This window comes from Emydura macquarii, unplaced genomic scaffold (genome assembly GCF_026122565.2).
Source record: "Emydura macquarii macquarii isolate MOO-44397 ecotype Brisbane River unplaced genomic scaffold, CSIRO-AGI_Emac_v2 contig_2457, whole genome shotgun sequence".
Lineage (NCBI taxonomy): Eukaryota > Metazoa > Chordata > Testudines > Chelidae > Emydura > Emydura macquarii.
This window is the reverse complement of record NW_027132594.1, coordinates 1,227,184-1,371,362: the sequence shown is the minus strand read 5'-3', so window position 1 is coordinate 1,371,362 and position 144,179 is coordinate 1,227,184. Positions and strand designations below refer to the sequence as shown.

The following is a 144,179-nucleotide window of genomic DNA, read 5'->3' as shown; positions in this document are numbered from 1 at the left end:
ATCCACTTGTGCTAGGCACTGTAAAACCATATAGTGAGACCCATTATTATTATTATTATCATTTGTATTGCTGTAGGAAATTGGAGCCAGAGTAATGGAGCAGGACCTGATTGTGTGTGGTGCTGTACAGACACAGAACAAAAAGATAGCCCCTTCCCTGAAGAGCCTACTGCCCTGAAGAGTCTCTTCAGCCTGTAAAGGAAAAGACAGGCACAGAAAAGTGAAGTGACAGGCACAGGAATTAAATCCAGGTCTCCTGACTCCCAGTTCAATGCCCTTCCCTCTAGATCACACTGCCTCCTTGAGGAGTATTCTCATCAAGGTCAAGTTTTCCAGGTTAATAAAGCCACATACCTATCTAATCAGGACTTGATATCACTGCAACAATTAGTTCGAGTCACTCCACTCAAGTTAGCCTCGCTCCAGTAAGAGCAGCTACACCGAAAACAACCCTAGAGTTTCACAGAATGATTCGATTAGCGGCCTACAGTGACTGGACTAATAGAGTGATTGGATTCGCAGCTGAATTGTGCTAATTTGAACTGTAGCCTACAGCTGCATATCCACACAAGCATCACTCAAGCTTCAACCCATACCCCCGATGGGCCAACCAGCTCAAGTTTAAAACACTACTTAATTCAAGATAGAGATTTGTGTGTGGGGACTGGAGTCAGATTATATTATATTACATTTACATGATATATGTATATTTCCAGCTGACGCTGCAGTGAAGACTCAGACTCTAAGGCCAGAAGGGACCATCATGATCATCTAGTCTGACCTCCTGCACTTAGCAGGCCACAGCCTCTGTCTTGATTTAAAGACTTCAAGTTACAGAGAATCCACCATTTACTCAAGTTCAAACCAGCAACTGACCCACGCCCCATACTGCTGAGGAAGATGAAACGCGCCCCCAAGTCTCTGCCAATCTGACCTAGGGAAAAATTCCTTCCTGACCACAAACATGACGATCAATTGGACCCTGAGCATGTGGGTGTGACTTGCCAGCCAGACACCTGGAAAATAATTCTCTGAGTCCTCCTCCCCACCCATCTAGTGTCCCATCTCTGGCCATCAGAGATATTTGCTAATAGTAGTTATGGATGGGCCATATGCCAACGTAGGACACCTCATCATACCATCCCCTCCATAAACTCATCAAACTCAGTCTTAAAATAAGTCATGTTTTTTGCACCCATTTCTCCACTTGGAAACCTGTTCCAGAGTTTCACTCCTCAGACGGTAAGAAACCTTTGTCTAATTTCAAGCCTAAACTTGTTGATGGCCAGTTTATATCCGTTTCTTCTTGTGCCAACATTGGCACTTAACTTAAGTAACAGCTCTCCCTCCCTGGTATTTATGCCTCTGATTTATTTATAGAGAGCAATCATATCTCCCTCCCTTCATCCTTCATTTTGTTAGGCTGAACAAGCCAAGCTTCTTAAGTCTCCTCTCATAAGGTAGGTTCTCCAGTCTGATTATCCTAGGAGCCCCCCTCAGCACCTGTTCAAATTTGAATTCCTCTTTCTTAAACACAGAAGACTAGAATTGCACACAGTATTTTAGATGAGGTCTCACCAATATCTTGTATTGGTACTAACACTTCCCTATCTCTTCTGGAAATATCTCACCTGATGCATTTTAGGATTGCATTAGACTTTTTCACAGCCATATCACATTGGCAGCTCATAGTTATATTGTGAGCCACCAATATACCCAGGTCTTTCTCCTCCTCTATCATTTCCAACTGATAAGTCCCTAATTTATAGCAAAAAATTCTTGTTGTTAGTCTCTAAATGCATGATCTTGCACTTTGCACTATTAAGTTTCATCCCATTTCTATTACACCAGTTTACAAAGTCATCCAAATCTTCTTGTATGATATTCCGGGCCTCCTCCGTATTGGCAATATCGCCCAACTATGTGTCATCTGCAAATGTTATTAGCATGCTCCCACTTTTTGTGTCAAGGTCATTAATGAAAATGTTAAATAAGATTGGTCCCAAGGCTAAATCCTTAGGGAATTCCACTAGTAGCCTCCCTCCAGCCAGATTGTTCATCTTTCAGCATGACCTGTTGTAGTCTCTCCTTTTACCAGTTCCTTACTGTAGGCTGGTGGCACGGTCCAGCCCGTGGCATCGCGACCCCGAGGAAGGCCACAGCACCTTTGCTGAGGGGAATCAGCTTACTGTTTATGAGTCCGTAGCCCCAGCCCCTAGGCAGGGTGGGCTCCTCTGGCAGTCTGTAGCCCCCTGGCCTTCACATAGGACAGGGCTAGCAAGGGTCCCATGGCTCCCCGGCCCGCAGGTCGAGTGGGGTGGGCAAGCCGTCTATGGCCCCCGGCCCACAGGCCGGGTGGGGCAGGCAGAGCTTGGGGTCCTTGGGCCAGCAGTGTAGAGGATGGCAAGCACTCCTGGGGTGGTTAGGGAAGTGGGGAGAGGGATGCAGGCCCACCCAACTCCACTACATCCCAGCCCAGGGCCCCATCCATGGCAAAGCCATTTGCCACTGAGTCAGCATGGTTCCAGCCACAACACGCTGACGGGGGTGTCGTCCCTGACTCAGCCACTTCCTCCTACCCAATCCCCGGGTACCTAGAGCCACATGGCTCCCTCCCGGTCACTGTGGGAGGCAATGAGTGGGTGTCCGGCGAGTCCCTCACCATCGACCGGCGGCAGATCTGGGAACCCCTCCGGGTCGTCTGCGGAAGGTAGCTCCTCCAGGTCACAGGGCCCCAGAGGTTCCTCAGGTCCACAAAGTTCAGTCCACACCAGTGGGTCCTCCATACCAGGCAGCTCCTCCAGGTCGGGACCAGCCTCAGGTGGTTTCTCCCACCCAGTGGGCTCGGGTAGCTGTTCCCAGCTACTAGGGTCCGGCGACCCTACCCTGTCACTCAGGCCTGGCGGCTCTCTCCAGTCACTTGGGTCCGGTAGCTCTCTCCAGTCGCTTGGGCCCTGCAATTCAGGCAGGCTTGGGAGGCTCCGGTCAGCGGGGCAGCTGCGCCAAACAGCCACAGGGCCTGGGTCAGGCCTAGGCCACAGCCTCTGGGAAGACGCGTCTGCCTCTGGCAGCAGCTTCCCCGGACTGAGCTGCTGGGTCTGCCTTTTATACTTCCTCCCCTGGCCCTGACTCCACCCCTCTGCTTCCGGGTGGCTTGGCCTGCAGGGCCGGGTTCTGTCTAGCGGGGGCAGAGCGACCCTTCCTTGGGCCCAGGCTCTGAGGAAGGCCACAGCACCTTGCTACACTTACCCACTTCTCAATTCTCATATTAATCCCCATCATCTCCAATGTAACTAATAATTTCCTGTTTGGAACTGTATCAAATGCTTTATTGAAATCCAGGTAGATTATATCTGCTTTATATTCTTTGTCTAGAAAAGTGGTTATCTGCTCAGAGAAAGAGTTCTGGTTGGCCTGGCATGATCTACCTTTTGTATAATCATGTTGTATTTTATCCCAATTACCGTTTACTTCTATGTCTTTAACTACTCTCTCTTTCAAAATTTGTTCTAAGAGCTTGCATATAACTGAGGTCAAACTAACAGGCCTGTAGTTTCTTGGATCACTTTTTTTCCTTTTCTTAAATATAGGTACTATATTTTCAATTCTCCAGTCAGATGGTACAATCCCTGAGTTTAAGATTAATTAAAAATCTTTGCAATTGGTCTTGTAATTTCATGTGCCATTTCCTTAGTATTCTGGAGATTATCTGGGTCCCTCGATTTCGTCTTATTAAACTATTTGAGTTTGGCTTCCATCTCGGATGTGGTAATTTCTGTTCCCATTGGCCACCCTGCCATTGCCTCCAAGTTCCTCATTACCCTTATTAAAAACTGAGGCAAAGTATTCATTTAGGTGTTGAGCCATGCCTAGATTATCTTTAATCTCCACACCATCCTCAGTGTTTAGCAGTCCCTCTTCTTTCCTTGTTTTCTTTTTATTTATACGGCTATAGAATCTTTTACTATTTAATTTCTTTTGCATCTCTACTTGGTTTTGGGCAGTTCTCACTTTTCCCCTACACTTTCTGACCTCCAAGAGGTAGCTTTCCTTGCTGATCGATGCCTTCTTCCATTCCTTGTAGACTTTCTCTTAATAACCTGTTGGAGACGTTTATTTATCCAGTTTGGTCTGCAGCTCTTCCCTTTGATTTTTCTCCCCTTGCTTGGGATGAAAGCTTCAGGTAGTTTTTGCACTTTGACTTAAAGTAATTGCAAGCATCCTCCACATCCACAGCTTTAAGTTCTTCAGTCCAGTCCACTTCCCTAACTAATTCCCTTAATTTTTTTTAAAAATTGGGCTTTTGAAATCAAAGATGATAGTTGCAGACTATTTTTGTTTATTCTTCCATTTAGTTTTAAATTATTTAACTCATGAGCACTCGATCCAAGGTTGTCGTCTTCAACTAGCTCTTCTATGAGGTCCTTGCTATTTACTTACTTAGATTTAGTATTGGTAAGTAGCAAGGACCTCATAGAAGAATTGGTTGGTTTGATGACAAGATTTCAGAAGTAAAGAGTGGTACATACAACAGGCAAATACCATTCAGGGGTTTTCTTTATCTCCTTCGTTTGAAATTGTTGTGTTTAGTTCCTTCCTTTAATTAAAAAATGTGCAAACAAACAGCTTTCACTTCACTGAGCTAGGATAGGAGTAAGAATAATTTTATAAATTTGAATATATAACGTTTATATATCACAGCCCTTAAAACAAGAATAGTTTCATTTACTACAGAAATGCAGCCATCTCTGGGGTGAAACACACAAAATGTGTAAAAGAATAAAGAAATAAAAGCTTTTATTAAAGATAATGTTTAAAAAATGATCAGGTACAGAGTTTAAACAAAAGAGTTTCTGGGCATCCAAGCATAATGTACAGATTATCAGTGGGTACAGAGTTTGATTGGAAGTTGGAGCATACAAGGAAAGCATAATCTGTGGTATCCCAGATGGAGGGTAATAGATTTGATGATTAACAATACAAGCATTTGGGTAAGAGGGTACATTGTTCATACAAAAGTTACGTTTAGGCATGGTTTGTAGGAAGTAGATACAGTAATGATAGCGGGTTGACCCTCATTGAGTGAGAGTCCTGGTATAGATAATTCTTCAGTACATAAGATCTATCAGAGAAAGGCTTTCGATTCCCATCTCGTTGCCGATTCACAATGGTGCTCCAGCCCATTCTTCTTGATACTGCCGGTGTCCGGTGATGTGCTCTGTGTAGATGTCCTTGGACCACCTGATGGTGTCCGACACCATGAGGTGCCTCATGAGCTGGGTGTAACACCAACCGATTCCTCAGGCTCGCAGCACATGCTCATTGCAGAGGTCCCAAGCGCCCAGCACTCCGACGATCAGAACCTCCGTCACCACCTCAGAGCCCTTTGCTCTCAGGGTGTCGGCCAGGGAGGCGTATTTCACCTCCTTATGAGCTTGGGCTTCGCGGAAGGCTGGGGTCCCGTTTTCGAAGGGGATCGTGACATCTACCATGACAATCTTTTTCTGCTCCTTGTTGGTGGCGACGACGTCTGGCCGCAGCTGGTTGTCGGTTCCGGGAACAGCGGAATTCACTGCAACCATCTCCAGGTGCGGCGGGATGGCTTTCACCAGGTGGCACTGGGTGGCATTGTGGAGCAGCTGCCAGACTCGGAGGTGGGGCTTGCAGCTGCACAGGACATGGGGCAGGGTCTCGTTGCTGTAGCCACTCTTCCTGCAACACTTGTCCTGGTTCCCGTGGTGGACGGCTCCGTTCAGCGGGACGCAGTTGAACTAGGCCCAGTGGATGAACCTCCAGTCGGTGAACTAGGTGAAGCTGCCTCTGGGGAGGAAGTGGTTGCTGGCGTCCCACTTGCTAGTCAGCTTGAAGGCCTTGCCTTGGTCTGACTTCTGCTTTAGGTTTTCCACAGATAGCGTGTGGACAGTGGCCTTCAGAGTCCTCTCCAGTGTGCCCTTGGCTACTGGGGTGAGGGTGGTTTCGACAGTCCTGATCTGTGGCACTAGGACACTCGTGACGCTCCTCGCACCACTTCCAGCGGCAGCCAATGTGCTTCCCTAGGCAATGTGCGGTGTTGCAAGCGCAGGTTCAGAGTGAAGCGGTCAGCCCCATCCCATCCAAATTTGCTATCCAGTGAGCCACTTAGGTACATGGCGATGTCTTGGCTGGAGGGGGTTCTGCCAATTCGCTTCTTTATGACATTGTGCATGGCTTTCTTGCAATGTTCCTTACTGTGACATCAGGGCATGTCTTCAGGCAAAAGGCGTGGGTGATTACCACAATGTCGCAGAGGTCACCCGTGTGGGGAATGTTGGTGCCACCCAGCCTGAGAGAGATGTACATCATCTCATTGCTGGCCCTCTGGGGAAGAAACAGCCATGTATTTACCAGCTGCCTGATGTTGTTGTCTGCCTTGTTGAGGGCACCTTCGCTATGGTGGATCCCCTCAGGATGAACAAGATGTGGGGGATCAGGAAGATGTTTAGACCATTGATCTTTTGCCATGGAGCCAGCAGTGAGGCGTTGCTCTTGGAGGCGTCCTGAAGGATCTCCTGGATGGTGTCCACAAATTAGGCCAACAAGCAAAGAACAATATCCTAGCCCAGAGGGTTCTAAATCTTTTCTTATTTCACCCCACCTCTTGAAATACTCAGAAAAGAATCCAAACCCTTTGGGGCTCTTGTTTCCATACAGCTATACATTTCAAAATCAGCAAAGCCGAGGCATCAAGACCTATTGTGTCAGAGGGGAGATTTGCCCCTTTGCAGGGCAACTCACATCCTTGTGTTTTTCCTCTCCCCTAGTCTCTGAATGTTTATTTTTTCTACTATTCCATGGGACTCTCTAGCAATGATGTGATAGTAGTAGAAAGAATGAAAAGAAAATGAGCAGCCAGGGTTGTGGTTTGCTTATTCAAGGAGCAGCGTTTAGGGGGTGACACTTAGGAGCAGATCCTCAGCTGGTGTAAACGGTCATAGTTCCATTGGCATCAGCTGAACTCTGACTATTTACACCAGATCTGAGGATCTGTCCCTTTGAGATCAGAGTGCTTGAGCTCATAGACTTTAAGGTCAAAGGGACCATCATGATCATCTAGTCTGACCTCATGAGCATAGTAGAGCTCTCACGCTATTCATATTGCTATGTCCCTGTCTGACTAAGCCACCAGCTTGACAAGTAACAACTAGTCTGTCTCATATACCATCTCTATGAATAGCACATGCTCACTTTCCAGAGCACCAGGGACACTGTCTGCCGGTGTGTAACTGAGTGCTAAGACTTTGCTTATTGAAAACTCTGAACATTTCCCACTTCAAAATGTAATCATTTGCACTCTGCAAACACCACACCAAGAAGTCATCACTGAAACTATGGGGATCTGTGATTTACAGTTTACGCAACTTTGGCCCATCTAATTTAAAGTGGTGGTAAGAAGAATGTGATTACCACAGCCAGAACAAAGCCGAGATACTGGGCACATGTGCCTAGTCCTATGGAAAATGTGATAGCTCAATAAAGAGCACAAGTGGCCAGGACCTGTTTTATATCTCATGCGAAGGACAAGTTCTTCAGTGTCACCTGACATTATGTTTCCATAATGGTTCAATGCAGACTTCTAGAGAGAAGAGCACCAACTGCTGAATCCTCACCACCACTTTCTGCAGCATAGGGGTTTTCATTAGAAAGCTTCCAGCCCAACTCATGAACTCACAAGATCACAGTCCAAGACTACAGGTATCATAGTTTGGCATATTCTCTAGGGGAAGGGATAGTACTTGAAATTCATCTTAACTACTGTACTAGCGATATACACTACTTTCAGAACAACCAGGTCTATTGTTATATTGTTTATTTTTATTCTTTAAAAAATTGTATTTGTGCTGAAAGAATGGTGATCAGGGCACTATATAAATTGAAGAAATTAAATTAAAAAATATGTATACAATGAGAAATTATACCATGAGAAACTAAGCTGGAACCTGATTAGAGAGTCTAGGGAGTAGGGCACTGAACTGGGAAACTACCTGGCTCTGCAGCTGATCTGATCTGTGACCTTTGTTCAATTACTTCATCCATCTCTGCCTCTCTTTCCTCATCCTAACCTCTACCCATTTTGTTTCTTTAGACTATAAATTCTTGGGGGCAGGGACTGTCTCTCGTGAGGTGTATGTACTGTGTCTAAAACAATGGGCCCCTGAGCTTGGTTGGGACCTCTACATTTTTAACTGCTTATAACTTTGCCAAACTTTAACCATTCGGGCTGAAATTTTACATGCTGGGTGTCTGCTTTCGAAACCATTTCAGCCAAAAAACAGTCCAGCTCTTTCCAAGAACGAGGCTACTGAAAATACATTGTTTTGTTCATATTAATGCTCGAGCAGCCACTTTCTTTGGAGTGGGAACTTGAAATTTGGCAAGGGAGTGGCCTTTGTGTCAGGGATGTGCCTATTGCCACCCCCATGCTGAGACCACAGCCTGTCATGCTGACCAGCATGGGCTCATTGTTTCCTTGTACTCCGCCATTTGTCTGTTTCTATCCATCTGTTGTCTCTTGTCTTATAAATTGTAAGCTTTCTGGGGCAAGGACTCTCTTTTTGTTCTGTGTTTGTACAGCACCTAGCACAATGGGATCCTGGTCCATGAGTGGGGCTCCTAGGTGCTATGATAATACAAATAATAACTAACTACACCCACAATTTAGGAAATGCCAGAATTAATGTTGCTTTTGCAACCTTTATCCACCCCTCTGGTACCTGTGCGTTATGATACAGTCTTTAATTACATGATCACATACTTTTTTCTCCACAGGCCCCACCTCATGGTAAGAAAAGAAATTAACAAAGTTTTAAGATATACAATGTAACTATGTATATATTTATTTTAAAAAAGCAATTCCAAGATTCTCTAATTTAGACCAGGCCCAGCACAAAAATGGCCCCAGAATCAGGAAGCCCCTGCCAGTTCCCTTGCATCTCTGGCACTCTGGGTATCAGACACCTACTGTTGCCCTTGTGTCAGTATATGGCAGTGAAACTGAGGAAAACCATCTTTTGTACTAGATCAGAAGGTGTCTTCATGTAATCTGTACTCTTGTGGTAAACTCTGTTAGGTTTAAAAACAAAACAACAACAAAAACCAGTTCTTACACATATATGGAATATAAAATACATGAAATGAAAAAACTTCCATTAGTAATTCAGAAAGGCCTGATTATGATCTCAGTTACATTGGTGTAAATCAGAAATAAAGCCCCTAAAGCAAGCAGAATAATCTTACAGGCATTGTGGTAAGCCTTTAGGGCTTGATTCTGATCTTAAACCTGTGTAACTCTGCTTACTTTAATGGAGCTCTTCTGATTTGCATCAATATAACTGAGATCAGAATCAGGCCCCATATGTTTAAAAAATGCCTGTACGATCAAACACTCAGAAACAATAAGATAAGTTTCTGTTTATATTCGGTTTGTTTGGGCTGTCCAATCTTTTCACAACATCTGGATCTTACAATTGTGCTACTGTATGCATTTCTTAATCTTGTACAAAATTCAGAAGCACATGATCTGAACAAATATTCTCAAAGCTTTTTTTTCCTGAGGCACAGATTGGAACCTTCTATGAATTGCAAATAGTTTGTACAAACACTGTACTTGAGCACCCCAAGGCTGAAAGACTGATCAATGATCATGAACACTACACGGAGATCTAGTACAGTGAAAAGTGCGAACAAAGGACTCTCAGGTAAGGGGACAAGAGACAATAGAGCACAGGCATGTGGAGATCTTGTGTGAAAATGAGTAGGGGTGATTGTAACATGAGGCAAGGAATGAAGCGGAAAAGTGAGACAGGAGGTATTCAGCAGCTTGCAAGAGCAAGCCCTGATCAAGTTCCTGTTGCTGAGCATGAATTCTTATGTGCAGCTGATTGGATCAATAGAGGAAAAGGAAGCTCATCTTTTAAAAACTTCTTACTATCTAATCCTATGAGGTATGGTTCCTTTCAGTACCATATAGAAAAATCAACTGCTGCCACTATTTAAAAGACAAGCTGGGGGCTGATTCTGCAAACCCTTACTTACACAAATAGTTCTTACTCATATGAAAGATCCCATTGATATGAACAGGGGTTTTTGGGTGAGTAAGTGAGGGTTACTGTGTGAAGCCACAATTCCCCTACAAAACTTCCCACACAAAAAAGGTAAACAAAACCTCTCCAATCAACTTACAATACTGCTCTGCAGTCTTTAGCTACTTCTCTGCCTTACCAAGTTTTAACTCTCAGAACAAGCCTTCCACATACAGGGAACACTCTAATGAACTACCAGGGTACTTGACCTCTTTTCAGTCTCTCTGGGCCCAGTCCTACAAGCCCTCTGATTATGGAATTTCAGTGGATTTAAATCAGGAATTTTATTGAAAGAATGCCTACACTATCAGGTCTAAACTCCTTGCTCTTAACCCAAAAGCTACCAATCTCCATCTCCAGAGACCTTTATTTTCTTTCTTTCAAACCTATTCTCATTCCTTTCCTATGCTGGGTCAGCTGCATCTTTTTAAGCTTCAATTAGGCATTTATTCAATTTGGCCAACATACATTCTCAATGGCCCAGATTCTGCCTTCTTGACTCAGGCACAACTCAGGTTGACAGACTGACTTTAAGGATGGGCTTCCTCCCAAAACAGAGCCCCCCAGTGACACTATGCCTTATGAACAAACAAACATCCAAGAGCGATCCAGATGTATTTGACTCGAGACAGGTGGCAAAACGGGAGGTAAGAAAGAGGAAATGGGGGGGGGGGGGGTAGGGAGAATTAATGGAAACGATTTAGTGATTTCATGTCTTGGGTTATCGATATCTCAATTTCAAGGGATCTTTGGATGCCTTACAAGCGTTGACCCTGTTGGCCAAATCATGACTTTGGGTCTGGGGTCTATCAGGGTCCCCTGTGGGTTTCAGGGACAGGGCATAGAGCAGGGGTGACCCAACTTATTGACCCCTCATGCAGCTCATGAGCCACCGTTTGGCCACCCCTGGCATAAAGGCATAGGAAGAAAACTCCCAGAGGTGCCTTCATTTCTAGACTGTGACAAGCGCTCAGGGCCTTGTGTGACAGATATTTCAATCACATGCAATATCTTTGGAGGTCATGTTATATTAAGTTTATGAATGGTTTATGTATTGCTGTGGGTGAGGAACTGTATGCAACTCTGGGATGGGGAAGGTCACCACAATGATCAAGGTGAGCCACTCAGGATGTAAGCGCCTCCTGAGAAGTACCACCACCTGAGGAGGTTTGCATATGCTAGTTCAAACTAGGTTTTCCAGACACCAACAAAAAGAAAGGACTTTTGGCATAAAAAGGCTGAGTTTAAACTGACACAGGGCCTTCTTTCTTATCCAGCAGATCAGACTTCTGCCCATGGGGGCTCCAACCCTTATGGAAAGGTTGGAAATACTTTGGCGTGCTGGGTTCTCACGGGTGACTCCTGGTATGTTTAATGTGTGTTAAAATCTGTTTATTGTTTTTATTATGTTTTCTCTATAATGTTTTTACCTTATGAATAAATGTGCTTGCTTAGAAAGAGTTGCGTGATAACTTGTCCCTGCTAGCAATACACTTTTCATAGCCCTCGGGGAGAGAAAGCAACCCACAGGCACTAGCCTTTAGGATGACTGGCTTGCTGGGGATATCACAGTGTAAGGCAGGGAGCTGTACAATCTTAAAACTGCAGAGTGGTGACACCTGGGAGCCATAAACCTTGAGTGAGTGCCCTTCAGGGACCATAAAGGAGGAATATGGGTGCAGTTACCCTGAAACTATAGCACCTTGCACCGTGTAAAACACTAACCAATCAGAATGGCAATATTTCACAAGTTTTGCACAGGTGTGACTACACAAGGCACAAAGCACCAGAGACTCAAGCCCTAGAAAGGTAGAGTGAGTGTTTACCACATGCAGTTGAAATAACGTTTGGACAATAATGGATTTAATAATGAGTTAAACACTAAACACTTTGGGCAAGGACTTCCCTGTTTATATGTTGGTACAGCACCCAACACAATGGGGCTAGTAGGGACTACCGCAATATAAACATGAAATAAATATATCTTTTTTTCTCATCCTGCCTTGTTTCTCTTTCTTTCCCCCAACCATTGGATTATGGTAGGACTCAACATCCATGACTCCTGGAAGTCACTTATCTTTCTCAGAGGCCAATGAAAAAAGAAAGGAGAGGATAGATATTTTATTACAGAATGAAAAAAAAAATATATATATATATATATATATATATATATTTAGGCTTGTAATAATACATCCCATTTGAACCCTTTAGCTTGAACAGTGAATGCTCATGGAGAAGTCCTTGGTTCAATCCCTGCTGACCACCGATGATGAGCAGTTATACTTCCCATCTAAGCTGAAGGTTTCATATAAAAAAAATGTTAAGGCTGCAAAATGAAGCACAGAGCCATCAGGAAATGCCACTTAAAAGTGCTCCGATTCAGTGTCTTCAGGTGCCTGTTTCCAGTGTCCTTGTTGTGATTGTTTAGGAGGCTCTTGATCTTTGTCCCCAGTATTAAGCTCCTGGTTGCAAAGAAGCCAGGTGTCCTTGGTGAGTGAACCTTGGCTCCGGAAATCTTCTCCCTCTTGCAGTCCACCAACACTGCAGTTTGGTAACCTGGGGATTTGATGCAAAACACATACTGTCCATTTCTTAATTCAGGATGTTGTTGTTTTTTTGTTTTAAGGGGAGTGGGGAGGGGCAAGAGATATAGTGCCTGTTGCCTCTTTTTGACTCGAGCAGCTAGTCAAAGTTTGGGGCCCTGGGATGTCCCAGTTGGGAGCAGAAATTGGTGATATGTATTTCTTTGAAGCAGTTTTGTTTATTTACAAAGAACATGCAAATTCCTATGTCTCTGAATGCAGAAGGAATCAAATAGCAGGAAACTGCTTATTTGGCTTGCTCAGGGCACCAAGAACACTCTTTCCAGCCTGCACCCCTGACCCATAAACCTCTTCCCAGGTTTCTTCTAGAGTCAGACAGTGTGCTGTCTCAGTTTCTGCCTGTTCTCTCTTCCCTCTCACACCACAGCTACATCAATGCACATAAACATTACACAACAATAATTCCTGGATGTGTTCACATACTCATTTTGTCATAGGTGGGGCCTTTATCCTTACAGTTATGTTAACTGAAGGGTGCTCATTCACACATATCAATCTCAATGAAGTTTTAACTCAACCCAAAACAAGACTTCACCCAGCTCATAACAGATCCAGTCCTGGTGCCTCTGAAATAAATGGCAAAGTTTGCATTGACTTCATTGGAAATAGGGTTAGGTCATTACTCATCTGATGGATGTGGTATAGGCAGAGATGGGTTTGACCAATGCCAGTTGTTGGTAACAGTCTGTTTAAATGTTTGAAATATGAACCCAGATTTAATGCTGTGGACTCAATAGTAATTTGTTATAAAATGCACAAATAGTAAAGAAAAATAAAACTAAAAAGAACTTCTCAGTTGGACAAGATGCCATGTTCCAATCTTATGAAAGTGTAAATGCTACCCAAATGATATTTTCCACTGAAAGCTGCCATGCTAACATTTTGTAAACTATTCTATTAGACTGGGGCAAATTTTGTGTGTGTGAGTTTATGAATCTTTGAAAAGCAGTTTGATAAGAAACATAGAAACTCATTTTTGTAGATACCTCTGGGGGTTTCTCTAATCCATTTTCAATCAAGAAAGAATGGAATACATCCTAAATGTATTATAGTGCTTAATGCTTTAACTCGGTCTGCATGTGTCTACAAGGAAATAATCCTTCAGATAAATTGTGGAAACCACCCCAATAATATTGGAAAAGTGGAAAATATACCTCTGAAAAGGGGAACTGTACATTTGTTTTTGAATATTAACGTGTGGTGGACAAGTCTGGTCTGCTAAATGTGTAATCAGAGATTTCACTCAGCTTAATAAAATCGTTAGAAATGACATTTTGGGTGCTGTAACATGCTCACTCTGCAATATAGTAACAGTTAAATAGAGAGAGCTGATGACTATATCGCTGTCCCACTTTAAACAAGATCCCACTGTTGTAATGATTATTGTATTATTTGTGATGTTTACATGGCAAGGATTTGCCACCAGCCCTTAACAACTCCCTAAATAAACAGAGAGAAAAAGGGTGGTGGAACTCTAATGGGATTCAAGAAGGAGAATTAGGAAACACCTGGGCCGTTCCCTTCACTTTGCCAAGAGAAGTGGTAACAGCCCTATCCTGCTCCCATTCAAGTCAATAGCAAAAACTTCCATTAACTGCTACCAGGGCAGAATGGGCCCCAAACCGGGGATTTCCCTGGAGCAGCCAGAGGTAACAATTCCTGCACTCTCAGAGGTGAGTGAAGGAATGGAGAGACCTACAGGTTACTCCCAGCAGAGGCTCCATCCCTCCAACAGAGAGGGAAACATCCCAGTGACCGACAGAGATTTCTGATGAGCAGTAAATCTCAAGAGGAAGGCACAGTAAATCCTCTCACAGAGGAAATAAATCACTTCTGGGAACTAACAGCTCCCTTCAACAGGTGGCAAAGCTATAAACCTGGCTCCCCATGCTGCAGCCGTTTTTCCTTCCTCCTTTCTGTGGCTGTATTGCCCGGCTTCTCGCTATTTCTCTTTAAGCTGCTGTCAGGTATTGGGAGGAGGCATTGCTGGGGGAGGAGATGGCTGGAGGGTTCCACCACAGGCTCACGCAATGCAAACTCCGCACGCAACTGGGAGGCGACAGGCAGAGGAGGGGAAACTTTCCAACTTCATAAACCATGAAGATGAAGTTTTTTTCCTCCTGCCCCGGCACTCCGCGATCCCACAGCCCCGCCAGCCGTTCAAGTGGGTTTTCCAGGAACCGCTTTGCTGAACTTGCACCAAAAGGCAGGGAAACCTCCAGGGCGCAGCCGGTCCAGATGGGCGGGAGCCAAAGACAATTGACAAAGAGCGGGGTCTTCCCGTAGGGAAGAGCCGGGCGGCTGAGACTTGTCAATACCAGGCAGCTCGAGAAGGGCTAACACCGGGCTGGAGGCTGCAGCTGATGGTGGATTTGAAGCCACGAACACCAGTGCCAGGCGCCCAGCCGAGTCTAGCCGGGCTCCAGCTAAACTCAGAGGGACTAAACTGTCCCGTAAGCCGTTCGCACTCATTTTCTCCAGCAGGCTTTGGTTGCTCCATCCCCCGGGCTCAGTGCGGGTGTCATCCTGTCAGATGACGGGGTGGGGGAAATCACACGCTGCCGATGTGTATTTAGTGTGTCTGAACGAGGTAGGCAGTTGAAGTGCGAGCTCTGAAGGGTTAAAAAGCTTGGAAGGTTATAACAACGCACGATGTGGGATCGGGTGCAATTGGCATTTGTCTGCACATGACCTGCCAAGCTCCGGGTGACAAGAACCTGGGCTTCTCATGAGTTTCCCACAGTCTGGGATCTGAACCTCATTGCTGCTGCGTGCTGGACTCTCCTGCTGGTGCTGCCCCATTGCACCGATCACAGCTGCTGCAGGCTGCCCCGGATCCTTCCCACTTTAGCCCAGAAATCTCTGATGGAAGCATTTTTCAACAGGTCAGTTTTATTAGAGATTTTTTAAAGGCTGCCTTCCCCCTCCCCCCATGTTCAAATTAAAAGATAAAAGGTAAAGCATGTTTCGATCATTGTCTAGGAGCTATTAGTTCCCGCACTGGTAATTGCTGTTTGGGTATGAATTATATTCGTCTATCACTAACACACTGGGGCTGTGCCCATCTTCCTCAACCGATGCTTGCATGGTGACTGTTCCCAGTTCATGCCTACTGCTAATTAAAAATCCCGAAGGGGGAATCGTGTCCTGATTGACATGGTCTCTCGCTGTTTCCTTCCAAACGTGGGGATGCGCTTATGTTGCCGTAGATACAGACGGGCGGGGACACTGCCGGGATAGCCTGCCCGACCTGTGTAAGGAGCTCCTTGCAGCTCCCGCGTCGCGGTCGCCCCTTAGAGCAGGGCATCCTCCTCTTTCCGCCATCTCCTGCCGTGAGATTCTGCATCCCACGAGGCAAACTTCCCCTCGACCTCCCCAGCAACTAACCACGGTTTCCTTTTGGAAAACGAACGACTGGTGCTTGATCGTCCTTGGCGCTCCGCACCAGCCGTGGGCGCCGGGCGCTTCCTAGGCACATCCCTGGCTCGCCAGTCGCGATGAACGTCGGTCTCAGCCCTCGTTTTATTTACACTGGCCGGCACATCTGCATCTCCCCCCCCCCCCCCGCGCCGCGCCTTTTGTTGCATGGCAGGTGCGGGCGCATTCACCCTTTCTGCAGAGCCGCTCCCTCTGCCCGACCTGACCTCTCCTTCTCCCCGCAGCACGGTCCCCCGGCGGCTGGCAGAGGCTCCCCCCGGCATCCCGCCGCTGCAGAGCGCCCTGCTGCTCCTCCTCTCCCTGCTGGCCGCCCTCCACCTGGCCAAGCTCCTCCTGCGGCAACGGCGGCGCCTGGAGCCCCCGGGCCCTTTCCCGTGGCCCCTGATCGGCAACGCGGCGCAGCTGGGCAGCGCCCCGCACCTCACCTTCGCCCGCCTGGCCCGCACCTACGGCGACGTCTTCCAGCTGCGCCTGGGCAGCCGGCCCGTGGTGGTGCTGAACGGCGAGCGCCCCATCCGCCAGGCGCTCATCCGCCAGGCCGCCGCCTTCGCCGGCCGGCCGCGCTTCCCCTCCTTCCAGCTGGTGTCCGGCGGCCGCAGCCTGGCCTTCGGGGGCTACTCCGAGCTGTGGCAGCTGCAGCGCCGGCTGGCGCACTCCACCGTGCGCGCCTTCTCCACCGGCGGCCCGGCCCCGCGCCGCCTGCTGGAGCAGCACCTGCTGGGCGAGGCGCGGGCGCTGGTGCGGCTGCTGGTGCGGGGCAGCGCGGGCGGCGCCTTCCTGGAGCCGTCGCGCAGCCTGGTGGTGGCCGTGGCCAACGTGATGAGCGCCCTGTGCTTCGGCCGCCGCTACGGCCACGGCGACGGCGAGTTCCTGCGGCTGGTGGGCCGCAACGAGCAGTTCGGCCGCGCCGTCGGGGCCGGCAGCCTGGTGGACGCCCTGCCCTGGCTGCAGCGCTTCCCCAACCCGGTGCGCGCCGCCTACCGCGCCTTCCGCCAGCTCAACCGCGACTTCTACGGCTTCGTGCGCGGCAAGTTCCTGCAGCGCCGCGCCCGCCCCGGGGCCGCCCCCCGCGACATGCTGGACGCCTTCATCCGCCTGCAGCGGGAGCAGCCCCGGCTGCCGCTGGAGCACGTGCCGGCCACGGTCACCGACATCTTCGGGGCCAGCCAGGACACCCTCTCCACCGCCCTGCAGTGGATCCTCATCTTCCTCATCCGGTGGGTGCGCTCGGGCGGGGGCCGGCTCGCCCCGGGGGGAGCGGGGAAGCACAGGCGGGGCCAGAAGCTCTGCGGGGTGGCCAGCGATGAGGGGGGGGATCAGCGAGCAGGTGTGACAAATCGGGGGGGAGATGAGGCGTAGGGGGGAATATGAGACGAAAAAACCCCTCAGCGCGGGACAGCTGGTCACCCTAAAACCACCCTGCTGTGATAAGACCCCAACCTGAGACTAGTATTGCTCCCCCGTCTAACCCACTCTTGCTCTCAGAAACCGGCAGGAACCCGCCACTGCCGGGCTCTTGCACTATCTACGTGAACTAGAGCCGCTCCTAGGGGAAGGAGGGCCCCGGGTTAAGATAGGGGTAGGATAGGAGAGCTGGCTTCACTTCCTGGCTTTGCCAGGGACTTGCTGAGTGATCCCCATCTGTAGATCTGAGGCACAGAGAAACTGGCATAATAATGAAACTGATAAAAATGGGATAAGGGGTGTTGTGAGGCTAAATACATTAAAAAGATAGTGAAGAGTGCTCTGTAAGAAACAGGCCTCACTTTCACAGTGCATGATCCTAGCTCTTCATACCTACCACAAACAGGGATGAATCGAGAACAGTGATCCCCAAACTGTGGGGCGGGCACCGCACGGCCTGGGCTAGGGGGATCGTCACTCAGTGCCTGTGGCTCTGCTCCTGCCTGTGGCTCAGCTCCTGCTCTAGGGGGGCAGGGACACATATTACTGGTGGAGGGCAGGGCGCAAGAGGAAAAGTTGGGGGACCACTGATCTAGAATCCCTCAGTGCATGCTGCTTCACCCTCTTCACTACTGCTGCTACACCATCCTGACAGAAGCTGTCTCTTTCCAGCAGGACCCCCTCCCCACCCCTCCTGGCTTTCTTGTGGGAGCAGAATGTGACAATCTTGTCACAACTTTATTAAAAAATAAATCCTCTTAGGGAAACGTAGCAGTGACCCCCTGTTCAAGGCAAGAGCTTCCAGCAAGGCTTAAAATAATTTACATATGTGGAGCCTGATTCTGATCTCTAGGAGATCAAGATCAGAATCAAGCCCACTGGGCTTTTTGTTTCCTTGAGCAGGGTGGGTTTAATATCAGTTTCTGAGACCCAAGTAGGGCTACATCCTGCTAGGTTAAGTTTAAGACTAAAGAATAAAGTTCCCTCTTGCCAGTCAAAATTTCAGTGTTCTGGGAAAATATACCCTACCAGTTTCATCCAACCCTCTCCTCCCCCCACAGCAACCCAGTTTTCTTCCCTCCTTAAGCCATGCTTCTGAAATGGGACTGTGAGGTTGTGTCACTGATCAAATAGCAAGTCTATTGACCTCCTACCCCCACAGCTGCTTTCCCCACTTCAGTTCCTCAAACCCAATTAGATGCAGCTGTTGGAAAGAGTCCATATATAAAAGCCAACTAAAATAAACAATGCTTATAAACTAATAGGTCTAGCTGTCCAGAACATTTTGTGTGACATAAGACAGACAAGTTGGAGCAAATCCTGCAACCAAAATCTAATGTATTAAATACGCTCCATGAACAAATTGGAGCATTATTAGAAGCGTAAGCTTAGGCTGCCAGTGATGTGCAAGCATCAAACTGAACTGGTCTGGTTATTACCTCTTTGTTTCTAGTCGAAAGTAAACATGAGGTAACAATCCTGTATTTGTGGGCACTGAAGTGCCTGGGTTGTTTATGATTAACTCACACGGAAGCTCTGGGAAAACTGCCAAAAACTAAAGATATTCTAAAAAAACCAAACCTCAATACACTCCATGGCTCCAATAAATATTGCATAAAAAGAGAGAAGCTGGCAAAAAGGCAACAAAATAAACTCAAAAGTAACAGATTTTACCAGGTCAAGATCAAAGAGATCACAGGAACAGGATAACATCTACTTAAGCAAGATGAAGAGTGCCTGCACTGGTTTACAAACCCTCTATTATGTTATTACTCCGTTAATGTGTGCACCTTTATTATGGTTGCACGATCAGTGAAAAACCACCTCACAACTTTAGAACAGGTGGACCCATTGGGCAGCCTATGCAGATAAATGCACCCATAATATTCACCTTGCTGAAAATGACTCAACTCAGCAAATATCTTATGGTTGGAAGAGTCTTTTAAATAGCAAGAAACCAGTGTTACCTCCTTTTCATTTTCCAGTGATTTCCTTAATCATTTGTACTTTCTGTAGATATTATCTCCTTATGCTGCTGCTTAAAAACCAGACATATTTAACACCTTAAGTGTAGGGGTAGAATTTCCAATGTTTACATAAGTTGTGTGGCATTCTAACTGGTGTACTTTACATCTCTCTCGCCAACAGAAGCTGGTCCAATAAAAGATATCATCTCACCCACCTTGTTTCTCATTCAGACATACAGTGGTAGGGGTAGAGATAGGGAAATGAAGAGCCCAAATTTGAGGAGTTAAAAATCAAACTTCAACAAAATTATAGATATGGGAAGACAATAGAGTTATGTTCCTTTTAGAGAGGGAAGAAATGAGGGTTTAAAAAAAAACCAAACAAACAAGATCAGCTGCCAATTTTTTTTTTTTTATCTCCATAAAAGAAATAAACAAGCCAAAATCTCACTCTCTCTTACTTTGAGATCCTTCTCAAAAGTCTGTAAAACAAATTTGGAATAATTTTTTATAGTGATTCTAAACACAATGCAGTACCAAGAAAAAGTATTTTGATATGAGTCATAGTAAATATCCACAAACTTAAAGATCAGAGAGCTCATGAAGTTTCCAGTTTTGCTAATTTATCAGATAAATATTTGTTTCAGTTTTAAAAAACACTACATACAGCTCTCATCTGCGTGTTCTTATATATGTTAATTCAAACACTAATGAAAATGGATTTAAAGGTTATATAGAGAACTAGTCAAGAACCAGCATTTACATTCTGTAGGAAATTTCTAATTTTTTGGGGTGAGGGGAGAAAAGTAATTCCGATTTAGAATGAAAAGCTGAAATTTCAGAATTTCCTACAAAAACATAAATTAAAAAAAATTAATTTAGATAGCGTTGAAACATGTCATTCATTTAGTGTCATTTCAATTAATTTTGTTTCAACTTTTATATTGTATTAAAATATATAAAACACGTGACATATTATATGTAATATATAAAAATAAAATTTGTATATAGCCATCTAAATTGAAACGAATCATTGACTTCTTCCCATTAAAAACTTTTCATAGAAACACATTGATTATGACATGTTTTATCTTGACAAAACTCACTATTTTTTTTTTGACAAAAATTGCCAGAAAATTTAAGCAATTCTACTTAAATAGGGCTCTTTTAAAAGCAAATCCATTGATTGAAAATGTGTATTATATTTGCATAGATGACATATATATATATTTTTTAAATCCCAACAGATATCCAAAGGTGCAGGCTAGAATGCAAGAAGAAGTGGATAGGATTGTTGGCAGAGATCGCTTGCCCTGTGCAGAAGATCAACCTCATTTGCCATATGTTGTGGCTTTTCTTTATGAATCCATGCGTTTCAGCAGCTTTGTGCCAGTCACTATTCCGCATGCCACCACAGTCGACACTTCCATAATGGGCTACCTCGTTCCCAAAGATACAGTCATATTTGTCAATCAGTGGTCAGTGAATCATGACCCTGCAAAATGGTCCGACCCAGAGGATTTCGATCCAACAAGATTCCTGGATGAGAACGGATTCATTAACAAAGATCTTACTAGCAATGTGATGATCTTTTCATTGGGTAAACGTAGATGCATTGGAGAGGAGTTATCCAAGATGCAGCTCTTTCTCTTTACCTCCATACTAGTACACCAGTGCAATTTTATTGCTAATCCAAATGAGGACTCTCAAATGGACTTTATCTACGGATTGACCATTAAACCTAAGCCATTTACAGTTAATGTCACTCTTAGGGACACTATGGATTTGCTAGATAAAGCTGTCCAAAGACTGCAAGCAGAAAAAACAGCTAGTGAAAATCAGCAAATTTATGAACATTGACATTTGAATAAAATATATAAGGATGCTACCGCCTCTCTCTTTGTAAACTTAAAATAAAGTAATGTGCTGTTCTGGTGTGCTGTTCTTTGTAATATACCGGGGAGTGGAATTGCCCAAGCATTAAGCAAGTCCTCTTTTTTAATTCCAGAAAGAGAGAGCCAGGGAAGCCTTATAAATATATTAAATGCTGAAATACAGGCAAAGAGACGTGATTTGAAAGTAAGTTTATTTTCGGTGAACAGGCAAGAAGAAAACAGTTATTTTAACACTCTGTTCATTTACTGCCTGACTGGAGTATTTCAGCCACTCCTTGTATAACCCTTTCCATGTCTCACTGCAGCACCCTGAGCCCTAATTTGTCTTCAAAGATTGTACATTCCAGAGTGAAATCTTTTATGGAAAGAAAGAGAGAGTTGCCTAGATTGCAGGAACCAGATTCTGCAAGTGTGCAATGCAGGGAACTGCCATGGGCTTGTGGTGTGTCCTGGGACATGGCTGGGATATGTTTCAGTGCCTTGACAATAAACTTTCAAATGAATTTTGGTAAAATGCCAAGCTAAAGTCTTGCCTTTAACATTCCAAAGTATTTAAAGTAGGACTAAAAAAACCAGACTTGTTTATAAGCACAACAGAAATTTTGAAATGTATTTCATAATCTATATGTGAACAAATGGAATGTACTGAAATATTTCATTACATCTCAAGCAGAAAGATTAAAATTGGTAGGTCACTAAATGGCAGATACGATGTATAATCCATTAATTTATTCATAAGAAGCAGCAAAGATAGTGATCAAAGGAAAAGAATAGATATTTTAATTAGGAAAACCCATTTAAGGATGGCCTTTTTATTGATTGTTTATTTAAGTTTATTTTCTCAGCTAAAAGTTTATGCCCAATCCTGCCAATCTTTGGACACATGCCAACACTTAATCACATGAGGAGTCCCATTAAAATTCACACAGGTTTGCAGGAGGACTTTTGTCTTAGAATTTTTGTGCCACTAAGATCAAATGATGTGTGTAATAGATACAGTTGTGTTCTATAATCATTCTATTAGTGTCAGTTAAAATTGTGCCTACGATAGGTCATCATGTACTATTAATGTGATCTACTTTCAATAGGGACAAGAACCCTAAAATAATGGGAGTTTGGGTTACATATCCTGATAGGGCCCATAAATTGTAAATTTGAACATTCTGTAGTCTATATTATTTCACAAAACACTTGAAAAACTTTGAAATAAAGAGCCTTGTGATCAGCTGTTAAGTAAAGCATACATGAGAAGTATTTCAGTCTTGACCTGCTGTGTAATGTTAATATAGGATAATGAACAACACTTAGAGAACTGCTTTTTAATATATAAAAGTGCAGACCCTACAGTAGTGTTGGGCATCTCCTGTGAGACACAAACCACCCTCAACTCTAAATGAAAGCCATGTAATTTAAGGGCACTCGGCACATTGTTTGAGGTGCATAGGCCCTTGCAAAGTAAGACCCTATGGTATCTAGTGGAATATGGGACTTGTCCTATAAACATGAAATCCATGGGACTACTTGACAGAGTTAGGACTGTTCATATGAATAAGGATTTGAAGGACTGAGCCCTATATTATACACAGAGATGACAATCCTACCCCTATTGATAGCAATGACAAAACTCACATCGGTGTTGGATGGGAGCAGCATTGAATGCCTGATCCTGGTCTCACTGAAGTACATAGGAGTTTTGCCATTAACTTCAAAGGAATCTGTATCAGGATCTTAAAGCATCCCCCTTAAAGTCAGGTAGTAGTGACATACCTGACTCAGCTATTTAAAATCTCTCATTTTGTATGGAATGTATGTCCATGTTTTTCAAAACTAAACATTACAATCAAAAGCTTTTATAAATCTAAAAGGGGTATCCCTCAGGTATTTTGTGGATTACATAAAATCTTTGATATCCCAGAACTTAGCTTATATCTGTGAAATGCTGTATAACCTACTCAACATATTCATACTCAGATCTACATTAGATCAAATGCTAGCAACATATTTTTCACTTATTCTTTTTAAATATGTGCATAAAAAAGGCTGTAACCTTCAACAGAATAGTTATTCTAATTCAAGAATCATTGTTTTCTATTTCAATAAAAATACCTTTTTTTTAATTTTGTACTCTTCCCAAAAGCTTTAAAATATATAGCTGGCTATTCATACAGTTGAAATTGATTTGTATGGATGTCTATGATCAGGTGATACACAGATATACATGCTGGTCAAATATGTGCATCATACAATCCCTGTAAAATGTCAAGTTTATGAATACCCATATGGAATTATGCAGTTATTAAATAGCTAATCTTTGTGGTCATTTTTAAGATGGATCACTGTATTACCAAAATATTAAATAAAAATTATTCTTACACTGTATCTGCTTGGTGTATACTTCATTTTTTGGGATTTGGATAAACAAAGCCATTATTTCTATCGCATGTTTAACCTGGGAAAAGTCAAGTGAGGGTGTGGGGCCCCCAGGGTTACAGTCAGGCCAAGGAATTGCTTTGTCCCTGCTAGACTGCAGTGGACCTAAACATTTTCCCATGAGATTAAGAAGTCAGTTTTGGCTATTACTTTTCAAGTCCTTTTGCATTCTTTCCTCTTTTTCAGTCTTTTCCCCCTCGTCCCATACTTGGGTCCCCATTCCACCTCTTGGTCTTCCAGATCTTCCCCTTCATGATTGTTGTCTTTTCTCCCCCCCAGTTTCTTTATGTCAAGAACATTCCCTGTGAACTCTGCCACAATCTCTCAATGCCATCTCCCCTTTCCTGATCTCCCCCACCTCCTGTTCATCTTTCCCAAATTTCTGTCACATCACTCTGTATCCTTCCTTCTCTGGTTCCACCACTGATCGCTTTTTTCCTGTCTCCTCTCTCCTTCTCAAGTATCCCCTGGCCCCGTGTCTTCCGGCTAGCCAACCCAACTACTGTCTGTGCTTGATGGCATAATATATTGGCTGGCCAGCTGTCCACAGCCGGAATTCAGACTCTCTCTTAGGGTTAGCAGGCACATTTTTACTCTTCATTATGGTCTCTTTGGTGCTAACAGACCCTCTATCTGGGGGGACTTGGTTTGAGGGTTTATACCAGGACACCAGCAACTGCCTGTTACTGCTAGTTCTCAGCTACCCTGAGGAAAGATGAGAGGAGTAGAATTTACAGCTGCAATTTACAACTGCTGAACAGGCAACAGGAAACTTCTAAATCATGTCATCTTAGGCCAGTCACAGCTTATGGAAATGGGGTCGTGCAAAGTGCTAATATTTCTGTTTAACTTCACTGGATTCCAGTTCAAAAACGATGCTGTCTGTAGTAATGATTATAGATTAGGCAAGTGTGTAACTAACAGCAGACAGGTCCCACTCCCATCAGATTCCCTAGTGGCATATGTCATTACCTCCCTAACCTGTGACTGGCTGGCACTATGGCAATAAGGGAAAAATAGGTGCTGCTCCTAGGAAGTTGCATAGCATGATATAAACTAGTAGAAAAGTGAGTTCAAGTTAAATCAATTACAGAAATATTTTATTCAAATCCACTTCTTTAAAATCCTCTCGATGTGTTGTAATAATTGGGGCCTAGCAGGTCTACCCCAATTGTGACCTCAGCTGTTGGAACCTTTACAAACCCACTTCCCAATCCCCTGTAACAATAAAAGTGGATGGAGAAAGGTATGAAAGGAAGACAAGAGGAAAATGAAAGTAGAAATGAATGGACCAAAACGGGTTTATTGGAAACAAGGTCCATGGTGGACAAAATAACGAGAGGATGGGCTTATGACCAATGCTTTGGAAACAGAATATTCAAAGACTATTGTATGAATGTTATATGCATCTTTAGGGCTTTGCTAAGCATGCAAGAAATAAAGACACTGGAGGAGAGGGGGTAATTAAGGCAAATTGCCAGTGCTGAAACAATACAGGCAAAGAATTGAAGTACTTTAAAACCTGCCAGGGTCTTCTTGTGGAGGATGGATGACCACCTGGTAAGTCAGGCATGCGTATAAGCTGTTGATTATTTTAAAGATAAGTTCTCTCTGTAATGCTTTTGTTCTGAATCAAGAATACATGGCTTTCTGAAAGCTGGCTTGTCACTGAATAACAGTTTCATTGCCCCTGACAGAACAGAACTACAGGTGCTGAACTGAAGTCAGATCTGCTCAAGTGACCACAGGGAACTGCAGGAGTCTGCAACCTAAAAGCCCAGTTAGGAGGGGAGAATCGTGGAATTTTGTCCTGAGAAAGCTGACATCTAGAGAGACTAAATGGGGAGCCTTCAAGGTGACCCCAAAGGGCGCAGAGGTGCAATTAAATCAGGAACTGTGTCGGGGCTCTCTTGCCCATCATCTGTTTTTGGGGTCCATAAAAAGAGATGTGGGGAAGCAGAATTGGGATTGCATTCTTGGGGGATTTCCAGGAGAAAGGCTGATGGGCTCCCCACTTCGCTCCTGATACTATACTTTGTTCATGAGCCTGAAGGGTCATCATGATACCCAGACCTCAAAGCACCAGTGAGGACCTCTGAACTTCACCCCTGAACAAGGGAGGATTTCAGCCATATATATGGTCTCTTCCCTCACATGTTCCTTTCTATCCCTCACTGTATCCTTTCCCTTCCCACTCTCTAGGCTTTTCAACTGATCCCGAGACCAGTTGTACCTCCTGGCACCAGCATAATGAGATAAGATGGCCTATCTACTTCTGCTCAGCCTGAGGAAGACCGGTGAAGGAGAGGGCCTTGACCAGACCAGCCAGATGACATCCCGGACTGTAGGAATGAGCCAGAGCAACAGCTACCACAGCTGCCCTTGCGTGACTGTCTAGTCACCTTGTACTCCAAAAACACCAACAAAAGCTGAACTTTCCCCACATTTATTATCCTCTTTCTTTTTCCCTTTGTGTCTGTTTTGTCAAAGGCAAGGAAAATCATTGTCATTCACAAATCAGACTTGAACAACAGAACTAATCTCTTCTTCTCCACTATGAAGGAATGCTAGAGAAATAAAAGCCTAAACCAGTGGTTTTTCAACCTGTGATCCATGGACCACTGGGGTTCCGTAGACTATGTCTAAGATTTCTAAAGGGATCCGTACCTCCATTCAAATTTTTTTTAGGGGTCCGCAAATGAAAAAAGGTTGAAAAGTACTGGACTAAACAATAGCCTCTCTCTGAAGAAGGGACTTTGGTAAGTTTTGATTTAGCTTGTTCAGCATAACCACAATTTTAAAAAGCTTTATATTTCATTTTGATTCTTTTTCTGCTCTGTATCCTAATCAATAGATTTCCAAATATTTCATAAATTTATGAGTGTTTGCTATGGGGCTAAGTAGGCCTAGGCCTATGTAATAAAACCCCCAACCATGTGTGATTATTTAGTGTTGAATAATGGCAAGGTCTCATAACACCTTTGATTTTCATGGCCCTTTTATTCTATCAAAATGAGCACAGAAGGTGCCAAGGCCCCAGTGACTTCACAGAGCCAATGACGTCAGCCTTCAGCACTTTCATCCCCTTCTCATCAGAAATGTTATCGCTTCTTTTTGTGTCTTGGTCAGCTCCCGAAAGCACTGATTCTGCTTTCTATTCAGGTTGGGAAATCAGTAAATAAAGGATTGGAAGATACAGAGCACACAAGGCTGCCATGGGTATCTTGGAAAATCAGTAGCACCTGAGCTGTGTCAACATACAAGCAAGAGAGGGAGTCATGTAAGCTGAAGCAGCAAATTCAGCAGAGACTAGAGACATATACTAAACAAGGGCACAGTCACGTTTCCATTAAAGCCAAAAACCAAAACTTCCATTGACTACAATGGGAGCAAGTTTAGAATAATGACAAAAACAAATGACAAAATGTTAAGAACCAATTCTGTGGTGGAAAATGGTTTTTAGCGGCTAGTGGGAACCAGGGTCAGCAGGGCCTGGGGAACAATTCACCATCAGTAGAAGGAGAGGGGAATGCGGCCATCAGGCCAGAAGACAGACCTGGAGAAGATTAACAACCCAGAACTGGCTGAGCGAGACTTATGGAATGAATGGGGACTGTCCAGGCAGAGCAACCAAGCAGACTGGGACACTGAGCAGAGAAACACTAGCATGAGAGAGAATGCAGCTTACTCAAAAGAAGCCAAAAGGAGCTGCAAACACCAACTGGACATGGAGAAAGAGTGACAAACAGGGACTGGAAACAGCTGCTGTGTGCCCGTACACCATACCAGCACTTCTGTGAGCCTGCTGCTTGCTTCTGTCAGCTACACTGGTCCCTCCGTGTGTGGAGCAGCTTCGAATGACAACTACTCCCTCTGGAGTGGTGTACCTAAATGGTATAAATGATGCAGTCACACTAGGGCCAAAGTTATGGGGTCCACCCAGAGGAGCTGCTGGGGAAAGTGGGGCCCACTAGCTCCCAAGGCAAAGGACATCAGGGATGGGCACCCCTCCAGCCAGGGCTACCCTGGACGTGAACAGCTGGTAAGGATGTGCAGAGAAGGCGTGGGGGGGGGGGATCACAGCACCAGGGTATGTGCAGGAGTGCAAAGATGCACATTCCTAGAGGCACAGCGCAAGACAAAAGCATTGGCCACTTTGCGTGGGAGAGTGAAGGCAACTGGGAGGGCTAGTCAGAGCTGGAGGGGGTGGGGGATTGGAGTGGAGCTAGGAGATGGGGTGCTAGAATGAGGCTGTGAGGGAGCTGGGGGGGGGGCAATTTCAGCATTAGAAAGGGGGCCCCGAACCTATTCTTGCTCCAGGATCCTCTGGGACTTTATTAATGCCACTGTCCCTCAGCAGGTGGAGCAGTTTGCGCTCCCTCCTGAAAGGATAGGGGTGGAGTGATCCAGCTCAGAGTTGGGTCTCCTGCCTCCTCTCTTCTCCACCCAGTCCAGGGGGTAAAGATCCACTAAGGCTGTTCCCACCATGAGTGGGAGTGGGAGGAAGATCTCACTGATGTTGGTGCCCACCCCCAGGGCTGGAGCTTATCAGCTGTGGCAGTGGAGGAGAATCTCTATCAGTTGAAGAAAGGGGGTTGGTGGCCATGGGGGGAGACTATAAGTTCTGTGGGAGCCTGTGAAGGGGACTGTGGGGAAGATCTATGTGGGAAGGAGTGTTTGAATGATGGGGTAGCCTGTGGAAGGGGCTATGTAGGGAACATCAGTTGTGTGTGCGGGGGAGGCTCTTTAATAGGTGTGGAGTCTATCATTTGAGTGGGTAGCTGGGGGGGGAAAGGTCGGTCTGTACCAACTATGGAGAGGATCTTTAGTGTGTGGGGATCTGCATCAGTAATGGATGGGTGTATGTAGACAGGTCTGTATCAGTTATGTGTAATTAGGGCACAATTCAATTGCTGTACTGTGGGGAGTACCAGAATTAACTGGTGTTGGGTGACAGACTTTAATTGTCTATTTTCAGTGGTGGATGAAGCTTCTTTCAAGGACAGGACTTTGGTAAATACCACCAGTCTCCTCCCCCCACCCAAAATCTGACCCTGGGTGATAGTGTCTCAATGGTTCAGTAAATAGAGATAAGGCTGCCACCTAACCCATACATAAAGGTGGATCTAAATTATTCCCACAATAGAGGAATAAAGACAACACTTTAATTTCTTTTGTACATGTGTACACATAATAAGTGTTAGTCTATAAGGTGCCACAGAACTCTTGCTGTTTTGCTAAAAACAGACTAACACAGCTACCCCTCTGGAAATCATAATAAGGTGGCTGAAATGGAGATGATGTCATATCTACCTTCCTTGTTGAACAACAAGGCTCTGAAAGGCTCCTTAGGTCAGATTCTGACTGCATAAAATGAATATGATATCCAGTCTGCTGCAGAGCACTGAAAAATGGTACTGTGTACCTCCTTGATGCTCTGTGTGTGAGAAAGGGGCTCACACAGGGTTATATTTTAAACCCTGTTTTAAATTGCAATTGATATTTAATTATAGTTTTCCCACTCTACTTAGAAAGCCATAAAAGATGCAAACCTTGGATTGATTCTTTGCAGTTCAGCTCAAGTTGATTGCCTCAATTCAAGCAAAAAGTGCCACTGAAGATGAAACCAACAGATTCCATAGTTACTGTAATCACAGCTAGATTTTTTTTTAAAAAAAGAGGAATCTGTTTGTATCATGGCTTTTCCTTCCCTTGATGAAGTTCATTCAAGTGTATAGCTGCTGGAACACAGTATCATGCTGCCACTTGTTCCATGTCAGACTCAGACCTATGTTCATCTTTCCATTCCTGGCAGAAAGGAGGTAGAGCTGTACCTACACTTCAGAACAATAGCTTCTCTGCAGAGCATATCTGGGTAACCTTTCCAAATTGCACAAGAACTAAAAGGATGTGTTTTTCCTAAGCTTTCTATGTGTGATACAAAAATCTCTCAGGACTCTCTGACATTCTTGTGTGTATTCTTGCCAACCCAACATATTTTCCATGTGCATGATAAATACACATGCCACAGTGAGATGGCTGCAAATTGGCTAATACAGCCTGAGAAAAAGAACTTCAGAAAATAAAGCTCAATAAAATGAAACAAGGTCAAATATTGAAAATAGGAAGAAATCACTTGAGACAAATCTTTATTTGTTAAACAGCACACGGTGCCATTTGGATTGCATGCAAATCTTATGATCAAGCATCCAATAATAGTATTATTGCAGTGAAACTCTTGTAAAGAGACCTTATTTATTGATATTAAAATAAAACCACTACCCAGCACTTTCACACAGATCCCAAAGCACTTTACATAGATTGGTAAGTATAAGTATCCCCAGTTTACAGAGGTGGAAATTAAGGCATGGAGACTTTCCCAGAGTCAATGCCAAGCTCTCTTGACTCCTAAGCTGATGCTGTATTCACTGGACAACACTCCTTCATAGGTGACCTTGGGTCGTCAGAGGACCTTAAAAAGACCTCCTGGAAGTATCCGCATGTTTTGAGTACAGTTCAGCTCCATCTTTATTACATTACCTCATTTAAATACCCAGTTTTGTCCATCCCTTGAGTACACACTTAATATAGTTTTCATTGTGAAAAGACCACAGAGCTGTGTATGGCAAAACAGGGACCCCCCCCCCCCCAGGGAAAGGCTTGGAGCGGGTGTTCTTCAGTTGCTTAGACTGCTGAAATTCTGAAAGCAAAACTGAAAGTTTCAAGACATTTGCATGTGACAATATATAATCTTGGGTTGTAGGTGGGCAATTATGCACATGAAATCACAAGACTGATGCACTGTTTCCTTAGTAGTTTATGAAAAAGCGATTCATTAAGCACAACTTGTATTCTGATTGGACCTCCTTGGCTCTTCTTATAAGTGTCAGAACTGTATCTGGATTGATCCCTGTCAGCTTTTCTAAAAGGGATCCAATAAATGGAACCCTGTCACAACTGAATAAAAGAAACTTAGTTTTTAGGAATAGGAGGAGTCCTTGGTGGCTGACTGGAGGTTTGACTTGGAAGAAACAATTTGTTGAAAACCTAAGCAGCATCACAGATAATCATCTTGTTAACTCAATTCTTCCCAGAGGGACTTAAAATGGAGTTGATATTGGAACAAGTCTACAGCTTTAATACCATCTTGAAGTGAAGTAAAGTTTCTATTTATGTTGAGAGAGCAGTCATTGTCAAATGGAGCTGGAGAATTTATCTGCACATTAGCTTCACTTCATAGCTACCAAAGGACTCTGTACGTGTATTTGTTTGGAACAACTTCATTATTACAAGTCATATTTTGGAGAGAGTACATACCTGAATTATAAAGCCTGTGAATAATGACCATGCTCCTCAGTTGCCACTGAGGAACACACTGTATAATTCAAAAGGAGGCATACAAAGATGGCCTTAATCTCGGTTGGAGAATTTAACTATACTCCTGTTCAAGCCACAATCTGGGTGCCATTTTGTGACCAATTGTGGATCTCAGCCTTGTTCCGGACAGAGTGATCTGAAGGTGTTCAGGCTCCATGGCTGTTTAGTCTTTGGCCTCTCTGGTGAAACTGCCAGTTAGTGCCTATTTTGAACCTCTGTCCACTCAATGGCATTGCTCTGAAACCACCAACCAGTTCAGACACCTGACTAAACAGCAAGCGATTGATAACATTCGGGCACTACTAATTTAGGTCAGATTTGAATAATCATGCTATTTAGCCTTCCTTTATGGTTTCTCCTGGACTCCAGCTTAGGGCTGGTCTACACACAGTGTTTTTACCTCTGTAACAGTTTAGAAACAGATATAGTCAAAGCAGTACAACCCTCTAGTGTGGCTACAGTTATTCCAGTGTAAAGATATTTATACTGGTATAATATATTCCTCTAGAGGCGAGACCTGTAGGGAATAAGCTATACTGATATAAGCACCTTTAACTATTGATACACGTGTCCACAGTAGCAGGCTACACTAGTTTAACTGTATTGATTTCTAAATTGATAAAGTTACAGCAGCACAAAGTGTGTGTAAACCAGCCTTTGCTCTGTTCTTTTTCAATTTTTATGCGCGCACACAAACACACACAGCCCCATTGGCTTCTCTTTCTTCCTTCTTCTGTTTAGAGCAGCATTAACTTGATCCTTGGGAAATTTGCCAGTGTCCTACAGGATCATACCATTATGGGTTGGGTTATACCTCGTTATTATGGGTCGAGGATAAATGTAAGGAATCCATTATAATCATGTGGCCAAAACAATTAGACGGCCTCCCCCAAACACAGGTCCACATGTCCAGCCGAAACAAAGACATAACCAAGGCCTTTCAGAACTTTGAACTATGCTCAGCTTGACTATGTTTGGTAAGGGTGTGTTTGAGAGAATGAGACAGAGGACAGACACAGAAGCAGCCAAGTAGACGGTAGCAGAAATGCTGGTGATGGGGCCAGAAAGACGCACAGAGAGAGAGAGAGAGAGATTTGGGCACAGAGTGCTGGCTGGAAAGGCAGATTTGGAACAGCAGCAAAGAAATTTTCTCCTGTGGTTTCATTGCAACTGTGTTCAGAGAAACAGGTTGTTATGTATATAAAGTAGTATTTGTAAATAAAGATGGCATCAAAGAAATTACTTGACTGTATCCATCAATTTCTCCCCCTAACTGGAACAACCTACAACAACCCAAATTTGGCTAAGAGCTTGGTCAAAAGGGGTAACATGCTGAGGAGCTGCTTGACTCTGCTTCACTCCAACCGGACAGGTGCACAATACCCCAAACCTGTGTTGTTCCCTGGAGGAGCATCCACTGGTGTAGGAAGAGGGAAAGACCATGTAATATAGCCACTGCTGCCCTCCTTCTGGTACGTTAGGCCACATTTCATGTGATGTTATGCATGTTTGCTCCTTCTGAGTAATGGAGGGGATCTGTTGGCCCAGAATGATCCATCACAGGTTTTTCTGCTGCTTCATTGAGCTAGCAAGTCATTCATGACTTCCACAGATGGTTCTGTTTTCTGAACTAATGAGAACCTTATGCATTGCCTACTCTCCTCTAAAAGCCAATGCCAGCACAATCAAGAGAAAAATTCACCACTTGATATGGGAAACCAAGAGTGGTCTTATCCAGAGAATCAGGATCTGTACAAGAGTTGTCAGGAGCAAAGGACCTAACTAATGGAGGACTGGAATCTTTAGGTGTGAACATGTCTCCATCAGTGAAAGTTCCCTCATCTTTTAATCAGTTTTAGCACTATTAAAATTTTGAATGATGATGCAATTCCCCTTGGAGAAACTGAGAACTGTAGGCATTTAGCTTCACTGTCAGAGCTCTTGCCATACTGACACTAAGCAGAACAGCCACTCTGTTTCAAATAAGGATTGAAACAGGGTCTTGATTACCTAGTTCTTCCTTGGCATATGAACTCAGTAATTTGGTTGAATATTTAACTGTGATGTTTCAAGGTTTAAGTTTTCCTCCCTGTCACTCCAAAAAGAAGTTACTTTAATACTATTACCATGAACATCTGCGTCTCTGTGTGTCCATGTGTAGCCGTGTGTAAATATGACAAACGTGTGTTGCTCTGGAATTTGTCTTCTTTTAGCGCCTTACTATTAATTAAAAATTTGTTTGACAAACATTTGCAGCGTTTTTTAAAAAATCCTTTCCTTGCTGTATAATTTGAATTTGGGTATCCATTACATATAAGCAGTTCTAAAATGACGATATACCTCAAATATGGGCAGGAGCAATTCAAATCAAAATGAAATAAAAATAGGAAAAATGTGATTAGAAATTAAATGTTGCCCCCTTGCTCTCTTTTTGCCTTCATTGCTTGCTGCTCAGGAGTAAAATTACAGGCTCAAAAGAAACTTCTTAAACTATAGTAAATGAAGACTTACAAAATCCCAAACTAATTTTTCTTATGTTATTTTAATTTATTCAGTACCCAATGACTTTTGTGTCAGAAAACTGGGTCTTCTCCCAATACCGTTTCCGATTCATGTACTGTGGCGGGGTGGGCCTATTTCGCCCTGCGAGTCCTGTGCTTTTCCGGCCACACCGGTGGTGCAGCTGGGAGGAGAAGCTGGGGGGGGAGGTAGGGGGGGGAAGTGGGGCCCGGTCCCACCCTCTACCCCAGGCCCAACCCAGGGACCCTGCTAGGAGCGATCTCACACCGCTTAGTCCTCAAGACCGACTACCTTCCCTGGGTTGCCTGTCCGTGGCCCCACTGCTTGCGGCCCACTCCCTGGTACCGATGCAAAGGGTTGTTCTGCCTTCCCCGGCTGGAACCTCTCTGTCTCTGGTACGGTGGCAGCACCGGATGATAGTCCCAAGCTCTGCAGGTGCAGTAGGGCTGCTCCACTCTACTCTACTCTGCACCCGCTGGCAACTCCCTTTCAGCTGCCCTGGCCTGCCTGAAATTGAGGCTTTTAACTGCTGGGGCAGTGTCCTTGATAGGCCCCAGGTGGCCTAATTGGCCCAATTGCCTTGAAATAGCCCCAGCTGGATTACCCAGGGAATAGGGCTTTATGGAGCCTGGGGCTAATATACATGCCTTCCAGCACCCTTCCATAACCGTCCAGTCTGGACCTGTCACAGTACGTATTCAAACATATCTGTAGATGACAGATGCAACCAATCTTATTACGTTATACTGTAGGAAATGCATCTGCCATGAGAATTTTGGAAGGTTCATAAGGTAAAGCACAGTTTCTCTTGTATTTAAGAGTGTGGTTTATTGTTTTACAATTTGCATTGCTAAATGTAAACATTGTAAAACTATTATATTTCACTTGTTCATCTGAATGCAATTGTAAACCTAGGTAGTCATACTAGAAGCATATCTATACTACACAAGTTAAGTCTATGTAAGGCAGTTTACATCAACCTAATTATTCAAGTGATACACCTACAACGTTCCTCCAGCCACTGTTCGCCTGTTATACCAACCTAGTAAACCCACTTCGATGAGAGGCGTAAGGCTTAGGTCAACTTAGGCCTTGTCTACACTAGAAAAATAAGTCAACCTCGACTTACAGCCACCGCAATAATTACTGTGGTTGCTGATGTCCACACTACCCTCCTTGGGTTGGTGGAGTGCATCCTTACCAGGAGCACTTCCACCAACCTAAGAGGGGCAGTGTGGGGAGCTGAGAGCCTGGCTGCCCCCCCCTGCTCCCAGCTGGGAGTGGAGTCGGGGTCCAGCTGCCCTGGGCTTCCCCGCACCCCATTCCTGATCAGGAGTGGGACTGGGTCCAGCCACCGGGTGCTTCTCCCCTGGGGTCCAACTGCTCAGCTTTCAGGGGGGCTTTCTGCTGGAGCAGTGAAATGGGCAAGAATGTCTACATTGACACTGAGTCACCCTAACGACGCCAACATGAGCCCTATATGTCTTGTTAAGATGTTTTTATTTTGTCGAAAAAACAGGGCAGTTTTGTCGGTGTGTGTGTGTGTGTGTGTGTGATTGATTGATTGATGTGGTACACCTGCACTATTTTTGAAAAAAAGCTGACTTTGGTTGACAAAACTGTGTAGAATAGACCAGGCCTTTGGGTGATGCAGTGTCTGTATAGACACTGCATTACTTGTATTGCCTGTTGACTGTCAGGGTTGCTGACAGCCAAAGAAAGTCAATTTCATTGCTGGTAGACTCCCTGTTTTGAAACTGAGCAGGGACTTTGGGGAGGGGGTGTTCCAGCAGTGCTGACAACTGGAGCCTCACAGCCTTGCACTGAGAGCCTGGGCTGTGGGCTCCGCACAGAACTCCCACCTGGAGCCCAGCTGCCGTCCGAGCTCTCAGCTCCCGGCTTCATGTAGAGCTCCCTCCCACAGGGTGCCGAGTGCCCGGGTGGCAGCCAGGCTCCAGCTGCGAGCTCCACGCCCAGGCTCTCAACCACCCACACTCCCCGTCTTATGTGAGTGCAAGCTCTCCTGGTGCGGATGCACACCACTGACAGAAGGAGATGAAACTGCGGAGATGAAAAACCACAGTAATTACTGTGGTGTCTGTAAGTCGACCTAACATCAGTCGACTTAGTTGTATACTGTAGACACGGCTTAAGAATCAAAGCAATGGCCTATGCAAATTCTTACCAATGTTCTCCCTCCCCACTCCTCCAAATTTTGGGTGGAGGGGGAGTGAGAGAAGGAGGTTGCCTCACTTATAACCGTTATGCCAGTGATTAGAGCACTCATCCACGATGTGTGAGGGCCTGGTTTAATTCCCTCCTCTGCGTGATGAGCAAAAGGGATCTGAACAGTGCTTCCTCACATCTCAGGTAAGTACCCTAATCACTGAGCTATGGGCTATTCTGGTGTGGATCTCTCTCGTTGAAGCCATTCCACTTTGTGTTAAATAATTAAATATTAAATGGGCCAGAGAATTCACCTGAGAGGTGGGAAACCCCTGTTCAAATCCCTTTTCCTCATCAGGCAAAGGGAAAACTGAACCAGGGTCTTAGATATCCCAGGTGAGTATCTTACCCACTGGGCTAACAAGTTATAAAGGAGGCTGCCACCACTTCTCTGGCCATTTTGTGTTATGCTAGGCAGACACCTATCTCATTCTTGCAAGAGCTGGATTAGGTGCCTAAGGCACCTAATTCCAGGAAGAGGGGTTCCCAGCTGATAATTGCCAATGGAGAGAGGTGCTTCCCTGCAACCTGGACCAAGGTGCCTAGCTTCCTGACACATCCTTCTCATCAGCATCTCCAACCACCCAGTTTAGGCAGCTCCCTATCTACCTTTCTGACATTTGTGGATCCCATTCTCAGGTGTCTATCTCTCCTCACTCATTATATAGGGAGCATAGGTGCCTCGCTCAAGTTTTGTGGATTTTCTATGCATCTAAAACTTATGTGCTGTGATGCTCAGCATTGCAACATCTAACTCTCTTTGTGGATCCAGACCATAGAGACCATTATCAAGTTAATTCTTAATCTTCTCTTGGATAAAACAAAACAAGAGTTTAATGTGCATAGTTAACTAAGGCCTTATCCAAAGACCATTACAATCAATTCAAAGATTCACATTGATTCCAGTGTGCTTTGGAGCAGGCCCTAGAAACAAGTAGTATCGCTTTTGACATAATACAAGATGCTTGGTTTTCAGAAGTTCTTTAACTTGTTTTATTTGAAAACCCAAAGGCCCATGCTACCTTCACCTGTTTGCAACCTAGTATGTTTTTAGCTTGCAAAATGCTTAATCTAAACCAGGATGAAAATAATGCTTGAGACAGGAAAATTGGACAGCTCTGCTAAAGTCATAATAAAATATGATCATCACATACTCATAAAAAACCAAAATGTTCCTAGCAGAGTGCAAAAGCACTATTCACCCATGCATATGCATAAAGATCTCTCTTTTTGTACCTACTGTTCTTAAAATTTGAAGATCAATATAAAAAAATACGAAGAAATTCAGCTCTCTCAGAGGGACCACAGAAGGTCTGTGAACCATTTAAATCACACTGAAGCCTTCATAAAAGATCTTAAATATGATATAAATAGCATGGTGCATGTTGTCTGCACAGGGGGAGTTGACCCCAGATGATTAAATGTTATTGCATGTGTAAACTGAATGAACACTGGGAAGCCTGAATATAATTCCAGTAGGCAGATCCCTGTTGTAGTCACCCTCCAGTTACACCGTTGGATGATTTCTCTCATGGCATAATAAAGATGTACAGATTTTAAAGTCAAAGGAACATTATGATAGTCTAGTCTAACCTCATGAATAATACAGCTCACAGAATTTCACCCAATTATTCCTGTACTGACACCAATAATTTGTGGTCAAATGTTTGGTCTCCTGAAGAGATCCATCTGGTCTTAAACTTAGAAACACCAAGTGATGGAGAATACATCCCCGGAAGTGATTACATAAGGCTAAGTTTTCATTTTTTAAAAATGTAAGTTTCTAGATCTCATGGTTATGAAGAACAGCCAAAAAACATGAACCAAGTGTAACCAGTGGAGTGATCCCTGCCTGAGTCTTTGGAGAACCTGAAGCATCAGCTCCAAGAGACGTGAACTGCTCCATTTATCTCACTGGAACATCAGCTCCAGGAACCACCACTCCTGGTTATCCTGCTAACACAAACCAGAAGATTGTGTGTGGGCAGCCGGAGGAGATGAGTGCAGAGGGCCTGGGTCCACCACCCAAGTAGATACATGCCAACTCTTACTACAGCCTCTGAGTCTTCGGAGGCGGGAAAGGAGGCAGAGAGTCGACCCCTGCTACCACCCTTCATGCTGCTCCTCAGGGGGAACTAAGGGGTCTTATGGCAATACCTGTATGGAAGGGAGCCATTTCCATGCTGCCTCTAGGGAGGGCTAGGACTATGCCATGTGTGTGAAGATGCAGGGTCGGTGCCATTAAGAGCCCCATGTTATGCTCCTTTGGGCTTTGAATTGCTTTAATTCAGTCCTGACCACATCCGTTGTGGGAAGCAGTCAGTGGAAGAGAAGATTTGAATTCAAGATCTTCTGGCTGTCAGCCCAGCACCTCTTCACCTAAGCTACAAGATATCACAGTTCATCATTCGAAATGGAAACTGCTGAAATGTGGGTCTTACCTCATGAGCAGGGCCATTCAAATCCATGAGTTGCTTATCTTATCTAGCTGTGAAAGCACAGCTCTCCTCAGAAAAGTGATGCTGTGAACATGCTATAGTGGCGTTCTGTGCCCAGAGCCTCCCAAAGGCTACATGGGCCAAGGAGTTCAGTTCCAAGCAAAGAGACATTTTAACACACAGTCAGCCCTGCAAGCTGGAGATGGTTTGAGCAAGGACAAATCTTGCCACTGCTAGCAAGAGCTGTTCTGTCATGGAAGGGGAGGTAGAATTTGGATGGGTCATGCATGGGGTGCGCTGCCCTTGTGAAATGAAAAAGGGGGTTCCTTGCAAAGAACAAGTAAGGTACAGGGAGGGGTTGAAGCTGGGACTGGGGGCTCCACCAGTGTATAGCAGAGTTGGCTAAGGGGCTCTAAGTGAGGAGAGTCCACACCTCCCCCCCCCACACACACACCTGCCTGGTGCCCAGCCTGGGCATAAAGGTGAGGATTTGCCACATAGTAACAGCATCAGTTTGTACTTTGGTGTAAACTGTTTGCCTGGTGTACTTTAGAGCCTCCTGCTTTTGTTTTTGTTATGTGTGGGTAGATTTCAAGAACATTCAGTACTTTACACATCATAGCTGGAAACTTTTTTCTTACTGCACCTGTTTTGGAGTCACGGACCACTTACTAGTCTACACTTGTTTAAAAAAAAAATTAAGAAGCAACTTTATGAATTTTTTTTTTAAACCCACACAAAAAATATATATATTTTATCTTCCTATGAAAATCACTCAAAATTAGGAGGCATATTTTATGTTCAATTTCACATTCCACTGATGTGCCTGTAGGAATTGATTGGTCACCTCCCTAAAGTAATCTCTCTTGCTTTGCAATGGGTTCAACCATTGTTCACATGCAATAGATTACATACAGATTTAAATTATTCAGTGATGGCTCCACTTTAGGATTCTTTACCTGGAAAGGTTTGGAAATAAGCAAGTAGCTGCTCAAGTGACAGTAAATGGAAAATATTCCTTTTACTTATAGCCAAGGCAATTCACAACTGATTTCCCCATTCTTATGGGGAACTGAAAATGTGTTACATTAAAAGGACAAAACTCTCAACACCCAGAATAAGAACCTAGCACAATGTAAGCCAGCTGCTTCTAATATATGGGAAACATTTGAAACAGAAATATAATACTGTTGGTAGATGAATGGGCCAATATGTACTAAGGTTTTCATATGTTACAACATTAAAGAGGGATTTTCAAAAGTACCTAAGTGATTTAGGAGCACATGCTGATTTTCATGCTTTTGCGGCATTTTTGAAAATGCCTTAATCATTACATTAAAATAGAAAACCATCACCAGCAAAACTACGTAATCTCCACACAAACAGGTAGCAGCAACATTGCTAACTAAGTACATTTGAATATTTGCACAGAAAAGACATGTGCAAGTGGTATAGTTAGCTGTACCTTTTTAACAAAGATATGGAATAGTCTGATGTGGGTCTCCCTCAATCTCTACTACTGAAGTTGTTCCACTTTAATTCAATAATTGTCTGATTAAATATTATTGGGCTAGAGAAAGTTATCCTAATCAGAGCCTTGTGGTTAGGATAGTCATCTGAGGGGTAGCTGATCTTTGTTCAAATCCCTTCTCCCTGGAAGAGAGGGGACTTGAACTGGGGGTCTCCCACATTCTGGGTGAGTACCTAATCCAAGAAGCTAAAAGTTATGAGATAGCACCTTCCTCTCCACCCCTACCACTGCTGTTTTGTGTGATCTCACCTGAGGGGGCTGATCTGGTAAGCGGCCTCTGAGCACACCTTCCAAATTTCTCCCCCCTTCCTTGGCCACATAAAACTTAGGTGGCCAAAGGCCTTTCTTCTCTGGTTTAAAAATCGCTCTGGGGCTTAGATGGCAGATAGAGGGAGACAGCAGTGCATGTGCCCAGAGGCAGACACATCAGAGCCTGAGGAATTTTTACTGCAAAAACTGGAGTGCTAAGTGAATTTAGGCTCCTATAGGGTTAGGGCGCAGGCAACAGTCAAGTGGGAGTTTTGTGGATCGCAGTGAGGCCTAAAAATGGGACTTGGGCACCTAAGTACTTTTGTGGATCGCACCCCAATTGACTTGCCCCAAGATTACATACAGGAAGCTAGCAGAGCAGGGAAGCAAACCCAGATTTCCCCATTCCCCGATGAGCATCCTAACCACAGGACCATCCTTTCCCAGAATTGGTGTCAACGAGCATATTAGCGAATGATATTTGGAACATGGTTTAGTGTAGACCAGAACAAATTATGCCCAGCATCATGTCAGTGAACCATAATTCAACTTAATGTTACATTAGGCATGAGCTTAAGTACCTTGCTGAATCGGGGCCCTAATCTGCATGATATGGAGAGGAGTACACAAGGCGATCCTGACACACACTGTTAATTTTTTGTTTGCTTTCCTACCTTCGTAATGTGAATACTACAGTCTAGCAACTGCAGCAGTGCACAGAGTTAACATCAAATATGTTATTGTTTAGCAGTAAAAAATGTCAGGCAAAGAACAGTATATCTTACTGGTTAGCAGTTGCACAGGCAGCACAATATCGCTGTTTCTATCACAACATCTTCCTATATTTTCATTTCTTTCCTCAATCACTACTATCAGAATAGCTAACTAGTTACACATGTTGGGGTAGAACTGGGGACTTTCATGTGGTCACTGTTGCTAGGAAAGCCACTCTAGTACTGGATTTAATTTAAAAAAAAAAAAAAAAAAAAAAATCTAGCTCTCAGACGTGCTTCACTGCACATAACACGGGAGAAATATGACAAAAGGCACAGATAGAAAAATCTCTAAAACCACGTTGAATACGGCAAACATTTGGATGGATTAGCAAAAATAGTTCACAATTGATTTCTGGAGACATGCTGTGATAACACTAGAGGGATTTTTCAACTTATTTTTATTGCTTCTGAGATCATGGGCAGGCAAAACCTCAGAAACCTACCATTTCCTCCCCATCCCAGGTACATACAACATATTAGGTCAATTTTGTGGTGTATGTGATGCCCATGAAAGCGTTGATTTGGAAACTGCAACTTTCAGAAGCTGCTAGAAACAGCACTATGCTCTCAGAGTAAATTCAGCCAATGAGAAACTGTTCTGATTTGTGCTTCACTGGGGGAGTGTGTCCTCACTTACCAGCCTGCCAGGGAATTCTCTCCCAGATGTGCTCTCAGTTCAGCTCCTATTTACCTCAGTTGCTTTTCTAATTTGCATTTGGAATCTTAATCTGTTTCTCCATCTTAGAATTCTATATGGATGTCCATCACCATAGTATCTGCTATTGATTTTCCGTGAAAAGCACTCAAAATCCCTAGAGGATTTCATGAAGTCTTCTAGTCTAGTCTATATACCGTTTTATACTGCATTCATCTCTGTATTCTCCGAACACCTTCTAGTAGTACACTGAGCAATGTGACTTAACACTTGGCACATGTTTGTTCTTTCAGCCTCTCCGCAGAAAAGTGTATGCAGTAGAGTGCTGGTAGTTTGTTTTTTTAAACATAAACATTGCATGGATTAAAGCCACCTCACAAAATAGGGAAAAAACCCTACACACATACAAGCCATCTTTTTACCATGATGATTATGAAATAACGAATTAAATATTACTCACCCATTTAAAAAGGACTCTCAATGAGTGAGTGAATCATTTCCTGAATTTTTATTTTCTTTTGTTCATCACAAGAGACATTGTTGGGGCCTAATCCAAAGTCTGTTGAAGTCAATGGAAAGACCTCCAGTGACTTCAATAAGCTTTGGACCACATCTTTAATAAGGTCTGCCACCTGGCCTCAGATTAAACAGGAAAGGAAACAGAGTGGGCAGAAATAAAACTATCCACTGAGCTGCTTTTGCCTCTCCATAAATCTTAACATCAGCAGGCAAAGGATGCTCAAGCCAGAAGAACGTATCATTTGAGCTAGACTATAAGTAGGGAAATGAGACTATGGGACAAAAAAAGCAAAATATCAAGGTCCTGATTCAGGACTGCACTTAAACATGTGCTTCAGTCCTCTCAAGTTCCTGAATTAGGACTTAAAGATATCTTATTGTTCTCCAAGTCCTTTTCTATTTTCTTGTTGCTATAACTGCCAAAAAATACTTTTTGATGGATAACTGAAAAGAAGAATAGACACACAATCACTTTTGTTGAATTGAAGTAACTATCCAAGACAGCTAACGAATAAAGGGAAATTATCCAAAACACCCTGAAGTCACTGGGAGCCTTTCCATTCTTTGCCATTCCATCCAGTGTACTTGGGATCAGGTCCTTAATGAAAATTTTATTTTCAGCAAATATCAAATGAATGAGAGAAATTCCTGCTGTAGTTTCAGATGGTTACAGGCAAAGAAATAGTGTTTGGCAATGTGATGGTTTGCATTGCAAAGAAATATTGGTCTTGTAGTGCAGACTCAGTTTCTCTTGGTAATCAGAGGAGAAACAGTTTATACTATAAAAGTGGTGAGCAAATAAGGGAACTGGCATGTTTGGGTTAACTTTCCTTAATCTTTCATGTCTTTAAACCTTTCAAGTGCCTCTGTAATTCCTTGTTTGGGCTGAAGTACCATGAGAAAGGTTATACCAAAAACCACTAAGTTCTAGAAATCTTGAGGGAAATCTTTTGAGTTGCCTTGTCTGATTTCCTAGGCTGCTACAATTTCACCATATCTTCTCAGTTCTGGAAAGGGCAGAGAGTGGTCACAAAAAAATACATCCATCGTAATTTCCCACACCCTGCGAGAATGGGTATTGTTGGGAAGAAGGGGGAGTTGTCTTTAAATTTGTACCATCTCCAAATAAAAACCATGAGCCACAGACTAGAGGCTTGGCCATGCAGCCTTCCACCCCAAATTATTTGGTTCAAGCTTGGGACTGCCTACTTTTTAAGTGCTTTGCATTCTGGGGCGTTCCAGCCTGCCAGCTGTAATAGAGAGAGCTTCCACTGGCCTGTAGTAAACAGTCTGAGGAGAAGTACTTAACAAGTACTTAATACATACTTCTCCTGTAGAAAAATACATTGTGGTACTCTGGGTAACGAAGTGTGAAAACAGAGATCATTGGGATCTCCCCCTGGTGAAACATCTTCTGACCAAATACACCTAATTAATGAGACCCAGCTCTGCCGGTGTAAGATTAAGATTCATACTGATACAGAAATAAAGTCAGAAAGTGCATCACCACCTCCCCTACATTTCACATACTGGGTGTATTAAATATACTATAAATTAAGCAGCCTAACTATTAATCAAAACTACTCTGCATGTGGATGTGGGAGAGCAAATGTTACTTTGAGAAACTTTATTTCTGTGTTTTCTGACAGTTTAGTGTGTCAAGGGAATCAGGGAAAAGTCAAAGCCAAACTTTGGGGGGGTGGGAACCATGCAAACAGATGACAGCACACAAGGAGTTTGCCAGAATTCCTGCAAACTAAAACCATTAAGTTTTACACAGTCCTGCCTAGGATTGATTTTTATGGACATCTTTTTTTCTGGGCATGGGCTCATCTGTCTCAGGTCAAACTTATTGACAGGCTTGTGGTTGGTGTTGAGTGGCCCGCCTGTCTGCTTAGTGCAAAATCACTTAATCCCTGAAATCCTGGCTCTAAGGCTCTTTGGCTTAAGGTTACATTTTGGCTTCTTCTTACTTGGACCTCAACTGAAAATATCATTTGGTTTGGCAAGAAATCTGGAGTGGATTCAACACAGCATCAGTGGGCGGTCATTGATTAAAAGCTTGAGATTATCCGCTCCTGAGAGAGGAAGAGGTGTACAGACACACATTCTAGTCATCTTATACTGAGTAGATACTACAGCCCAGTTTTATGAAACTTTTATGGCATAGCCAAACAGCCAAAGACAGGCAAAGGAACACTAGAAGACTGCCTCACAGAGCTCCCCAGTACACAGAGGAAACCTGAACAATGCTACGCCCCTTCACGTGGTGTGGTATACTCCCCACTGCACTCCCTGCTAGTCTCACCTGCTGGCTAGCATGTGGTAGGAGTCAGAGCCATGGTTTCACCTACTCTCTTCCTGAGAGCCATGCAGCACTGGGGAAGCAGTGAGGGAGCAGTCTCTGCATTGATCAGAGTACACAGGTTGCGATCCCTAATGCATACCAACCAGACTCTAGCCCTGTGTTGCTTTTCTGTTTAAACACTTAGAAATAATCTCCTGCAAGGAAGAGAACTCAGTAAAAAATGCATATTAAAATGCCAGTGTTTATATCTAATGCCTTGCATGCAAGATGGAAATATTCAAGAGGTATTTGAATTTTCTCAAGGAGTACCAAATACTTTTTTCAAACCATGCTGTCCTTCCAAAGAGTGTAAATTAAGAGCTCCGAAAGGAAATCCTGGAGGACAGCTGTTTTAGTCATTTTCTATGCTTCAGGGTCCTAGATTGGTTTTGGACTCTGCACTATAAAAAAAAAAAAAAAAAAAAAAGTTAAAGTAAGAGATTCAAGAGTGAATTTAGAGCTCAAAAAGCTGAAGGAAGCCAAGAACAGAGTAGGCAAGTGCTGATTAAGCTTTCTTTATGCATTTCTCCTACAGCAGCTCAATCCTCAACTACAGTATTCTTGCTGTGCAAGTGTGGGGGCCACCCTTAAGCAGAGACTTTTTATAATCATGCTGAATTGGGTGGTGGTTTTGTGATATGGATTATGGGTACATCTGCTAAGAACTAGAGAATTGGTCTAAAAGTCCACTGAAGTCAATAAGAGTCTTTCTATTGACTTTAGTGGGCTTTGGATCACCACCTTGGAAAAGAAGAACTTTTTTTTTTGGTCTCAACCTAGAATCTGGAGTGAACTGAGGTCCCTGGTGGAGGAAGGCTAATACATTGATTTACAAACAACATTTACTCTTCCTTCTGTCCCTCCCTGCAAAAAGGGATGAGTGGCCAGTGACAGAAACTGACTGGCCCACACCCAAATCAGCATGTGTCATATTAGTGGGCACCTTTTCCCACTCTAGAAAATCCACACCTGGTCAGCATTTCTCTGATAGAGAAATTATCTCCACCTGCATCCCACCCCATGGCTGAGTCCTTCCCTTTTCAAAAAGTTGGGTTTTAACTCTCACCCTGCCAGACACTGGACATGGCCTATATTATACCCGGTTATATCCTGTGTCTTGGGAAAACGCTTTACACATTCTGAACCTACCTAAATCCCTAAATATAAAAAGGCCAAATAATTTTTGCCTATCTACAATATGAACGACTGCACGAGTCAAAGTTATCACAACTCCACTGTTTTAATGAAGAATGTAGTCCTCCATCCATTTTTCATACCTATGCAATTATTTCAGTGTTCAAAAGGAAAGCAGAGATTAAGAACTTGAATCTGATCTGATTTACACCAATGTGAATTAGAAATATTTTTCACAGAAGCCAATGGAGTTATACTGGTGTAAAACTAGGAAAAATGAAATCAGTCAGGCCCTTGGTTTTCATCCAATAATACTCAACACACAACATAAATAAGACCTTACTGTAGGCTATTGTTCAATTGCACATTGTTCTTCATCATGCTAACCATTTCCTCACTTAACAAGTTTTTTCTAGTCTCTGTATTTTTTAAAATACCTGTCCAATGGATGTATCATCTGTTTCAAAAGCTTCTTACAGAATAGTTTTCACTGAGAACGGCAAACCAGATCCTCAGCTGGTATAAATCAGCATAGCTTAATTGAGGTCAATGGGCCAGATCCCCTCCTGATATAAACTGGCATAGAGCTAATAGAGCTGTATGGAGAAGCTATACTGATTTACTTCAGCTGAGGATGCGGCCCACAATCGTACAGCACTTTTATAAAAGTCCATCAGTGAAGATTATCATTAATCTGAGTAAACAATTATAAGGGGAAGATTAAGTAAGACAATGCCAATACAATCAAACCACACAACAAAAATATTATAAACTACAAAATAGTCACATTAGCATTTTGGAATTCAAGACACAAATATATTTGTTTAATGTTGTTAACTAACTATTTGCAGAGAAGATAGCAATAAGTCACAAATATATTTACATTATTAAAGATCTTTTCCTTGTGCTGTATTTTTAATATACATGAAATTCTGCTAAAAAAATCTTTTTTTTTTTTTTGGTTTTAATTAGCAACAAATAAATATATGAGAAATCAGTTTTTCAAACCCTTCATTCTGTTACCCCTTTTACCAACTCATATATACAGGAACTCTACACACAGAGCAAATAATCCATCTCCAAAGTGGCTCATTTTATTTACTAGGGCCCCAATGCTGTAACTAGCTCAACACAGGTAGGCTCTTGTGGCCCCTGGTAATGTCACTGAAACCACAGGGACCTAATTTTAGGCATCTAATTGAAGCCAATGGGCTCCATGCAGGCATGCATCTTCCTGCATGGAGCTAATTGCAGGATCCAGGCCTTGTAGTCCTTTTTAGGGAACAGTATTTATTTTATGAAATCCCTTATCATGCCTATGGGTAATATCCTTACAGACAGCTTCTGTCTCCCTCTTGTAGTTAACCCCTTAAAAAAAACAAAACAAAAAAAAACACCTACATAAAGGGAACCCTTCTTCCAGGTGATGCCAACAGCAAAAAAGGACCAATTTCAATTATCCAGAGGTTCCTTCTGAAAACAAACACCACCAGCTCAAGCCCTTTCACAACCTAGGAAAATACACGTGCATCACCCTAGGTGACCTTGATAGACAATATTTCCCCACTCACAAGCACTGAGTACAGGGGTTTAAAACAGAGAACTTTATAGGGCAGGGAGAGGGGGAAACAACAGAATGAACTTGGGAAAGGCAGCAATTAATACATGGACAATACCTGTTAGGCAACACTCCCACTGCCACAGGCTGTTTTAACAGCCGTCACCACCTCAGACCCCCTTTTGCACTCGGGAGCGGCTAATACATTCCGCCCACTTCCCAGCTCCCCTACTCACAGTTTGCTGCCCTAAGTTTGTGGAATCCAAGGATTCTGGCAGGTCAGTGCTGTCAAGGCTGCTCCCGAGGCTCTACCAGCAGAAGTGATATCCGCTTTGATTGCTGGGCACGAAGACCTGCACCAGAGTCTTGCACATAGGCTGCTGCTGCTCTCTGTAGCTTCAGCCCGAGCCACCTCAACTCTGCACCATCTACTACCTCAAAGCCGCCCAAGCTCTGTAACATCCATCTACTGTCTCAGCAGTGCACGATCCACTCTGCTGTAGCTGTGTCAGCTCAGTTCTTTAGAGAGGGATCTGCAGTACACAAGTCCCTTAATGGAAGCCTTGCCAGGAGACTGTCAGAGGAAGGGGCCCTTTTTTCTCCTCTCACTCGACTCCCCAACCCAACTGCGCCTCACTATGGAAAAGGTTACGGTGACCCCTCACTCCAGGCACACGTGGTGCTGTTCTCTTGTCCCTGAACTGTTTATTAACCAAAATGCCTCAAATGGTCACATAATTGCAAATGAGGCCTGGCCCATTTAGCCATTCCCTCCCGTTCACCAACAAATGCTGCTGGCAGACCACTCGCTTTCTGCCTTCCTCCCTCCCTCCCAAGCCTCTGGCCATGTGGAGTTCTCAATGTAAGGGGACTATTAGCCCCGTACTGAAACTCACTGAGTCTTTTTAGTCAGCCATTCCTCAGTACCAAAGGCCAGCGGAAAGGTTGATGAGGAAGCAGGACCTGAGACGGACAGCCCCAAGGACCAGTGGGGAGAGGCCAATGCTCCAGATCAACCTGATTGACAGGGCAGACAGGCCAATGAGGGAGCCAGAAGGCTAGGGGTTGTCCTGTCCTCCCTGTGGGCTGGAGCTGCCTGGGGCAGAGGTTGAGTGGGGCTGAGCTAAGGACAAAGCAGCCAGTCTGTGGCTGGGGAGGTCAGAGGAGATGCCCGTGGGGCTGAGCTGACCCACAGCAGCAGACCCAGAGGGGCCTGAGGAGCTGAGCCATACCATGCCACACTGAAGCAGAGTGGAGTGGGAGCTGGGTGCGGTGAGCAGCTGGGGAGAGCGAGGGGGACCCTGGGCAGAAAGGCCACCAGCCAAGAAGCCTCACAGGCCAGACTTAGAGGGGGATTGTGACCCTGACTGAGGGGGCTGATGCTGGGGAGAAGGGTCCTGCTACCTAGAGTCTCAGGGCATGTAGCCACCACCAGAGCAAGTGTCCAACCCATGGCATCCCTGCAGCGCAGCCAGGGCCTGGGCAGGTGGCCTGTGATGTGTGAGAAACAGACTGTCCTGCACCCCAGAGACGCTGTGTGTGGTGTCTCCATGCCCAGGGTTAGGTGTTTTCCTTTAATCTTTTCTTTACTTTTTTAATTGATTGCTGTTTAATAAATTGTATTTGCTTTGACCTATATGCATCGCTCAGTGGGTCAGGGAATCGTCCAATGCAGCGAGAGTACCCTGGAGTGATGACACCCTAGCCCAGTGATCCTCACTGTTTTTCAGGCGGGGGCCACTTTGGCATAAAACCTTCAATGTGAGAGCCCCATCAACTCCTAAATTAACATGATGGTTGCTATGGTAATATTACAGTTATTATACAACGGATATACTTAGATGTACTTATTGGTGCACATCGTACCATCTGGTCAATGTGACGTGTAACGAAGGCAGACTTCGATAGGCTTGGTACATATTCTAATGTTAAAAATAAAATAAATTAGAATATAAACAATTAGTCAGGGAGCCACACTTAGGGTCAATGGGAGCCGCCACTGGCTCCTGGGCCTTGCAATGAAGAACACTGCCCTAGCCCCTGTCCTAAGTGACCCAGACAAAATTGGGGTTGAGCCTCCTAGGGATCCTTGGCCCAGCCTGGGTTACAGGGACTCCGTCAACAGGAGAGTGGGAGGGGGGTCCTTGTGGTCAGGCAGGCCTCTGGGTAAAGGGAGTAGGAGCAAGAACTCAGATCCTTTTGCTAACCAATTCCACCAGGGTAGTGTATGAGCCAGGAAAGTTCCCCAAAATAGTGGGACCATTCTCCTGCTTACATCAAGCAACTCTGGGCCACTCATCTCCCATTTCACCAACAGGTATCAATAGTGAGCTCCCAACTCTCTAGTGCTTCAGGCTGCACGGTTTACTAATACAAGGATTCAGATATGGCCCTAGGAGGCATCGACATTTGACAATGTTGGGTACAATGCCTGTAGCATTGTGCGTGCTAAAAATACTTCCATTCTTATTTACTGCAGTTTTAAAAATCAATTGCACCTGAACAGAAAGAGAGCCAGATTGAAACAGAAATGGGTATCTGCATCCAAGGATTTCTGTAGCTCTTAAGACTTCCAGATATACCCACATTTACCTAATTGGCTGAACAGCACCTACTAATTTGTCACTAAGCACAATCTAAAGGCCTGAACCTGCAATGAGCTATATGCAGTCAGAGCTCCTGAACCGGCATGGAACCCCACAGGAGCACACCCGTTTGTCTGGGCAAAGGTCACTACAGCATCAAGGCCTATGTTAGTTTAAACTAGACCATTCCTTGATGAAGTTTACAGCTTCTCCCTGGTCAAGCCTGTACTCTGTCCAGTCTGATCACAACGGGCCTGATCCTGTTTCCATTGATCTTATTGGGAGTTCTGCTGCTGACTTCAATAGGAACAGAAGCAGCATTTCTCACACACTAAGAAAGCCAAAATCTCAATGTGATGCTGGCAGACCAGGTCATGCCAGAGTGTATTCAGGCCAATTCACTTTTGTATTCATATAGATGCATTTGTCCTCACCCACCTATGTGGAGTATGGAAGTATTATTATCCTCATTTTACAGATGGGCAAAAGAGGCACAGGGAGATGAAGGCCCTGATCTACAAAAGAGACTTAGGCAAATAAGTCTAGTACCAGTGTACGTACCTGGAATATCACAGGAACAATACTGCACTCCAGAAATTAGGTGCCTAGGTTCCTGTACAATGCATGGGGAGAGAGATGCGCCAAAGAATGCGATCCACAAAAACCAGCACACTAGATGGGAGCCACTCGAGCTAGCCAATGGTAGATGCTGATGAGAGGGGTGTGTGCTAAGTCTTGCCACTCTCTCTGGGTTCAGTGCCTAAATCTGGGTTGCAAGGAGGCACTTAGCTCTGGTAGTGATCAAAGAACGGGGCTCTACCACCTCTCAGGTAAGTGCTCTAACCACTGGGATAGATAGTCATTTTGTATCTGGCCTAATTAATACATAATTATTTAATGAAATTGGAACAACTTCAATAGGAGAGAGCCCCATATCAGCATATTCCATAGCCTAGGGCATTTACCTCTTCAGCGGCGGGGGGGGGGGGGGGTGTGTGGATTGAATCACATCCCAGCTGAGTGTCCTTGCCACTGAGCTAAAGGTTACAAGGGAGGATCCTTTCCCGTGGCTGCTTTGTGGAGTTAGGCAATCTCTGAGTACACCTAATGGATCAGGACCTACACATGACTCAGGCAGCTGGATGCCAATCTTTCTCCTGGTTTGTGGACTGCTCTGGGACTTAGATGAGAGTTAGGTGCCCAGATGCCTACAGCAAGGCAGTAGGGCACCTGCTCAGAGGCAGAAACACAAATGCCTTCAGAACTTTTACTGCAAAGGTAAAGTGGCAGGAGTTTTGTGAATCACAGTGATGCTTTAAAATGGGACTTAGGCAACTAAGTACAGTGTGAATCCCAACCTAAGTGACGTAACTAGAAATGCCTTCAAGGCAGCATATACAGTGTAATAACTGGGTGAAATATGATAGCCTGTGTTATTCAGGAGGTCAAACTAGATGCTCATAATAGTCCCTTCCCCCCTTAAAATCAATTAATCTATAATAAAAAATACAGAACTAATGGGTTTTAAGGAAACCACTGGTGATAGACTGTTGGTTCAAAGTACTGCTGAAATGACCATTTGTCCTGGCTGTTCACATGATGTATCCCAGTATCCCAGGAACTTCTTTGAGGTCACCTGAAAGATCTGTTTTTCATTTAACCAATAAAAAAAAAAGAGTTATATTATAACTGCAAAATATTTGTTAAAGGTTTTGCTATGATGAGTAGAATTTACTCTGGGTGAGATTTTCAAAAGCATCTAAGTGCTAAGGAGCACAAGTCCCACTGAAAGTCAATTGGCTGCTTTTGAAAATCTCTCTCTCAGAGTGCAATCCTCACCCCACTGAAGTCAAAGGGAATTTTGCTGTTGATTTCACCTGGGGCCTTTACCAGGAATAAACAATCCACTACAATGGTGTTTAGTGTGATCTACAGCGTGTTGAGCAAAGTCACATGAGTGTAGACATTCCCAAAGCTATTCTTAATTGAATGTTCATTTCACTTGTGCAGGGCTGTATGATAAACTCATTCAGAACATTAAGTGACTAGAACAAATTCTCCACTTGGAGCAATGTGCACATGTTCTGCTGAGTCAGAAGCTGGCAATAGTGACAACAGCACACATTCTTAAGTGTTCTTTTGTATGCGTATTTTGTCACATTAAAAATGTGACCACCAAAGCATCCTGACTTTTTATTTTGCAGATCTGATAACTTTAGGTATTGCTTTAAAACTTAAAACATTATTTTCTATTGTGAACCAGAAGGAGGAGAGGCACTATATGATTTGACCCAGGGTTTTGGAAACTACCCACCCTAGATATCAAGACACAATCAGGAGTCTTACAGATGAATTTTATTTCTCCCTAGATCTTTTTCAGCATCTGAAAGATGGAAAAAATGGAAGTCTGAGTTCATAAGTTTGGAAAACGAGTTATGGAACAACTTCGTGCACCAACTTTGCTATCCTGTCCTTTATTTGACTCCTGAACATTGACAAGGAAGTGTTACCCTGTGCAGTAACTGCAGTTCTTTGCGATGTGTCCCTATGGGTGCTCCACATCAGGTATGCATGTGCCTCTTGAGCCCTTGATCAGAAATTTCTACTAGCAGTGCCTGTTTGGCCCACACATGCGCCCTATGCCTCCTACTGGCAGATACTGAGACTATCAAGGGGTGCATGGGTGAACCATCCCCTGTTCCTTTTCTTCTCAGTCATCCCCTAGAGAATGACTGAAGCAGAGGGGAAGGAGGGCAGGTAGTACAGCATCCCCAGGGGGACACATTTTGAAGAACTACAGTTACTGCACAGGATGAATAACATTTCTTTCTTTTTCAAGTAGTGTCTCTATCAGTGCTCCACTTCAGGTATCAGTATCAGGTATTAACAGTATCTCCAGAAGGAGCTTCAGAACAGGATCCAGAACTGAAAATAGTACTGCAGAGCCAAGAGCCGTATCAGATCTGATGGCACGGAGCAGAGTGTAATGCTTTGAAAACATATGGACTGAAGATCAGGTAACGGCTCTACATATCTCAGATACTGGGGTATTCTTCAAAAATGCAGTAGAAGGCACTTGTGATCTGTCTGAATGCGCTCTCACCCCCGAGGGGGCTGAGCACCTGCAGACTCATAACAAGTGTAGATACCACCCAATATCCATTTTGAAAGTCTTTGGGAAGAAATGGGGGCCCCCATAGACTTGTTCATGAAGGATATTGTGGGAGCAGAATTATAACATGGCGTTTGCCACGCCACTATATCCATGCCACCCTAGAAGCAGCATGGGGAGGGTTGACTCAGCAGTACAACCGCATGTCCCACACATACCTGGTCAGCCTCTGCCCGGGAAAATCATGAACACCTGGTTGGCTAAACACTGAGCCATGACCTTAAAAGGTCATGCAGCAAATAGCCACCAATGGAGCTTAGCCCTGCTGACCACAGGAAACTATAAAAGTTTAAACCCAGGTAGCAGAAGGCGAAGAGAAACTGAATCTCACCTGGCACCCTGTGTATCTCCTGGGCGTGTCGGTTTGGCGGGCTGATGCATCTTCCCTAGCTTGCTTCGCTGTGAACTGATCATCCACAGCAGCTCTCCCCCGCTTGCAGAATTTATAGCAAACCTGAACTGAAACTGGCCAATGTAATGTATCCTTGCTTAATCTTTGTAAGTATAATCTCTTTGTAGTTTGTTACTTGTTAATTGAACACTGTTGTTTGATACTTGTGAGTTGCTACTTGTTACTTGTTGCTTGTCAATCAGATATTGTTACTTGTTAGCTGCTGGTTCTCAGCTGTTAGCTGTTGTTGATTGTAAATTTCAGACCTCCTGTAATTGGTGCATTTTATACCTTTTGAGCAAGGGGGGTTCTTTTCCACCTTTCCTATCTTTTGGTTAAAATAAAATCTTTTAGTCAAAGAAAGTAAGCCTCATCACTGTCTCATTGACCTCCTGTATCCTACAAACGGACCTTTCCCCTGCACTGTTTATTTCTGATTTCACAGATATGAACAGATGGACACACCCCTGTTCTCTCTTGGGCCAAGGTGGAAGAGAAGAACTGAGGGCGGTTTGCCCATGCATCCCTATATAGCCTTACTGCCTGTCATGAGATGACACAGGGAGTATGTGTAAGCTGAAGAGGCACTGCTAGCTGAAAATCTCTGATCAAGGACGCGAGAGGCACAAGTGCACCTGAAGTTGGAGCACCCATAGGGATGCTACTCAAAGCATGAATCTGTCTGACAAATCTAGGTGTTGAAATCCTACCCACCCCACTGATAGTCTTTCTATAAACTGGAACTCACAACTCCAGTTCTCTTTACTTGTTAGGCTAAAAACATTTATCCCCATTCATGTCTGATACTCTTCAAATGTACTTTTTCTATCAGAGCCCCATTGGTATCCAGTGAAAATTATTTATATGACTTTACAAACACAGAGCAGCAGACAGTCCCTCTCTCAAACAGCTTATAATCTAAATAGACAAGAGGTGGGAAAGGAAACAGAGGTGAGGTGACTTGTCAAAGCTGACCTGGCAGATCACTCACTGACAGAACCCAGAGTGCCTGAGTCCCCAGCCATTGCTCTGTTCTCTGGAATACACTGGCTCTTAATACATTTCTAAAATCTCTGCGTGGTTTTTTTTTTTTTTTTAAATTCAGTGAAACATTTTATTGAAAAGGCTTAATGTTTCAAGGAGAAGAAAAACTTCTCTCATTTTTCATTCTAGTATTTTGTTTACCAGTGACATTAAATGCAGGGGTTACACAAACATACAATGGAACAGAACAGCTTGCTTTTTTATACACTGCCAGGAATTATCTCATAGGCTGTTTGATTTGTTTCAAGGTCTACTTGAGAAGATCTCTAGTACATAAAGCACTAAAAATCAGAACATAACTTTATGTATAGAGGAAAATTCAAGTGCTGCTGGAAGTGATGTTGGTGATTAAATAGGTACTGCTCTCTCCTCTGAGTTGGCATTGAATAAACGTTGGAGTATAGTATTAGTGGCCACCAGGGATCCTGGAAACCCACTTGCCACAGAAAAACGTGGAATTTGCGTTTTTACAGCAAATCTTTAGATTTTACATTTTGTGAAAAAATAAAAACATACACAGTAGAATCCTGTGCCACCAGCACACATACAGGAACATGGGAAATTAATGCTTCAGCCCCAGGCAGCGGGGCTCCAGCTGTCAGCTTTCATTTTAATCATGGAACATGGATTTTTATTGGAGAATTTTGGGGGTTTTATTGAAGGAAACTAGGATTCCTGGTGATCACTGTACCCACAGGAGTTGCTGTGTTTTGGGTAAGAGTTAAAAAGGTAGGTTATGACTTCTTATGCCCATTAAAAATCACAGGACCATGTTCCAATGTAGGTAAATCCCCCAAATTCCATGAAGTTCACTAGCGAGTTCACTATTGCTATCAACTTTACAAGGAAGATGTTCAGATACTCTGGTGAGGGGCAGAAGTATAAAATGCAAAGATATATATAGAGACACACAAATAGGTAGATAGATAGTAAATCCATGTCTATCTACATTCCCTGATAGCTTTTTCTCCATGTTTTTGATGTTTTTAGTATTACAAGAGTTTTAAAAAATATATTCAATTGGATATAGGAGTTTTCACTTCTTTTACTAAACTGTTTTGTCACCTAGGGCTTTTGAACAGCTTCTGCATTGTTTCCAGAGGTGGCAGTTTAGTGAATTTAGTGAAGGTTTTTTGATTCTCCAGAATGAAAGATGGTATCTCTCTAAACATAAAATTTTTAGTATGACAATCCCACACTTACTGTTGATATATGATCTACTAAATTAATATTACAAAACATTATTGAGACTATAGGCTCTTTGAGACAGGGACTGTCTCTTACTATGTGAATGTATGGTGCCTAATGCAATTTAACTCTGATCTATGAGTACGACTCCTAGGTTTTCCAGCCATAAAAATAATCACAGCAAGGTTGGAGATCATCAAGCAATATCTGAGAGTATTATTACTTTTATTGCAGTAAAGCCATGTGCTCAGCCCTGTACAACAGAGAACAATGTGCTTTTTAATCTAAGTATAAAGAAATGTGACAGAGATCCAAACAGATTGGGAGAGCAGGAGAAAACAATAATACTAGTCAGCATGATAAGCAGAGGTCACAGCTATGCCTGGCACTTCCACACTGCCTATAGGTCCCAAGAGGTTAATGAAGTCAATCAGTAGCTCACTAGAAGTGATGAAACTAGGGAAACAAGGTGGGTGAGATAATATCTTTTAATGGACCAACTTCTTTTGGTGAAAGAGACAAGATTTCAAGCTACACAGTGCTCTTCTTCCGGTCTTTCACTAACAGAAGTTAGTCCAATAAAAGATGTTACCTTACCCACCTTGTCTCTCTAATATCCTGGGATCCACGCGGCTACAACAACATTGCATGAAACCTGGTAAGTCAGTCAGTGTTCCTCTCCTGGATGTTTTAAACATAAAGGAGAACATATGGCCCTTTGTTTGCAATGATGCTTGCTCTTGCTCTTCCTGCTGAAATGCTACAGTGAATGGCTGTGGGTAATTCAGTTTGTTACAAAACCAAGTTTTTATTGTTTGAAGAAAATTACTTCTGAGCTAAAATTTGGCATGTAAAGCTTTTAACCTGAGAGCATTGTTTTTAAATCAATTTTTTTTTTTAATTGCTTCAATAATTTTAACGGTTATGAGATTTACAAAATAAATCACAGACAGTTTTATAAACTAGATGGGAAAGTCCACTCATGTTAACTGGTAAAAAGGAGAAAAAGAATTGGAAAAAAAATGCATTTATAAAGGAGTAAATTACTTTTTGATACAATTGTATGCAAAGGATTTTTCCACATTTTGATTCATAAGTTGCACACAATTAACATAAAATAGCTTTTAAAAAAACAAACCGTTTTGTCACTCTTATTATACACAGATTAACAATTTTGGGGCAAAAATTAAAATGGCAGAATGCTTTAGTTCAGAAAAACTGCTGTGAAGAAGCACAATAATTTAATTTGTAATACAGCATTTTATAAGAAATGTTAACATGTGGATTTAATCCACATTAATTGACACAATAGGTTCAATGGTTAAAGGTAGCAATAATGTGCATATTAAAATTTTCTAATCTACTGGTTTGTGGAATAATGGTAAGTGTTTTGAACTACCATGTTCAGTAGGTAGTCTGGACTCAGTTCGAGACTCAGAGCCAAATTCACAACATATATATGTGGGTCCAACTCCATTGACTTCAGAAACTTGGTGGGGAGGACAATTGGCTAAAGGGTCAGTGGAGTTCTACTCTTTTAAAATAGCTGTGAATTGGTCCTCGCTATCTCACTTTCCAAATTAGCAGGCAGCAAACGCAGTTTTATATATTCACCTGTATTTGTTTAATTTATGAAAATATTTTGTTGTTTCAGCCACATACTTTAATTCAGATTAAGATCCTGATCCATAATTTATTGAAGGCAGTTGGAGTTTTTCCACTGACTTCAGTGGGCTTTGGATCAGACCCCAAGCAAACAAAATGATCTCTCTGCCTTTCATTATTTAGAATCCTGCTGTTCTATAAACTCTTGGTTTGCTTAAAAAGAAGCAGGTCTCAATTATTACATATGTATACATAAGCCACATTACACAAATGACATGGAAGATCAACAAAGGTTACACATGGGGGAGGGCTCTCAAAGGCAGACTGACACGGCATCAAAGACAAATGACCCAGGATTCATCTACCTGTTGGGACTCAGGTATCACAACTCTAACAGATTTAACCAAAATATTACATTTCATTGGTCTGATCTTTAATATTTTACTTGAACAGGTTTCAAGTAACATAAAATATAACTTTAAAACATGATTTATAAAGTTTTCACATTTCCTTCTAAAATCAAAAATAGGCTAAAGTAAAAATAACCTTTTTAAGACGATCCCTTTTTCCTTAACGTCATCAATATTATACATTTGTTGTGAGTAAAAGCAGAGGAACACACATACATATTTTTATGATGTATCTTCATATACATTTATATAGATCAATTGGTAGAGATATAATTTAATGCAGAAACAAAAAAATTGTTCCATACAATCCTGTGCTAACATTGCAGTTTCGTTGATTAATCAATCAAAGAACACAGTTAATGCACTTGGCATTCTTGCCTATCTGGTGTCCATTGCCAGAAGCGGACTTCATATTGAGAGATTATACTTCCAGCAATAGCAATTTAAAACAAACTGTAGATCCAAAAATGAAAAATAAAGCTATGACTCAAAAAGACAGAATGCATCGTTTTCATGCCTAACTGCCATCCACTTAAAGGGCCTGATCAAAAAATGACTGAAGTCAGTGTTAGTCTTTCCTCTAGCTTCAATGAGCTTTGGATCAGATTACCAGTGACTAAGTTCTGTGATTCTTCTACAACATAATCACAGCATGAAGAGTTAAAAGTGCTTTTTATCACAGCTGCAGCGTTAGAAGTAAAGCTTCTAAATCTTTCTGGGCCTCTTTATCCTAAGACAGAAAAACAAACAAACATGCAATTAGATACGGAATGCCCTTTGTGTTGCAGTTTGTTTTATCATGCTAATATGTGCTCATGAACGTTTCTCTTAACAAAAGATGTTCCATAAAATTAATAGCCACAGAATGTACAAAATTACAAATTGCAGAACTCGTTAATTTTTCTTTTTCAAATTATCAAAAAAGTAAAGTATGGGGGTGGGGGAAAGTAGAGCCAGATGGCAGCTTTCTTCATACAGCTCTGTTAAAGCACTTCCACCTTACCTGTAATAAGGTAAGCAGTGGTGCTAGGCCCTTACTTTTATGGGTGTAGTTTGGGTCAAAAGACCTTTGGCTTTGTATTTTGTGTGGAAGTTTGTGTGATGTGAATACACAAGTGTCTAAGAGGATGTTTCTCTGAATCTTTTTTGGAACGCTATCATCCAATTATCAAGAAAATGTGGGAAACATACCTAACAATCTAAGGCCAGATCCTGGCCTAACCCTATGTGACAATGCACCGTCCTCCCCTTCACCCAGTTCCAGACCTGAAGTGGGAGAGAAAAGGCTGCTTGCTTGGTCATTCCCCCTCCCCTTTACATGTGGATGAGGAATTGGGGAGTGCTATAGTTTTGGCTCCATCCCCCCAACACTACAACCAGTAGAGTTGAGGCAACATGGGGGCAAAAGGTACAGTTCAGGGCCTATAGTACAGCAGATTACTCTCACTTGGAAATAAGTGGGGAGCAAGCAAAGAACTTTGGGCTCCTCATAGGTCATTTTGTAGGTGAACATCTTATACTAGGGCTGTGCCTAAAGGCAAAACCTGGGCAACAATTCTTTTGAAGGTTATAAGTGAATAAATTTTGGCTACTAAATACAATCCATTATACAAAGGTGGGGTTATTTATATAGGATATCAGCACTAAAATACGATATTCTAGTTATTAAAACAGCAATTTTCAGGAGAAATATCAGTGTGTTACTTCTCTCTGCCCAAGCACACATCTTCACCTCTCAAAGCCAATATCAATTCAGATAAAGCTACATTTTTAAAAGTCTGTACGTGATGCAAACAAGTAGGGGTGGAAACACCTGATTCACATACACCAGTGCAGGGTTCACATGCACCAAGGCATAGGCATGCATACATCAGGTTTTTGTACCCATATTTTCAACAATAGAAGCCATGGTTTATTTCCCAGCCAAGATAACTCCGCAAAGGAAATTTTCTAAAAGAAAATTCTGCAGACCAAGACAGTGAAGTAATCACTTAACTTCAGGATCACCACATTATTCAACAAAAAAACAAAATAAAACCTGGAACAAAATATAGAACATTTTAAAATATAGTTTATGGGTGAATAAACTCCTGCTGCTCTTTATTTTGGTTAGTTGTCTATAATAGCATGGTGGAATAAAGAGAAATATTTGAAATTGATAGAAAACATATGTAAGAAATGTCAAACTATATTATACTATCAGGCCGGATTAAGGCATTAATATGCTAGCTGAACAATTCCCTTGAATATGTGCTCTCACTGGCAACAATAGGCTAAACTATCCACCTAATCATTTATCAGAGCCTTGAAAGGCACATATTGTGCACTCTTGCCAAAATATTCTTAGTAACAAAGAAATGCCACATTATATTCTGCACCCCTTAAAGTCCATGCCACTGCACCCCCTTACAGTGTCTGGTCCAAGAATCTTAATACAGAGTTGAAAAATACATAATCCTCGCATCAAGAGACTGCCACAATCTTGGTTCAGAAGAAGTACACACAGGTTTACAAATTTATGACTGTTTATTCAATGGAATTCAGAAATGATTTTCAGGGCTAAACTCAGAAATAACTGCCGGCATTTTCTTTCTACAGTTAGAAAAAAAGAAAGTTCTATTTAATCCTAGTCTTTTCACACTTCTCTCAGCCAAAAGCTATAAATACGAGGATATGACAGAACCTGAGTCTGTAAATTTTGTTCAGTATTTCAAAGACTGATTGAGTTCTTTATTCACACCACAAATTATATCTTTAAAAATAGCCCTCCAAAATAGTTTTGCATATTTATCTCTTTCCTTAGAATAAAAGGAAGACGAATACATTGGGCAATCTTTTCTGAGCTGCAATTCATCCAGAGCCAAAGGTTGGGCAATCTTTCCTGCATCTGTCTCTGCTGCTAGGAAAATAAATTAGAGAAAGAAACCACAATGTGACTGTTCTAAAAACTACTTGAAAGAAGAGACTGGTAACAATACACAGAAGCTTGCACCTCTGGGGTGTCAGTCCTAAGCCAGACCATACCAGTAAAGGCTGAAATCTTTACTATCTGAAGACTAATTGATGGCCTATGTGATTTGAGTTGTTCCATCCAATGATAAGAGACCATACTGCAAAAAGCACAATTGGCATTTTTGCTGGCAATAACAACAACAAAAACAAAGACTGGATGGAAACAGAGCTATTACATCACCCTTAGATGAGGTCCCTCCAGGTGAGGTTTGTGGCACATTGGCAGAGAAGAGAAGCCTGCACTGCTGTTGACTGTGACCCTGCTTTATGGAGGAAGAACTCAGATTCCAGGGCTATCAACCTGGCTCATGCAGGTGCAATGTGGAGGTAAAGGAGCAGATCACTGATTGTTGTGAGGAGTAGAGGATCACTGGTCTTGCATCTGGACAGCTTTCTCCCTTAAGGTGTTTTAGAAGTTCACAGGATCCCTTATCTTTCAGGGACGAACAATCATACTGGTCCATTTTTTAGATGGGAGGATGGGAAGGCTGTGATCTCCTTCTCGAGGAGAGTTAGTCAGACCAGGAAAGTCTTTGTTGGCAAGAGACCCGGTTGTTCATTTTTAGGCTGAAATCAGCTCCAGCTGAGTAGGTGGGATGAATTGCGATTTTGAACTTTGACTTTCTACTGAAAAAACACACATTTTTAAAATGCTTCTAATATATTTTTTATAATCAAATGTGAGTTCCATATGTTCTGTGGGCCATAAACTGCTCCCTAAAGGACATTTCAGGTCATAGGCTCATCCACCACCTTTTTCCTCCCTCTCTCTCTCTCTTTTCTTCATGTTTAAATGTCTCTCTTTCTTCCATCAACTTCAGGGAATTAGCAAGGGAGAGAAAGATCTGGGGGATTAGAGAGAGAAAAAGTAAAGAGGCAGCGGAGAAAGGGAGTAAAGAAGAAAGGGAGGTTGTTGGAAAGAGGGGTTTGCTGGATCTAGTCTGCAAGTGTTCTGCACCTAATTTCTGAATATTTTTCTTTAACTGCAATTAAAAATATGGGATAAAGATAAAAGTCTTTTTTTACCTCCCATCTCTCGGCGACATGTTTCCTGATGCATGAAACATACTAAGTACAATGGGTGTGTGTGTGTGTGTTGGATGATAAAGCACCAACTGTGCATCATTGGGAGATGATACATGACCGCAACATTGTCAAAATGGGTGTACCAGCCAAGCAGAACATAATGGTGTGCTACTGGGGCCAATTCTATACTGATGTCCATCATGTATGACTTCACTGAAGTCAAGGGGGCTGCAAGGCACATTATATCAGTTCAGAGTCTGGCCAACTGGGTCCAAAGCTATATTCTAATATTCATTTAATGACAGCATTGAAGTTACCATGTTCTGAGATCCATTCTCATGACTTCTGGTTACAGCTATGCAATTCCTATACAGTTCCATGAGATACCCTAGAGTACAGTACAAGAGAGACCCAGTCACGCACAATGGTGGCCAATTAGAGATTAAAATCTCTTGTGGATAATATATTTAGTTATATGAACTAAATGCTGCCTGTTCCCAATTTAATAACTACCACAGGCACTTCATAAATAATAAGTGTGACTGCAGTAATCATCAGTTTAAATATCATTTCATAATATTGTATTCCTCCTCAGATATTTCAATAAATCACTGCAGTCACACGCTTGCAATTTTCTGTGTTGTTACTGTATGCCACAAGACAGGGCGTTTTAGTCTCACATATTTCTAATGTCTTCCTCTGGAATTGAGTCATGATTTCTCAAGGCTTCTAATTATCGATACCACCAATATGAAAAATGTGTACATGACTTAATAAGCCCACATCTTCTAATTACCACTTCATTAAAAAAATTAACCTCATAATGATTGAAAACTCACATTTCAGCTATTTCTAAAATTTGTGTTGCAGAGGTATATCTTTTATAAATTACCTGAGGTTCAATTTATATTGATCATCAGTTACGTAAAGTTTTATATCCTGGTTGGTTCTTTGTCCAAACTCGAAAACCAAATTTCACCACTAATTTCATTTCATTTTATTACAGTAATCAGCAGCATATCCCAAACTTTTGAACGGTGAACCTCCCTTCAGGAAAATGAAACTAATTGCACCCCCTTTCAATCCTGCCATGTGCTGCCCATCTCAATTTATACTTCTACACACCCCTAGCTAGCCCTTGGTGCATGAACTGGAAGGCATGGCCTAAACTTTGAGGAATGCTGTAATCAATCATTTTTATTGCACTAACAACTATGTTCAAACTATGTTATATTTAAGGTGACAGTTTTTTTGGGGGGGGGGCTGGGAGGTATAGTGGGGCATGTAAGACAAGGCTCCTAATATCAGGACATCTGGGCAATGGTCACCATACTTATATTTGAGAGGATGATGCCATGAGTACTTAGTAACTAACCATCAGTTTCATCATATCATGTTAAACTCAATACATAAATGAAGGATAATTTATCAATATGTATAAAAATTACCATACAAGCGTGCCCCCAACCAAAAGAAATGGAAATATCCAGGTCATCCTCTCCATTTATTTTTTTGGACTGTGAAGAATGTAAACAATAGAAAAAGTCAAGCCTTTTGGCAATAACTTAAAAACCATGTAGATTATAATGTATGAGAGGGAGGTAAAAACAGACCACACATTTTGAGGTTCTAAATTTATAAAACAGGAGACTAATACCTTCTATATTCTCTCTTTTTTTTTTTTTTTTTTTTTTTTTTTAAGCAGCATGTTCCAGTTGTTAGTCTGTAAGAGAAAATTATGGCACCCCCAGGATTGCCTATTCTGGCTGGGCCCTTCATTGAAATTCAAATAGTCATATTCAGTGCAAATGAAACCCCAACCAAATCAATATATAATCCCTTTGGTATTAACTTCTTCAAAAACAGGACATAACCCATGCCCTCCTTCTCTGCTGCAATCCATAAAAGTTCTGATATTCTTGAACATGTGGGTTTAGCAAGATTTCTAGCTTTTTTTCCATGGCAGGATTATGGAAAGGGGGTAGCCTCTCTATGGTTAAGATTGAGATTTATTTTTTTAACTAGAAGCCTGATTCCTTTCCAACCCCCCAAAACCTCAATAAAGCTTATTTACACTTGTGGAATCAAAGAATTAATCATAAAATTGATTAATAGAAGGCCTGGCCTGAAGTTGTAGCCTGAAACTGAAATTAGGATAAAGATGTTAAAGTCACACAAGAGGTCTCTGAACCACACCCGAGAGGCAAGTCTCTGTTATGAGCCTTAAGCCTTATTGAAATCTGAACAGACTTCACCTGTTTTGATAAGTACCAGTACCTGCCCCCCTTTGTCTTACTGGCCCCATAGAAACTTACTCCATAGAAATTAGCATTTGAACAGGTATTGTGTAACCACTCATCTTCAGGTGTTAGCCAGGGTCCCTGAAAACCTGATTGTATAATCAAGTTACTCATTGGGTGTTCCTGTGAAGGTGTCTGGTGTGCCCCACTGTGCATTGTGATTGTCTTTTCTGTTAAGTATAAATTGTTAATCAAATTCCACTATACGATCAACACGTAAACGAACCTAAGCAACCCCTATATAAGTCTTTCGTATCTGGTAGCCAGGTGAAGTACATTTGCCCAGCATCCAGACATGCTGCTTGACTTCCCTATAGCCACCTGGGTTTTCCCTATGGCTATAGTATTCCCCATAGCTATGGTTATGTGATTGTGTGTGTCACAATTAAAGCTGCACCCGATCCAACTCTAAAATGTAGCAGTGTGATTCTTTTCCACGACACACTTAAAATTTTGTACTTTTGTAATTTTCTTTCCCATGCCAAATCTACAAACCAACTTGTCACAGAAATTTCAAATTAGGTTTATTTGCAATATCTTGGCAAGATCTAGTAAGGATGAACAGATTTTGAGATTGGGAAAAGCACATTTAAGACGATACAGGAGTATTACAAACATGAAAATAGCCTGTTATGGTACAGCAGACTTTCAAACGGTGTCAAATGATTGATGGAGACTGCAACTTTCTCTCCCCCCCATATACACACATTTATGTGTGTACACACACAAATAAAATATATACACACACACACACACAAAATAATATATATATACACACACACACACACACACACACAAGTGTATACACATTCTCTCTCTCTCTCTCTCTCTATATATATATACATGCATATATAGTGCAAAAATAAACGTGTGTGTCTTTAGCCCTTTCTTATGCAGAGTGTTGAAAATGTGACTCCATCACGAGGGAGGTTTGTCATGGTGATTTATATATACACAAGAAAAACTCACAGGCTGAGTTCTTCCTGTGCTGCTGCATTCTTGTCCAATATCCAGGGATTCTTCATTATTTTCACATTCCCCAGCTAAGTACCCTGACTCATCTGCCTCCTACTCTTAATCCCACAAGTTCCAGATCTTAATCCTTGCTTCCAGTCCCACATCTGCCTCCTCCTCATGAACTTTTTAACATTTGCAAGACCTGCTGTAACCCTTAGTAGGCCCATGGCTCCTGCTAACCTACCTAAGGTCATGCCTATCAGGAATAAGGCCCTGTGACTGCACCTGCTCAGTGCTCCTGACACACAAACGAGCCAGTTAGGCTGCCTGATGGACAGCCCTACCTGATTAGCTGAGGAAGCTAGCAGTCCAGCTCTTAAGAACACCCTCCCTGTACTCACTTCTCACCAAGCCCTGCTCCTACTCTGCTCTTCCACAGCTTCAGCCCAGATCCTGTCCTGCACCCAGCCTTGTTTCCATTCTGTCCCTGTCTTGCTCCTGCCTCAGAACCACCCCTGCGCTCCTACCTTCTTTGACTCATGATAATCTGGTTCTGACCCTCAGCTCTGATTTCTGACTCTGTCCTCACTCTTGCCTCTGGCATTTGGTCTCTGACTCCAATTCTGACCCTGGTTCTGGTCCTGTCTTGATCTCGGCTTTGGCATTTGGACATTTGGGCATTTAGCACTAGGCAAAAATGACCGCCTATGACCCTGTCTCCTGACAGTGCTTTCACTGTGCATTTCTATAACATTCAAATGTGTGTTTCTTTTGTCTACTGTGCTGTTGTAGCTGTGTTGGTCCCAGGAATTAGAGAGACAAGATGGGGGAGGTAATATCTTTTATTGGACCAACTTCTCTTTGCGAGAGAGACAAACTTTCAAACTACACTTGAAGATCTCTCTGTAGCTTGAAAGCTTGTCTCTCTCACACAAAGAGAAGTTGGTCCAATAAAATATATTACCTTATCCATCTTGTTTCTTTTATGTTTAGCCTTAATGCTGAATTTCCTGTTTTTAATGGTCGTTTTTTGATAACTACAGTATTCTGATACGTTTTTACCACCATTAACATACTTATATATAGTCTCAGTCTTAACTCCAGTTTAATATAGTTTTTTGTCTGGATTTAAGTGAGGTTTTGATATATCTCCCAGTGTAACTGGATAGCTCTTTCTGCTTTGCTCTTTTCAGCTCTTCTGAAATTACAACTCTTTTTGGGGGTGTGGAATCAAAGAATTAATCATAGAATTGATTATAGAATGCCTGGCCTGAAATTGATTATAGAGGGCCTGGCCTGAAACTGGGTAGCCTGAACTGTGATGGAAGCCCTCAGGTTAAATCACTGACAGAATGCCCCAAACTGAGACTGAGATAAAGATGCTAAAATCCCACAGGATGTCTCAGGACCACAATTTAAATGCAAACTCCTTTTGTGAACTCTAGCCCTTTTGAAATCTGTGAACAGACATCTCCTGTTCTGATAAGTATCGGGGGCACGTGCCCCCCTGTCTTCCTGGCCCCATAGGAACTTACTCCATACAGATTAGCATTTTAACATGTAATGTGCAGCCACCCATCTTCGGGTGATAGCCAGGGTACCTGAAACACATTGTATAATCAAATGGCTCTTTGGTCTTTCCTGTGAAAACATCTGGTGTATCCCATTGTACATATAATTGTCTTTCCTGAACTGTTAATCAAATTCCACTATATGATCAACATGTAAATGAACCTAAGCAACCCCTATATAAGTCTTTTGTATCTGGTAGCCAGGTGAAGTACATTTGCCCAGCATTCAGACATGCGGCTTGACTTCCCTATAGCCACCTGGGTTTTCCCTATGGCCATAGTATTCCCTATAGCTATGGTTATGTGATTGTGTGTGTGTCACAATTAAAGCTGCACCCGATCCAACTCTAAAATGTAGCAGTGTGACTTTATTTTTCCTCAACAGGGGAATAGGGAAGGTGGGCATTTATAACCACTGTTCCCCGTGTTTATTTTTTGTATGAGGCCATGGATGATGGAACCTTCCGATTTTTTCATGTAGCATATCACTAAATCTTTTACTATACTGTCCGATTTACTGCCTAGTGGTAAATTCACTGTTCCCAATAGGCAAGCATGGTGCCTTCATTGTAGCATATAAAAGCTAGTGGTCTTCTTCCTGTTTTGTTTTTTATTCCTGAACATGTTAAAATTATACTTTTAGGTTCTTGCTGCTACACATTTCACCACTGACAATATACAAGATTCTTTGTTAAAAACAAGGAATCGGTGATCTCAGTTTTGCAGCAATAGGTCTCCTTTGCCTTCTGAGAACTGTGTTTTTAATACTGTGTATATACACATGCTCACACCTTTTAAAATTTCACATGACTGTTCATATGTTCAAATTAAATTGTAATGTTTTTTCCCCCAAGATTTAAAAAAGTACTCTTTTCATTTCTGTAGTCCACTACATCTGCTCTGGACAAAATGTATATAATGCCTTTCACACTCTCAGTTTCTCAAAGCACATTTCAAAGTAAAGAGTGTTAGTAATGGTAGCGCAAGGACCACTGGCCAAACAGACCAGCCATTATGCATTCAACCATAGTTCACACACAGCTTTGAACATTTTTATTTTACTGAACATCTCTGTTTTATTGCGAGGGCAAATGTTTCCCAGGACCCTAAGGTTATCCACCTGGAGAGCATCCAGAGACAGGCAGGACAACGTAATGCCTTATGCACTTCTGACTGTTCAACACCCCTTTACAATATGAGATTTATGGCCAGTGGAAGACCGTATGATTCACCAAAGCCTTCTGTGTAATACAGGGGATAAAAGAAAAGAAACCTAATATAGTAGCATAGTATCAATTTAACCCTCAGATCTAGATTGTGACATTACTCCTGTATTACCTTGCTTTTAAAAAACTGCGTACAAGATCGTGGCCCCTTTGGCTTCAGAGATGCCAGGCTGCCCATTTCCAAAACCTCATGCTATGGGGACTTACAAGAGCAATGACCCTGATGGATAATAATCATCTTTGAGAAGTCATTTGTCATTTTACTTGAGGACTTTTTTGTGCCCCTTCTGAAGAATTGCTCCTGGTTTGAAACTGATACATTGAATTTTTTTTCCTTCATGAGGGATATATTATCTATTTAGAGCTGCTCCCAGCTGGAAGCACCCCCCCTAGGAATAAGTGCACATTCTGTAGCTGGGAGAGCAGAAAAAGACAGAGGATATTTGGGTGTGACTACTATCCTGGATCTATGTTCATTTAAACCAGCTGATGATTGGCCCTATGTTTTCTAGGATCAAAATTCATTAGGGACAAAGATGAATATGCTGATGGCCTGATTTTCAGAGATGCTAAGCACCTGTAGCCCCCACTGAACTCAATGCAAGATGTGGGTGCCCAGCTGCTCTCAAAAATCAGGCCATCACTGACTATTTCTAGCACTTATGCAGCAGCATAAATTGTACAATAACATGCTATAAGTGCTTGTTCCTTAAAACCCATTGCTGCATCCTTCCAGGGATTTTGGCACGTAGGGCTGGATCCACAAAGGGAACTAGGTGTCTAACTGCCACTTTGGACACCTAAGCCCAAAATTTAGATCCTCAAAATACCCACTAAGCTGCTGCTTACCTCTGTAGGCACCTAAGTGTCCTCTGGTAAAGTCTCCTGATGCCACCAAACTGCTTGGTGACTATACTCCACCAGAATCCACAAACTAAGTGTTCCCCTGCCTATTTTGCCTGCAGGGCCTAATCCAGTAGGCATTCTCAGAGACTGCCTACCAAATTGTCCCCCCTCCTCCACAAAACACAGCCACGAAAGACGAGGTGGTGGCAACAGCAGCTCCCTCATACTCAGAAGTTCCAGCACTCACCCAAGATCTATGAGACCAGGGTTCAAATCCCTACTCTGCCTGATGTGAAGCAGGGTCTTGTCCCCCTCCCAGGTGAGTGCCCTGACCACTGGGCTTTAGGGTGTTCTGCAGTGGGTCACTCTGTCTCTCCTGTTGAAGCTGTTCCAATTTGTATGAAATACTTAAACATTAATTAAACCTGAGAAATACAGAATGGTTCTATAGCCCAATGGTTAGGGCACTCACCTGGTAGACCCAGGCTCCCATCAATATCTAAATAATTCATACAAAGTGGAACAGCTTCAACAGGAGAGATTCCCACCCCCGAACTCAGGAGTTAGGGAACTCACCTGAGAGATAGGAGACCTGGGCTCAAGTCCCTGATGCAAATTAGACAGGGTGGGGATTTGAATCTGGGCAGGAACCTGTGTAGAAGGGGGGGAGGGCCTCCAGCGCCAGAACTGTGGCCCCATCCCCGAGGGCCTGCCCTGAGGCCAGGCTGGAAGCCAGTGCTGGGCCATGTAAGAGCCTTCCTGGGAGCTGGGCTGCTGTGGGGAGCCCCAGACCTTCTACCTGCACTGGATGGGGGGGCTGGAATGCCCGAGAGCAGCCCCCAGACTGTGTCCCCACTCCCGGTGCATGCTGTCTAAGACAGGTGGAGGATCTGGGAGTTTCCCGAGGCAGCTCTTACAATTGCCCAGCTCCAGCTTCCGGCCTGCCCAGAGGGCAGGGCCTTGAGGGAAGAGGAGGAACAGGAATGGGGCCCCATGGTGAGGCCGGGAGGGGAGGGGGAGAGGTTTTAAGGCCCACCTCAGATCCCCCTACCCCTTTGCCAAAGAGGCTGGCACCAGTAGAGGGGCTGCGCTTTGCAAGAGGGAACTGATCACCTTATCAGCTTCCCCTCTGCAAAGCGCAGCCCCTGCCACCACTGCTCCGTGCCTGCCTGAGGCTATGATGTCCATGTTAAGTGGGTGGGCATGGCACCCCCCCGATTCCCCTCCAGTTCCAGCCCCCTGCAGCTGGGTCTCCCATGTCCTGGGTGAGCACTACAGCCACTGGGCTACTAAATATAAGGGAGCCACTACTACTACCACCTCCTCCATTTTTTGTTAGAAAGGGGGGTGACTTGGCTTAGGCACCTAATTCCAGGAGAGGGTTCATGGCTGAGAGTCCCAAGTAGAGGGAGGCGCTTACTTCTGGCCCAATGTTAGGCACCTAACTCCCTTTGAGGGCTGGGGCTTAGGCCACACCCCTCTCCTCAGTATTTCCTACTGGCTAGTTTAGGCAGCTCCCTGTCCAGCAAACTGGCCTTTGTGAATCCCATTCTTAGGCACCTAACTCTCCCCATGCATTATATAGGGAGTGTAGGTTGCCTAATCTGAGACTGAATTCCATTAGGTGGCAGAACACTTAAACATTAGATATTGCAATGCTGAGTCTAAGTCCTCTTTGTGGCTCTAGCCCTTCATCTATTATTTATTACTTGTATTATCCTAGAAGCTAGGACTCGCAGTCATGGACCAGGCCTCCATTATGCTAGGTGCTGTACAAAACAGAACAAAAAGACAGTCCCTGTTCCACAGAGCTTACAATCTAATTACAAGACAAGAGGCAATAGGTGGATATAGACAGATGGGGAAAAGTACAAAAAAAACACTGAGACAATACTTGTCAGCATGATAGGCAGAGGTCTCAGCAAATCAGCAGCCTAACTGCAGTCAAGTTTTTTGTAGAACCCAGAGCAAAGTAGAGTTTTAAGCAGGGGTTTGAAAGAGGATAATTAGTGAGTTTTGTGGATGTTTATGGGGAGCTTCTCACAAGCATGAGGGTCAGGATGGGAGAAAGCACAAAGGTGCTTGTTTGAAAATTTAACAAGTGGACAATGGAAGCTGGTATCTTGGATCGCTCAGAGGAAGGAGTCAACTTTTCATTAGTGAATGAGAGATGAGAGATAGGGTGGAGATAAGTCATGAAGGGCCTTGAAAATAAAGACAAGTAGCTTATATTTGATATGATAGAGAAGAGAGAGGCACTGAAGGGATGAAGGAAAGGAGTGCCATGGTCAAATGGGTGATGGGCTAGGAAAATTATCTTTGCAGCAGCATTCTGAATGGATATCAGTGGGACAAGACTGTATTTGTGAAAGCCAGAGTAAAGGATGTTGCAGTAATAGAGACACAGGATGAGAGCCTGGACAAGGGTTTTAGCTGTGTGGATGGACAGGAAAGGCCATATTTCAGAGATGTTATGCAGAAAGAATTTTCAAGACTTAGACACAGCCAGGAAGTGAGGACCCTAAAAAGAGGTTCGAATCCAAGATGATACCCAGGTTACAGGCCTGAATGACAAGTAGAATGATAGTATTGTCCACAGTATCATTATATTATGCTTCTGCTTTTTCTGTAAATGTACACATTTCTCAATAAGAGCCAGTCTTTAAAAAAGAAAGTATAATCAAAGAATTCCCCTGCTGAATTGACATTTTAACCACCTGAGAAGATGGCTATGATTACAGTTGGAAATGACAGATTTCTAGCATGACGGTGACACAATCTTAAGCCATATGTCAGATGACAAACCTTGAGACTCTGCACAATTATACTGAAGTAACCTGAAGTAACACTAAATACTTTCTGCCTGAATTACTTCCTCTCCATCTTCAATCTATGACCTCCTTATTTTCAGATCTGTTGCCACTTTAAATACTTTACTGGTATCTATTTACTATTTTCTTTCCATAAGTGTCTGCCCTCTCAGTACAAAATTTTTCCTCCCCAAACTAATCTGCCTAATCATTCTTGCCACCTATGTTTCCACAGTAGGGTGCTACGCTCTATGGGGGTGTGATTTCTAAAGTGCACTAATGTGCTGAGCACTAATTGGTCCAGGTAGACTCTGTTGGTGCGCAAATGTTCCCTAATGCATTTTAACATAGTGCTGTTTGCCTTAAGTTCTCTCCAACCAGTTTTCACACATTTCTTGAAGAGAATTGATCCTTTCCGTTTGCAGTGTTTGAGGGGGCCTTGTACCCACCATAACCTTCTGGGATCTGTCTGTTCTATTTTGATGCATTTTTATTGTGTAGTATCCAAAATGATTTGCTGTACTTTTTCACCCAGAGCTCACTGCAACATCATGTGGATAACATTAGGGTGAACATGGGGGCAAAACTTAAACCCATGGCTAGCGTGGACATACTAAATTGTCTCTGCTTAAACTAGTTCAGTTATAAACTGTTTCCCTAAGCTCCTGCTGTTGATTTTTCTACAATGCAGTATTGTGTATTACTAACTGATGATAGATCCTCTTAACTTTAGTAAAAAAGGGTAAACTCAACTCATCTTAGCATTAAGTAAAGAATGAAACACTGCTAAGGAGATTATTAATATTCATATTTATACCAATAAATATTACCAGAAAATATCATGCTTAAGTTATTACTTCTATTATATTATTACAATATACTCTAACTTTGGTTGATACTAAGGCCCACCCAGAAGCTGCTGCTGGTGCAGCAGGCAGTGGTTTGTCTTCTGAGCAGGAACATTTGACATGAACTTATTCAAGCTCCACATGCTATACTGGTCGTCAGTCAGACGACAGGGCCACTTAAAGGTTTTTTTCCTTTTAACTTCAGGAATTGAATGGGATTTGGCCATTTCCTCTCAGGGACCACATCTCCTGTATCTCTCTCCTCTCCCACCACATCTGCTATGCTCACAGTCGGGCTTTAGGCTGACAAAACCTAGGTTTGCACTTTTGACGCTCTAGGACATTAAGACATTTTCAGTGGAAGGTCTGTAATTGTAGAACTTGCTTCTACAGGAGATCAGAGAAGGAGCAGGAATCTTATCGCCCTAACGTGGTCTAACGGAGAAATTAAACCAGTTAAAGTCTCTAGAATTTCTGTAGAACATTTTGTGTTCACACACAAAAGTGCTCCACATAGTCTAATAGTCAGTTAGAACAGATTTTCTTCAGCAGATACAACTGGGTAAAGCTCATCTGGTTCAGACTATACTAGTTTAATAGTAGTGTGGTTGAAGAAAAAGTTGAAACTTGTCCTCCTCCTCCTGCTATTGACCCACAGTGCACTGGTGGCCTTCCAGAATCACCAGGCTCCAGAGTACACTGCTTCTAGAAGCAGAACCAGAAATCCAGAATCCAGAGCCATTGAGACCAAAATTATTTAGGGCAGTGCAAATGTGGACATGGGTCAAAACTTTTCAGCACGGCTAGTATGGATGCACTGAACAGTTTGCACTTAAGCTAGTTTAATAAAACTAGATGTATTACAAATGGCTCAACTCTCTAACATAAACCAGGCTCTTTAGAGCAAGCTTTAGGAAGCTTCTCAAACAAACATTTTGTAAGATATTTCACATAGATGGAATCAACCATTGTAATAAACTGGCTTAAAAAGGAAGGAGAAGGGTTTCACCTTTGAGAGGTAAAGTGATGTAGCTTTATTACCATAGTGCATTTGGATACTGCAGCAATGAGTGCCAAAGATAGGACAACAATCACTACAAAAACCTGTCACTTTGGGTACCCACCTCATTGGTAACTGGTAACAATGATGATGCAGAATCACAGTATTTCAGTGCATTGCTTCTCTGGCCAAGATCTTTGTAGCACTGAAAATAAAAAAAAGTGTAAAAACTAACAGACCCTCTACAATACCAGAGTCTATGAATTTTTTTTAAAAGTAATCTGTTTTAGTTACCTTTGCCAAATACACATAATTGTATTTGGAATATCCAGGATGCATTTCTTCAGCCTGGATAATGAAATACGGGAAACAGACACACAAATATAGCATGATGAGACTAATGTGGTCAACTTAAAATTTCCAATAACGCACAAAGCCTCCTCAAAGATTTAGACTGGTTCCCTGCTGTCTCAATCATCTCATGCTGCATTCTCCATAATCCTTTTAGCATTGTTTAAAAAAATATACATGTAAAATTCTTATGGTTAACACACAAAAGCTGGAAAAGCAGATTTTTGAGACTTTGCTAACGTCTTGGGTCTTCTCTCCCTTAAACTCTTGTAAAAGGATCAAGAAAATGCATCAGTCCAGGTACAAAATCAACAGTGTTCACTCATTCATACCATGTGGAAAATAATAATGGGGGGGGGGGGGGAAGTGTAATATTTTACTCCCTCCTGTCAAACAACCAAGCAACCGTTGCTCATTCTAGGCAAGTACTATACGTGGTTGTTTTATCACTTTTTTCACCCTTTTCCTCCTCTCATTGCTTCTTTTATCTCTGTGTCCACCCTCCTTCACCCCATCTCCTGGAAAGTTCAAGATGTTTTTACAATATATTTTGGAGCATCTGACCCTGCTCCCCCTGCTCCCTACTGCTAACTTCGTTGTAAGAGCTCTGGATATACTGCTCTGATGCCCTGCAGAGTTTGATATATGTACTCAAAAACATATTTCAGCATGAGCCACATTAGCTAAGAAGTACCTCAGTGGGATTTATAGTTGCTGCTACTTCTTAGGTCAAAACATTTGCTGTTATTGGTGGTACTGCATATTACCACATAATGGAAAAAATGCACAAACAAACATATTTCATCAGGCTTAGACAGGTGCAGAAGATCACTTAAAACCAGAGTTACTTTACAGCATTGCGCCTGAGCCAAAGTCCATAGATGTCAATGGGAGTCTTTCCACTGACTTAGTGGAAAGTGACCCTTAAATAGAATAAACATTTGTTATATCAGAAGGGTGAGAGTGCAGATGTAGACATATATTGTCCAACAATACAGGAATTTGTGTGTATTTTATTTTAAAACAAAGTAGGGGCATGAAAAAAAGCAAGTTTGATATTGAGGAAAAATGTGTTTGTCCAATATGTCTGAGAAATAGTTCAAGAAATAATCACATTTATGAAAGTTTACCCTTTTGAATTTGTTAAGTAACTTGCATATGCTTAACAGCTGCAGAAGTAGCAGTGATAAATAAAAGTTGCTCAATGGCTGCTTTAATTTGTGTACACACGGTTTTCTTAAAATTGTGAATTCAAACACAAATGCACAGGAACATGCTTCTATGTGATAGAGCCATCTATTTTGCTTCATTCCATGTGCACTCTTAGTATTTACCCAGCTCCTACACACCAGGAGGAATGTACCACTGAAAGCTAGAGAATGCAAAGTTTAGATTAGAAAGAGGGAACTGTCACAGGGTCTGAGTTTTCCACTGAAACTGCATGAAAATCTTCCTCACTTATGTAAGTCCCTCCAAAAATGGGCTTAAAACAAGTGTTGTTCACAAATGTTACTTTTGTCTCAGAGGCATCCATAGCTCTGACATTAAATCTGACAGTCACACAGAGTATTTGGTAAATAGCCACTCAGGAAAATAACTGGATAGGCTCTACCTTAAGGAAATTCTGCAAAGCTTCCTGTACTGTTGAAGTTGGTGGAGTCCCAAAAAGAGTAGCAGCTACTTTCTTCTCAATCCAAGACAACTGTGCTACCTGTAATAAAATCATAGAAGGAAAATAGACTTAAGGCTTATTTTTCAGTTGTGGAGCAAAATCTTGCCTTGTATTACTGTATACTTAAACAATTTGGTATGCAAAGGAACACAAAAAGGCATCTTTAATAAAATATTTTTGCTTCACTATCCTAAAGAGTCATCTCTCATACGAATATTCAATACTCAACATAATTTAAAGGATTTTTAAAATAAATCCCTTTTTACTGTAAAAATACAATATGCACATAATGAGAAATTCAGTGCTAAATACTAATTAAACCAACATGAGATTAAACCAACACTGGGTACAAAGATTAAAGTTCAGGCCAAATATCATAAACATACATCAGTTTTTAAAATGTCAGGGTTGAAACACACTCTATTAAACTCTATTATCTATCTCAAGGGATAGATAGTGTGATGCTAGCCCGGAAAAAGTCAAGCAACTTTGCAAGTTGCATGGCCCAACTCTGACCTTTCAAGATATATTATAGGAAAATACGATAGTGAGGGTCATTCCTTATAAGTAGACTAGAGCTTTGATATGCAAGTGTATTGTTGGTAGTTATCTCTCTTATTAGAAGTTAGCAAGGTAGATAAACTGCTTTCCTGTCTGTCACTGTTCTATTGATTAAGAGGTCAAAAGGAACATATGAACATTTAGATGGAACTTTGAGTGCAACAATACTATTGTTTGTATTTCTCTTTGAAGTTTAAGTAGTAAATACCTCTGAAAGGTTGTAAATGGCCAATTACCTTGTGCTAATGTAACTAGTTACCGGTGTGCTCAGGACATAGGAGATGGTACTTCAGAGTCCCAAGTAATCATCTATTAATTGTTCAAGGAGATACCTGCTGTCAAGAAAATATCAGTCAGCCTGCATGGATATATAAAAGACTATAGTGGACTGGTCCTTTTTATCTCAAATCTGTCCAGGCTTGTCAGGGAAAGTTTGGATCGCAAAACTGAGATCCCTTCACCAGCCTAGAATCACCCTGCTAATTCTCATGGGAGAATTTGAACAAACTCTGCACGTGGACTATTTAGTCTTTATTTCTCTGGACTGGATTTCTAACAAAGAAGCTCTAAACAAGGACTAACAACCTCCAAGCTGTTTGGGTAATTTCAGAGACTTTGCAATTTAAGAACTTTGTAATTCAGTTCTCTACTTTGAAATGGACCTAAGAGCTTTATTTTCATCTATGTATGTATAGTGACCTTTTAACCATTACTGTCGTTCATTTTTTTAAATAAATGTTAGTTTAGTTAATAAGCATTGGCTTTAAGAGTGTATTTGGGTAAAATCTGAACTATTCATTGACCTGTTTGGTAATGTGTCCAATCCTTTGGGATTGGTAGAACTTTCTTACATATGATGGATAAAGATTTTCAGTAACCCCCATCATATTTGACTTGGCTGTCTGGGTGCTAGCCAAAGGGATGGATAGTTTTAAGGGAACTGTGTTTTGTCTATTGAATGACCAGTGAGGTCATCAGAACCTGTTTGTTGCTGGCTTGGTATATCTTATGGAAGAAAAACCACCAGTATTTAGGTCTTTGCCTGCCCCATTCTTTGTAGTTTGCCCTGTTTAAACTATCTCAGCATGGCTCCCCTGGAGGCCAACATCACAGATAGTACAACATGACAGCCCATCTATTGAACATTTCTGAACATTAGAGACAGCTGTTGCTATTGTCGTTATGTGGGTGGCTAAGGCTCTTCTAAGACAGGTTCATTTTTTGGGCATGGTGAGACACAGATATCATTAAGTAGGTGCCCAGTTGTCCACTTGAATTCTGACCAATAGCACATGCCAAGGAGCCTCATGTCCTAGGATTACAGGCTGGTGTAAAGGGACCTCCCAGAGTTTTCTTCATTTTCTGTTGCCATTGTCACACTATATATTGTATGCCATTTCCTTCCCATATATATCTAGGCATACTTCAGCAGTCACAAGAAGGGATTCTTGAGACTGAGTGGGTTACTGCTGTAATATTCTTAGTTCACCACCTAGCAAAATCCCTAATCAAAGCAGGAACAGCACAGGAGATGGGAATACAGGGATGAAGAAATTGGTTTTCTCAAATGGGATGCCACTTCACTGAATGTAGGAACTACCTGTTTTCCCCCAACTGATGTCTGGAGGACAACTGGTGCCTCTGTAGAGGAAAAGCAGGATGCTTCTCCTGCGCAGTACTTTAACCAAAACCCCTGATGCTTATTGAAATTGACTAGGACTGACAATGCATATACCCAAAAAGTTAGGCACTATGATTCCTTGACAACTGCTGGTATGACCCACATATAGGGGCCAGAGAGGAGGGGATGCAGCCAAAGAATGAAGAGAGGTGAAGAACTCTTGTGAGAACCAGGAGCTGAAAAAATGTGGGGAATCAGCAAGGTCATCAGCTCAGAGAGAGCGTTGCATTGTAACTAAAGACCATCAGATTTTGAAAGCTGATAGCTTTCCACTAAAGAAAAGAATCTATTCAAAACTAAAGATTGTAACATATACCTCACCACTGCCATTTACTACAATTTTTCATTTTCACTGAATGTGAATTTTTAAATATTTCTTATTATAAATTGTTCTATAAAATGGGCCATTGCAAAGTATTAATATAGCCAGCATACAGCAGTGAAGTGTATAAAGACTATTTTCTTGTCTGGCCTCAATCACTTTGGCCAAGTTCAAGAAGCACTGCACGGAGACAAAGCATTGTGGCCAAGTCTTGCTGGTCTTCTAGCAAAGGCCAGTTGCTGAGAAATACTTCTTTGCTAAATATCGTCAGTAGGTCTTTCACTTGAAACCACTAAAATAATATTCAGCAAATAAACAATATTAACAAGTAACTGTAGCTATTTTCATTATTCTCCCCCTTCCCCAACACAACACCTCTTTCAAAGTCCTGGTTTCAAGAGAAATACTCTGACAAGTTCACGGTTTCCTGTTCATTAAAACAACATGGTGTTTCACCCCTACAGTGTGTAGTGCCAGTAATGTGCTACTAAGTGCAGCATGTGATTTAAAACATACAGATGTAAGCTAGTGTGTAGATACAATAACTCCTCACACTGCACTTTTCACCAGCTCTTTATTTTCTAAAACCCATTGAGTGGGACAGGGAGGTTGCAGCAGAGTTTAAAATAATATATTGCTTTCTTAAGGCCAATCCATTGCTGCAGGGCTCTTTGCTTTCTTGGAGTGGGAGGAAGTTTTTACTGGTATCTTTAGGTCCATCTGATCCAGATACAGTAAGCACATTGGTAGGGTAGGAAAGAAAAAGGAAGGAAGAAAAACTGCTCATACTGAATCCCTCTGGATCACCCAAAATGCTAGAGTTATACATACACACACTACAAAGATATCACCCCACACACCCACACCCACACACGTCTCTGCTGTGATGCAATAGCGAAGGGACTTCCAAGTTTTCCACTGTGGAATTTCTAATTAGGTGCTTTAATTCTGCAGGCTGATATTTAAATACAAGTTCTGTCTGGCAGTTGTTTTATTTTCTTACAAGATTTAATCAGAATTGCTTCCCTGGGATTTGGTTTTGTATTTTGACTGGCTTGGGCGCACTTCTGCACTGCTCAAACTAAAATAAAAGTATTTGCTCTGCCTTTTTTAAATTAAAAAGAGACACAATTTAAAGCAACACAATCATCTACATTTTAAAAGTATGCATGGGCAATATTTCATTTTTAATATTGTATTTAATGTGCACGGCATTTGATACTACTATTATGGAAAATACATAAGCATCCTACTGCCTTCTACAGAGCTGTAAGTATTCAGATTTATACTCTAATAGCTTCCCCTATGCAAAGGGAATCCCCACCCACCCTATTGGGACTGCTCTCCATCCCCTTTGTGTCATGAAAGTGGTGCCAAAAAAGGGACATTTCCCATCTCATTTCTGGAAGAACACCAGCTTCTTGTCACTGGGATACACTGGAATACTGCCCCTGCTACTGGGACAGTGGTTTTATTAGCATCTTACAATCCCATTTGAGAATGGAGGAGAATTTTGATGCCCTTCCCCTTCGAACTTTATACACCTTCCGGCATAATCTGGTGATGCCCCTCTTTTTGTGTGGTCTTTCCATTCAGAGTCCATTATACTTTCAGGAAGTCAGATATTGAGAGCGAGGCATCATCCCAGAATTTTATTGTTTCCTGATGTTCCTTGGACGAATAGAATCCATGCTACCATCAAGATCAATTCTGAAGGATGAACAATTAGCTACTGAAGGCATCTGTCTTACAAAGTCTGCTTTCACCACTGGAGTCTATCATATATCTGGGGGTCTGAAAAAGAAGACAGTTCTCTACCATCTGAGGATGAGGAGAGTTTGGTCTTTTCCCTTTCCCCTGCTTCTTTTTGTTTTCCCTGCTTGAGAAAGGTGCTCAGAAGAGAAAGCCCAAGGAGTCAACTCCTTGATTAACCATACTAATGTGGGAGGGGGTGTTCTTCCAGGTCACTAAGATATCCCATCTACTGACAAAGAGGGGAACAGTTAAGAAGTCACCTCTAGAAACCTTGGTATCAATAGAGAGGGAAGGACTGGCAGCTGCCTCTCTCAGTTACTGCAAGGGAGGGAAGCAAGCTACTCATGGGCTGCTGCTGACAGAGGCAATGGCTGCCAAAAATCTCATACAAAATTCTGCTGTTGGAGGACAGGGAGCAAACTGCAATTCTCTACTGGAGATTTTGAGGCTACATAAGAAGTGGGAGACAGATGTCTCTAGCACACTCCAGTTCCCCCAGGGTGCAGTGGTACCAGAATTTAGTGCTATTGGTTAATTAACAAAATGCGAACTGTGTCCATTCAAAGTCTTTTTCAAACACCAGGAATCTGCTACCAAGGAAACAAACCTATTAAATCTGAAAATTCAGCCAGGAAGTGACCTGCATTCCTAAAAAATTTCCTCCCCAACGCTTCCTTGGTAATAGCTAACTAAAGACATGCAGTACAGTTGTCTTCAATAAAACCTTCCAATCCATCCAATTTTAGCAAAAATATCACTAAGTCGCCTACTTAAATATCTTCGGAGGTTCTACTTGTTTTATTACAGTATATTAAGATGGAATTGAATTAAGTAATTTTATGTCACAGGACTGTTGGCAGAAATAAAATAACTGGACAGCAGCCTTGTTATAAACTATTGGCTTCCAACACAAATACTTTCATGTTTGCCAGTATAAGAGTTGAGAAAATGCCATAAAACAGTCCGCATATGTATCTACCCATTTAGTCAGCATAAACTCTATAGGTTTTTCATTTAACAAAAAATATGGTATAAGTAATCAGGTCAGATTGATCCCTGGTGTAACATCACTGATATCATTTGAGTAACACCAAGGATGAGTCTGGCAATCATGAGCAATTTGCAAAAAGAAAACTCAAGAGAGTCAACTTTTAACACCTAAGTGGCCTTTATTAGAGGCCTTGGTGCAGTTTCACTGGTATGATTTAGCTGTTCTGTGCCACCCCATGATACAAAGCAGCCATAAATCCATCTCAACCAAATAGGTCAGGTTTATAGCTCCTTTGCATCACTGGAGCAATGAAAATATTTTTTTATAAAAAAACCATGTATTTGTTTGCATAACTTTCAAGAAAATATAACAAACCTACAATACTGCGATGTGTAGCCCACATGGGGCCTGGAAGAGCTAATGTGGGCTGGAGAGACCAGTTATGTTCCCAGATGTACTGGGAGGAAAAGCCAGACTTAATTAAACATGAGTGCCAACTGGGAAGGATCTATGTGGTTACTAAAAAGCCAAGAAGTTAAAAGCAGAAAGGGAGTTGCAGGGAGAGTCTACAATCCCTCTCTGAAAATAAAGAGGTGGGGAGGAGGAAGCCCTGGGATCCTAGCCAGACTAAGAGAAGGCTGGGAAGAAAAGCTGGGAGCAGGAGAAGGAAATACCCCTGGACAGTAGGCCCAGAGAGGAAAGCAGGACTGGGTGAGGATTTTGAAAAGAGAGTTAAGCCCTGAAACATGGGCAAGCTGAGCTATGGAAGAAGACCCGGACTAAAAGGGAAAGAAACAATAAAGAGGCTTGCATGAAAGAGCTTTTACCCTGAGACTGTCCCTGAAGCGAGAGGTCCAGTGGGGAGGAGGAGACTTCTAAAGCAGGCCTGGAAGAAGAGAGGCTCCAGGGAAGACATCCTGAGGGTCACTGGCTCAGGAGAAAGCTCTGGGAGACAGCATTCTGTGACAGAATGAGGAGGAATTCTGCAGCGCCTGGGAATGGGGCAAAGAGTGTACAGAGGATTGATTCTAGGAAGGATAGAAGAGCTTTTTTTATTCCTTTGAGTTGGGACATTATCACCCAAAAAAGAGTGGACTAAATCATGACCTGGCCAGAGTGACCGTCAGCAGGGGGCACCATAAGGGGAAGAGAGCTGCTACCACAAGCAGGCTCTCCTCCAGTGAGTGAACTCTTTGGCAAATACCTAAGCATACTACACTATAAACCAAAGTTACTTAGATAAATATCAGTTTCTCATGGAATTGAAGGACAGGGTGGTTTTCCTTGTCACTTCAGAAAACAACACAGTGAAAACTTAAAGACATACACTATATACTCCTTGAGCCATGTGCATCAACAAATTTTCTTTCAGTACAACAGTAATGCTTGTTACTTAAAAAAGCCGGAGCCAGGAGAAAGCCGCTCATTAAAATATATCCTCACAACACCCCTGTGAGAGGAGGAAGTATTATTATCCCCATTTGACACATGGAGAACTGAGGCACAGAGACTAAGTGACTTATCCAATGTCACACAGGATGTCTGTGGCCTCCCAAAATTCAGATTAGTGCCCCAACACCTAACCACCCATGCATCCTATCCAAAGCTTAGTTATTGTTTCATTAATATATGTAAATAATAAAACAAAATTCAAAACAACAAGGTGCTTTGAAAATGAGTATGTGGTATAGTTAACATATTTGATAACAATGAGTAGCAAGGACAGTCTGTATTAAAACCAGGCATATAGATTATTTCATGACAAGTACATAGCAATGCTTTGTTTACAATTTCAAAGTTTCAACTTCAATAAATGTGTCATTTCTCTCAGATTTCAGTTACAGTATTCCATTGTAAACACATAATCATTTTTCAGCACATTCAAGTCAAATGTTAGGCATAGAAAGCAACTTACTGAATAGCACCATCTTCCATTTAGGTAATATAAAGAAGGATCTTGAGGCTTAAGTTCAATTGCTTTGTCTAGATGCTCCTGTTGGAAAGAAGTTCCAAAGAAAGAAAATGGGATATTCACTTCTGATTGGGAGTGGTTTTCAAATCTTTTAAAACTGCATTGCAAAATCATTTAAATTCTCTTTTGTGACTGCGTTTGCCACAGTTGTTCTAATGATCTGTAAATATTTTAACTGGCAATACCCTTGCTTGTAGAAGAAAACCACAAACACAACTTTGCACATAACGTACCAGGACACATTGTATTTAGAACATGACCTAGCAACTCTTAGGTTCAAACAAACAATTGAAAGATATTTAAAACCAAAAAAAGGCTGATGTGCTCCAAACCTATTAAACTTTGGTTTTAACCATATTTAGTATTAGAAAAGCATAGTGCATCAACCCAGTGAGAACACTTATTTTGCTCCATAGATACTGTATGCTTGAACTGATGATCAACCACTCAAGTGTAACCTTCTCTAGTGTGGAGTATGGTTGCACCATGAAATGGTGCACCATACAATATATTTTATATTCAGAAGCATGACCTGGTTTTCTGTGAGGTGATTAATGTGAAAATACATCCACAACAGATAGTCAAAAACCTCTAGAATTAATTTGACATAGATCTCTAAGACAAGAAGTGAACCATGGTCCTACCTTTTCAATTGAAATGTGACAAAGTATAGATCCTACACCCCTGCCCCACAGTTCAGGAGATAAAATAAGTGTGCATTAAACAGTCCAAAGGATAATAAAAATTAAATTAGATGTTTCTTCCAAACACACCTTTTCCCTCCTCCCCCCTTTTTCAGGTTTCATTTACTGAGGTAAATGCTTTCTGCATAATCAGTATTTCAAGAATAAGGAATTTCTTGAAGGAGTTTTTTTTTTCAACCCTGATTTATCATTTGCCGCTCAAAATAACTCAATTGTCAGATATTGTAGGTTTCACTTTTCCAACATCTCTATTTTTTTAACTAAGCCAATCACTAATATAGTGGTATAAAGTATTATAACTTCTCATCTGAACCACCCGAATGATCATCTTCTTGCAGATCTGGTATCTTCCTATTTCATTTTTTTTTTTTTTTTTTGGCAAACTAGTCAAATATCTACTACTCTTCCAATTTATTTTTCCTATAATTCCCATGTTTTTATATTATTCATGCGATTTTAGAAGTTACCTCTGAAAAGGAGAATCATTGAAAATTTTACAGTTAACTTTTGAGACTCTTCTTAAACTCACTCCTTTTATAACTGCAGAAATTGCTTCTTATTTATATGACCCCTTGTATATGGCTCATGATCGATCTCTTTTCCTCTTAAAACAAAAAAATAAATAAATAAAGCCACAAGAGGTTTTTGCTGTATACAGACTAACACGGCTACCCCTCTGGAACTCTTTTCCTCTGTTCTTGTCCTTTGCTGTGTGTCCAGATATCCTAGGCTTTACTCACTGGGCGCTGTTAGGGTGCAATGCTCTCTGAGATGAGATCTGTACCATATTGATACTATACTATATGCTCTTTCACATCCAAACATAAATAATACATTTCAATTTCAACAACTGCTAACAATTTTACTTAATTATGGATGCATTTTCATTGATATAAACTGCCTTATTTGGCATAGGTGTTTATTAGTTATGCTTTTTTTTCTTTTTTGTTATTTACTGTGTAATGTAAAATGCTGATACCTCTGAATAGTATTATATAAGGGACAATTCTGCCACCCTTGCTCTTGTTGAATAGCTCCACAAGTATATCAGCCATATATTTCTGGGTCTCATTTATTCATTGGAACTACCCGTGCAGCAAGGTGGTATTCAACATAGATTGTTTAGGTGAGTGTGGGCCTAAATAAATAACATTTAAAATATAATAGCATACAGGAAAACTTCTCCTTAGACACCTTTAAATTACAACTAAGATTTTAAGCTTTCTGTGGCAAAGACTCGGTTCCTTCTTTTTGTTTTGTAAAGTGTGATGCACATCCATGGTGCCATGTAATAGATAAAAATTAAACATCAAAAGAAACCTTAAAAATTGGAACAACAAAGGAAATAACGCAAAGACTGGGCACTGGTTGGTGTAGCTAATAGAAGCAGGGATGCTAGCCACTGCATTCTCTCTTGTCAGTATCCAAGGGGCCAGGATTCCAAGAAGCAGGCTGAGGATGCCTGTGGGGATGTACTCTGCTGCTGTAGAGGAGATATTGGAAGGAGACTGAAATACAGGCTTGGATGGCCAGAGATGAGTCAGGAGAAAAAAGGCAGATTTATGAGACAACCATGTAAAGATAGTAATCAAAGCCATGTGTGTGTGTGTGTGTGTATGTGAATCCTTGGAAAGCATGTAAAGCAAGAAAAGAAGGAGGTGATCAAGGACAGAGACCCCAGCAAAATCCTCCCCCATGTTACAATGCTAAGTGGCACAGCCCAAATTTTTTAATGTGAAATATACAGGTATCTGCAAATGGAAAACATTAAACAAAATTATCACTTTTCAAGGGTGACATGAAGCAACGTCAATCACTGTAAGAAATCGCTGCATTTAGTGTTAAACTTGTTTCAGTTTTCTTTTCTTTTCTTTTTTTAAATTACAACAGCAAAATAACCCCACTTTTTTGCCCACTTTCCTTAGGTCAAGGAAGAAAGCAAACATCTTGTCATTGTTATATGAAGTCATATTTAAATCCTGGTACTTTGAAAGCTAATGGACAGTATGTGGTAGGAGCCCATAAAAATAATTTCTTAACCATAACATTGGCACTTAAACACACCCTGAAGCTGAGTCAGTTTTCTGCATTAAACCTACCTTTTATACTATCAGGGGAAGAAAATGAAGAATAACTGCTAAGGAAACTACCAAAACGTACCTTAAAGAGATAGCCATTCTTGATTTTGTTTTGTATACTGTCAAACTCAGACATATAGCCACACATAATTGCAAACCTGAGGGGGAAAAAGCAAAGCAGCAAAAATAAAGTTCACACATTTATGATCATTGTGGTCAAATCCTTTTGAATCAAATTATAAAATATTTCCATAATTACCTCATACATCGCTAGAATATTCCTTAAGATTTATTGGCTGGGCCAAAATTTAGTATGCATTGTGCATATTTAGAAAATAGAAACACGTGATAAAATGGCAGCAAAAAAGTTGTTAGATGCTGAAAAAGCATAACGGACTCTGTTTGGGCTGTCATGGAAGTTTGAATCGGGAACCTTCCTTCAGAGCTGAAAGTATGAGCTTCCACTACTGAAGCCAAAGGATTAAGGATAATGTTTTTGAAAGTGCCAAGTGACTCAGGCACCGAAGTCCCATTTACAAAAGTGACCCAGGCACTTATGAGCAAGTCAATGGATTTAGTGCCTACGTCACTTCCAAAAAAATTGGAATAAGGCGCTTCTGAAAATGTATACCCTTCAGGTTCTAGCGGCCAGCTGAAATGTAATGTAATGTAACCTTATGTGGACCAGCCACTAGAGGTGGGGAAAGATCCACACTTTTAATATGGGCTACATAAGCAGCATGCACACATCCTGGCATTCAGAGAAGGGTGAAAGTTGCCACAGCTGAGGTTGTCAAGCTTGAGAACAGGAGCACAGCTCACTATACATAGAAAACAGCATTATCACATCCTGTCTTTCAGAACCTGCAGTCAACAGTGAATCTGCCTGAGCGAACCATTTCACCTCCATGGTGGAGCAATTAGCACACACAGCACCACAGCTAAGTAGCACCAAGCAGATTAGCTGAACACTATGAAAATCTGTCAGCAATATGTCAATAATGCCAGTGGGGGTGACAAGACAGGCTCCGGACACCACCTTGGAAGGAAACCGATGATGTCTGCAAGTAAATACAAATACCCACCCCACTAATACCATGGAAATACCGAGTGGACTGTGATCATACCAAGGCGTGCTCAGGGGATACCATGGGCTTAGGTCAAGGTGGAGAGCTAGTATGAGTTGCAATGATTTTTAACTGTATGAATTGACCTTGAGATATCTCATCTGCAAACACTTAACCTCACATCAATCTGCTATTGATAATATACCTGAGAGGCCCATGAGTCCAGAAAGATCACACACATTTGATAGGACTGAAACTCCAGCAAGTGGCAGATATGACTGAAAGAATACAAGATTGACTCTCCAATCATATGGTTGCATCAATCATGTATTCACAGGCTAGCAAGGTTCACAGAAATACTTTCTTACTTATTACAAGAATGCAATGATTGTCACATCAGTTACATGGTGCCAGAGAGGTTTGATAGGGATGTTAGAAACATGAGAGAGGGCGCAAAGGATAGAACTGACAGTTCACAGTGTGCAAAGCTCACCAAAAGATCTTGTACATACATCTTCTGTATAAATTACTTTCACAGATTCTGTTTGTCTGGCATATTCAGAGCAGCACACAGAAGCAGAAGATGCAGCTACACAGAGACTAGTCTATGATATTGTATTTGAGAAACAATATGTGATCATGTAATAAAAGACTGCATCATACTGCATATTCTTGAAGGATAGGTCCATCAATAGTTATTAGCGAGGACAGTCAGCGATGCAACCCTGTGCTTTGAGTGTCCCTAGCCTCTGTTTGCCAGAAGCTGGGACAAGAAGACAAGGGATGAATGGCTCAGTGATTGCCTGTTCTGTTCATTCCCTCTGAAGCACCTGGCATTGGCCACTGTCGGAAGACAGGATACTGGGCTAGATGGACCATTATTTGACCCAGTATGGCTGTTCTTATGTACAAGGGAGCAAAGAATTAAGGTTGTGTGCACAATCTTAACTTTGCCATTTCTTGACTTGTGAATGCTACCGTAACATTCTCTTGAGGTAGATTTTCTGTTATGGAAATGTATATAAATAGATTACACTGTACATGATGTGGCGGCACTGGATAAGGGCAGAGTATTCTCAGCTAAGGGTGGGGCTCCTCATGATGTGCTTACACTCATGAGTGAACAGTCAGAAGATTGAAAGTGTCTATCTTACCTATTTGATTTATGGCTTTTTCTGCTCCAATTGTATTAAGCAATGCTTTCACTTTTTCCTGCTGCCTAGATTTCTACAAGTTTTTAAAATATCCTACTCACTTTTCAGAATGCCCCCTCTCCCTTTTACCCATTCCTCTGTGTTTGTTAGCTGTTCTGGTGTCTCTAGTACTCTTTGTCTATTTAATTTTTAAATGTTCTAAAATTTGTGTTCTGTTACTGCAAACCACACAATGCTGCTCTTTCTATTCCATTCTATGGTTCCAAGCCAAGTCTCTTACTGACTTCTATCACATTCCTCTGCTCTCATCACGTCTTAGGACCTGTTGCCTTAATTGTCTTCTTTTAAAAATTTTATTTCACAAAGAAAATTCACCCCTACTTTAAAAAAAAAAAAATCCTCTCATATCTTGTTTTTTTTCTCCTGCCTTTTTCAATATAAGCTCATGATCAATTGTTGGAGGCAAGCAGTGTTTTAACAGGGCAGCTGTGAGGTCCCAGTGGAGCTGTGTATCTATTAGGTCCCAATTCTGGAATGTTTAACTTCAATGTACATCAATTTCAATGGGATTACTCACATGCATTAAGTTAAGCATGTACATTAAGTGGCTGGAGGATCAAGACCTTCTTTCCAAACTGCCTATAATTATGAGACTTAAAATTATGATAAATTACTATGTATGGTGACATTAGCATTTCAAAAGGAAACTTAGGGCTACTCAAAAAAAGTTATATAAAGTTATAATTGAGACAAATGTGCTGTTTTAGAAATATTTTTAAATGGACTCTCTCTCTAGGTTTGTATTATCTGAACAATACTCTCATTTTCTTGACACTCCAGGAGTTTATGAACTCTTACTGTTGTACACATATTACTTCAATTATAATGGAACCATGCATGCATATCGAGAGGAAAACAGATCCCCTGGGCCTGATTTTAAATTTGCCCTAAGACCACATTACACCACTTTATAGAGCTAATAAAGCAGCATAAACCCATAAATATGCTTTCTGAGATCTTGCGAGTTCAACTATGACATTTAAGATTTTACAATGCATTATTAAATCAAAATAAGGAATAATCTAAAAGAGAAAAAATAAGTTGAAGTATAGAGTTAAAAGTAAGAACTATGCAAAAAAACTTAGCAAGTAAATGACAGTAAGAGAAGAGCATTCTGCATTAGGATTTATTTATTTAAACATGATTACATTTCAGTGTTACTGGACACTACAAAATTTAACAGTCAAACTACAGTGAGTCCTCATTAAAGGTACATACTGTAATTGCGAATACAAGTAATAAAATATCATTTTACTGCTTATAATTGAATCCAATGCTTTCACTGTAAAAATCAATGATAAAAATAATCATGTTATGAATTGTTAATTTCTGGTACTGATGATGTTTCCTGCTAGGGCATTCAAGTGGGCATAATAATAATTGTTGAATTCATGTGACTCTCAGACAGATTGTCAAACACTGTTGAGCACTGAACAGAATCTGGCTAATCTACACTGATACTCCTGTCAGCTAAAATAGCATGAATTCATATGGGAAAGAGCTGGTGAGGAGGCAAGAATCTAGGAAGGTCAAGAAAGTTCAGGTATTTAGAGAGAGAGGAAAGGTACCAAAAACTTTATTTGGCATAAATTGCTCAAACTTAGGCAACATGTCTCCTACTCACTCTATTCATTAAGTGCTAATCAGATAAACTCAGCATACCATAGCTAAACGGATTGCTGCTGAAAATAAAACAATGAAAAGCGAACAAGCTAATCCAGCATCTTGCAGTATTTTCCTGTCTGTGCGTGACAAGGAATAAAAGGTCCTATCTTAAACCTATTCAGAGCAGTATTTTTATTTATAACTATTATCTGTGATATGAAGAGATCCCAATAAAATACATACAAAATGAAAAACAAACAAGCTAAATTATCAATATTAAATACATGCCCTTTTCAAAAAATGAGGAAATCTCTCATATACTTGCTGCATTGTTCTATTTTACACTTTTGTATCTGAATAAACAGTAATGCTGGCAACATGTGCATACAATTTAATTAATTGTGTAGAGTTAAAATTGCAAAGCACATTGGACAATCATTTGTGGAAAGCAGTTGGCTAAAGACAGAATTCATAATTTTCCAGATTTCCAGCTGGGGATGCATTTGAGTACAAATAGAGGGAGAGAAAATGAAGTTTTATCTTTATTTGTAAATTGATACTCTACTAAATGGATTCACCAATCCGGACACCTGTGGCTAGTAACAGGAGCATCTTAAAACACTAAACCAAAACATGGGACTAATGAGACACGTGCCAATCACTGTCCTGCCCAACATTTGGATGCTACTGTACTCCCAATTGTTGTCCTGACCAACTTTATGGATATTGCTGTAATGCATAATAATTTCACACCTGGTAAAATGTCTAACTAGAGAAAAAAATCAAGGGGAATTAAACAATTAAGGGCCAGATGAAAGAGTCTTCAGTGCATAAAGATCTCTGTATAAATTTTTGGCATATTTATTAGTACAGCAAGCAAAAGGAAAAACTGAAACTTTTTTCTTTTTACTACACATATTGAAATATTAACAACCTACTTTTATCCAAATTCGCCATTTACCTGCCTGTTTAGGGTTCGGTGGGATGCACTGGTAGGGAACTTCCCAAGTCTAGAGAGTACACCACACAGGCACTTGCCCCATCTAGTGGTTCAATTAGGAAGCAGCAGACATCTTTAAAGTGGGCAGTATTTAGTGATTTTTAGTATGATAATGTAATTGCACTATTATAAAATTTGTGAAGAACAAAATGTTCAAATACTGCATAAAATTAATAAAACTTTATAACACCTATGTAGGGAAAAATAAGGAGGAAATCTTTAAAGACTAGGGACCTACAAGACAATGAGTTAATGTTGGTACTTTTCTAATATCAAATACTCACACACTCAAACATGCTCATTAAATAAACATAATGGATACACTTATAACTACTTTTAGCTGGGAAAACATTGTTTCTGTTAAAGTTAAATCAAAATATGAACTTAGAAATATGCTTTGGTACAATCACTGTATAAGAGACTGAAAATGCAAAAACACAAACAGACAAACCCAGAAAAATGGAAATGAAGGTAAAACATCTAGATTTCTAGAAAAAACACTTACTGAAAACAAGACTTATTCTCCTGCAGTTAACATTATTTTTCTATGCACAAACACACACACTAAAAATCAGCTGGCTTTCAGTAATCACCAAGGATCTGATCTGGGAATGAGCTCTGGCTGGATGGAGCCCCGCTGAAATGAAGTAAATAAGGCTCTATGCAGATGGATGGGTCTGCCTACATGAAGCTCCTTGAAGGATCAGGGTACAATGAATTAACTTCTCCCCTGATGGTGTTCCAGGTGCTCTACTGGTATTCAGTCAAAACTAAGACATATTAGGACATACCTGTTACAGCCGGTTCATTTGGCCCATTTTAACTTACATGTTCCAGAACAACCCAAATGTTAACATACAAAATGTAGATGGTTCTAGGATTTATATCTGTCTTAAAAACAAGGAAATTTACAGATAAATGAGTATTTGTTCCACATAGTCCACACAGTGCTAGCGTGAATACACAATTTAATTTTATTGTTGTGTATAAATATCAGCAATTCCCTTGTTGTGATCTGTCTGTGGGTCTGCAGGAGCCAACAGTGGCACAAATGTATGCTATACGTGCTATCGTCCTCACTATCGGTTAACTCTTGACAGAAGAAACATGAATACTAGGGGCCTAAGTTATTCTCTGGAAGTAATAAAACAAGATGTAGTAAAATATTTGCCAAAGCATTTAAGTGACTTGGGAGCTTATCCAAATCTGAACAGCTAAAGAAGAACGAAGAAGAATTTATAAGTTGTTTTTTTAAATTGTAAAAGAAATAGCTCCAAGTAGTCTGCTTTAGTAATACAAAATATTAAAACCTATAAAAGACACACATGAAGACTAAACTCAGATTTATTACAGCAATGTGACAAATATGAAAAACTGTACAGGGAAACCAAGATCTTAGTCCTTTGTCAGTCCTGGGACTTCTAACTACTGTAAACCCATCTTTCTCGGTAATATATGGCTATTGCTTCATCACACTTTTATAAACAAGTTGAGGTGTACTGTTCAGAAAATGTCTTATAAGAAGTTCTAAATGTTGATTAAATTAATCTTAAGAGTTATTCTGGGTGGTATGATTTATTTTAAAAATGCAATTCAACAATAATTGGTACCAATTCTGCTGCTTGCCTTGCTAAGAATGCTTGAAGCATATTGCTGCTTTGTCAGTACATATAGCTATTACCACTGTCCCTCTTCCCCCATTCATTCTGGGGAAGTAACGTTTGGAATATGACTGCTTGCTGCACACCAATGAGATTTATGATCTGATCTCGCAAACAAAGCCAAAATGCTTTTGTGGGTTTGGCATTCCATTCAGAAGATAAAATCCAAGAATTTCCAAAAAACTTTGTTGTTAGTTTTCCCTACAGAGGCAAACTCTAATAATCTGCTAAACATTAATGGTACAGATCATCACTATACAAGCTTGAAAAGCAGAGGGAGGGCATATTTTCAGTGGAAATCTTTGTGAAGATACTTTCACAGAGATTACTCCACACCATGTCACTGGTGGAAAGGGAAGGGGGGGATTGGGGTTTGCCTAATTTAGGGTTGCCACCTGTCTGGTTTTTATCCAGACAGTCTGGTTTTTCACTTCTGTGTCTGGGTGCTGTTTAGGGTTGCCAGGTGTCCAGTTTTTGGCGATCTGGCAGCCCTAAAAGGCACTCGAACCAAAAGCCTGGTTACCGCAGTGTGGGGGGAGGCACCGGGTCATAAACCCATGACAGCCCCTGCTCAGCTGGGGCCCCTCCTACCTTCAGGCAGGCTCCTTGAGATGATCCATCAAACAATGGGGAGGAGAGGGGACAGGAGCAAGTGACTGGGGCAGGGCTTGGGTGGGAAGAGGTGTAGCAGGGCAGCCCTTGGGGAAAGAGGCAGAGAAGGTGTGGGGCCTCAGAGGAAGAGGTGCAGCACAGGGCGGATCATCGGGGTCTAGTTACCAGCAATTAGAAAGGTGGCAACCCTAGCCTAACTGATCCAATAGGGTTGGTGGAAGGGCAGGACCATCACTGCAAATGCCTCATATCCCGTTGTGACTCTGGCCCCTGGTAGTCTCCCTACCCACATGGCAGTGTCTCCTACTTTAAAAGATCCATTTCTACTGAATTCACGACTTATCTACTGTACTAGCATCTCTAAATGGGTGGAAACACTCTAAATGGGTGGACCCTAGACTGGAAACCCACCAACAGGGGAATTGCTCTGAGATCTCCTAAGAAGGTTTTAAACATTCTCATGTCAATAGGCCTGGGTTTGCTAGATTTACTGTAATTAAAGATCTGTAATTTGGAACATGGGGAAAGGGTTAGTGCTATTTGCACGTGCCAGAGAGTTTTCCATTCATGGACATTTTACACACTCACACTCACACTCTCTCTCTCTCTCTCTCTCAGTGAAACTTTTTATTTAAAGGGTAATGTTCAAATACATGCAAAGCCAAGGAAAAGAAGGGTTCGTTTTTCACACAGTTATAAATGCTGTTCCCAGTTTCCCTTCTGGGCCCTGGCAGCCTCATTCATTCCCTCATTTCTTCCTATCACTGCTCCTCTTTCAGAGGTCCTGTCTCACAATGACCATCCCTCCAGTGGACACTTATTTTCTGACTCTGTCCACCGCCGTGTGTCTTGTGTCAGTCAGAAGAGCTTGCTGGAGAGCAGCACACTCTCTCCCTTCCCATGGCTATATGTGCTGCTTACACAGTATTCACAGCCTCTGTCACCCACCGACTGCTTATGTGGCAGTACAACTAGCAGCTCCTCGAGGCTTCCTTTCTAAGTCTGGTTTTGAATTAGCTATTAATGCCTTGTAGACTTGCTCTCAGCTCTGTGATTTACATCATACTGGTGAGGATTGCTGTGGCTTTATATTATAGATATCAATGGTTTGCACCTGAAGTTATAGCCTTTCTTACCACTGTTTATATATTGTTTCAGTTATAAAAATGCACCTAATTAGTCTCAGGGCACATAAAAAGCATCAGTGGGATGCTCAATTACTTAAGTTGGTGCAAGTGTGGGGTTGGAGTTAGGAATCTGCAAGCCTGCCAAGATGCGAAGCAAAGTATTGAGTTTTTTCTTACTTGGAACGCAGCAGAGCCGACACTGTAGTCCAGGGACGTCAAAGTTATCTGGCCACAAGGACCATTTAAGACAAAATCGTTCACTTGGCGGGCTGCACTGTAAAAAAACAACAACCTAAAAACAAAATTAAAGGGGCAGTATGATGGCGCAGCAAGTAGCGCTCTCGCCTCACAGCTCCAGCATCCGGGATACAAATCCCAATCCCGGCTCTGTCTGTGTGGAGTTTGCATGATGTTCTCTCCATGTCTATGCAAGTTTTTCCAAGCACTCCAGTTTTCTTCCCATCTTCATGCTGGTTAGGTTAATTGGCTTCTGTAAATTGTCCCTTGTGTGATTATATGCGTGCCTCAGTGTGTGTGCATGCCCTGCGAGGTACTGGTGACCTGAGCAGGGTGTACCACGCCTTTCGCCCATTAACAGCCAAGATAGGCGCCAGTGCCCCATAACCCTGAATAAGGAATAAAAGGGTATGGAGAGCGAGTGAGTGAATAATAAAAATTAGGTTAATATACTAGTTCAAATAATATATTACTCTGCACTACATTATTCAAATAAACTTAAAATATATACAAAAACTGTTTCAGTCAATAATTTCAGTGTAAATATTACTCAATGAATATGCATATCTAGAAGCTGTTTTAGAATAAAGTACATCAAAATTGCTCACTCACTTACTATACCTGCTTAATACTGTATTTTATTATTGATAATAAAATGAAAAAAATTAAGTATTTTACTTTCAATTGAAATGTCTACTAATATAAAATAGATTTCAGAGTACATAATGCATTACCTGTACACAAATGCAAGAAGCCTGGGAAACAAGCAGGAGGAACTGGAAGTCCTGGCACAGTCAAGAAACTACGACATGATTGGAATAACTGAGACTTGGTGGAATAACTCTCATGATTGGAGCACTGTCATGGATGGGTATAAACTGTTCAGGAAGGACAGGCAGGGGCGAAAGGGTGGAGGAGTTGCACTGTATGTAAGAGACCACTATGACTGCTCTGAGCTCCAGTATGAAACTGGAGATAAGTCAGTTGAGTGTCTCTGGGTTAAACTTAGAAGCAAGAACAATAAGCGTGATGTCGTGGTGGGTGTCTGTTACAGACCACCAGACCAGGAGAATGAGGTAGATGAGGCTTTCTTTACTCAACTAGGGAAAGTTTCCAGTTCACAGGACCTGATTCTCATGGGGGACTTCAATCACCCTGACATCCGCTGGAAGAGCAATACTGCAGAGCACAAACAATCCAGGAAGTTTTTGGAGAGTGTCGCAGACAATTTCCTGGTGCAAGTGCTGGAGCAACCAACTAGGGACCGTGCTTCTCTTGACCTGCTGCTCACAAACAGGGAAGATTTGGTAGGGGAAGTAGAAGTGGGTGGCAACCTAGGCAGCAGTGACCATGAGATGGTCGAGTTCAGGATCCTGACAAAAGGAAGAAAGGAGAACAGCAGGATACGGACCATGGACTTCAGAAAAGCGGACTTTGACTCCCTCAGGGAACTGATGGGCAGGATTCCCTGGGAGGCTAATATAAGGGGGAAAGGAACCCAAGAGAGCTGGCTGTATTTTAAAGAGACCTTATTGAGGGCACAGGAGCAAACCATCCCGATGTGCAGAAAGAATAGCAAATATGGTAGGCACCCAGCTTGGCTTAACAAAGAAGTCTTTGGCGAACTTAAACGCAAAAAAGAAGCTTACAAGAAGTGGAAGCTTGGTCAGATGACTAGGGAGGATTATAAAAACACTGCTCGAACATGCAGGAATGAAATCAGGAAGGCCAAAGCACAATTGGAGTTGCAGCTAGCAAGGGATGTGAAGGGGAACAAGAAGGGTTTCTACAGGCATATTGCCAACAAGAGGAAGATTAGGGAAAGTGTGGGCCCCTTAGAGAATGAGGGAGGCAACCTAGTGACAGAAGATGTGGAGAAAGCCGAGGTACTCAATGCCTTTTTTGCCTCTGTCTTCACAGTCAAGATCAGCTCCCAGACTACTGTACTGGGTGGCACAGAATGGGAAGGAGGCAAACATCCCACAGTGCTGAAGAAACAGGTCCAAGACTATTTAGAAGGATTGGACATACACAAGTCCATGGGGCCGGATGCAATGCACCCGAGGGTGCTGAGGGAATTGGCTGAGGTGATTTCAGAGCCATTGGCTATTATCTTTGAAAGCTCGTGGCAACAGGGGGAGGTCCCTGCGGACTGGAAAAAAGCAAATATAGTGCCCATCTTCAAAAAAGGGAGGAAAGAGGATCCAGGGAACTACAGATCGGTCAGCCTCACCTCAATCCCTGGAAAAATCATGGAACAGGTCCTTAAGGAATCCATTTTAAGGCACTTGGAAGAGAGGAGGGTGATGAGGAACAGTCAACATGGATTCACCAAGGGAAAGTCATGCCTGACCAACCTGATTGCTTTCTATGATGAGGTGACTGGCTCTGTGGATGTAGGGAAGGCGGTGGATGTGATATACCTTGACTTTAGCAAAGCTTTTGATATGGTCTCTCACAGTATTCTTATCAGCAAGTTAAAGAAGTATGGGTTGGATGAATGGACTATCAAATGGATAGAGAACGGGCTAGAGCATAGGGCTCAACGAGTAGTGATCAATGGCTCCACGTCTAGCTGGCAAACGGTCACAAGCGGAGTTCCCCAGGGGTCGGTCCTGGGGCCGGTTTTGTTCAACATCTTTATTAATGATCTGGAGGATGGGGTAGATTGCACCCTCAGCAAGTTTGCAGATGACACTAAGCTGGAGGGAGTGGTAGATACCCTGGAAGGTAGGGATAGGATACAGAAGGACCTAAACAAACTGGAGGATTGGGCCAAAAGAAATCTAATGAGGCTCAACAAAGAAAAGTGCAGAGTCCTCCACTTAGGAAGGAAGAATCCCATGCACAGCTATAGACTGGGGACCGACGAGCCAGGCAGCAGCTCTGCAGAAAAGGACCTGGGGGTAACAGTGGATAAAAAGCTGGATATGAGTCAGCAGTGTGCCCTGGTTGTCAAGAAGGCTAATAGCATATTGGGCTGCATTAGGAGGGGCATTGCCAGCAGTTTGCGGGAAGTGATTATTCCCCTCTATTCGGCATTGGTGAGGCCGCATTTAGAATATTGTGTCCAGTTTTGGGCCCCCCACTACAAAAAGGATGTGGACAAGTTGGAGAGAGTCCAGCGGAGGGCAACAAAAATGATTAGGGGGCTGGAGCACAGGACTTATGAGGAGAGGCTGAGGGAACTGGGCTTGTTTAGTCTGCAAAAGAGAAGAATGAGGGGGGATTTGATAGCGGCCTTTAACTACCTGAAAGGGGGTTCCAGGGAGGATGGGGCTAGGCTGTTCTCGGTGGTGGCAGATGACAGAACAAGGAGCAACGGTCTCAAGTTGCAGGGCGGGAGGTCTAGGTTGGACATTAGGAAAAAGTTTTTCACTAGGAAGGTGGTGAAGCACTGGAATGGGTTACCTAGAGAGGTGGTGGAATCTCCATCTTTAGAGGTTTTTAAGCTGAGGCTTGACAAAGCCCTGGCTGGGATGATATAGCTGAAGTTAGTCCTGCTTTGAGCAGGGAGTTGGACTAGATGACCTCCTGAAGTCCCTTCCAACTCTAATATTCTATGATTCTATGATTACCACATTTCAACTAAAATTAAGTTTTACTGGGTGAAAATGTAAATTAAATTTACCTTTTATGATTTCTGCCCGGAAACCTGACACTTCTTCTCTCGCACCAATGTTTTTATATCTGGTTCTAAGTCCGTAGAGGTGGCCACTCGCAACACAGCCGCCAGATGTTCATCTGTAATCCTTTATCTGTTTAGGTTCATTGTAGAAAAAGAGCTGTTCACAAATATAAGTGCTTCCAAATAAACTCAGGATTTTTCCAAAATGATATGCCAATTTGGGGAAGTATTTGAATGAAACATATTGATAGAAATCTTGCTGTGGTACTTTCAATTTTTCCTTAAAATGTTGTTTGCACTGAAACTTGATTATCTCCATTTGAAGATCTGGAGGAGCTGTTGTTACATCAAAGGTAAAGGGGTTTACAAACAAACCTGAAACCTGTCTCGATGAGACTGAAAGTCTTGAAATCAGCAATCAAATTATTTGGTCAGGTTTGATCATTTTTCACTGTAGTGCTTGTAATCTTCATCTCCAAAAGTATCTTTGTGTAAATCTTGCATGCACTGAAGTGAACGAAATTTCCATTTGACCCCTGTTGCTGCCACAAATTGAGCTTGGCTTTGAAAGCTCTCACCTCTTCATCCATTTGCATCATGATCTGCTTAGGCCCTTGGAGCTTCTTGTTTAAAATATTCATTTGCTCCATGAGATCAACAAGAAATACAAGATCCAGTAGCCACTGTGGATCAATGAGCTCCACAATATGTTTCCCCTTTCTGACAAAGTCCTGTATTATTTGATGCAAATAAAAACATTGCTTCAGCACTGTCCTGTGACTTACCCATCATACATGAGTAAAATACTGCAATTCCAACTCATTTAATACAGCACGAGACTGTCGGTGTTGCAAAGACCGACTACGGATGAAATTCACACACTTAACCACAATGATCATTACATGTTCTAATTCTGCAACTTTTCCACACAATGACTGCTGATGCAGAATGCAATGTAAGAAAATTGGTGATTTTGCATTTATTTCTTTAATTTTTGCTGTCACTCTGCCGGTCAATCCATTGATTTTCCCAGTCATAGATGGTGCCCCATCTTTTGTAATGCCTGCTAATTTCTCCCAAAGTAAGTCTGCACTTTTCAAGCCTTCCTCAAGTTTTAAAAAACTGTCCTGTCCTGTGGTCGTGTTGTTTGACAAACTTAAAAGCTCTTCAAAAACACTAAAGTCATTTGTTACCCCTCTTACAAAAATTGCAAGATGCACCGTGTCCACAATACCTGTGTTCTCATCTAATGCAACAGAAAATGCACAAAACTCCTTGGCTTTTTTCCTAAGATGCAGTTTAATATCATCTGCCATTTCCGTTATTCACTCAGCAACTGTGTTTCGAGACAAATTGATACTAGAAAAATTCTATTTTTTTTTCCAGAACATACTACATTGGCTGCTTTAAGCATGCATTTTTTAACAAATTAATCATCTGAAAATGGTGTGGCGGAACACACAATCTCTTTACAAATAATATAGCTGGCCTCCACATCACTTTCGTTTTTTCCCCTCAATTTAAGAAAAACTTCTCGTTGAGACTCCATAGCTTCTTTCATCTTTGCAACTTTGTCAGCACAAACTTTACCAGTAAATTCAGAATATTTTGCTTTGTGCAGTGTCTCATAGTGTTGTTGTATGTTATATTCTTTCATTACAGCAACTGAAGTACTGCAACTTAGACATATTGCTTTGCCATCGGATTCAGTAAAAAAAACCAAAAAAACCAACTGGTTCGTCCAGCGATTTAGGAATTTTCTATGCTCTTTGTGCACCTTTCGTTTGGGGGCATCTTGATATATTTTCAGCAAAAAATATTAAATTTTACAGAAAGTGAAATAAATGCCATAAGCCTGCACTTTTATAGAAGAGCTTCACCACACGAAAATAAAATTGTGCACCTTTTTGTCACATCGTTCTATGAACACCATCCTACGTGCCATTTGATTGGATACAATACAGTGAGCTGTGGGCTGTAATTGGCTTTGATGGCACTCATTCATAGCAAATTGCACCAACAATATCAGAAAAGAACGCACAGGCCATGAAAATTAACCATGCAGGCTGCATGTTTGACACCCCTGCTGTAGACCCTGGCAGGAACCAGGACTGGAAAAAATAATTTTGGGGATCAGGGCACTATGGAAATTGCCCGCACCATACTTTTCATAAAGCAGACAGCAAAGCACCTCCACCCCCTAAATGCCCCGCCCCACCACAAGACCTCCAGATGCCCCTCCTACTCCACATATACCCCAGCAACCCTCCACCCCCGTTTTAGCCAGACAGCCCTCACACACATCCTGTTCACACAGCCCCCAGCACCTCAGCCCCACTTGGCACTGCCCCCAACATCCCACAGCTTCCAACCCTGCCACCCACAACATCCCCAACGCCTCACCCCACTAAGCCCATAGCCCACCACCAACTCACCCACAGCCCTGCACCCACCACAGCCCTGCACTCACCCTGGAATCTTCAGGGCCATTCATCGGTGCCATCCCGGGCTAGGGAGGCTCCTCCTGATCCCGGCTGCCCAATTCTGCTTGCTGTACACTCATGCATTATGAGAGGGGCTGGCAAGACCAAATTTGAGCAAGTGGCATTGCAACGCAGTACTGCTCAGGTTTCCCCCATCCCACCCTTGGTTGTCAGGTGGCCCCAAGATAGGGGCCCTGTACAAGTGCACAGAGTACACATCAGTTAATCCAGGCTGGCAGGAACATTAGTTTTTGTCTTAAGAGTGCACCAGAGAATAATAAAGCTGAGCTTCACAATGTCAGATACAGCAGTCACATGTGCAGCTAACACTAGCAAACACACTGGAAACAATCCAACAGTTTAAAAAAAAACAAAGCCGCACACAAATGCAAACTAAATTGGAGAATTTTCATTTAGTAAAACATGGTAAAGGACACAGCTAAACACAAAGAGGAATCCAAAGGCACAACATTTTAGACTAGTATTCAATGCAGATTAATTTGTGTACCCAAAACAACATTAACAGAATATTATGGACCTTATGTATTCTGCATTTTAGGCCATGGAATTTATAGCAGAACTGTCCTCCAGAAACTAAACTTTAATTTCAAAAATATTTGTTTTTATTCCTTATGGCTGCAGACATAACTCTGAAAATGTTAACAGAGCATAAATCAACATAGTCTTATCTTCATGAGTTTGCACAGAGTGAAACAATTGCTCTCAGAGGTGAGAATAGCTCCATTCATCTCAACTGAGTGTTAACTGTAAAACCTAAATATGATCATTTAATTGTCATCTAATTTCTTTACTGACCATTTAGCAGAAACATCCAACTAATGTGTTTATTCCACAATCTCAAACTATCTCCCATGCATTTATGTGAACAGCTGCAGAATTTCCATCAGAGTGCTACTAATCCAAAGACCTAGCTGCAGAACGTGCCTCATACCCCAATTTTCTTCTATGAGCTGGGCTCCATAGCTGGACTCTATCTCTCACAATTCACCATTTCCCTTCACCAGGAAGGAGACCATGGTTTATCATAGAAGATGTAGTCCAATGAGGGAGCCCAGCTTGTAAAAAAGCATGGGCGCATGAGCCACCTGAACTATAACTCCCATGAGGCTCTACAGTAGCATTTCAGAATCAAAGTATTTTTGTTTTCTGCCTCAAAAAAAAAAAAAAAAAAAAAAAAATCTGCAGGAAAATTTTTTCAATCAGCTCTAATCACTAACCTCAGCACCTATGTAATCTTAGTGCTGCAACCCTCCATCAGTAGTAGAGTAGTCTAAATGTACATAATTTACCCACTTAGAGGCCAGAAATATACACTAAAGTACATAAGCTCCCTTAGATCCACTTACCAATAGGCAATGTACACAGCCCCTGAAACATCTCACCTGCATCTGGGTCTATATAGTTGAAGTTTTACACTATGTCTGTCAAAATAATAAGTGATTAGCGTATATAGTGGGCTCACTCTAAGAATAATTTTAAAAAATAGATCCATACATATACGGAAAACTTCTGTCTCCTCATAAATCAAACATGGGAAAAAATTTTCCCTACCCAAGACCTTGTAATGCCAAGTTTCAAATGAAAGCAAGTTATGTGGCCAAGGTGTTAACCCTTTAAAAAAGGAAGAGTTTATAATGGAAACAGCTGCTCACCGTAGGCACTTAGTGGTGCTATCTGACTCAGTTATAATTAATATACAAATAAATGAATAATTAAGGGAGAAAACTGTTATGAGCCTTAGCTACAAAAATATGTAAAAATATTGCTTCCACATTAGAAAGTTACCTTAGCTGTAAAGAATTATCTTCACATATATTTCACAATCTTGGTGAACTTTGTTTCCCGAGGGAAATATTTTATAGCCATTACCCCTTCAAACCATGACATTAACTAGAACATTTCCATTATTGTGGGTATCTGACAGTATTTTCTGTTTTTCTGGGATCTTTGTATAAAATCCCTTTAGCCCTGTATTAGATGACAGTTAAAACAAAGAATGTTTTTCCATATAAAAAAACTCTCCTCCCCAGCCCTCTCCTGTCCTCACATAACCCAAATACTTTAAAATTTGAAATGTCCAGGTGAGCTAGACCTGAGGACTAGGCCCTTTTGTTAGTCACACATGTGGACAGATGTATAATAAACAAGTTAAAGCATTTAAAAACTTGGTTTTATGTATGTGCAGTAGTAACTTCTGCTAGAACTGGGAGTTATAAAACCATGAGTTGGGTGAAGCTTAATTCTGGTAAAGTCAAAATGATAATATTGGGATCAAGGAAGATTCTGAAATTATATTGGGGACGGTTATACTGCATGTCCCTATTTCTGAAAGAGTTGTTCACCTTCAGTTCAGGAAATTCACAGTTTGAGAGTGCTTTTAGATCCCTGACTCTTTTTGGATTCTCAAGGGGCATAGGGAGCCAAAAGCACCTTTTGGCTGAGCATTCACACAACCATATCTCTCATATCCAGACCTTTCCATTCCTCTGCAATAAGCCAGTCTGGAAGTTACAATGTGCTCTACACATTGGACTACTGTTGTGCCTTTAGCGCTTTACAAAACAAACATAAAACTCAACAACTACTCTTAATGGCACTTGGAAGTTTAAGCCGGTAGAGCATACAGATGACTTCCTGGTTGGCAGTGCTAGCCACAGAGGCCCAGATTCACAAAAGAACCTAGCTGGAACTGCATGTTGCAGCAGCTAACTTTAAGGTGCCTAGAAAATCACTGGAACAACAACAAGATCCACAAAGCCTGAGTCTGAAGCCTAAGCTCCCTATACAATAAATGGGGAGGGACGGGTGCCTAAAAATGCAATCCACAAAAGCCAGCACATTAAGCAGGGAGCCACCAATGAGAGTCAATCGGAGATGTCAACACCATCCCTCTTACAGAGTTAGGTGCCTAAATCCAGACTGCAGGGCCTATCTGTGCTTGAGATCCACAGCTGGGAGCCCCCCTCTTGGACTCAGGTTGTTTAGATACCTGAGTTAGGCACATGAAAGGGGGACACAGTAGACTGAGCAGTGGCCCAGGAAAAGTGTAAAGGGGAAAAAGCACAGAAGTCTTTGCTACTCGCAAAAAAAAATGTATTTAGCTTTAACAATGGTTCTAGAAAAGTGGCTCAGAAAAAACAGCAGAATGGGATGTTTTTGTAAATAGTGAAATTTTTGTAATAGTAAATACCTGTTATATTCTAACAGCTTCTTGTATTTATTAAGATCATAGAATAACCACAAGCAAGATTCTGTTGGAGATTTTTAAAAAAAGCTCATTAACTGTCAAATGCCAACTTTTACATTCAGCTGCCATGGAAGTTTGAACAAGTTCCACAAGTTAAAATGCTGCAGGTGTTCAAACGTATCTGCAACGTTTATTTATTTTGCTAAAATCTTACTATAGTTCTAATCCTTCTTCACAGGAGATCGGACTAATTAGACAGCTGAAAATTACCACTATGATTTTCATTGTCAACAGGTGCCCTGAAAGTAACAATTTAAAATGTGTCTAATCAAACAGTCTAAAGGCTTCGTCATGATCTACCCAGGAACCATAAAACAAAGTATAATCACTTATCAGTGGAAGTGTGGATGCATTTATTAATTTTGAGATTACTAGCAGCTGCAAAAAAATCAATTGCCAAGGCTGACTGATTGATAAAAGATGTTTTTGCTCAGTACTTTCAGTATTTATCCGCTGATAAATTTAATTTGAAGATGAATATTGAGCCCCTGCCACGTTGCTGGTAAAAACACCGATTAGCTCTGGTACTGATATCTTTTTGCCTAAAAGATTATCTTCTGCACTGACAGATCATACAACTAACAGAGACAGGCAGTTGGCCAAATTCCAGGCATTTTTGTGGAGGTAGATGTGGGAAGTAGTTGAAAAACAACTGTAGCTATACCAGAAAAACCCTCCTAATGGAAACATTGCTTATTCCAGCAAAAGAGTGCTTTTGCCCAAATAGCTTATACCAGTTCTGCAAACTAAAAGAGATATCCTGGCAAAAGGACTTTTTTTTGCTGATCTAACTGTGTTTACACTAGGGCTTTTGTCAGCACAACTATGTTTGTCAGGGGTGTGATTTTTTTCATACTCCTAACCAACACAGCTATGCTAGAAAACTTTTAAGTGTAGAGATAGGCAGACATGTAGGTATTTCTATGTTGAAGGGCATATTTGTCTTTGCTCAGAAAGCCCATCACTTGTTCGCATATCATAGGACTTTTCTGAATAGGCTAAATGGAGTCACCAGGTTGATATATAACATACAGAATATGGTTACCAGGGCAAGTAAATCTAAAAAATCTGTATGGGTGGAAAAAAAGGCCAGAATTAGCATTTCTAAGATACAGCAAAGACACAATTTCCCTTCTATCCATTATACTTCATGGATGCTGAGCTTCCTTGGCTTGGTACATATAGAAATTTATTTATGCTCTAATTAGAGCTCCTAATTATTAGAGATAAACTTCTGAGACAAGCTTTCAAAGAAGTCTATCTCCTAATCCCTTTTTTACATATATATTTTATTTTCCCAGTGGATAAACAGAATAAAGTCCAGATAAACTTTAGTGCTATGTTACAAAACAAATTTTCTTTCACAAAAGGAAGGAATAACTTAATTTGCTGTACAGTCCTTAGTTGTCTAATTATATTTCATTTCCCCCCATGTTATTAAATTGCAAGTGTCTGTGTAATCATGGAAGAATGAGGAAGAGAAAGAACTTAATAAAATCAGATAAGTAGACTTACTTGCCTGCTAGGAATTATACTATAATGTTATTGCTTTTATTACTGCATTTGCAAAGTGAATTACAGATAACCCTTATCCAGTACTAATCAGGGGAATAATTTCAAATATTGCAATATTTTCCAAAAACAAAGTGGGATTATAAACTATACCATAAACAGTCTATACCATATTAATCCTTAAAATCACCACCAATGCTGAACACTTGATCATTCCAAACTAATTAAACCTACAATGCCATTATTCCTTTGGAAAGCCACCATAGAACTGTATAATGTATATAATATTTTTTTCTGCAACAAGACACCACAGTTTAAGAAACATGGGATTTCCTTCCACACTTCAACCTCTAGAACAAGCTTTTTGATCTGTCTAATTTTGGGACAACTTTTCTTTCCTTACTCTTGTATTTATTTTCCCCTGCTGGAGGGGTCTGTCATTACAGTATTTTACTTCTAAACTATGACAAGGTCAGTAAGGAAGAGAGGAATAATTAAAAGCTTTACGGGATGATGTCTTCTACCACAGATTAAACTCCCCTTCCAAAGTATACTTCTTTAATGGCCGATAGCTAGAAAGCAGAGATGGATCCAGGGGACGTAACATAAAAGAAGGGGAAAATACACCATTTTAAAAAGCATAGTAGCTCTCTAAGGAACCCCTGTGGGAGGACAACACAATAAATTGCACACCTCAGCATAACCGCAGACAGACGAAACTGTTGCAATAATAGCAAAGAATTAATACACTAACATTGGAATGAAAGAAAGCAACAAAACTTTTATTAGAAAGGAGAAAAGAAGTAAACAATAAATAGAATAGCAGCATTGAGGAGACACCAGTTAAAGCTAGAAGAAAATTTCTCCATGGAATATTTTTCTGTCAGAAATGCTGATTTGCCAAACTTGAAACATTTTGTGAGAGCATATAGACTTTGATCGGAACTTCATTTTAATAAGGTCGAAACAATTTGTTTCAACTATATTATATTACTTTAAAATTATTGTAGAATATAAAAGTCAACACAAAGCGCTTCAACATTATTGAAACAAAGTGCCTCAATAAGGTCATTTTGATATCTCCTAAACTAGATTTTTAGAACCTTCTTTTTGTGGGAAATTTTAACTTTTTGTTCCAATTTGGGACTAAAGAAAATTTTGAAATGCTGGAACTTCCCATGCCACAGAAATTCTAAGTTTTGCCCAGCTCTAATACCAACTGTTCACATGCCATTTTGTTCTTTACCCTAATTTTTACATTGAGTTACAGGAAAAAATTAAATTCATTTTCAAATGTAAGGCTGTGTGTAAGCGTGTGGCCCAGCCCAGCAGGGATGTTGCCGCTTTTCCTCAGGCCCAGGCTCCGAGGAAGGCCACAGCGCCTTGCTCTATGGCGGGAAAAAGCTAGCATTTGGTGGGTCTGTAGCCCCCAGCCTTTGAGCAGGGTGGGGCAGGCCAAATCAGTCTGTAGGCCCCAGCCTTCAGGCAGGCGGGGCAGGCAAAGTAATCTATTGCCCCCGGCCTTCAGGCAGGCGGGGTTGGTAACCTTGGTATCCTCTGGCAGGCGGGTTCAAAGGAGCCAAGCACTCCCGAGGTGGTTAGGGAAGGGGGATGCAGGCCCACCCGACTCCACTGTGTCCCAGCCCAGGATCCTATCAGTGGCAAAGTGGTTTGCCACCGAGACAGCAGGGCTCCAGCTGCAACATGCTGACTGGCTCAGCCTCAGCCAAACTATGTTCAGCTATCCCTGGGCTACTTCCTCCCACCCTGTACCAAGACCTGCAGCCAGGGGTCTTCCTCCAGGTCGCTGGGGTAGACAGCGAGCGGGAGCCCCACGAGTCTCTTGCCATCGACCAGTCCGGAAACTCCTTGGGGTCATCAGTGGAGGACAGCTCCTCCATGTCACAGGGTCCCAGTGGGTTCTCCAGTATACCTGACGCAGGCAGCTCCAGTGGGTCCCTGGCGTTGGGCAGCTCCTCCAGGTCAGGGCAGACCTCTGGGGATTGCTCCCATTCAGTGGCCTCGGCTAGCTCTTCCCAGCTACTAGGGGGCCCAGCGGCCTTTCCCAGCTACTAAGGCCCAGCGGCCCTATCCAGTCACTCGGGCCCGACAGCTCAGGCAGGCCTTGGAGACTCCAGTTGGTGGGGCGGTTGGTCCGCACAGCCACAGGGCCTGGGTCAGGCCCAGACCGCAGCCTTGGGGAAGACATGTCTGTCTCCAGCAGCAGCTTCCCCGGACTGAGCTGCTAAGCCGGCCTTTTAAGCTTCCTTTGCCTGTCCTGGCTCCGCCCCTTTTCTCCCAGTGTATTTGGCCTGCAGGGCCTTGTTCTACCCAGCAGGGGGATTTGCAGGGCCTTGATCTGCCAAACAGGGGGATTGCAGCTTGTCCTCAGGCCCAGGCTCTGAGGAAGGCCACAGCGCCTTGCTACACTGTGGAAAATAATTCTGGTAGTGCAGAAAGTAGCGGTCCATTTGCTATGCAATGTTCCTCACAGGGAGCATGTTGCACTGGATCTTTATGATCTGCACTGGCCGCCAACACATTCTCAGGTGCAATTTATGTTACGGGAGTTAACCAGTAAAGGCCTAAATACCTCAGAAATCACCTATCTCCTCACAATTTATTATGGCAGTTGAGATTAGCTGAAGTGCTGCAGCAAATAACTTCCTTGTTTTAATTGCAGGGGGCTGAAGACATGATTTTGGAGTTTCCTTTCCCCATTGATCCATCAGAATCCAAATTTGTTGACCTCCAACTAATGCTGCAAGGCATTAATTACCCTCAGAGTTTCTTTTTTGTTGTGTGGAGTAGGAATGAATTTGGGAAGAGTGATAAAAAAGTCTTAATTCTTTATAATGTGGACGTGGGAAGATTTTCAATTTTGGACATACACTGGGGTCCCAAACTAACAGCATTTCAGTATGTAGTATGGTAAAATGCAGAAATTAGTATCTGGATATACCTATATCTCCAAATGTTCACACAAGACATACTTTTCCATTTGTCTCTCTCTTCCATTATATTATTTATTTTTTGTTTTGTCTTCTTTTATTCTTAAAGTATTCCTATGAATTTTTAAAATTTATTTTATTATTACAATGCACCTGCTTAAACTCTGGATACTAAAGGGAATACTTGCATAGAAAAATACTACTCAACAGGTGGAACAGTATCAGAATTAATTGCTTAACTTTTATTGCTACAGATTGTAAATTCATGTAGAGCTGTGGAGGGTTCATTTCATCAGATAAGAGAAATAACATCAAAGAGAAAATCATGTCAAACACGTAATTGTTTTGTATAGTTTAGGAAAAGAAAGAAAATGGAAAATTGTAGTTTGTATAATCATTATGAAATACTGGTGTAACTAAATACTCATATCTGAATTTCATCATACTGGAAATTTGTTAATGCTTTGTTTCACCATAAACTGAGGTTTCAAGTACTATAGTAAGCTTTCCACACAATATTTTAATGTAATTATTAGATGTAACTGCATTATGCTGGGTAAATAAAGTTATAAACAACTAACTTGCAAAACTGATATCCAAACAAACAATAAACTACAGAGCCTGTAACTGTTATAGGACTTGTGGCATTATTTACAGACAATTTCAGCTTTTTGACTTAGCAGAAAACCATAATATGAACAATATTTCTCCATTATTCAAACTTACCACTGATGACTATCAGCGCTCATGGCATCCATCTGAATAGCTTTTTCAGCTACAATTTTTCCTATAAAAGGAATAAAGATATACTAAAAGATCTCTCCATCTTAGATGAAGCCAGGAATTATATAGTGAGATAATATACTTTAGATATAAAGAAGAAACCAATCTGTCTTTCCATTTAAACACTGAGAGGGATATTGTAATGTTATGGATTCATAATACATACACAAATGTATTTTTTATACTTTTGTTTATTTAGGATAGTTCAATTCAACTGCAACCAACTGGTTTGAAGCGATGTGATGCTTTTGACTTGGGAACGAAGATATTAAGTGACTTGACCAAATTCACATTTTGAGTAAGGAGTCCAGATGATGAGCTTGCTGCTTCTAAAGCCTTAGCTGTTACCAATTAACCCACACTTTATTATTTTTTATTATTATTATTATTATTAAAAATAACTATAAAAACAATAGGTAAAGCAAACAGTCCTCCAACTAGTTGGAATTAAAAATATAAGATACTGTCAAGTTCGCTTTAGAAACAATTCTCTCTGAACCTCTTCCGAGAGTAAAAATAAAAAATACTGAAAGAGACTTTAGAGCTCAGAACACTCAGCTGTTGCAGGATAAATATCTGAACAGGTTGTGATGCAACATTGCTGATACCATGAATACCTATGACCTACTTTGCACACCACCGCTGCTTCTCATCTCTCTCTGCCCTGTGACCTGTTCATGGGAGATAAAAGCAAGTACATTGGGTTTTTTTTTATTATTTATTTTTGGTAGCTCCAGTGTGCTGGGCACTTTCCAAACAAAGAAGGGAGCATCCCTGCCTGAAGCTGCTCACAGTATAAAAACAGACATGTAAACAAATGGACAGTGAGTAAGGGGAAAGGGAGTAATACACTTGTGTTAATAATAAACAGATACTGGGCATGTATACCCAATTTAGTCATGAAGCAAGACAATGTCAGTTAGCAAGTTTCCAATAGGAATGAAGACACAGATCAGTCCTCACAAGAGAGTTGATGGCAGACAGAGTTGATACCTTGCAGAGAAGCTCAGGAAGGACATGGCACGTGTTTAAGGATAGCATGAAAGAAGGCATGGAAAGGTTTGTGTGAGAAGATGTCAAATGAATGGTCCAGGCTGGCATCACTTGAAAACTCAGAACTCCTGAACCTCTTCTGAGTAGAGTGAAACTAAGTAATTGATGCCAAAACATGTGGCAGTTTTCTCATGCAAAACATTTTCATTAAGGTTTAAATGTTATCATTATAAAGCCAGATTACAAAATTGCTTGGATTAGGGGCAGGTTTACTTGCCGGCAAAATTTGGCAGCAGTCGATGGGAGTTACGCAAGCTACACAAAGTAGCTTGCGTAACTCCCATCAATTTTGTTACTTCTCTTTAGCGTGTCATCTCCACTGTGCCATGCCGATGGGAAATGCGTTCTTGTCGATGCAGTGCTATGCTTTTTTTGGAGGTGGTTGTAATAAATCTACTTCCGGATCGATTGAGCATGTCTTCACTGCCGCTCAATCAATCTGGAAAAACCGATCTGACGGCGACGAATTTGCTGCCGTCAGTGTGTACATAGCCTAGGACATTTCAGGGGAAAGTGCCACTAAAAGTTCACAGTATGAGCCTTTGTGCAATAATCAACTATCATTTTATCTAGCCAGTTTTTTCTCCACCTACCATTAATAACATATTTCTTCTTTTCTTCAACATCTGTAGTCATCTCAAACATATCTCCAAAAGCTCGAACAAGTCTCCAAAGAAACCCCACATGGTTTCCATACTGCAAGGAGAGAGCAGCAGATATATTAGACTGTTAAATTGACCAAAATTTAAATGTAATGATATAAATACTTTCCTTGAATAATAGTTAAAATAATTTAACAGTATATTTATTCTCTACCCATCGGCCCCCCATTGAAAGATGGTGAATCTTTTGGCTATTTTTATTCCTGCAACACTACTTTTATTGTGTTTGGAGAGCTTGATAGATTCATTTTTCTCTAGGAAAAGGAGAAGATAAATATTGGAACACTTAGCTGAAACACATGTATTAGGTTTGTTCAGATTTTTTGTTTATCGTCTTTACAAAAGAATGTTCTATAACTGTTCATTATTACAAATAAAAAGGTATTCCATTATAAAACATATCATGCAGTAAGCTAATAGGATTTTTTTTATGCATGAAATAAAAATCTCACCATACACTCACAGTAAGTTTCATATCTACCAGTCTGACAGACATTTCCTACACTTAAATGAAGAACACCACCAGAACCACTAATATCTGCATGCCCAAAAGAAACGTACGATGTGTGAGCATGCTAATGACTACTGCACATAAAACTCCCAGTGATTTCAATGAGAGCACAAGTGCTGAAAGGTCAAGCTCAGCTTAAAGGAAGAGTCCTAAAGAACGTACCAGAAAATCGTAACTTTCTATTGGTTTTTCAAATCATCCTTTAGAATTTAATAGAGAATTATATCCTTGTGTGACGGGGTGTACCAAGTCTTTGTGGCCCCCTGCTGAAGGTCCAGAGGTCCTACTACTTCGTCCCCCAGGAAAAGAGCAGTGAAGGTGGGTCCTACAGGCCTGCCTAGACAGGCTGCATAGAAGGAGCCAATCAGAGCCCAACAGACTCAGATAAAAGGAGCTATAGGGCCTGAGCAGGTTAGTTCCTGGCTAGGACCAGAGAAGCAAGGATGGGTGCTTCTCTCTGGTCACAGGATCGCTAGAGAGAACAAGAAGGGGATTCTGGTGGTATTTGCATTTAGCAACAAGGAAGAGGCTCTGAGAATTTCAGCCCTGAGGTATGGGTGAAGAGAAGGGGGCTGCATGGGAAAAGGCCCAGGGAATAGCAGCAGTGAACTGGAGGGAGCAGTATGTGGCTGCTGTGTGTTGGGACCCAAAGTAGTGGGCAGGCCCAGGTCCCCCCACGAGCCAGTGCTGGAGTGGCCTAAGCCCTGGAAAGAGGAAACGGCTGGTGAGAGTAGACTGACAGTCCCAGCAGGACTCTTTACTAAATGCCCAAGAAAGAGGCTAGACTCAAAGAGTCCAGAGACAGGGCTGAAGACACTAATAAGGACTAACCAATAGTCCCTTCTGGAACTTTGTTCCCCCAGCGGCGGTTCATTCATTCATACTCACTGTGTGACTTTGCCGGAGAGCTAAGCTACTGAAGACCCACCAAGTGAGGTTGACAACCTACAGCCATGTGCAGGAAAGGCCTACACTACCACACCCAGCCGTTAGGAGGCATTCGAGAGGAGTACCCCGCCACACCCTCCTATACAACTCTATAGGATGCTTTAGAAAACTACACACTAATGATCACTCTATTCAATTTTATGAGGGCAGATCCTCAGCTGATGTAAACTGTCATAGATCCATTGACTTCAGTGGAGCACCCCCTACTGATTTTAGTGTAATTTCTATAAACACCTGATACATTTCTTTAGAACCCTGTTGGTTTCTTCTCTATTTCATTCCATAGGACTTTTCCATATAGATAAATTTAAGAGCTGGAAAAACTATTCCTATCACCTAAAAAAGTTCATTACAGGTCTGTTCCTTAATGACCTGTACCAAACTGGGACTTGACATAGTTTAACTTTAATACAAAATAAAACAGTTAAACCCTTGCAGCTACTCCATTAAAAATAATGATGTTATCATACTTTGAAATAATTTTTTTAAGAAAAATTGTACAAAACCTTCTGTTCTTTGGTATTTTCATTCTAATATATGACATATACAGTACTGAACCCAGAGCCAAGATTAGGAAAATAATAGTACATTTATCCCTTAGTACCTTTTCCTCTTTCTCAAGTAACTTTCTGAAGCTCTCCTTTTTATCATCATCTGAACCACAATGCAAACTGTCCACCTGCTGCAGAAGATTAAATAATTCTGTTTCCTTTTCTTCAGATGCTGCAGGTGAGCTAATCCATCCCTTTTCTTCTTCGGATTCTCCTTCAGTATCAGTATGAGCTGTAAGATACCTAAAATTTTTCAAACAATAACTATGTATTCTAAAAATACTGACAAAACATTCTATAACTAACAATTTATACCAGTTTCCCAACGTTAAAAAAGTTAGCTCAGTTCCTGATAGATTCACATTCATTTTACAGTATCCCTACTCTGAACTGGAGAGTAGATTCATTATCACAAGCATATTAGGCAAATAATCTTGATGCATTCTGCCTAACTATGGGTCTGCAAAACATGGTTGTAAGAGGCATTGCCTAATGGTTAGAGCATAGGAATACTGAGTTCTTCTTCTGTTTTTGACACTGTCTCTGTTGCTGTCATGGTACTGTTACCAAATATGGACTGGCTAGAGAGCTTGCTTTTGAGCAAGGTACACACCATGTGTGTTCATCATAAGATCCTTTAATGCACTGCCAGGTATGGCTGAGGTTAGCTTAAATAAGGTATTTTATGCATAGTGCCATCTAGTGCCTGAGCAGTACAACATAGTTTAGCATTCCATTACAATAGCCTTGAAAAAGTCACCTGAACTCTGCCTCATTTTCCCCTTCTGTGAAATGTGGGTACAAGAATTAACCAACTGCACAAAAATGTTGCAAGAATCAATTACCCAGCATTTGTAAAATGCTTTAAAAATGTCAAATGCTATTTACATGTTAAGCATTATCAAGGAAATCAATATTTTTTGTACATTTGGAAGATTAATATCCCACACTGGAAGAACTAAATTAGTTCACTAATTTCACTGAACAAGTTATGGGAAAATACGACGCAGGAAAGAATCATATTTTATAAATAGATAAAAAAGTGGCCTTGTTTTCCATTGAGCTGAGCACCCAACACTTTCCATTGATTCCAAAGTTCTGGAAGTTCTGGCCATCCATTTAGGTGCATATATACAAAAATAAAAGTCTAACTGTTGGCACCCATATTTTGAAAATCTTGTTCTTATGGAACAATCTCTATGCAGTAATCTTTGAAAATTATTTGCTATCAGGCACAAAGCGCTCAAGTTACCATGATCCGAATAAAATATAAATTGCATATTTTAAAATATTTATTGCACACCTTAAGCAACTCAATCTAAATTGCTTAGAACAACCAAAACATACAAATAATTTTCTAGAAATATGATAATTAAAATGTGTTGGAAATATAGAGCTAAATGATTTTGATAGGATTATATAAATAATCCTGTCTTTAATAAATCACTTTAAGAAAATTACCAGAATTAAAATGACACTGTGAATGTACAGCTTGCTTGGATAAATTAATAAAGTAATCAGTATACAGTTGTTTATTGAATCACAGAACTGCTAGATTTGGCATGGTAGTTTCTAAACCTAAATTAACCCACTGGAATGGGAAAGAAGAGGAATACAAAGCTGTTTGGTGACAAATTGAAAAGCAAAGTGTGGTGAACAAAAGAAGTGAAATATTCAGAACAGAAATTTATATATTTAGTTTATCTATTAATTTAGAGGTGAATCCTGATACCACTGAAATCAATGGCAGAAGTTCCACTTACTTCAGTAGAGTCAGGATTTGAAAGTTGTTAAATATTTACTTAAAAAAACAAAAAAAAAACAAGAGTCCTGTAGCACCTTAAAGACTAACGAATTTCTGCGGGCATAAGCTTTCGTGGGCTGCAACCCACTTCGTCAGATGCATGAAGTGGAAATCTCTCTCTCTCACACACACACACACACACACACACACACACACACACACACACACACACACCACACCCAAGTGTAAGAAACATAACAATGGGGAGGGCAAGTGCCAACAAAGTCAATTCAATTAGGGTAGATGTATGATGTCCATTTGTTTACACTTGTATCATCTTCCTCTCCAAGTGCAAACAAATGGACATCATACATCTACCCTAACTGAATTGACTTTGTTAGCACTTGCCCTCTCTTCATGCATCTTCACTTCACTTCCACTTCTGCATCTGACAAAGTGGGTTGCAGCCCACGAAAGCTTATGCCCGCAGAAACTTGTTAGTCTTTAAGGTGCTACAGGACTCTCGTTGTTTTTGCTGTATACAGACTGACACGGCTACCCCTCTAAATATTTACTGTAGTCTGAAATATATTTAAAAGTGCAATATGTTGCTATTTCATTATTATTTTGAACTGGTTGTAAAGCTATTACATATATAAGTATGTAATATAAGCATATATAATGACTATGTAAACTACAAAAAAAACCATTTTTAGATGCTTCTTTAGCTGTAAGGCATGCTTCAATGCTGCACACCTTCTCTCACATCAGCTGGAATCCTGATGTTCAGGTAAAAAGGGCTGTTTTGTTTAACTGCCAACTGAAAATGCTTGGAGCTAGATAGTGTCAAGTAGCAACGATTAAATAGGCATCATAAATGGAATGACACGTTCCTGCACAATACTGTAACTGAGAGCTGGTCTATGCTACACAATTAGGTTGGCATAAGGCAGTTTACATTGACCTAATTATGTCAGTGTCTACATTATAGCCTTCCTCCCATCAATGTAAGCTCTTGTCTACATTAGAAAGTTTTGTTGATGCAAATTACAGCGATGTCAAAAATTACAACGCTTGTGCCTGTCCACACGCCACTTGTGTCATCGAAGCACATCCTCAATTGGTGCTCTAGCATCAACGTTGAGAGCAACGCACTGTGGGCAGTTATCCCACTGTACAACTCGCCACCTTGTGCTGCTAGGAGTTGGGGGAAGGTGGAAAGGATTGTAGTGCATCATGGGTGTGGGCTCAATGTCCCATGATGCAGTGATTTCTGGCCTGTCATTCAATGGATTTCCGACTGCATTTTGCGGCATTTTTCAATGGCCCAGTTTCCTGAGTACCTGCCATCTTTATCTGAAAGGATGAATCCTGCATTGCTCTCTACTGTTGTTGTCAGTGTTGTGAACACATTGCTGCTGGTTATGCAATAGTTCATGAGCTCCCAATCGGAACTGGAATCCGAGGCACATGACTTGCTGTACGCTATGCAAACAATGCCAGATTACTGTTTGCATTCATGGAGTACCTGCACATGGTGAACTGCCACTTTTGGTTTGTGAAACAAGCACTGACTGGTGTGATCACATCGTTATGCTCGTCTGAGGTGACAAGCAGTGGCTGCAGAACTTTCAAATGCACCAAGTCACCTTCATGGAACTCTGTACAGAGCTCACACCTGCCCTGCAGTGCAAGGACACCAGAATGAGAGCTGCCCTCTTGGTATAGACCAGACATAAGTGCCCTACTACATCGACATAATAACTCCACTTACAAGAGAGGTTTAAGCTTATGTCCCTGTAGTTAGGGCAAGCCAGTGTCTGTGGTGCATCTGTTACATGGCTTTTGGCAGTCAAGTCAATTTCACAGCTCCTGCCATGAAATTGACAAGAAAGTATGCACCTAGAGCCCAGCTCCTCTTCTCTCCCCTCTATCCCCTCCCCCCCCACTCAGCTGGGAGCCAGGGTGATAAACCCAGGCAGCCTCAGATCCCAATCCCAACTGGGAGCCGGGGCAAGAAGACCGGATGTGTCATCCATCCCCTCCTCCAAGCAGGGCACCCATGTCAATTTCATGGCTCCCTGAGTCCCAGACAGCTTCCCCCAACACCCAGCAGGGAACAGGGAGGTGAGAAGCCCTGGGTGGCTTCCCTTGCTTCCGGCTTCCTTACCTCCCCATGCTCTCAGCTCCCCATTCTGCCCCTCTTAGATTGGTGGAAGTACTCCTGGTGAGGGCATGCACCACCAACCCAAAGAGGGTAGTATGAACATGCACCTGCAGTGGCTGCAAGTCAACCTAATATAGGTCAACTTACGTTTCTAGTATAGACATAGCCTGTAAAACTGTAGAATTAACAGCTTTCTCAGAGCTATATCAAATACTCTTTAAGGTTTAAAAGTGTTTGATTTTACTCATGGGACTCAAGGTCTCAGTGTTAATCAATTATCAGAATGATAACTAGCAGAAATAACATCTCCTCCCCCATTTGTTTCTTTTTTCCTTGTAAAAACATTGTCTGTGCAAGGCTGAAAAATAGACGTGATTATTGCAAGATGTCCCAAATAAGCAAAAATGCCAAGGTCAAATCTGTGCTGAGAAGCACTCATGTCACTCAAAGCAAACACATCAGAGAACTCCAAACAGTCTTGTGTAACCTGACGATTCCAAGCATTGGATCCAGAAAGCCAGATTATACAATGCAATTTTTCCACAACTTCCCTTGAAAATCGCACAGCTGAGCAATATTTTGTTGTGGAATTATGACAAATGAACAAACTTCATAAATAACAAAACATAAAAACATCGAGGAAGTAATAATGTTCTATGGCCAGATCATACCCCATCAATCTACATAATGCGTCTCACCTCCCAGGACAATGGGAAAAACTCCCTTTCCAGCCCACAGTCTGTGCTAGGGAAGAGGAGGAGACAGGGTGAATAGAAACAGGAATGGGCAGGCGGTTGGTTGTACATCATCCCCCTCTTACCCCATGGAAGTGCATTGAAAAAAATCTCTCAATCGCTATTAATATTGATATGTAGCGCTTCCTCACCCCCATCCTTGTGAATCCTCACAGAAATATGTGGAGGGGACAATCTGGTCCCGTGATAAAGATAAATGACGTTTTTGAATTGTTCATTTTAATATTTAAAAAAAAAGAAAAACAGTATCTATTAAATAATCTCTGACAAAAGAAAAATGATAGTTATACTGTTAAATGAAACATGCTGAAACAATGTTATGTTATTAAGACAACACCACTGGTTTCTGGGAGCTGTAGTGTATTATATTATAACTCCACTCTTGCTGAAAAGAATCACGAGACACTCAATTAGTCCACCAGGAGCTGGAGACCTAAAAAACTGGCAATAATGGATGGTGATACTCAGCCCAGTAGTAGTACTGCAGCTTTTTTAATCTTCTCCTAGCCTGACCCTTTCTCACAGTTTTTCAGACAGGGGGATGAAAACTATTTGTCCCTACAGCAAAATATCCAAAGAGAGTACAATATATGGCTCTGATCTTGCAAAATAGTTACACATGTGCATAACTTCACACATTATTAGCCCGATTGAAATAGACCAATGAGAAAATTCAAGTATTGTACATAAGTTAAGCGTCTGATTAACTGTTTGCCGACCCATGAGTCAGTACTGACATCAGTGATAGGTTAATGATTTGGAGGACAATGAATTAATGTTTTCTGAAGACTCGTAGTTTTCTGGTTATTAAAATCCACAAAGGATTCTGAGAAACTACAGAGGGACTTAAATGCATGGAAGTTTGGGCAACAAAATGGCAGATGAAATACTCAGACAAATAGCAAGGTTAAATGGGCGTCTGTTATAATAATAGATAAGATGTGAGTGTGACCTCCCGAGAGGTCCAGGTATGAGGCCTTAGTTATTATGAGACGTGAATTGCACAGAAATATTAAGAAGTCACGGGAAGAGCTGAGATTAGAACTCATACACTCTTAGCTTGCAGCTCAGTGCTTCTCCCACTAGTGTACCAGGTACTGTGTGCCAAGTCTCTCTTTTGTAAAAAAAAAAAAAAGTGTGATAATTTACCACTTATGTAGGAACACAACAGACTTGTGAGAGAGGCATGACACTTGGCCGATTTGAGTACCAAAGCTTCAAGGAAGAAAAAAATCAGTGTCAGGCTTTACTTCTTAAGGTCTTTATCACCCACAATGAAGCCAATGCAGCAAGACCAGTGTAAGCAAATGAAAAATTCATACATGCATGCCATGTTTTACACACTGTCTGAACCTCCTAGGTTATGATATTCTTAAGAAAGACAACAGTAATAAAATCTCTTATGGTAGAAGTCTGTCAAATCTGCAACCATTTTGGTCATTCAGTAAAGGGCCATAAAACCCTCTGGGATTTGAAGGTGGAAAATAACCTAAATCTATCCATGTGCTAGTTAAAGCAGGAAGTGCTAATTCAAATTATATCTAAATTTATAAATTATGAAAATTTTACTAGGGAAGCAAAATACATTGAACACAGAGCACTTATATGAGAAAAGGTATAGGTACTGAAACTGAAATTTCCTTTACAAAACAAAGAATAAGATTATTCCCCAAGGGTATGAACCCCAAAATTGACTCCAAGATGGTGGATGAAACTAGCGGCTTTGTTCTGGTCCTACAAGGCTGTGACAATTCACTGTGATGGCACTGTGCATACATTATTAAGGCACTGAACTTGTTTTCTTACGTCTGTATGGCATTATACATACCAATAGTGTTAAGTATATGTAATAATAATGATGTGAGTACACCTCCTGAGATCACACAGGTGATGTCATGAAACCCAAGAGTGAAAATCTATAAGATACCAAGTGGTGACACATGTCAATAGGAAAATCTGAGATGCTATCATCATCTCTAACTGCAAATTCTTGAAGCATATAAGTTCTTGGCAAAGCTGCACAAGATCTCATAAATGTCATAAAAAGTGTGCATGTCACAACAATATAAATTAAGAGAAAAAAATTCTTTCCATTCACCACATTTTCTTGTAAGAAGAACAAGAAAAAAGTGAGACAGAAACTACTTAATCAGCAAGCGGCATGGAAGTGGAGCAAAATGTCTTAAATTCATACTGAACACAGAAAATAAATATATCAATACATGTCAAACAAGAGCTCTTTAGGAATTATGTATAAAGAAGAATGTGCACAGTGAAGAGAAACAGATGGAAAGCAAAGCTTTTTACTAACAGAAGATATGAAAAAACCACAGTGTGGGCAAAGCACATATCTAAATGACTAACGTTATTCTCATCCTTGAACCATTGCCTTCATCTCCTGCATGCAAACACAACTCACTCTAGGCAGAGAAGCCCTCCCTTAACAACATATTCCATTGTTCCTTCTCTTGCACACTATAAATCATTTCTTTCTGCTGCTCATCTCTCACAACTTCTCTATTACGCAGAAGGACCTGAAAGCCAAGTTTCAACCCAATTTATGGCACTCATCTCTTCATCATTGTTGAAACACCCAGGGGTACAGTGGGCTCATCGCTGCTCCCATAAAGCCATCTCTTCAAGATTGTCATCTAAGGTTTCTCTAGTTTTTTTCCACAGCACTGAAGATTTTACATGTTATACAAGGAAATGGTTACAATACATCATACTCTTTGTAAGAAATACCCATCTATTTATATTGGGAAGACAGGGGGACTGCTTCAAAAACATCATAGAGCAGAAAATAATAAAATGGGACCCAATAAGTTATAATACTTATGATTATCAAGAGATTTGTGCTTCACAAAATACACTCAACGCTAACAGAAGCTTTTCCATCTATGTGGGCATATCATAGACTTTGAGATTAAAATCTTCAAACACAAAATGTTTACCCCTGTCTGTCACTGAGCATCATGTTACAGTAAAACCCAATGAAATCTAGCCTGGACCAACATATATTTTGGCTTGCATGTCATCATCAGAATCCTTAACTATACTCTCTTTATAGTCTCGCGTATTCAATAAATAGACCTGCAATTTAAAGGGATATACTCAGTATAACAAACTAACCTAAGTGTAAAGTTTATAGACCACACATAAAGAGAGAGATGTGTTGAAAAGCACCACACACATTTTGGGTGCTATCACAACGTTTTAAAAAAGAATGAACAACAGCAATAGTGGCAAATGGACTGGTTGGGAATTCTCAAAATGTTTTTAGAATGCTCATGTGAAATAAAGTATGTAGGTCAAACCACAAAGGCTCTTAAAGAAAAAAATTTGACTTCAGATACACAATTTATAGAGGAACTGATGCCTACTCTACAACTAATATGTATATCATCATAGTAATGTGAGGTACTTGAGAAAGGTGTATGAAAATATTAGATATGAGTGTAGCCATGTCAGCATCTAGTGTCAGTGTTTAATTTAGTTATATCAAAACAAGGTTAGCACACCATATTAGCTTATTTGCATAAAGAAATGCTTGTTGTGTGTTACTGGTCTGTTCTGCTGTTGGCATGGCCTAGTCACCTCTGTAATTGAAGTTGCAATAGTCTTATGGCATTGTTACCATCATTATTTAACATGTTTATAGTTGCCAAGAGTATGCTGGTCTGTATACAGAAGCAAATAGAGGCACCTGTCCTAAGCCCCAATTCTGCAAGATACTTAAGCACATGCCTAAATTTAAGCCCAAGTAATCCCATTAACTTCAGTGGGAGTACTGATGTGATCAATTTTACTGGGTACTAATTTTAATCATATCAGTGCTCTCACTGAATTCAATGGGATTACTGATGTGCTTAAATTTACACCTGTGATTAAGCACCTTAATGAATTAGGGCCCTAAAGAACTTGCAATCGAAGACCAACCTTGCAGACACCGACCCCCCTGTGTAATCTAACTGAAGTCAATAGGACTGCTCACTACATAAGTCAGGCACATGAATAACTGTTTTCAGAATCAGAACCTAAATTTAGAAGTAATTCAGTGAGTGAGAGTCACAAGAGATGGAGAACACTATTATGAGCAAGTTTAGATTTTAGAGCAATACAATCACACGTTGACTCGGGCTAGGCATGTGCACAGCTTGATAATTCAATTAAAAGGTATTGTTGAGGTTTTTTTATGATGATTGTGTTTCTTGTGGGTATCAGAGAAAAAGGAATCTTAAGGAACGATTTCAATGACAGGAGAGTCAGATTTGCACTTGGGTGTTTTGTTATATTGCGTATATGCTTTTCAATATAAGTAGAGTTATTAAGCATTTGTAAAGGAAAGATTATTGCAAAGACTCATGAAGGTGAGGTGTAGAATATCCACTCAGACTCAAAATAAAAAATATTTTCCATAGAAAAGTGTCCCCCACACTTTCACCTCTACAGGTTACATTAGTAAAAAAATGTTGCTATTGATTATTTCAGCCTCAGGTAAGTCTGTATGTCATTAAAACATTTTCCTAGACAGTCACACTAATAATTAAGGTTAAGATTTTGTCACGGGTATTTTTAGCAAGAGACACAGGCAATAAACAATAAATGGCAGATGCTCGAGCCCTCTGGTACAGAGCTGGAGCTGAAGCCCCACTGCCTGGGGCAGCTGAAAGCCCCAGCCCAAGACCTGCCACAGGGAGGATTGCTGACAGCCCAGCCCAGCTCCTACCATGAGGCAGAGGGATAAGGGTTGACAGCCTGAAGCTCAGCAGCGTGGGGCTGAAACCAAAGCCCAAGCAGGGTTGAAGTCACAGAGCTCTGTTACAACCACGGAATCTGTGACCTCTGTGACCTCCGAGACTAAATTGTATCCTTACCAATAATCCAAAAATTTCGTAGTTCATTATTATTTAAATCTGATTTGATTTAAAAGACACCCTACCTATAACTTCAAATACATCTGGGTAATAGCTTAGTGAAGGGGTTTTCAACCTTTTTTAGAAACCGTACCCCTACGGTCTCAAGGTTTCACCTGAAGTACCCCTTCCTGGTTTTCACTCTACCTGATGTTACCATGGTTGCAATAAAAAGGCATAATGGCCTAAAATTAACATATTTTCTTGGTGTATTTAATACATAATTTACATCACAACAGAACTGACACTATTACGTTAGGACAGAATTCCAAACAGTAGTTCTTAAAGCTCTTAATTACAATTTTGGATGCACATATAGTCTGCACTGTATTGGTTATACTAATTAGTACTAATCTTGGACTACTCAATCTTACTTTAGGTAAGGAAGCCCAAGAGTAGAGCTAATCAGAGTCAGTGAAACCAGCTGTAAATGTTTATTGTGTTACTTTATGTCCATCTAAATTAGGAATGCTCTTTAACAACATCAAAAACATTAACCATAAGATAATCACAGAATGCTTAAATCTGGTATAATTTGATATATTTAGTTAAAACTTGCCATTTCAGTGGGGACACCTGGGCTTGGTGGATCTTGCATAACTTGTCAATCCTTGCTACAATATCAGAAAGACAAACGCTCATATCATCCTTCACGTCCAGTTTTGCTCTATGGCTTGTTTTAATTGCAGCCAAGGCAGAAAATCAAGACTCGCATAGATACATGGTTGCAAATGGTAGCAGAACTTTCATTGCTTTCCAAGTAAGCTCTGGGTATTCAGTTGAGATATCCACCCAAAACTTTGAGATATTTCGTCCACACCTCCGATGCTTCGGATGCAAAAAATGGTCATTGCTAACTTCAATCAGTTTGTCCTCTTCCTTAACATTTAGACTATGCAACATTTCCTTGTTGGTAGCATTTGAAAATGGATTTCTGATCCAATCCCTGTCAGTTTTTAAAGAGTCTTCCATTTCACTGAAGTATAAATTGAACTGAGCACAAGCCCTGTTAGATGGCTACAGATTATTTCAGAAATGTTCACTGCTTCAGATTCTCTATCATGGAAGTCAGTTAGGCAGGTGAACATCGTTGTTATTCCCATTCTTACTCATTCATTCCAGCGTTCTGCTTTTGCCGTAAATCCTTTGATTTTATCACAGAGATCTAGTATGTTTGTCTCAGGTCCCTGCACACTTGTGTCAAGGCTGTTCAGTTCATCAAATACATCTTCCAGGTACGCAAGTTTTGCATTCCATTTGGGATCCTTGAAATAATCAATCAAATAAGAATTCTGGTCCAACAAAAATTGAGTTATCTCAGGGCATAAATCAAACACTCTTTCCAACACAGATCCATGGGAAAGCCAGCGAACTTCAGAATGAAGAAGAAGCCCTTGATAGTCTGCATCCATTTCATTGCACAGAGCAATAAAAATGCATGAGTTCAGAGGTCTGAACTTGATGAAATTCACAATTTTTACAACAGAAAATAAAACATCATTCAAGTCTGGGCTCAGTTCTTTCTATGCCAATGCTTCTCTGTGTAAAATACAATGAGTTGAAACAGCGTTCGGTGCTACCTGCTTTATTCTCACAATCAAACCACTCTTATTGCCAGTCATGGCCCTTGTCCCATCTGTGCAAATACCACTACAGCTGTCCCATGAAAAGCCTGTCGTGGTTATGTACTGGTTAAGTATTTCAAAAATATCTGCTCCTGTTGTTCATTTTGGCAGTGTAAGACAACAACAAAAATCTTCAACCAACTTCTTTTCCCAAACATAGAGAATAAATACTAACAACTGAGCTTGACTTCCCACATCTGTGGATTCATCAACCTGGAATGCATATGCAGAAACTGTTTTCAATCTCTCTATTACCTGTGTCTCTATGTCAAGTGCCATTTCAGAAATGCATCTAGAAACAGTGTTATCTGAAAGCAGTATCTTTTGGACTTGACTTGCTTGCTTGCTGCCAAACATTACTTTACAGATGTCCACTGCAGCAGGGATAATCAAAGATCCACCAATTGTATGTTCTTTCTTGCATTTGACAATCCAGTGCGATATCAGATACGAGGCCTTCAGAGCACTCTCACTAACTGCTAAAGGTACATGTGAACGCTTCCTTTTGTCGTTTGAAATTTGCAAGTGTTCTTTCAAAGTATTCAGTTGGTTTTCCCACTGAGCTTGAATGTTTAGTTTCCTAGTGCCTTTTTAATAAAGACAAATTACGCACTTGGGTTTCAGTATATCTTCATGACCCAAATATGTAAATCCAGACTGCAAGTAATCATCACTGTTCTTACGAGCTTTTTGCCGCTTTGCACTTTCCGTAAATTGTTTTGTGTTTCCTTCCCGTGCTTTTCTTTTGCAGTTAAAAAATTTATCCATTTTTGATTTAAGAAATGATACAGGGTTTAATCTGAAATGGACGTACTCTGTCAAACAACACTCTTCAGCCAAACACTATACTGTTGCATCCGTTTGAATCGAAACCCATGTGATCAAAATAATGCATGCGTGGATTATTTTACTATAGTCAGCTAAATGTGTATGTGCATATATATAACTGTAAACCTGCGCAATTGAAATTAAGCATCTGTTTTACATGTGTTGTAGAGATAATACATTCAAGACCATTTTCTATTTTATTTGTTTTACTTTTACACTTCTGAGCCTTCTTGCGCAGGGCTGTCCCTAGGGGGGTAAGGGACCCAGGGCATAGCACACTGTTTGGGCACTCTGGGTCTCTGGCACCCAGGGGCCAATCCTGTATTTGGGCACCCCCCAGGCTTCACGCACCCCCCCCATGCAAGGCAGGAGGGATCCCCAGCTCCCACAAGATGGCATCGCCCCCAGCTGCCGGTGAGGAGGTCTGTACCTGCTGGGAGGGGGGAACATGCCGCTTACCTCCTCCTGTGCAGGGCGGCAGAGCCGGCTCTGGCCGGGCTCTGCAGCCCACCTCTGCACTTACCCGCTGAGCCCCCTGCACTTACCTGCCACGCAGCGCCCAGATCTGGCCAGGCTCCACTGCCTCCTGCCCCCGCACTTACCCGCTGTCCCCCCTCCCCAACTTACCCTCAATCCCCTCTGAACTTACCTGCCGCCCCTGCCCTCTGCACTTACCTGCTATGCGGTGCCCAGCTCTCCTGCTCCAGCCTTGCAGCCCGGTGCCGACTCAGACAGAGTGGCCTCACCCCCCCGGCCTGGGGGGAGGCACCCGGTTGGCCCTTCACAATGCACAGCGGGGACGGAGGGTACAGGAGGCTCCCAGCTGTGTGTCGTGACCCAGCACCCCCACAGGCTGGCTCCTGGGGATCCTCTTGGTAGGCAACTGCCCAACTCCTGCCCGGTCCAGGGTGCAGCCGGGAGGCAGGCTGCAGCAACCCACCTCCCGCCTAGTTCCTGCTTCGAGGTGGGAGGTGGGCTGCAGCCACCCGATCTTGCGTACCCCCTGTGGTACTCTGAAGTACCCCCGGGGATACACATGCCCCTGGTTGAAAAGCTCTTAGTGTGTAAGTCTACCAACAACTGTCCAACAATAATGATTTTGCATAATATATTTGATTAGTTATATTTACTAATTTTCAGCATTCATGCTAGATACAGTCTACTCTACACATATGTAAATTCAGACATAACAGGTTACTGTAATATGCAACACCTGTTCACAGAACCATTCAGTAACTACCTTTAAAGCCACTACAAGTCAGAAATAACAGAAAAAGCATAAATACAAAAGAGAAGCCTTTCTGTAGTTTTTTGATGGTATCATATCTTTAGTATGTCAAAGAAGAAAAGCAGCTCTCTGTGTGGAATTTACCTACTAAAACACTATTAAACCAAGGCATGATCCCAGAACTTTTGCCTTCTCACATTAAAGAGAAATCATAGAAGCTGGCTATCTATATTATCTTAGACAGCTACTAAACAGAGGCCTTTCCAGTTCTAAAGTAAAGTTTAGAGTTGAGTGCAGTCATTCTATGAGCACATGTGCAGGGACATAAAGAGAGCTCTCTGCAGAACACAGCATCTAACTAGTCTAGCAGTATTGTCAGTATATGCACTGAATTGCTGAGAACACACACTTGGGGCAAGCTGCTTGTATTTCTTTCCTTTGCTTAAAAAGGAAAAATAATTACAAAGGACTTCAGTATCCCATTAATAAAATTCCACATAATCCATCATGACAACTGGCACTCATTTGCAGCTGCAACAAAAATGCCAAGGACTGAATGGTATGGAAACCTCTTGAATCGAGAAGTGGGTCCTCCAGGTCAGGATATAGATACATTGTCAGCGCGGTATTGTGAAACCCATATTGCCACTGCCCATGTTGTGCCTGTTTAAACTTACAGAAAGTGAGACTAGAAACTGAAGCTTAGATTCTGTGTCTTCTGGCCAGCAAATGATGATAGCATTGAGAAAACAGTATACTCACCTCTCAGGCAATGGGGAGCTTTGAACACAATTAGTGATGATTGTAACGTACTTTGAATGGAAAGCACTAAATAAGTGTTAGACAGAACAGGGATCCTCAAAAAATTACCTAAAAGTAATACTGACACATTTCAGAAGGAGCTTATTTTTAAACACCCCAGATGAAGTTGTGGTGATATGGAATGCCTGCATAAAAAGATGAGAAGCAGAGCTATGCAGGAGCCAGAAATTATGTTATGCAGGAAATTTCATTATTTCAAAATTTGTTTTCATTCTGAATAGGAACAAATCCCCAAAAAACTTTAAAATTTCAGGCAAAAATGAAATTTTTGGAAAGAAATTGTTTCAAGTCAATCAAAATATTCCATTTTGATAAAATTGAAACATTTGTTCTGATTTTGACTTTTAAAATTTAAAATTTCATATTATAATAGAAAATAAATTTCAAGATTAAAAGTGATGTTGAAACAAAGTTGTGAAGCATTCCATCCCATTTGTTCCAAAATGCTTCATTTTGATTTTTTTTCTGAACAAAATTTCATCAAAATTGACACATTCCTAGAAGACCTGTGCAAATCAGCTACAGCAGGGTACAGGATCTAGCCCTACTGATTTGGAAAGCTTTTTCAGTTGTTGAGATATAGAATATATAATGAGTACACATGAAACATAAATAAATTAGATTGCTGTTTACAGAACATAATTCCACATATATGGTACTAAAATGTTTGCATGCTTATTTTAAAGTGTATTGTGCATGAAATATTTGCAAAGACTCACCCTCCTTCACTATCTGCCTCCTCAGAGCTGGTAGTCTCTGTTGCACCACAAGCTGTCTCAGCTCTTCTTTTTCTGGTTGCTCTGTGTGAAGGGCTAATCCGACAAACATCAGCCTTCCCTTGAAGCTCCTCTCGAACAAGCTCTTCCAGCTTTGGCACAGCTTCTTTAAGAAATTTCACCTCTCTCTTCAGTTCTTCCACACTCAGGAGTAAGCCATTCAGTTTTTCCAGTATCTGAAGCTGTCTTCCTTCTAAAGCCATCACTGTTCCTTGCTCATTATGAATTTCATTTTGCAAACCAACATAATGAAACCTGTTGCGTAAATCTAGAAATGCAGGCAAATTTACAGTTGCCTCAGATTTTCGGATCTTGTGATACCAAACTAGGACCAAGCTTATTCCAGCAGCCCCTGCCATTATGCCCAATATCAGCCCTTTGTTTTCAGAGTGGGACATTTCTGTTTATCTGAAAATGAAATGGAAAAAAAGAATGAAATCTGCTTTTTCACTGTCAGAAATACTTTCTTACTTTTAAACCATAAATCTAAGACTGTACTAGCAAGCAGACACTGTATGTATTTAGATATATTTAGATGTATTTATATACATCTATTAGCTTCAGTAGTAATAAAATAAAATACTACATATGTGCAATGAGGGTGACAATGTTGCAATGAAGACCTTAACTTTTGTGTTCAAGGCCCCTATTCAGCAAACACAAACACTTACAGGTGTGCAGGACTGGGGCCTTAATTTGTAACCTTAATACTGCAGTTAATTTCCTTGGATTTTTCTGTTTTTTTAAGAGAAGAAACCTATGTGGTTTCATTTTATACAATTCTATGGTTTATAAATTGCAACATTTTCTAATAATACTTAATACTAATCTAGGGATTTATATTTTTACAGCGCTTTACAAACTTAAGCCCTGATTTTATAAAGACTTCTGTGTGTAACTTCAGATATGGACCTGACTTCATACGCATAAAAATTATGTACATGCAAAAATCTTTGCAAGATCAGGGGCTTAAGGTCAGATTCTGAATGTGGATCCACCCCCACAGCGACCGAAAGAATCTGTGAAAGTCAATCGGGGCCTGCCTCCTACATATGCAAAATACCTAGCTATGGCACTATGAAGCGGCACAGCCTGTTTTACATAGGGCGCTGAAATCTTAATAAAATGTTTACTGTGGCATGCATGGAACCTCTGAACAAAACTATGGCTTGTGTCATCATAATTTTAAGATGTTCTTTTCAAAGACACACAAGGATTACCACTCCAGTAAAGTCTAGCCACATGGGCAGGTGGATGTTTGAAGGTTGGCTTAGAGATTTCCATGCACAAAAGTAGTCGTGACATTTTTTTAAGAGATGAAACCACTATCTTCCCCTCACGCCCTTGAGCAAAAAAATCAGCCAAAGGGGGTGGTCTTCAGACTTTGGAAAAGTCTTCACCTGGGAGCTGACCCGCGAGCCTGGCAATACAGCCCGAAGGGAGGATATTTTAGAAAAGCACAAACGAATGAAAGGAGGGCCGGGAAGACGAAGATACCCTGGTCCCAGCAGTGGAGCGGTCACACACACACACACACACACACACACCAGCCGGTACATGTTAAGCAGGGGCAGAGAGGGCGGCGCGCAGAGGGCACAGTCCAGGGGCGGCCCGGCTGACTCGGTGACCGACCCCTCAGGCCCCTTCCCCCCGGGGCCAAGGAGCCGGACGCTGCGGACTCAGGTGCCTTTGCCGGGCAGGTGCCGCGGGGCGGTTCGAGTCGCCCCGCCGGGTTCCCGTGCCAGGGGCGCGGTAGGCTGAGCAGCTCCGTCTGCAGCCCGTTCCCCTGGCGGGCAGCGGCGGTGGCGCCCCCCGGCTGCGTGCGGAGCCCGGGGCACTGCCTCCTGCCCGGAGGCGGAGGGCGCTGGCGGGCGGCGGCAGCAGGAGCCCGGCGTGGGTTCAGCCCCGGTTACGTACCGACCAGCGCGGGGCTCCGGCTCGGCGCTCCGGCTCGGCGTCGGAGAGGAGACGCGGCTCCGCCTGTGGGGACTGAGGGGGCGGTCGCGGCGGCGCAGGGGCCGCCCAGGAGCTGCCGAGACCCGGATACGGATGGGCCGGGCGAGCCGGGCTGCTCCGGGGCTGGCGACCCGGGGGACTGCGGCCAGCGCGGTGGCCGCCCCGGAGACCCTAGAGCGAGTGGCGGCGGCTGCAGGCCGGCAGTGCGGAGCCAGCTTCCCCTGCGGCGGGAAGAAGGGCCGGGGCTGAACTCGCGGCCCCACGGAAGTCTCTGAGTGGTGCCAGTCTCCCTCCCAGTGGTTCCCCAGGGCCGCCCTGCGCAGGGCTCCTGGGCCGGCCTTTCTAGGCGGGGGCAGCTGCCCTCTGGGGCTGGGTCAGTGACCTAGAGTGAGGACGAGGATGAGGGAACTCTGCCCTCCATAGCCACCCCTGCCGCGGAAAAGCAGTGCCCTGCCAGCCAGGTAATACCTTTTCACAGGTGGCTGGCTGGCTGGCTCTCAGAGAAAGGATTCGGGAAGTGAACATAGGGTGGGGATTTCTGCAGCAGGCGCCTCCCATCACCAGGGATATTGTTGGTTATTTCTAGTCCCATAATGCCTAGGAGCCCCAGTCATGGAGTAGGGTGGGATTGTGCTAGGCACTGTACAAATAGAACATAAAGCCAGTTCCTGCCCCAGTGTGTTTACAACCTGAGTATAAGAGGAGACAGATATGGCCAGATAGCTGGGGAGCACAAGGAAATAATGGTCAGTATGAGAGGCAATGGTCTAGTCATGCTAACAGCCTAGCCACTGTAAAGTGCTTTTGTAAGCATCACTGTAGGAGGAGGATAATGATAGTTTTGCAGATGTTACCAGGCAGCACCTTCCAAGCGTGAGAGGCAGGGTGAGACGGGCATAGCCAGAACTGATTTTTTTGGCAGGGCCTGTGATTGACACAGTGGGCATAAGTGATTCTCAGCTGGTCGCTTCCCAAACTTCCGGCTGCTGGTCCACAGTAGCTTAAGTGGAGCGTTGGCAGCAGAACTTCCACAACCTATTAGGTGGGCTTGCAGTGGCCCATCCAGGCCCACCCATAGCTACACCACTGGGATGAGCAAAAGCACAAGATGTTTGAAAGTTTAATATGTGGTAGCAAATGAGATGATAGGTGGGGTGGGGCTAGGTCACGAAGGGCTTTAAAAGTCAAGACAAGTAGCTTATGTTTGGTGTAATAGAAGAAGAGGAGCCACTTTTCACACAACTTTTATGTTGCACCCTGATATAAAGAGCTCTATAATGCCTGAATTGGGCAAAACGCAATTTTATTCAAGGATGGTATTTTTATTTACACTGATAAAGTTAAGCATATCAGAAAGTGTTTGCAGGATTAGGGTCTTAGTCTGCAAGGTGCTTCATATGGTGATCCCAGATAGAGCCCAGCTGAAGTCATTGGGGCTCTTGAGTGAATACAGAGACCTGCCCAGGGAGAGTAGCTTGCAGGCTTGGGGCCTAAATACGGATTTAAGAACCTGACATTTTGTTCTATTTTTAAAAATCTTGGCCAAAGCTTTCAGAATGACTAAATACAATAAATATATAAAAACAAATAGACAGATTGTTCCTAAAAAAAATGACCCTGTTTTGATATTGTGGAATTTCCTCTCACTTCAAAACATAACTTCATCCCAGTGATCCTAATAAAAATTAGGTCCAGATCCTAATCTCTTGTAAATTGGTCAGTTTAAATCAGTTGAGGATCTGACCCACAGTTATTAAATGCATTTTAATATATATAGAGAGAGTAGATTAACATTTTTTTAAAATTTAATGCCTATACACAGTATGTGTGTTTTAAAAAATTGTTTATTATAAATGAATAAAGAGGTAAGCTTAACAGTAATGAAAAGTTCCAGAGGGATAGCCATGTTAGTCTGTATACAGCAAAAACAACGAGAGTCCTGTAGCACTTTAAAGACTAACACATTTAATTTCTACAGGCATAAGCTTTCGTGGGCTGTAACCCGAAGTGCCTGCAGAAATTAAATGTGTTAGTCTTTAAAGTGCTACAGCCCTCTCATTGTCTTAACAGTAATATAAGTGAAGGAATAATAAATGTTACCTCTAGTCAAGTTGCTGCTTAAATTACTGTAATTGTACTTTTCATGTTATATGATTTCATGTTTTACAACCTATATAAAGGTATTATCTTTAATTTCTTTTCAAGATCATTATTTTTTCTTTTGCAGTACAGCTTTTTCTAAAATGGTTAATCTCACAAACTAGAAATTAATGTAATTTCTGTAGAAAATACATGATTTTTTTAAAAATGCAGCCTATTTATTGTCTTAGCAATGCTTGACAACTATTAGTGGTTTTGGCAACAGTCTTTTAATTATATAGGTGAGCCTCTTTAATAAATTAGCAAATAGAGTGAAGACTGAAATATTATTGACCAATCTTGTAGACTATCCTGCTAAAATTCCTGCTAGCCATCAAGCTACACTGTCATCTCACTAGAAAGATTCTATTATCAAAAATATTTACTAATTTTATACCATGAAGGGAAGAGAGCAGCATTCCCCATTAAACATATCACTCCTCTCTGCTGCATATGTCCCTAAATATGTTCCAAGCACACTTCTTAATTTAAAAAAAAAAAATCTCCAAGTTAAAAGAGTTTGGGCAGTTGCTCATTGACCTTTTGTCTCTTCTTCAGAGTAAGACTTTTAACTTTTGCACTGACAGTTCAAATTGCAGTACTGGAAACTATCTGTAAAGTGTCACTGATGCCCTGGCAATATTTATTTTGAAAGAATATGTTCTTCTGTCTTCATATACTTTTTCATCTTGCCAGGATGTTCAAGGACATCTTTGTCAAAATTTATTATCCCAAGGCATGTTCACTTTCATTGACCTAGGAGATAAGAGCTTTCTGTCCAGAAGATAGAAGGCTTTTTACAGTGTTTGTTCAAAATGAGAAGAAAAAGTTAACAGGCTGGCCAGGGCACAGAAAATGTAAGGGGTAATTCTATACTGCTGACCTAATTTCCTCCTTCACAGAGAAATAACTCTTACTCAGAAACCATGCTGCAAATATGTAGATGCATTCCAAATGTGAATAAGCAGATTTTTTTAGAAGACAAATTTAAGAAATGGCTTAAAAATATAAGAATAATATAGTCCTTTGAGAGTCCAAGAAAGTTTTTTATGCTATTTATGAACATATCTGTTATAGGAAAATTTCCAAGGCTTCAAGCTTTGACATAACATTAAGGTTTCACATTATCTAATCCATTTTTCTTTTTCCCTTAGGCCTGGGGTCTACACGAAAAAGTTAGGTCAACCTAGCTATGTTGCATGAGTGTGAAAAATCCACACTCCTGAGTGATGAGGTTAAGTCAATCTAACTCCTGGTGTGGATAGTGCTAAGTCAACAGAAGAATACTTCCATCAGTCCAGCTACCGCCTCTAGGGGAGGTAGATTAACTAGCCAACAGGAGAACCCCTCCTGCAGTATTTACATTGAAGTGCCGTAGCAGTGCTGCCATAGTATTTCAAGCATAGACGAGCCCTTAGATGAGAGACGTCCATCTGTCCTTTATACCTTAGGTGCAACTTTAGAATATTTAAAAGGGCTCTGACAATTTCCATCTGCAGGTGAGTGAGCCTTCCTGAACTCTACAGGACAGTTGCCCATGTTGATACTGAGTACCCATTCCAAACTAGTTTTCTGCTGAGCCATTCTCATCTTGCCTACCTCCTCCCACAAACTCTTTCTTATCCATCTGATCTGATTTCCCTCACTCCTTTGTAGGCAAGTTTAATCTAGTCTAACTCCTTCTGTCCTCCCATCTGGGCTGGGCTGGCTTCTACCTCTTAGGAGGTGTGACTTGGTCTGTTGTTGTCTCATTTGCAACTAGACATCTGGCAGGGCTTCCTGATGCAGGTATCTCTTAGAGGGCTGGCAGGGCTTGGATCTGTTGTTAATAACAAGTTAGAGGAATGAATGTTGGCACTGACACGTAATAAATTATGAAAATTTTGGCAAGACACTCAAAGCACTAAAGACCAAGTTTTCAACTTGTTTTGAACTATTGGACAGTGGCAGTAGTCATCAGTCCCTGAAGAATGTATGCTTTTATTTAAATACAAAAGTTTCTAGCCATTGCAGTGAGGACCTTCAGAATTTGAACTGAATATAAACCAAAGGAGTCTTATCAAGTCCCTGAAAAAACCAAAACAATAACTTTCAGATGGGGGATGAACTGCCCAATTCATCGAAATGAAGTCTGACAATGACAACGCTATGAACTATTTTATTAATACTTTTAGTAAATACATCTAGGTATTTCAAGTTCTCCAGCATTGTCTATAGGTGAGATGAGACTGGCAGTGAGGGGCTCTAGGAGTACCAGCATATGCACACACATTTGTATTGTTCCAAGCACAGGGATGTTGTCAAGAAACTTAGTTAGGGGCACTAGGTAGTTCTGTCCTGAGCAACTCCTCCAGCTAGTTCGCTGCCAGCTGAAACAGAACCAGCCAGGTGCCTGGTGTAGCGTGTCCAACTATTACAAACAAATACAAGTTATAGCTCTTCTTCCTGAAATTCCAGCATCTGACTACTATGTACCTGGGATATAGTTAATACTGTATCCAGGGCATTAAATTCTCACTCAGCTAGTAGGGGTGGTGCTGAGCTCTACCATACAAGAGTCAGTTGCAACAGACTTGCTGGCTGAGGAGTGCTGAGGTAGGCAGAATGCCTCCACTGGTCCTGGAGGTGTGCGCTCATCAACTGCCTCAGCTGCAGCATGCAGTTCTCCCAGCACTAGCCTCTAAGCTCTAGCAATGGGAGCAGGCCATCCAACCTCCCCACCCACACAGTTTAGGGTGTGGAGTACTGCTAGTTTCACCTACCCAGCTGTGGAACACTCAGGGAGATCAAGCACCAGAATTCTGGTTATGTTGGTGCAGAAGAGGGGCAGAGTTAACAATTTTCTCCCTTCCCTCTTGTAGCCCTGCTCTTAGGCTGTTAGCACTTGGAGACTAGGGCTATGTCTACCCAGCATGTTGGGAGCTCACAGAATTGAGCCTTCAAGCTCAGGTTGACAGAGTTGGGCTAGTAGGGCTTGGGCTAGTGCTCTAAAGTAGTTGTATTGACAATGCTTTGAAGGTGTGCATTAGTCTGGAGCTCTGAAAGCCTTTTGATGTGAGGGGCAAATAACCACAGATGGTGAAAAAGATCATTATTGGCTAATGATAGCTTGTTAATTTATCAATATACAGAAAAAAAAGTGGTGAAATGAGAGTTGAGGGGAAGGAAGGCACTCACAATGAGTTATAGGATATTTGCTATATACAACAATTTTTATCTATGCTTCAGGTTGCTTTTAGCAAAAAGAATTCTGTAAAACCTCTCTGCTTTGTAGAAGGAAGCACCTGACACTTTTAGATGTTGCAAGTCCCCCGGGTTTTATTTTTCAACAGTCAACTGGTGTGCTAATATACTGTGTGTGTCACATTTTGAGGTGCAATAGAGACCACTACTGGCCCTGGAATCCTGGGTGTCTTAAATGCTCTGTTGTTGTGGCTCACAGTCCAGAGCACAACAACCGGCAGACAAACATGCAGTATCCTAAGTGTCTGTGTGATGTGCAGCCCTGGTTCAGCACTTCTGACCCCAGCAGCCTGCCACAACAGCTCCACCCTGGTTTCCACCAGCTTTGGTTACACCTGGCAAGATGGCCCCAAAATACTTCCAGTCCCAAATTTCCTCAAAACCTTCTACCCTGAAGTGTCCAGCCCTCTCCTTGACCACTCAGAGAAATAATAAGGTTAGTTTCTTCCTTTAAAGAGACAATACCCAGCCGTTAGCCATATTAACTGGAGTTGACAATTATTTCAATTCAAACACAGCACTGGGTTGGCTTAGATTGTTTATTAACAGCAGGACATAGGTTAAGTGATGTCAGGTAAAAGAAAGAGGTAGAGATGGTTACAAGCAAATAAAAGTAGAAACATGCATCTAAAAGTCTAAAACTTAATCCAGCAAGGCACAGTTTTTGTTTAAGATGGTTTTGCTCACCAATTACTATTGGTCCAGCATGGCTGACTGTCTCTTCATCAGGACCTTCCACAGAAGTACAAGGTGCTGGTTTCTCTTGTGGTCTTAGGTGAAAGAAAAATATGGAATTTCCCTTTGTCCCTTATATTCCCAAAGAATTCTCTTTGTTCTTAGAATTAGGAGGGTCTCCTGGGGATTCAATCTCTTGTGTCTCTCTGGGGTACAGGTGCCATGTTAATTCCCTGTCTCTCAAGTTCAGGCTCAAGACAACCCTCACTGGTTTTCTTGATAGCTTTGTTTATGGCTCATATGTAATATGAGGTACAACCATATTCCTTTATCTAGGACAGACCTGTTTATTACTTTTACCTAGGATAGGCTGTCTTCTTAAAACTGTTTTAGTAACATTATACAGAGGGAATTCATAACTTCACATATAAGGTTAGCACATGCATTTTACAATGGTATTAATAAACAGTGTGCTATTCATTTTCAAAGGTTACCTTAGAAGTCATCTTTTGTCCAAACATCATTGCAGTAGCGTTTGAGGTGTGAATACAGTGGTGCCTAGGGTCACACTGTGTGAATCCAGGTTTTTATTTTTCCTCTGAAGTTTGCACCCAGTTTTATCTTCTTATGACGTTTTTCCTGTGTGACTAACAACTACAGATTAAACTGATCTCCTCTTTTCCAGAAGATGAAAAAAGTAAAGATAGTTTCTTGAACTTCAATGGGATGCTCTTAGTAACACTTCTTATGCAATAATGCTATCAATGCCACCATGTGGGAACACATGTTATAGCAATTGTGATATTAGCTGTCACATTTCTTGTGCAGAGGTCAGTATTAGAATCCAGTGAAAGGAACACAAGCTATACAGCTTTTCTCCGTAAGTTTCTTTGTTTTCATTACCTTGTGCCCTTGTACAGCAACTCAATAAAACAACAGTTTTATCACATCTGAAGATTGACTAGTGATGCCAACCTCAAAAAGAAAATTTACTGACTATATAGATTTGTTACTGATTTTCCATACACCCAAATATATTACTTTGTACTTTAATAGACACATTAAATAGCCATTACATAGTATAAAGTATTCATATTCCCCAATTTGGAAAAGCATTTAAGCACATGCTTAAATCCATCTCTATTCAATAAACATGCTTAGTGTTTTGCTGAATAGGGATAGACTGCTGAACTGGGGCCATAGAGATTAATTCTGCAAATTAACACAGACAAAACTCTCACGGACTTCACTGCATGGATAGGGATGGCAGGATTAGACCTGTAGCCTTCAAAATTAATAATTTGTTCAATGCAATTTGACAAAATTCTATTAATTTCAGTGGGGGCAGTGTCTGCTCCTACAATGTAGTATGTTTTAGAGCAATTGCTTATCCACTGCTATTTTAAATGTTGTTTCCAGATTTCAAAGAAGGCTTTGAATTCTATTTTAGAGTCTCTTTAGGATTAATAAAATAATATAAAGTGTTTTCTATCTATAATATTTCACTTTTAATTTTTAGTTTAGTTTTTTACAATTGTTTCAAGGATGCAAAAATGATTTCCAGGAGTAGTACATCCTATATCTGCAAAAAGTTGTATTTTTAATATTTAGAAGAATTTTTAAGTTGTAAAGGAATCCATGGGTTCCCATTCAGTATTCCTTATACATCCAGAATTCCTACTGAAATAAAGAGGACTTTGTGGTGTGCACAGAAGTCACAACTGGGTCCCTGAATATATCTCCCACTAAGTCAAAAGAACTATTTTGACTTGCCTACAATGTTTTGAGCAGCAATGACACAGCTATATCAACAGTTCCACTGTCTTAGGCCCTCATTCAGAAAAATGTCCTATACAGGAAGGGCGCTTCAGCAGGTGCATAATTTTAATTTGAGCCCTGAACTGGGGCCTACATTTCCAGCTGTAATAACTAATGCTTAATATAAGTGTATAATCACACAGAATTAGGTATCAGCTGTTAAAATGATGCAATCAACTAGCACTTCTCTGCCATGCACAACAGAAGCACAATTGAATGCAGACAGGAATTTGCAAACATTGGAAGAGAAAGATTAGGCTCAGCAAGGCTCTATTCCAACCTCTAAGTAGTTTAACATAACCAATATAGCCCTACAAAATAGGGTGAGTCAAATATAATGTACTTACCTTAGAAACTGTGCTCTTTTACTGAAGCTTGAATATTCCTGGGTTCTGTACAGTATTAAGGTTACATAACTTTTAACAATTGTACCCCATCGAATCACTTCATCCATCATTTTCATTTGACTCACTACTTTCTGCCTCTTCAAAGATAATTCATGTTTAATAGCTACTTTGTGTGCCATGCAGCAAGCCAGGAACATCTTACACACTTTGGAATGACAGTACAGTAATCTCTTGAAGCGCAATGTTCTAATGTGTCACCTGATTTATCTCAACATTTAAATCTTACTTTTAAGATTCCAAAAGTTCTTTCAATTACCACTGTAGGAAGTGGATGAATTTAAGTATATTTTATTTCTGGGATTGAGAAATAGGCATCATCAGCCAGTTTTCAAAGGTTGGCTAATTCCCTGCCACTGAAGTAGGCAAATACTTTTTTACATTTTAAATCTTTTATATATAGTATCCTGCAATTTACACAAATGCCATCTAGAATAATATCATCATTACCAAAAAGTTACACGAATCCTGAGTCAGAGTTAATGAGTAGTGGCTCAATCCTGTAAGTTAGCCAGCTAGCGCATATATAGACATTTCATTCCTCTGACGTATTCTGAGTGAGTGGAAAAATTTGCCATTTCTAAAACTTGCCTGATTACAAAGGGGAAAAGACAACAGAATATATATACAGTGCATTCAACAGACGACAAAAAAGTTAGAAAATTATTGAATATTTTAAAATTGCCACTCATCTCCTAAAGCCACCCTGTAACTTTTAAATTGATTTAATTTATAGGCATTCTTTGTATATTGATAGATGTCCTGTAATTTATTTTGCTCTGATATACTTAGAGCATGTCTGCTTAACAAAGTCTGTGGGTGAGAATTCTATCCCCTCTACAGGACCCCTTTCAATTCAGTTTGGGCATTGAACAAAGGACGGGACATGAGAAGATTTCTATCCCCTCTAACCCTTAACTAACACTACCACCTGGCTTTCAACAGGCTGCATAGTTTCCCCTTTAAATTTGTACAGGAGGACCCATCTCATCTCCTAAAGTATTATAGTCATAACTGCCAGTCCCCTTTTTGTATAATCCTAGCCCTTTTAATTTCCAATTGTTCTACAGGAAAGGAGTGTCTGGGTTTTTTTAAAACAGGAATTCAGTATTATTCAACTGAATTCACCCTTGAGAGCAGGAAATGCCCTGAAGACATGTTAAAGCCTGTAAAAACAATATAATAAATGTATATCAATATCTTCACAAAGCTTCTGTCACCGCTGGCCATTAGGAGAATGTTACTGCTTTTTCTATTTGTGAAAATACTCAGTTCTAGACAACTACATTTCGTAACTCTAAGTGTTGGGTAAGGACAATTAGGAGGGATACAAGGGTTTACAATGAAGGTATTTTTTCCCAGACATTTTTCAGTGCTTTTTTTATTATTAATAAACTGAGTCCTCTTTGGTTACATAGTGTAAGAGAGTAAAAAGTTAAAAATTGGACAAGTAATCAGGCCAAAGCTACAGGGAATGGAGTCATGGCACAGGCAAAACCTTGTTTCTCTTAATTAGTGTGAATTTTAGCTAGAGTCTGTTATCTCTCTTCTTTTCCTCCCTTCTTAGCCATTTGCGCAAGGAATGAGACTAACAAATAACTATTCTCCCTTCTGTTCAAGGTCTTTGGTGGGAAGGCAGCATTATCTTCTTTCCCTCCCTTGTATACAGTATATTTTAAAGAATGTTAGTAAATTTCAAGGTAATGTGCCTGCACTCTGTGCAATAATTCTGTAAACAACAAACAGGGGCGGGTATAATTGTATTCATTATGTAGTTATTAATATTCATTTTATAGGTGTCAATGTAACCAAATAAGGGTCTATGGGGAGTTGCTGGAAATGTATACTGCTATATACTGTTATGGATAAAAGGATTGTAAAGTAACCCCCTCGTTGCTCACTCACAGCATCGAGGTGGAACGAGCAGGCAATAAAGGGTTCCGTCTCCCCAATTCACCCCTGGGACAACCTGTTTGATTATTTCCAACACATAGGTTCTGCAAAGTGAATTCTAAATTAGAACCAGCGCATCTCCTGGTTGTGGCCCAACGTACCTCTCGAAGCATAAAATCAGCATTTTGACCTGTGGAATTGGAAAGTCAACCAGTATGGGAGAAACCATGAAAGCCAGTCAGACAAGTAGTTCCCGATGATGAACTACTGATATACTACTGCCAGAACTACTGATATATTTAAATGAGATCTGAGATTATTTCAGGTTTCTAATTTGGCATTCCTCCTACTAAATTATACAATAGTCTCTGTGATGAGTGCTCTGAGCTTGAGAAGTCATCTGCAGTAATTCCCTACGAGTCTGACTCCTAAGGGTCCAGCCAATCCATAAGCAAGAGTCTAACCAGGTAACTCCATGCCAGTATATAGGCTCCTAATGAAAGCAGCCACACCAGCCTGCTCAACATTGCTACCTTGTCGGGAATACTCCCATCTGTCTGGTAATTCTGACAGACTGACCCTTCTCCTGTTCCTGCTCAAGCCACAACCAGTCGCCCAGCTGTCTGACAGTCTGTGTATATTTATGTGTAACTGCACGTGTAGATGGCTAGTGTGGTGGAAGAATCTGTTCAATATATCACATGCAGCACAAAGTGACTTTAAAGAAGCTGACAATTCCCCCTGTGCAGGGGAACTCTCCTTTGGCAAAAATCCAGCAAACTACTAAATCTAGCTACCCTCTCCACTCTGGGTATCAGACAAAGGAGGGGCATATTATGGGCATTCTGCCTGCAGGATGTGGGTGGGACAGGGAGGAGGTGGTGTGGTAGAGCTCTGCTATGCTCAAGTCTCCAGTGGCATAATTTACAGATGCCCCTGCCCAGTCAAAACTGGCACCAGAGCAAGATGGCTCTGAATCAGGGAGCTATAACTAGGTCCTTGCAGCTGCATCTCTTGCGTATAGCAGTCAATCAGATCCTGTGTAATTAAAGACTGCATCACAAAACCTATGGAGAAGAGGGCAGGATTAAGTTTGCATGAGAAGCCTTACCCCTGACACCTGCACTTTGCAACCTTAACATTCTTTTCATATTGGTTTTCTCTACAGGACATTTAGCTCCAAAATGGCTGCTTGCTACAATGTGCACTAACTAGTCTGATCAAAACCCTTAAGGCCAAATTGAGCTCAACTTCATGCCCACAAAGCACTGGTTGTTTCCTAAGCATGGCTATTGGCTTCTTAACTAAGGGGTGGAGCCTTGTCCTTTGGGGTTATGATGCAGGGGGAGCTCCTGTCAACACCTTTTTGCAACATTTTTCTTTTTTGAAAAAAGGGCCATTTTTCAATGGACTTTTTTCATTTTAAAAATTTCAACTAGCTCTAATCATTACAGACATGAATGGGAGAAGATGAGATTATCCCTACTCATGCCAGAAGTCTTGTGACTGAGTTCACTGCTAAATGAAAAGGAAAAAGGTTTGTAAAACAAAAGGGTAGTGATAGTCATTCGTTGACTGGAGATGTGACAGTGACAAATGCTGACAGTTGGGGCCCAATCCTGCAAGGTGCTGAGATCCTCCTGAGAGGCGGTGAATGCCATCAACAAGGAGGGTGACGTTACATTGGACCAACTTCCGTTGGTCTCTTTAATATCCTGGGACCACCATGGTGATGACAACACAGCATACATCAACTCCCATTGACATCACAGGGAGCTGAAGGGACTCAGCAGCTCACTGGAGTAGGTTCTGAAGTTATGGAGCTTCGAGAGGTTCTTCAGTCACAATGGAGGCAGACAAACACACACCTGGAGGAGCGTGTGGCAGACTCTCTTTGCTTCAATAAGAAGGCACAACTCTTGTGGACTTCAGTGTGAATTGCTCCCAGGCTAAATTTGTCCCTGAGAGAAATTTTCCTTTTAGAGGCTGTTGAAGTATTTCCTGACAAGAGTTGGAGGAAAGGTCAAGACAATGCAGACATTTAGGTCCAAGAAGATGTTTGAATACTTTGTACATAACATTTTCCATTGTGTTGGGCCAGGCTAGTATATTTTTATGCCTTTTTTTCATTTTACGATTTAACTCTACTTCAACTAAATTGTCAAGGAAATACTACCAAATATTATTTTGTTTAAGACAGCCTGAAATGGTTCTCATAACTGTCAGCTGAATCAGTAATTGATATGCATTTTGGAGAAAGGATCTGAACTGGGGAGGCAAAAACAGGAGAAGAAAACAGCAGGAAAACAAGATGTAAGGTATGGAAGAGATTGCATTCCTCTGCAGTGTGGGGCACAGGTCATTTGCTGGTTTGAACTAGAGTCACTGGTGGATTCTCTGTAACTTGAAGACTTTAAATCAAGATTTGAGGACTGCAGAAACTCAGCCAGAGGCTATGGGCCTACTAATGGAGGGGGAGGAGGAGGTTCTGTGGCCTCTGATTGTGCAGGATGTCAGACTAGAAATCATGATGGTCCTTTCTTGGCTTAAAGTCTGAATCATCTGTGTTTAAGGTTTTTTTTATAAAATATCAGAAATGTTAATCTGTTTTGCTCAGAGTTAACATACTAAGTAGGCTCATTCATAATGCTTGGAGAAACTCTCACACACACAGTGACACAATGAGCTATTGGAAGGCTAGTTACCTTTCACAGGGGGTCTTGTGTACACTGGCAAAAATATGACCTGTACTTCACACCCAGTGACAGCCCCAGTGGAAGGTGCAGATCCTACCATTGTCATCTACCCTTGTTCTGAATAGGAATCGACATTATTAGGGCTCTAACTGGTCTGGGTCATGCTAAGTTGGGGACCTGGCACTCTCATTTTGCACCTGCTATCTTGTTCTGTAGAATTTAACCTTTCATTAAAACCAAAAAGTTTCTACTGTTCATTGTCGCAGAGAAAAAAAATCTTGAAAATGTTAAAGGAGCATAAACCAATGCAGTGATATCTGCCTGAGGCTGCAGACAGCCTGAAATAATAACTCTGAGGGTGTGATCTGCCCCATTCAGCTCAGTCACATGATGCCTGATGCTGATCATCAGGCATCTGGTGTGTCAAGCATCAGGTCACTATAAGAGGGTGAGCTCCATCCCATCCTCTGATGCCCCACAAACGCCTCACACTCCAGCCATTCTGTGGCAATTTTTTTTTTTTTTTTTTTAAATAAAAGAACCACACAGTCCCATTACCAACCCCAATACAGTCCTGTTGAGCAACATACAGTGCTTCTCCAACTTCATCCCTTTCCCACTGGGCCAAGGAGGAACAAAGGTCAGCCAGTCAGTCGGTCTGTCTTCCTTTCTTGAGATCGCTGCACACAGTGAACTCAGCTAACCTGGCATACTCCCTTCTCCCCCCTAGAACTACCTTCTGGTATCCTTGTATCCCTCAGCAGCTGGACTAATTGGCTCATCCAGCCTGATCAGCGGATTAGCTTGCACCTCCCCAGTCAGCATTTGCTGGGGAGCTGATTGAAGGTCTAAGTCAGTGGTTCTCGCAGCAATTTTTTTGGTTGCCTCTGAGTGCGGCTACCAACTCTTGCTGGTGGCTGCACTGAGAATTTTTCCTATTGTAACCCTTCTGCCAGACCAAGTCGGCAGCAGCAAGGGCCGGGTTCTATATCTAGGGGTCTCTGTAAATGATACAACACCAAACTGGCTCGAGCCCCCTACCCAGTCACCTGGGAAATTACACACTAACCCCTGGGCGCCCTCCAAAGGGCAATACTTCCCCTCTCGCAAGCACAGAGTCTGAGTGTAGAAGAACCCTTTTAATAGCAAAACAGAGATAACACCGCACTGGTTTGGGAAACAGTGCAACAGAGTTCATGAACTCAATGAGCCCAAACCCATCCCAGAGTACAGGGCGTGTCCTTCGCCTCTCCCTTCCTTCTTGCCCCTGTACTGACCATCGTAGTTGCAATATCCACCTCTCAGGTGTGGCTCCGCCCCGTATGCCACACCAGTCCAACACAGTCCTGTCCAGGCCGCCTCTGCTGCTGTCTCCCGCCGACCGCTGTCCGCCCTGGGCTGGCACCGACTGTGCCGGCCCCTCCGCCGACCGCTGGCCGCCCTGGGCTGGCACCGACTGTGCCGGCCCCTCCGCCGACCGCCTTGGGCTGGCACCGACTGTGCCCGGCCCCTCCGCCGACCGCCTTGGGCTGGCACCGACTGTGCCCAGCCCCTCCGCCGACCGCTGACCGCCTTGGGCTGGCACCGACTGTGCCCGGCCCCTCCGCCGCCCGCCTTAGGCTGGCACTGACTGTGCCGGCCCCTCCATCAACCACTGGCCGCCCTGGGCTGGCACCAACTATGCTAGCCTCCCACCAGAGTTGCCTGTTGCCCACTCAGCTCTGTTAGTGGTCAGGCAAAGTTCAGCTCTCAGTGATTTCAGCTCTTAGTGATTTCAGCTCTTAGGTAAACCTTCTGCTGTCATACAGAGAATGTTCCTGCTTTCAAGAGACAAAAGACTCCAAGGTGAGTCATTAAGTCTACCTTTTAACAATGGGAGGTGAGAGTCACTCCCTGCCTGGGGCAGCCCTTTCGCTTGGCCCCTGCAATCCCAATAGGAGACTCCTCCACCTCCAACTTTTCCAGGCTGGAACATCGGCCTGCCACCCTTGTGGAGCTCTGTCTAGTTTGGGGTGAAGTGTTCTATCATAACAGACTAAGCACAGTTTTGCTGACATCTGTTCATACAATTGAAGGACAACATTTCATTACCCCAGCAGTTAACACAAAAGTGGTTTGTAACCCAAACCCAGCCCTGCTAACCATCTCCCATTATGCTCCACACCTAGGTAAATTATGCTAAGTACTTAATTGTACTCATGCAGATACCAAGCCCATGCAAATAATGTGCCCCCCTTTACTCAGACACTCAGACCTTGCTTACACTATTATACTCAGTTAACATTAGGAAAATCAAATAAACATGCACGTATACATGTGCAAATAATAAGTTCAGGGTTTTGATGCATAAATTGTGTG

At 41.8% G+C, this 144,179-nt stretch overlaps 2 protein-coding genes across 3 annotated transcripts; one reads left to right on the top strand and one right to left on the bottom strand.

Annotated features, from left to right (window-relative positions):
• The first annotated feature begins 15,381 nt into the window (after positions 1-15,381).
• CYP1B1 (cytochrome P450 family 1 subfamily B member 1) lies at positions 15,382-21,453 on the top strand. Its single transcript, XM_067562646.1, has 3 exons — positions 15,382-15,606; positions 16,384-17,376; positions 20,778-21,453. Exons 1-3 carry the CDS (start codon positions 15,587-15,589, stop codon positions 21,388-21,390), a joined length of 1,626 nt encoding a protein of 541 aa, XP_067418747.1. The 5' UTR covers positions 15,382-15,586; the 3' UTR covers positions 21,391-21,453.
• Positions 21,454-55,261: 33,808 nt separating this feature from the next.
• RMDN2 (regulator of microtubule dynamics 2) lies at positions 55,262-128,941 on the bottom strand. 2 transcript variants are annotated; one of them, XM_067562660.1, is made up of 11 exons: positions 128,915-128,941; positions 126,941-127,405; positions 112,190-112,379; positions 110,058-110,160; positions 108,355-108,415; positions 85,346-85,421; positions 82,425-82,502; positions 75,140-75,238; positions 73,471-73,524; positions 73,301-73,381; positions 55,518-58,310 (listed from the first exon to the last, which is right to left on the bottom strand). In XM_067562660.1, exons 2-11 carry the CDS (start codon positions 127,393-127,395, stop codon positions 58,257-58,259), a joined length of 1,251 nt encoding a protein of 416 aa, XP_067418761.1. In that variant the 5' UTR covers positions 127,396-127,405; positions 128,915-128,941; the 3' UTR covers positions 55,518-58,256. The 2 variants fall into 2 exon arrangements, with proteins under 2 accessions (XP_067418762.1, XP_067418761.1); XM_067562661.1 differs by lacking the exon at positions 73,471-73,524 and having other exon boundaries at positions 55,262-58,310.
• Positions 128,942-144,179: the final 15,238 nt, after the last annotated feature.

Coding starts and splice junctions, on each gene's coding strand:
- CYP1B1 (XM_067562646.1), top strand. CDS start 15,587: ATGGAAGCATTTTTCAACAG. Junction 15,607..16,383: donor ATGGAAGCATTTTTCAACAG/GTCAGTTTTATT, acceptor TTCTCCCCGCAG/CACGGTCCCCCGGCGGCTGG. Junction 17,377..20,777: donor ATCCTCATCTTCCTCATCCG/GTGGGTGCGCTC, acceptor AAATCCCAACAG/ATATCCAAAGGTGCAGGCTA.
- RMDN2 (XM_067562660.1), bottom strand. CDS start 127,395: ATGTCCCACTCTGAAAACAAAGGGCTGATATTGGGCATAATGGCAGGG. Junction 110,161..112,189: donor TACTTGAGAAAGAGGAAAAG/GTACTAAGGGAT, acceptor CTCTCCTTGCAG/TATGGAAACCATGTGGGGTT. Junction 85,422..108,354: donor AGCGCTGATAGTCATCAGTG/GTAAGTTTGAAT, acceptor TTTCCCCCTCAG/GTTTGCAATTATGTGTGGCT.